Genomic DNA, 123,507 nt, shown 5'->3' with positions numbered 1-123,507 from the left:
TGCAACCATCAGTATAATTCAGTTTTAGAACACTTCCATCTCCCCATAAAGTTCCCTCATGCCTACGGTCACCCATGTCCTGTCGCCATCCCCAAGCACCATGCAACCTTTGATCTGCTTCTGTATCTGCTTCTGTATCTTGTATGAGTGAAGTCAAGTCACATGGGGTCTTTTGTGTTTGACTTTTTACTCAGCATACTGGTTTTGAGGTTCACCCATGTTAGAGCATGCATTATGTCACTTTCTTATTGCTGTGTTCTCTGGTATGGATATGTCACATTTTGTTTATGTCTTCATCACTGGGGTGTTTGCACTTCTGGGCTATTATGAATAGTGCTGCTGTGAATATTTGCATGCACGTCACGTGTGCACATTTTCATTGCTTTTGAGTAGATACAAGGGACTAGAATTGAGGAGCCATGTGGCTGCCATCTTTGATTCCTTAGGGGCAGAAACCTCACCTTGAAATTTTAGTATTGCCTTTGTGGTCTTTAAATTCAGTCATCTAGCATGCCCACCACATAGTGGGCCATGAAACTCATCAGGAGAGAATTACAGCACAGCCTCATCTTGTGTGAACCATTGTTTGATTTTTATGCACACTCTCCCCGTTTCTCTGTTTTGGAGAGTTTTATTCTCATCTCAGTTCCTTATAATTCTAGCCAACAATCCTAATAGTCTTCGATGGCCCTGATTCTTATTTCTGGCACAGCCGCATGTGTACTGAGACAGGACTTGAGACAGTGACACTTGAAGGATCCTAGAAAAGCTTACGGCTAATTTGCAGTGTGTATACATGATTCCTCTGTTGACCTGCATCAGTTTTCCTTTGTAAGCAACTTTGTTCTTCAGTGTGAATGTAGCCCATATGCCCCCACCCCATCCCTTGAAGAAATGTTGGTTGATTTTCCTGTGACTGTTGATGAGACAGGTTCCTTTTTGGATATTTGACAAAGTCAAGTATATTATCATCTCTGGGCAGTTACTGGTTTTGACCAGCAATATCCCCAGGGGCTAGGACACATGCGTTCAGGAGAAGGAAATATCATTGTTCAATGTCTGACTCAAAATTGACATGGTAGCAGAAAGGATTAGATTAAAACGAGATCATGTCACAAGGCCTGACACAGAATGCTCCGTATGGGTCCTTCTAATCTAGTTAGGAGATTCATATTAATAATTTCTCAGTAGTGCTTAAGAACATGAACTCTGGAGCCAGATGCCCAGTGTTTTTTGTTTTGTTTTGTGTTTTTTTAAAGGTTCTGTTTAACTGTTTCAAAGCTTTGTGACCCTAGGCAAGGAACTCAGTTCTGTAAGCCCCCATTTCCTTATATAAATGCAATGAAGGTAATCATGGTAATTGACAGCACTTGTGAGGAGAATTGCACATTGCTGATTTGTAGCTTTGCTAAGTTAAATGAGATAATGTATTGAAATATGATGCCCCGCACTTGGGTGAATGCTCAGTAAATGTAAAACATTAAGAACAGAAAAACAAAATCAGTTTCCTGGGAGGCCTGTGGCCAAGAGGCATGTTCTCAGACGTGGGATACATGGCTTCATTTTAGAGACTTTCCCTTCAAACCTCAATAAAATGGGTGTTAGTGGCTCTGAACCAGTTGTTTAAACTCTGAGCCCGTTTTCTTTTTTATAAATGGAGTTAGTATCTTCCTCCACATTTGTTCTCATTTCATGCGTGCTCTGGGTGAGGACTTGCTGGTGTGATGTGCGTGAGGATGTTCTTTAGCTCTGCTACTTGCCGGGGACACTGAGGCAGTGCCGTGTATGCACGCTGCTGCTGGGCGAGGGCCTCTGCAGCGCCAAGCGCTAGGATGGTTTGCTAGACACACTTTTCCAATCACGTGTTCTAACTGAGGGTAGAGATAGTATTTTACTCTATCTACTCTTTCTTCAGTATTTATTACCTAGTGAACCAGGTATGTAGCAAACGCTTGGTATACTGACGATGACTAAGGCAAATCTGGTTTTTAAATCACAATGCCTTTTTTCTTGGTAAAGGAAGTCAGTGGTGGAGAAAAGAGTATTCATAGGAAAGTTTGTCTGTGACATCATCCAGTCCATGGATCTAACCTGAACACAGAGGTACTTTGGGGAAATACTCAAGAGGTTGTGTAGAAGAGCTGGTTTACCACGTGAGCACCTTCTGTCTTTAGGGTTTATACTGTGCCTCTGTGCTGCTGCACGTACTAAGTATGTTCTTCTCTGGGAGAAAGAATTTAAGTTGAGGCAAGAATTTTGGCTAGATAACATCTGTTAACATAAAATGTCACTTTTCATGATAAAGACTGATGGAGTAGGAGGACCTCGGGAGTGGGTTCTTCCTTGCCTTCAAACCCTTTGCAGGAATTGGCACAGGACTATCTGAGGTGTGGACGGGATGGTCGGTGTCTCTGGAGGCAGGGTGAAGCTCACTTGGGATTTCTGCCCCTTTAGCCATTGACATGTCAGTGTCCATTTCAGTGTCTTAGAAGTTGCCTGAAGTGATAACTCTGCCTTCAGTAGAAGAAGGAGAAAAAAAGGTAGGAAAACTGGAACTGCATTGAGTTCCACAAAAGCATGTTGGAGTCACATAATGAAAAAGCAGATTTTTTTTATTATGATGTTTCTCCATATTTGGCATTGCTATAAATGGCTAACTAACATTTACTGCCAATTCAATACAAATGTGTGGTTTGGTATTACCAGAACAGCAAATTTAAATGAAAAATAAAAGTTAAACATTTCCACACAAGATTTTACAGTCTGACATTTCACTGTGTAGGTAAAAAGACATTTTTTTTAAACTACAGATTATTATTCAGCATGAATAAAAAACTACAACTTTTATTTTTAAACAGGAGTCACTGGTTTTAATTTTTACACATTTTTAAAATTACTGTGATAAAAAATAATGAAAAAGCTTCTTAATAATGCCATACACAGTATAATATAGATTTGTCCCCATTATATAGCATTTGTTTAATATACAAAATAGAATATTGACACACTTGAGTCTATATGTAGTTAAGCAAGTTATTTGAGGAGGGTATTTTCATACAGCCTTTCATCAGAAAATAAAATCCTTCTTTCAGGCGTTTTCTAGAGAGAAGCTAATCCTTTCCTGAAAACCTGGTCACTAATCCCTGGTGGACCAGGCTGACTGATCACAGTCTGGAAAATGATGCAACTTCCATTCAAAGTGGTTAAAGTGTCCTCCTTACACTCCTCTTCTCCCATCCAACTCTCAAACCAGGCACGTGAAAACACATTCATTTACAGCTACAGTCTTGAGGGTGACCGGCCAACACTGGAAATCTCACTGAGGGCTGCCGGGGTTTTTGAGTTTTGACAGACCACAGTCTAATCTTACTGTTCATTCCACAGTGATGTCGTTTATGGTATTAAACACAAAACTAAGCTAAGACTAATGGAGAAGAGATGGTTTAGGTGGGTAAAACTGCACATTCCCCCCCCAACCCCGGCTCCGGAGTTCTGAAGCAAGGTCGGCTTTCCTTTGCACGCACACCCAGAGCTCACCTGACACTTTCAAGCTCTTCACACATGAGTCATGTTAGCATTCCTTTTAGGGTGTTCTTTTTTACCCCCCTTCTCCAGAAGGTAGATGCCCTTTCAGGTTCCCCTGCCAGAGTTTTAGACGAGCACTTCTATGGTGTCCCCCAGCAAGGCCTAAAAACACTGAGAAGGACACATTTTTCCACCAGTAATTAAAAATGCTTTTCAGGATTTGCTGTAAGTCACCTTGGCATGTTGCCAAGTCTCCCTGAAGTTGCTACAAACTTAGTTTGGGATGGCAAGATACCACCTACATAGAAAATGAAGCTGCTTTCCAGTAGCACCAGATCTTTTCTCACTTAAATTCCACTCAAACATAGCTAAGATAACCTTCTTCTTTCCCACTTATTTCACAAGGGCACAACTTCTTTTCCATGTAGGATACAGCCTCCTAGTTTTACAAATGTCAGTTGATTTTCTTTTGACCAAGTACCCGTCTCTTTTTTTCACTGAGCTCTATTTTTTTGAGAACTGAAGGTGGGACTAAAATAAGAGTAACATGTGATATGCTTTCTGGTTTTAACCATTTACCATTCCATAAATGAAGAATAATTTACCTTCCAGAAACTCTTTTTGGAACTTAACACTGTCATTGATAATAATATTCAAGCGGTATTTCTTAGGCACCAAAAATTTCACATCCTTCTGGGTTACAAACCATCTTAAAATACTTTGAGATCAATTTAAACCATTACAAAAGGAACATTCCCTTTTAGAGAGCATTCAAAAAGCAAATGATTACATTTTTTATTAAATAATTTCTCCAAATACTGAAAAATAACAAATAACATTCAAAAAAGCATCCAAAGAAAACAAACATGTACTCATTTGTTTGGAAATCAACTCTAGTAGGATAGAAAGGAATTAGTGTATTATTTGGCAACCTATGGGATTTTGCACTATTTACAGACTGCTGGTACCTCTATGCGTCTTATTGCCAAAGTCCTGAAACCCCTGTGTTGACCTCACTGCTGGAGGGGCTCTGTGCTCTGCGGGAAAGTAGCCCTACTATCAGGGAGCTCTGGGAGGGGGCGGGCCAGCAGGCACCACCTCTCTGTTCCCCCCACCCCCAATTGCACACTTGAGCCAGGGGAGACTCCACCCACACATCTGGGTGGACAGACTGGACAGACTCACTGTGGGAATGAGGAGGGCAATCGCCCACCGTGGGAGGCAGAGGATGACTTGCTCTGTGATCTGAATGGGACGGAGCCTTGGCAGCCTTCGTGGCACACAGGGGCCGGTCTCCATGTCCCTCTTCCCCTAGAGCAAACCTGTGGCGTTTCTGAGACCACTGCTGCCTGTATGAATGCTTGCACGCACTATAAATCATATTGGTTATCCATCAACATTTCTTTGACCCCTACAAAAAATATATAACATGTCGTGATAAAACAATCTCATCTAAAAATCATTCTTATTTTACACTATACAAGCTATTTTACAATCATTTTAATAAATTGCATGTAAAGCTGCAGTAGCCCTTCCCTTCCCAGATTAGTGAATACCAATATGATATATATCTGAAACTATAACTAAATATAAAAATATATTAGAAGTTTCATATTTTAATATTAGATTTTCAGTTTTCTATTACACAAATTATTTGGCCACCTTGAATAGAAATCAGATTTCTTGTGGCTTAGTAAATATAAGTTTTGAGTTTACAGAAAGTTGGTAAGGTGCACACAGAAAGGGCTACTACAGCTTCTATTTTGTTTAAAATGATCATTCTCAACAGTGAGGAGGAGTTCACAAGACTTTTGTTAAACTCTATGGCACACGGAGGGGTAAGAGGCATGTGTAGTCATACAAACATGGAAGTCTGACAGTTCGAAATCACAAAAATCAGTAGCTGAGCTTTCCTGCACTGCCAGGAAAGAGAGACCAATTGGTGATGGATGGGAATGTGAAAATGGGTATCTGGCTATGCTTGCTAATTGGAGATTTATTTGAGGGGGGCCAAGTTGAGTGAGAGGAAATACCTGGTCTGATTAAAATCTCTCAGCTGTGTCTCAGCTGGTTATCTGGAATCCTGACTTTTTAAAGAACTTATACAAACTACAACAAAAGGTCCTGAACGATCGTTGGCTGACTTTCTTGCCATCTAGCCATAGCAGAGATAGGGCATTAAGTGCAAACAGGGCCTCTTGGTAGTTTTGTGTTTGGTTGGTTTTTTGTTTTTAAATTAGTCATTTGCAACCATCATTTTACCGAGCAGGTCACTGGACTAGGCGCTCTCCTCCAGTTAGGATGGTTAATTTGCACAACCTAGAGAATTCTCCACTGAAGCAGATATATACAAAATATGAGCTTTTTTGACAAGAATACTGGAGATATGAGTCAATTTTTGTGGTCTTCTGATAGCTAAGTGCCATCAGGTTAGAAGCACCAACCCATTTTCACACAGAAGATTAATGTTTAGAGTTTGTTTAGGAAAGCTATGAACTAGCTGCCCATCTTAAACAGCTGTACAATAACTTGAATACAAAAATTATGTAAGAAAAAATGAGCAAGCGTAGTTCACTGAATATAAAGGAAATTGTTAAAACCAGACAGTAATAGCTATAAAAGGCACAACTTCCCTTTTCTGATATACACTTGTAAACTTTTTTTCAGGTTTCCATGCATAAATCAAAAAATGCTATCCTAAATATACAGGGGAAAATACACCAACAAAAAGTCTAGAAAATTTTGTCCAGCCAACTGTGAAAAGTATGAGCAGAAAGTTTGTCACACAGACTCGGGCACTGGCGGTTTAGGTGCCATCCTTCCCTGACAGTGGAGATCACCCCCCATGACTGCAGCTAATTTCTGGGATCCACCAACTATCTATCACTCTCTACTCTTCCCACTACTTACAAGCGATGGCTCACCTGCTTCTGTTGCCAAGCCTTGGCCCTCTATAAACCACATGTAGTGCGTACTTAAAACAAACAAAAACAAAGACCAGACAAAAACAGAAAGGGAAAAAATGAAACAGCAAAACTGCTACAGGACAAATTGATAGTTTGTACAATAAAAGCTATAAATTCAACTTTCTTTAAGGCAACCTTTCTTGTTAAGGCAGTCACTTTTGATGAAATAGAAGTTTTTTGATATTTCCACTTGAATATTTTGGTATCTGATTGGTGATGATTTCAGCCAACATCTCTGGGAATTCAATACTCATGTTCTTATCCAAAAATGTTTGGAAGCAAAAGTTAAGAAGATTTTCAACTACCTGCAAGAGAAAAAAAAAATATACAAACGATTATTCTTAAAAACTTACTAGTAGAAACATCTTATGCTTTTTGGCTGCTAATTCAGAAAATACATTTGATCTAGAATATACCAATCTTTGCTGGAATCCACCAGATAAAAAAGTTTGGTTAAATAAAATGGACATTCAGGTACCAGGCACATTTTGGATTCTTTAGAATTGTATATAGAATTACACGGCCGTCAGTGCATCACGGTGAACTCTGGTACAACAATAAATGAAGGACATATGCTAATTTAATTGATTAGTCCTATAAAAGCAGGGAATTTGACATCGTTTTTTAGTTAAACAGTGCTATTAAATTCTGTATGGCATCATGATATTTTATGCACAAGACTAGATGAAATGATATTTCATAATTGCCCCTAGGAGAAACATGTGCCAAACTGAGGCTGACAAGGTGAACTCCAACCATCACCAAAATCTGCCAACAGGAAAAAAATCAAAACAAAACTGAAACTATTGATGTATCATTACATATAATCAATTAATCAGATTGTGTGTAATTATAATTAACCCAGCGTTCTAGACAATGTTCCGGACATTGGTATTTAGGTCTGACACTTACATCATGCATGGAGTCCAAGAGTTTTGTCAGTTGGTAAAAGCGCTGCCAGTTCTGGCTGGAGTTCCCTTCCCTCTTCACAATGGCTTTTCCTAGCTCTTTGATGTAGGTCATTCGAATTTCATCAAATAGCTCTTGGCTCTTCAGGCCTTCCTTAGGAACTAAAAGGTTAAGATGCTGTCAAGTATTTTCTCATGGTAACTCTGCCTATGTGCCCGTAGGGCATTTATTATAATACTACACTTTCTGATGTACATTGTATTTACACTCTGAATGCATTCCATGAAAATACAAGCATTTTACAAGATCAGGACAGTATAGGCAAGAGAGATTAGGGGATAATAGAAAACTGGAGGATTTTACCTGGAGTCATGCCTTGCCGGGGAGCATGATTCTGCCTTCCCTGATGTACTTAGAAAGTACCTTATGGATTCTAGATTGTAAATCTAGTATCAAGTCCGTTGTTTTACATTACTCTTCAAAAACTGGTACTAGTGAGAAGGACTATGAACAGAAGATTAATGATGTTGTCTGTGAATCCTGCAAAGACTGACTTTTGTACATGGCCAAATTTTTCAAAGTGTGCTCCTAGAACTCTGGTTCTGTGTTAATGGTTAAGGAAAAAAGGATTTGGTCAAAATGTAAGCAAAGCTAAAGGCTAATACAAAGTTAGGCAGATTACTGGTTTTCAGGATTTGTCAGAGCCCCAATCAGGTACTTTCTAGGGAGGGGAGCATGTTGTCTCCCAAACTTTACTTCCTTGTTGCTGACATCTTAGAAAATGCTGGAATTTAGGAAAAGCACTGGCTTTAGGAGCAAGAAGTTTTAATTTTTACTTCCCTGTGGATTTGAGTATAACCTGCCTGAGCTGTGTCTCCTACTCTTTCTCACTGAATTTTTTTTATATTTGTATATATTGCAAAATGGTCACAATACATCTATAGTTAACACCCATCACTCCATATTAAACATAATTTTTCTTGCAATGAAAATGTTTAAAATTCACTCTCAGCAACTTTCACACATATAATATATAGTACTAATAACTACAATCACCATGCTACATATGACATCCACACGACTTATTTATTTTACGCCTGGAAGTCTGCCCTTTTTAATCCCCTTTCTCCCACCTTCCAATCCACCCTCCCCTGGAGACCACCAGTCTGTTCTCTGTGCAAACAAGCCTGTTTGTTTTTAGAGTCCATGTGTAAGTGAGATTCTACACTTACTTGTACTTGTCTTCCTCTGAACGGCTTACTTCACTTAGCCTAATGCCCTCAAGGTCCATCCGTGTTGTCACGAGTAGCAAGATGGTACTCCTTTCAGTGGTGGAGTAATACTCAATTGACTACGTATAGACACCGTATATACCGTATATATACCATCTTTATCCATTCATCCACAGAGGGTCACTTTGGCTGTTTCCGTGTCTTGGTTATTGTAAACAGTTATGCCATGAATATGAGGCTACATATATTTTTTGAGTTAGTGTTTTTGTTTTCTGTGGGCAAATGCCCAGACATGGAATTATGGGGTCATGCAGTAGTCCTATTTTTAACTTCTTGAGGAACATCCACACTGTTTTCCACAGTGGCTGTACCAGTTTGCATTCCCACCAGGAGTGTGCAGAGTTCCGTCTTCTCCACACCCCTGTTAACCCTTATTTCTTGTCTTTTTGGTAACAGACATTCTAATAGATGGGAGATGAGATGTGGCTTTGATTTGCATTTCCCTGTTAATCACTATTAATGATGAGCACCTTTTCATGTGCCTGTTGACCAGTCAGGATTTGCAAGTATTTTCTCCCATATTGTAGGCTGCCTTTTCACTTTGCTGATCATTTTCTTTGCTATGAGGAAGCTTTATAGTTAGTTGTGGTACAAGGCTTTTTTTTCCCCCTTACTTTTCTGGCCTTTGCTTTTGGTGCTGGATTAAGAAAGTGATCGCCAAGACTGATGTTAGGGAGCTTACTGCCTCTGTTTTCTTCAAGGAGTTTTATAATTTCAGGTCTTACGTTCAAGTCTTTGATTCATTTGGGGTTAATTTTTGTGTATGGTGTAAGGTAATGGTCCACTTTCAGTCTTTTGCATATGGCTGTCCATTTTTCCCGGCACCATTTACTGAAGAGACTGTTCTTTCCCCGTTGTACACTCTTAGCTACTTTGTTGTAAATTAATTGACCATCTATGTCTGGGTTTTTGTCTGTGGTGTCTGATCTTTCCATTGAACTGTATGTGTGTTTTTATGCTGGCACTGTATTGTTTTTAGGACTCCAACTTTGTAATATAGTTTGAAGCCAGGACATGTGATGCCTCTAGCTTTGTTCTTCATTCTCTAGGTTTCTTTGGCTATTCTGGGTTTTATTTATATAGTTCCATACAGAATTTAGAGTTAGTCTTTGAAAAATGTCCTTGGAATATTAAGAGGGACTGCGGTTGAATTTGTAGATTGCTTTTGGAAATACGGACATTTTGACCATATTCTTCCAAGCCATGAATGTGGAATATCTTTCCATTTATTTCTGTCATGTTTAATTTCTCTCATCAGTGTCTTAGAGTTTTCAGTGTATAGGTGTTTCACCTCCTTGGATACAGTTTATTCCTAGATATTTTATCATTTTTGATGCAAATGTAAATGGAGTTATATTCTTAATTTCTCTTTCTGGTAGTTCATTATTAGTGTATAGAACTGCAATAGATTTTTGCACATGATTTTGTATCCTGCATCTTTACTAAATTTGTTTATTCCAATTTTCTTTTTGTGGAGTCTTTAAGAATCTGCTGAGACAGTTTCATTTAGTCCTTTTAGATTTGAATGCCTTGTATTTTTTGTGTAATTGCTCTGGCTAGAACCTTAATACTGTGTTGAATAAAAGTGATGACAGTAGATATCCTAGTCTTACTCCTGATCTTACAGGGAAAGCTTTCAGCTTTTCACCAGAGTATGATGTTAGCTATGGGTTGTCATATATGGCCTGTATTATGCTGAGGTAGGTTCCCTCTATACTCATTTTGTGGAAAGTTTTTATCATAAATAGATGTTGAATTTTATTAGATGCTTTTTCTGCATCTGTTGAGGTGATTATATGGTTTTTCTTTTCATTTTGTTAATGTGGTATATCACTCTCCCTGGATTTTGACTAGGGTTAGGCCAAGAAGCACATATGAAAACGTTCTGATTCTATGAAGCAATACTTGGCACTAGTGAAGATGTCAGTATTACTGTGAAAACAAAGGCTACTTAATCAAGAGTGGCCTACCAGGTTAAAAATGGGTTAATATATTACAGATAACCTAATTAAGTTTTAATATTTAAGACAGTAGCAATGATGTTTTCACTAATTATTTATCGATAATTTTTTTCCTGCTTGTTACCTGAATTTTAAAAATAGTGACAGGAAAAAAAATAAAATAAAAATAGTGACAGGAGAAGCCCTTTTCATTGCTAATGTGTAAAAGAATTTCATCTATCCCAAATTGCCCCTAATTATCCTTGTAGCTCCATGAATTTTTGCTTCATGTGGTTAAGCCATATACTTAGAATTGCTTTCCTGCTAAGTAGAATGCTTTATGTAAAGAGTATCTTTACATAAAGAGCTGGTTGTTTTTTTTCCAATTTAAAGTCTGTGCTGATAATAAATGTAGCTGCCACAGCTTTAAAACAGTGGTCGGCAAACCATGACCAGTGACCTAGTCTCACTAACAGCCTGTGTTTGTAAACTAAGTTCTGTTGGTACATAACTATGCCTATTCTTTTTGTGTTGTTGACAACTATGCTCATTCTGCAAGCAGCAGAGCTGAGCAGCTATGACAGAGTATATATAAAACTGAAAACATTTACCATCTGACACCCTATTGTGCAAGTCTGCCATCACTGGGTTACTGTATGGCCTTTTACTTCAGTCATTCAGTAGCTTCATTTAGATACTTTCATGTCAATAGCATAAAGTTGGGGTTTTTTTTGGAAATACAGTCTTGGATTTTTTTGTGGGTCTTTTTTACTTTGGGGCTTTTATCTCCTCTCTATTTAATGTAATTGCTGACAAATTTCTTTGTACACCATTTGTTACTTTCCTTGACTGTGTATTTGTTTATGTTCTTCCCCTTCATTTCATTTGTTTGGGTTGCTTTTCCTTACCCTGTTTGTCTCAGCTGCCACCCCCCAACTTGGTGGCTTGGTACTTTGTGTACTTTTCCTATCTTTAGCCATCATTAATGAAAATTTTTTAAAAAAAGATTTTATTAGAGAGTGCGTGAGCAGAAGCAGGGGGAGCTGCAGGTGGAAGGAGAAGCAGGCTTCCCGCTGAGCAGGGAGTCTGACGCTGGGCTCAATCCCATCATGACCTCAGTGAGCCCAAGGTAGACACTTAACCAGCTGAGCCACCTAGGTGCCCCAGAAATTTAAACATGCATTCTTATCAAACTACCCTTCTTATGTGTAGGTATTACATATTTCAGTTCTGTTTTGTAGATCCTCCAAGACACTACTTCTGTTGTTTTATACAATAAATATTAAACATATCTATGTATTTACTACACTCTGTTCTTTTTTCTTTCTCAGAGATGGGATTCCTTTCCCTTAGCCTATGCATACCCTTTAATCTTATTTTATTGAGGATCTGTGGTGGCAAACTTTCCTTTAAACTTCATTTAAAAAAAAAAAAAGATGACTGGTTCATTAGGACTAGTCACATGTCAGACTATTGATCTATTTGGGTTAAGAGCTAACCTTTTAAAACTGTTTTCTACTCATTGCACTGGTTCTTTCTTTTGTAATCCTTGCCTCTTTCTTACCTTCTCTGGTTTTTGCTGAGCATTTAGTATGATTCTAGATTCTCTCCTCTCAGTCTATCAATTATTACTTATTTTTAAATCTGTGTTCAGGGCTTGCCCTAGAGTTCCCCATATACAAAGACAACTGATCTACAGCTCCTTTAAATAAGACCGCTCTACCTGATCTGTACTGCAGGTACCTGCCAACAGTATGCACGGGTCCTCTCTCCTGTTGGACATTTCCTTCATCCACGTGTTATAATCGTCTTGTGCACTGTTGCTATAATTACTTCCACAGCTGAGCATCAGATCACGTAAGAAGAAAAATAAACCGTCATCGTTTCCTCCTCTCATGCTCTCCTTTCTGTAGATCCATGTTTCTGAACTGCATCATTTTCATTTCTTCTGAAGAAATTCCTTAAACATTTTTTGCAGGGCAGATCTTCTAGTGCCTAATTCTCTGTTTCTGAGACTCATTATTTCACTCTCACTTTTGAAGGATAATTTTACTGTATACATAATTATAGATTTTTTTTTAACACTAAATATTTCACTCTGCTCCTCTCCTGTGTGCATAGTTGCTGATGCGAATTCTAATGTCATTTTTATCCTCGTCCCACTATGGGTAAGCTGTTTTTTTCCCACTCTGGCTTTTTTCAAGATTTCTTCTTTGTCTTTGGTTTTCTGCAATTTGTACATTTCTTGGAGTTGTTAAAGCTTCCTGGGTCTATGTTTTGGCATCTGTTATTAATTTTGGAAAATTCTCAGCCATTATTCATGTATTTCTTCCATTCCTTTCTTTTACTTCTTACGTCCCCATTACTTGTATGTGACACGTTGTATAATGGCCCTCCCCCCCGCTCCAGCTCTTGAATTCTCCATTCCGTGTTGTTTTTACCCTTCTCTTTGCATTTGAGTTTGCAATTCTGCCACATCCGGTCTACTGATGAACATTCTTCATTTCCATTACAGTATTTCTAGTCTCTAGCATTTTCTTTTGTTTCCACCTCTCTGCTTACATTACCCATGTGTTCTTGCATGTTGTTCACTTTTTCCATTAGAGCCCTTAACATAGTAATCATGGATTTGTTAAACTCCCTATCTGATATTTACAACATCTGTGTCATAGCTGAGCTGGGTCTGATGCTTGTGCGTCTCTTCAGACTGTATTTTGTTGCCTTTTAGCTTGCATACCTTTTTTATTCCCCCCTCAAACCTGGATAGTGTTAGGTCAGAGTGGACATAACAACACTTTTAGTGTGAGCTTTTATGTTACTCTGGCTAGGAGCTGGGCTATATTTCATGTTAGTCATAGAGGTGTTTAACAGAAACTGAAACCTATTTTCCTGTTTTTATTGTTTTTCCCCTGTTGTTTTTGGGTTTCCCTGAGCACTCCTTCTCAAAGGGCTGTGCTCTGCAGCTGTAATCCAGTTACTATCCTGGTGCCCTACTGACAGTGTGGTTAGGTGTTGGGTATCCTATCCTTTCAGGATGACATCTGTGTTGGCATGACCTTCAGGAGAGTTTCTGAATCTCCTCTCCCACCTTATACTCCTGCTTCCCTTACAGGAGACAGGAAGGGAGAGGGGGCTGCATTGATCTTTCTGCCCTTTCCTTCAGATTAGATAAAGCTCTCTTATAGCAGTTTCCCTCGGAGGGCAAAAACAGGGGGCTCTTTCTCTGATCTTCATGGTGAGAACCTCATGTGCCTTCTGCAGGTAAACCCCAAGAAAGTGTGGGAAAACAATGCCCTTGTTTTTCTCAAGCTCGTCCTCCCTCTCCAGCAATTAATTCATCATAATAACCATGAGCGTCCCACCAGTTCCCAGCTCTAGATGCTTCAGTCCCCAATAAACTGATCATGGCTGTGTTTCTCCGTGTTTGCCTGATTCTCAAGATTTTGATGTGATCATTTGCCTGGTGACCTCAATTCTTGAACAGATCCAAGTTACTGATTTTCACTTCAGCTTCTTCTTGTTCAGGATGGGAATGGCTGTGTCCAGGCTGTTTACCTCTCAGGACTGAAGCTGGAAGTCCACCTTCATTTTCTAATATTTTTTCCTTAGGGTTATGAAAAAAAAATCATTCCATTTTCTTTGCTGCTATATGGTTATTAAATTGCTTTTCCTTTGAAGATCTTTTTTTTTTTTTCCAGTCAGTTGGATTTTACTTGTATATTATGTGAAATTCATTGAGCTGCCTGGACAGGGCAGGGGGTTGGTGTCTTTCAACAATTCTGGGAAGTTTTCAGTCGTTCTTTGTCCTCTGTCTTTAAACTTATGAAATATACCTTCCAAATACAGCTAATAACCTCCTGGGATTCTTGCCTGCTGTTAGTCTAGCATTTTTTAGTGGGAGGTTAGGATACCTATTCTAGTATTCTGTCAGACTAGAAGTCTGATTCTATCTTGTGGTATGTATTTTTGTATTTTATTCCTTGTCGATGCCATGCCTTTTTTTAAAGGAAGCAGTGATACATAATAGTTTGGTTTACTTTTTCCTATCCTCTGCAATGATAAAAGTACATATAGTTCTGTGAGTGTGGTATCTATAAAATATAAATCACCTTTTTTTCTTTAAACAAATAATCGTATTTGGCACTGATCTGTACTTGGAGATGATGTTCAGAATTTTAACTGTTTGACTCAAATAACGTCAAGCTCCCTTTAACCAGTGTGCTGCATTAGGTAACCTTAAAGTCTCTCTCTAGCAATGATCTTTCCCTTTAGGTTTTCTGAGAACAAAGGTACTATGAAAGCACTGGTGATGCATCTATCTTGGAAAAGCCGAAATAGATATCCATCCCTTCAAGTTATTTGGCAGCTTTGAAACCAGAGTTACTCATGGAAAGACTTTTTGAAACCTTGCAAATTTATTTGTACATAAAGGAGTATTCAGTCATCAAGTCTGTATATCATAAACACTAACCTGATACATTAAGTTTTATTGGAATAGCCTGTAAGTGTATAACATCAACTGTTCACACATTTTCTTTTACTGGTTGTTGAAAATTCCTTCGTTTTACTAACAAGAGACTTTGTATTTTTCAAAAGCTTTCTAGGTTTACTAAGTAATGCCTCTGCCAGCCACAACTAGCCTCACTCAAGTTTATATACCAGTCCCTTTATCTAAACTTTGAAGATTGTTCGATAAACGCTTGTTGCTGTTTTCTAGATGGAATGAATACCTCTGCCCCCAGTGCGGCAGCAATACTACATCAGCCAGTCCTGTAACAGTCGTTAAGTACACCTTCTGTACGCCCTGTTTTTCTCCCATTATTTCCTAGACTCAGTCCCATTCCTCCTGTAACTAATTTTCGACCTAGTGGTGTTACCGAATCACTCTGGATGAACAGTAGCTCTGGCGGAGCTGACATACCTTTCTGTTTCGCCGCGGCGCCTAGAGGTCTTACTAATCTTGGTATCACTGGCTGTGCCTTTAAAATTCGACATTAATGAAAACTCTGTTATCTGACTAGCAGGAAATAATGGTAGACTGGGTGTGATGTATACAAACACACCTTTGTGTCTACACGTTTCTATTTCATACTTTCAACATACTTAGAAGCAAAGAGGTGTTCTACCAACCTGAAGAGAGAAGCAGTAAGGTCTTCATACAGAGATACTCTTCGTAAGAGACCTGTAGCCTCTGTAACTCGGAGGAAACAAACAGCATGTGTTTACATTGTTCATACATGCAGGGGAGGCTCATTCTCTGCCTGTGAAAGAGAAACACCACCGTTCGAGTTAGTCACCCCTGAAAAGTACACTTGTTTGTTTTATTTTACACAACTATGAACTTCCAAAGGAAAATCTAACTTATGCTATTAATGCTACTTCCCTATAGGTGAGAACTAGAAAAGTAAACTTGTTCCTGGATCTACAGGACCTAAAGAGACTACTCCATAATCTAAGTTTATGATGGAGAAATTAGTTTTCCGTTGTACATGCCATACATCGTTTTACTTACTTAATTTCTGCAGGAATAAATTCTAAACATGTCTTACCAGTTGCTCATTTAAACCAAAGTTTGATGGCAGCATTTGAATCTGGTTGTTATCTGGTCCAGTGTAAGCTATAATGGCCCAGGAAGCTTGTCTGGCTCGATCCCTGCTACTCTGTACCAGGCTTACTAGGAATGTGAGGAGTACGTGCTGTTCCCTCTAATGCATTCTCCATCATGTTATCCTGTTTGAAATCCTCCACTGGCTGCTGCTTGCTCCTGGAACACAATCTCAATTCTGTTTCCTGGCCTACAAGCTTCTGCTTGATCCACTTCTCTCAGCTCGTACCTTTGCTCTGGTTTCTTCTGCCTGCAGGCTCCCACCTTCCCCACGGCTTGTTCTTCTGTACTGTTTGGTTCTCAGGTCCCTAGAGAGTTCTTCTGTGGTCCCCAAATCTAAATTAGCCTGCGCCCCATCCTCCCACACTCCCCCCAGTCACACTATTGTAATCATGGCTCTCCAAAATAATTTCGGTTATTTATTCCATTTCCCCTTTGGAATGTTAGCAGGGGCCTCATCTATTGTGCTCACCATTACAGCGCAAGCTCCTAAAATAGTGTCTGGCACTTGGTAAGGACTCATGTATCACCGAGAGAATACTGTGCTGGAAAAGAAGTATCACCAGCAGAGAAAGAACACCACCTTTAACTCAGGATTCGGTTCAGCCAGGGCAGCTAGCTTGCCTGACAGCAGAACGGTGAGATTTCTGCTGTAGGTAGTTTGTATTGATCCTGCCAGTTAAGTGGCCTTAGCCTGACCTAGTAGCAGTAAAAAGCTGTGTTCTGAATCTAGAATTACCCCAGTACTTGCAGCTTCTTTCACAATGCCTAAGAACGTCTGTAAAACTCTCTGGAGCTAGTATCATCCAATCTCTACTAAAACACCTAAAATAATGTGAGCTTGCCACAGGGTAAGGCAGACCCTTCCATTTAACACTGTTCCAACAGATGGCTTTTCTAGAACTTCTACCCATTGTTTTGGGGCCTAGCACACTCCAAAGAGTATCTCCGCAGGCTGTCCTCCTTGTTCCCAACTGTGCCTTACTCTTTCCTCCAAACATCCCCTGTTTGTTGACTGATATAAATTTCCATACTCTTTGCCATTCTGGACGTTATTAAGGTTGTCACTCCTAATTTTAATAGCGCATCCAGTTCTAAACACAGACTATTCAGAATGGATGGACTCAAATAGGGTGCAATGGGACTATTCTAATAACGGGATTTAAGGTTTCATTGATTCTTTGGACCTCTGGTCAAAAGCACCCTGGTGCTCACAATTAAATCTTCGTTTCTTACTCTGCTCTGACCATGGGTATGTGTGTGAGAGGGTGAGAACTCCTTGGTTTCATTCTCATAAAGGAGGTAAGTTGTAGGCACAGAAAATGATAAGACAGAAAAGTGGTAAGAGCTAGGTATATAAAGCAGAGAGGTCTTATAAGGTGCTGAGTTGAGAGGCTTGATGAACAGATCATCTGAGTGGGAATGCTGCATCCATGAAAGAGAACAGTGAGGGAGAAAAAGAGGCCAGGTTCTGGGAAGCCAGAAACCATGCTGAGTATGCACCCGGTGAGCAGGGTGGAGACAGCAAGGACATCTGTGTGTTGGGGAGGTATGTGATGGGATCAAACTGTATTTTTGGAAGAAAAAAATTGTCAGCATGATGGAGGACACATTGGAGGCAGAAAACTAGTCAGGAAACAACTGCAGTGAGGTCAGGGGAAGGGATGCCTCAAATACTTCACAGATGGAAGCAGAGGCTGAGCAGACACAAGAATAGCTCATTTATAAAACCTGAAAATTTGATTGGTTCTCTCCCAATTAAAAAAACTGTCCAAGTCATAAACACTGAGTAGGGCTTGCCATGCAATGAGGATCCTTTTGTCTCTGTGTCTGTCCCTCCTATCTTGTTAGCCAAGATATCCTCATCTGTAGTTGTTCCTATTCAAGGTGGTATCAACTGACCCCAGAGTTGACCCCAACTGTATTAAAAAGTACCCTCCAGGGGTAGCTGGTGGCTCAGTATGTTAAGCGTCTGACTCTTGATATTGGCTCAGGTCATTATCTCTCATGATCCCACGGTCCTTGGATGGAGTCCTGCGGTGGGCTCTGCGCTAGGCAGGGAGTCTGCTTGAGATGCTCTCTCCCCCTCTTCCTGACCCTCCCCTTGCTCACTAACCTCTAAAATGGGTAAATAAATCTTAAAAAAAAAAATACCCTTCAGTCTGTCCTGGGACAGTACATAATAATGCTTCATGTCCACCTGGCCTGCCATTAAACATTGATAAACGACTCTATTTCAAGCTTGCCCAGTTTCAAGAACCCTGATAGAACTGATTCAGTCCTGAATGATCACAAGAGCAATCCATTAGCTGGTTAAAAACACACAGAAAATGACAAATAACTTACTCATTAATAATCAGATCAGGAGCAAAACACAGCACGTTTCCACTTGATTGTCTATATGATCTCCAGCCAAGGGCAAATGCCATGAGGAACATCCATGAATATTGCAGTAGGGTCATTTGGTCATCCAGGTGTAAGTTCCTGAATCCTGAATTAAGAGAAGTAAAGGGATGAGGAAACACTCTAGTCTCCAAAGAGAATATCAGCTCTCTGGAAACTACCACAGACCAGATAGGGCTTTAGCCTTGTTTGGGGGGAACCCCTGACAGCAAGAGGAAGTGAAGCACCGAGGGGCCTAGGTCTCCTCTGTCATCTGATACGTTCAGATCAAAGCACCCACAAATACTTTTTAATAGCATCTAATGTAATAAAACTTACTGTCACTTTCCCCCTATTTAAGCAAATAGAGTCCTGACTTGGTACATTACTCAGTTAATGAATTCAAAAATGTCCCCTGAGAGTTACACCTCTTTCCCTCTTGACAGAGTAGGGATGATAGGAGGTCAGAGTACTTCATTCTTGCTCTGTCTCTTCTATCAAAGTGAACATAAGCTCGTCAAATCTTCTGCAGCCATCAAGTCTGGGCTGACGATGATGTGGACCTCTGCTGTTCCACACCGAGTTCCAACAGGGAACTTCAATTTCATATGATCTTAAAAATAAGATTAGTTCAGATTTATGTTCGACCTGTATCACTTTATCTAGTTACGAGGTTAGTACATCCTGACAGAGTGTCACCATACCTGATTTTTGCCAATTTTACCCCGAGTTTTAAAAGTGATACACTGAAGGAAAACAAATGGGAGTTCTGAGAAGTATCTACTTATGCTCCTGCCCTAGATTTGGGTATAAAAGGAATTCTTAAGTAAGTCCCGAGACTCTAGTTCTGACAGGACCTTGTCCAACCTCAAATCACTCCACTCTGAGCAACCATCTGAAAAGCAGGGAGCAATGTACACATTTTATTATAAACTCTCCACTCCCATGCTTTCTGGGCTCTGCCCCGGTCAGGCCCCAGAACTGAGGACGAAAAAACAGGGTAGGTCATGGGACTCGGAGGACAGAGCCAGAGTGCCTGGGCTGAGGACAAGACTCAGTTCTGTACCTTTGATGAGTACCCTTCCGCCTCTTACCTGGTATCGCCTTGGCCCATTTCACTGCTGCAATCACTTGCCGCCCACCTAACATGTTGAGTGTGGTCATGATCCGCCATGTCGTATCTGGGATAGAGCTGTCATATCCTGCATATAACACCTCAGGTTCAATGACCTCCAGCAGGGACACTAGGGTAGGGGTGAGCTGTGGTAATGTTGCAGGAACTATCGTTTTGTTAGCAGGATTTTCTGAAGTTTCTTGTGACGCTCCTGGAGTGGCCTGCTGAATTCCTTTTATCTTTTTCTTTGTTTTTCGAGCTGTGGGTGTTAAAATATATATATATACAGACACAGAAGTGAGTTCTAATCAGAAGGTCTGGGTGGCAGAGTTTCTTCAGGAAGCATTTTAATTTCTGAAACTATTTAGCAATTATAAAGTGACACAGAAGAAGAGAAGGCAAAGAGTCAAGAGAAGCCATGTGTATATAAATCCAGGTAATTCTTCATTGTTTATCCTTTATATAAAATTAAGTGTCTTCCAATATTATGTTAAAGCAATGTAAAATGCTAGAGATTCTTGCAAGAATTAATTTCTGTCTCACTTTCCCTCCAAAGTTGGGCTTTTCACTGGTTCAATAAGGCAGTACTTTCACTAGCATTTGAAAGAAAGAATCCAAGCTTGTAATAGCAGACTAGAAACTGGGGCTTAGGCTTAACCTAACCTAAGGTAATAAGGAAGAGAGCTGTACTACTGATAACCTCGCACAGAGTCCCCTTCTTCTCAAGGAAGTATTATAATGATACAGCAGATCCCATGCCCGAAGCAGCAACTTCAACAGCAGAAATGTCCAGTTTTTATGTTTACATGAGGGATATTACTTGGGTCTAGAAACATTTGGGGAGATAAAGAAAAAACTTTATATTCCTTCATAAATTATTAGTGGGAAATTTCTGTTTTCTAAGAGATTTATATTGATGATTCCATAAACCTAAAGCATCCTTTTTCATATTACGTACAAAGTAAAGCTATCTTCTAATATTACGTACAAAGTAAAGCTATCTTCTAACTCTTAGTATCCAGGCATAATCAAATTGCAATACAGATTCATACTCTTAAAGTTACAAATGAGAATGTTTCTTTTTAACTCCATATGATGCTGAAGGCAACAAAGAGAACTTTTAAATAAGCGCTCAGAGGTCCAAGGAAGGGCAATGAACAGAATTTATAGGAAAGAAGAAATGTATCCACGTCACTTATCAGGGATACAACCCATTTCGGTAGGACAAAAGCCAATACTCATCACTTTTAAAAATAATTTTTAGAGTCTTTGTCCTTAAAATGACAGAATGGTCCCATTATTTTGTACTATGTTGAATAGGATAGTGAGATAGTGAAGAATTCTCATGTAACATTTCAAAACACAAAAAAGGATCATGACAGAGCTATTTTTATTTTATCGTGCTCTACTGAAAACACAGTATGGTGTGGTAGTAATGAGCATAACTCTGAAGCCAACATGTCTGAATTTAAATCCTGGCTCTGTCCTGCAATTGGTGGGATCCCCTAGTTATTGCCTGGGCCTTACTTTCCCTCTTCTGTCCAGCAAAGGTAATACTGGTACTTCACTCAGAGGGTGGCTGAGAATTAAATCAACTAAAATATGTACAAGGCTTAGGACAGTTGGTGGCTCCCATTAAGTGCTACAGACCTATCATCACCTCCAGTGGTGGCAGAATATGGCTTTAGAGTATTCCAAAGGTAGATAGTACAGCGGGAGATAAGAGTGATCAACTTTAAAATAGGAGGTGCTGCTACACCTAACATCAGGCAGCATTTTGAACAATAAAGGTACATTTCAAAATCATGGCAAGTGTTTTGTTGAGAAGGTAAAAGAACAGGCATGTCCCAAATCAATGCCCTGAAATAGTACTATAAAGACCTCAGTTCACCGTAACTTAACATTTACATTCCACATGAGAACAGGGGAAAGGATAGTGACAGGCCAGTGGATTTTTAAAAATCTATATTTAGTATAGAATTAATTTCTTACACAATTTATCTTTATCCCTAAGTGAGAGAACTACTCCTGCTTTTGAATAAAGCTCGAAATTCTTACTAGAGCCAGAATGTGTACTAATACATTTTCATAGAACTTAAGAATTTGTTAACTGAATTAGTTGAGCAACCAGTTTTTTGTTTGTTTGTTTTGTTTTTAAGATTTTATTTATTTATTTGACAGAGAAAGTGAGAGAGCACAGCAGGGGGAGCAGTAGAGGGAGAGGGAGCCTGATGCGGGGCTTGATCCCAGGATCCTCATGACCTGAGCCGAAAGCAGATAATTAACCATCTGTGCCACTCAGAAGCCCCAGCAATCACTATTTTTAAGCACTTGACTTAAGATTTTTACTTGATATCAAGTTCCTGACTCCTTGGAGCGTAGAGATTGTCAGCATCTGATGTCTACAGAAGTGTTGAGTCTATGATAGTTCCCTTCCGTTCTTAATAAAAAGAAATATTATTTAGTTTAAAACTTAGCTTAAAAATATTAGGTATGTGGTGCCTGGGTGGCTCAGTCATTAGGCATCTGCCTTCAGCTCAGGTCATGATCCCAGGGTTCTGGGATCGAGCCCCGCATCGGGCTCCCTGCTCAGTGGGGAGTCTGCTTCTCCCTCTCCCACTGTCCCTGCTTTTAAAAAAATAAAATAAATAAATAAAAATCTTTAAAAAAATATTAGGTATGAAATCTGATCATGTCAAAAACCTCCCTACATTTAAGTTCCACGTGACTCTTTATAGCAAAAATAAAGCTGTAATTTGGAAAGATTACACCCTCAAATGAAGTAAAACATTGACGATTACTCTTAAAACATATCTGTACTTAGTTGCCAGGTATGTGAAACATTGAGAAAGGCCGCCTTAAAATAAATCTAGAGAATTACTTGGTATGGGAGCAACAGCATCAAAATATACCACTCCTGATACACAATGGAATACTATGCAGCCATCAAAAGACATGAAATCTTGCCATTTGCGACGACGTGGATGGAACTAGAGGGTATCATGCTTAGCGAAATAAGTCAATCGGAGAAAGACAACTATCATATGATCTCTTTGATATGAGGAAGTGGAGATGCAAGGCAGGGGGGGTTGGGGGGAGGTAGGAAAAGAAAAAATGAAAAGATGGGATTGGGAGGGAGACAAACCATAAAAGACTCAATCTCAAGAAACAGACTGAGGGTTGCGGTGGGGAGGGGGGACGGGAGAGGGTGGTGGGGAAATGGACATTGGGGAGGGTATGAGCTATGATGAGTGCTGTGAAATGTGTAAACCTGACGATTCACAGACCTGTACCCCTGGGGATAAAAATACATTATATGTTTATTAAAATAAAAAAAATTAAAAAAAAGTAAAAAAAAAAAAGTAAAAAAAAAAAATATATACCACTTCTGATACTAAGGTCTGGAGGACCTCTAGGGTTGTCCTGCCGGTCTCTCTAGGCAAGATGAGTCTTTCTAAAGTTTAAATCTGATGATGTCTCTGTCTTTACTTAGTTATTTTTACCTAACTTCTCCTCAGTTCTCTTAGATTTCAAACTCAATGTTGCTTCTGCCAAGGGAGCCTTCCCAGCTTTCCAGGACAGAACGAAGTGCCCCTCCTCGTGCTCCTGGGGCTCTGGCCCCTTCTGCAGTGTGCCATGCCTTTCGGGGACAGACTCTGCAACCTCCTTCCCTGCAGGCACTGTCAAATTCAGTGCCCATCCCTGGCCTGTGTCCTTGTGGATTCTGGAGAAGGAAAGTGCTACTACCCCAAGTACGAAGGCTGTGAGTCCCATCAGCACCACCGCTATCTTCCTGGACCTCGCATTCTCAACTACAGCAGAATTCCAAACTCCTTTCATAGCAATGTTAATTATACAACTTGTTATAGAGATAGGGATATGAAACTCAAGAGTTCTAACTACTTTCAGGCTTCTTCTCTACACGGAAAGCAAAACCAAACCTATCCCAGCACCTCCTTGAGGAGTTACTTCCCTGGGCAGATTTATCATCCATCTGCATCTCTCCAGCTGTAGAGCTGAGTAAAAGGTGAATGAGAGGAAAATGGACAGGTAAATACATCTGACAGAGAAACATTATCAACTCTAGGGAAGACTTTTGAGGCTGCAGAAAAGGAGGAGAAAAAGCCTGTTGTGAAATCATTGTTACCTAGTTGACTTTCTTAGTACACAATCTGCCTCTAATGAAGGCTGTGTGTGCCATAAGAAGTGGTGAAAAAACTTAAGCAGAATATGAAATATTCATTAAAAAAACTCCTAGTTTATAAAGCAGTCATATAAAGTTATGTTAGTCAAGCACATATATTATAATGACTAAATTACTACTTTTGCTTACTTCTACTTTAAAAAGGAAAATAATACATTTTTTATATGCATGCAGAGGCCATTCCTTTCGGGCATTTACGTTACCTTCCAAGTTCATCCCAGCTTGAAGACATTTTCGATAGCGGCATGCTGGACAGTTTTTTCTTCGAATCTTATCAATGATACAATCATTTCTTCCAGCACAAAGATAGTTGTGCTGTCCTAGAGGGAAAGCAAAGGTGCTGTCAAAATTTCCCAGGTTTTAAAAGGTATTTTTATGGAGGGACTTGCTGCATTTCCCTTTTAGGTGGAACACAGCCTAGGACCCAGGCAGTGATTAAGAAAAGTACAGTGTCCTCACTTACACAGACCTTACAGAGCTGTGAGTTCAGCTTAAAAAACGTCTCCTTCTTATTCTGTCCAACAAATAATTGTAGTTCATGAAAGACACTAAAGCATATATGTAGAGAAAAGGGCACCGATGCTCAGTGTAGCCTCTGATATATTTTCCCAAACCGAACACCTCCATGATGGAGAAGCAGAACACTTGGCCACCCACCGCCCTCTTGGCCCTTCCCAGGCACCGCCCTCCAAGGCCACCTTGTTCCACATACAAACGGAAACCTTCTCAAGTACAGTTTAACAGCCACGGAGGAGGTCTGTGAGCACTCCTTCATTATGACTTCTCGCTTAATGCTAAGGAGAGTTAAAGAGGAAACTGCTTTCCAAATACTCTGAGTCCCACATGGAAAATGACTCTCACGCAGCATTAGGCCACCATGTGCAAATCCAGTGTGCTCGCCCTTCAGCTCTGTGACTGGTGCCACACTCCTTCTTGAAGGGGAAGCTGCCAGCAACTAGTTAGGGAAATCTCACCGATGGTCAGCTAACTAGTACATGGATCTCATGGATACCTGTTCATTCGTTCACATGCTTTGTATAGTGTGAGAACGTTTGAATTGACCGCAGCCCCAAATATTTACAACTGTTGCTGTCTAAAATCTTCCAGCACCTAGAATTTAATAATGTGCTAAGAGGCAGAAGTGCAGTTTTCACCTGGCAAATAAATTGCCACGAAAAGACAAAGTCTCTGTACCCTTACCCACTACAAATGCACATTCTTATAGTTTTCTTTTAATCTGGTTATGGAATGTTGAAGGAAACTCTGAAGATCTTCCGGCCTGCCAGAAGCTCTGAAAGGAGCCTCCTGCACAAGACCCGTGCAGCTACATGAACCCCGGCCAACTGAGAGTCCGCGAACCTCACCCTAGAGGGGATGGGATTTACAGGACTACTGGACATTTCTCAAGAAGAAACCACCTTCAGAGAAAAGAGAAAAATTACCATTATCAACTCACTAGGGTGACTATACCTCATTTAGGTTTCTGGGTAAGGATCCTTCCTTCATAGGGCAGTCTAAGACTTGGATGGAAACATAGACTGTTCACGTCTTTAGAATAGGATAAATCACAGCGCTATTAAGCATGTGTTCTGGGGACACAGTTCCCACTTGTGTGAGGAGTAGGCCACCAAGGTGACCAGTGGCATACAGTTGAGCTTTGTTCCAGAGCTGCCTTCCAAGGCCAAATGTCTGTACTGGCTGTTTCCATTCCTTTCCACGTCATGTACATTACGTGGTTTCTCTGGGTGACACAAAATGGAAGCACTAATCCAGCAATTCTAACCTCTTTAAAGCAAAAGGAGGAACAACGGACGCATCCACAGTTGGGACAGTTAAAATATAAAGTTCCACCCCGTAAGCATCTCCCCTTATCACTGTCCTACAGAATCTGAGCTGTTCCATCACAGGGACCCTGTGCCTACAAAAGTTAAAATTAGTCCTTTCTGGTCATTAGTGTGAAGTAGGGACATATGTCTATGTTTTATCTATAAAAGGAGGAGTTTCACCTAGTGGGCATGATTTTATAAGACATGGGCACGCATCACTAATCGTCACTCCTGTTCAGTCCGTCTGATAAGACAGTGAGTCATCTTAGTTTGGAGTTCCTATGTCTTCTACCACTTTGTAAATTCCTCTTCTGCCTGATAGGAGATGTGAGGAGAAAAGAGTTCAAGACAGCTGGTTTTTTTTTTTTTTTTTTTTAACATTGTTTTGTTTGCACTGTATTTACTTTTATGGTTAATACTTAGTTTTGGCAAGTGATTCTGGTTTCTATTTATGGTTGGTGTGGTAGCCAGCCCTCAAGATGGCCCCCAACAGTCTCTGCCTCCTTGTATTCACACTCTTGTGTGACCAATAAAATATGGCCAAAGTCACAGGAAGTCACATCTGAGAACAAGTCCTAAGGGCATGATTGCCTCCATATTCTGCTCTCTCCTATGGATCGGTTGTTCTGGGGGAGGCCACCTGCTCTGCTGAGAGCAGCCCTAGCCAACTGCCACACACCAAGGACTGAAGCTCCCTGCCAAAAGCAGTGTTAACAGGCTTGGAAACGGGTCCTCGGGCTCCAGGCTGGATGACTGCACCCCCAGACTACAGTCTGAATATGACTTTATGAGGGGCCAGAACTGTCCTGCTACTCACCTCCTTCCAAATTTGTGGCTCAGAAACTGCAGGACATAGTCAGTGCCTGCTGTTTGAAGCCAGTACTTTTTGGCCTTGTTTGTTACACAGCCGTAGATCACTAACACAGTAAGGATAGTAAACTACTTGTTTTTCAGTTTAAAAAACAGTGGTCTGAGAAGAAGGGCATGTTCTAGGGGTGTCCGCACTTTTGAAACATCCAGGTCTTATGTTTGAAAGATCCTGTTTGAAACATCCAGGTCTTAAATGTGAACTCTGTAAGCATGAGTCTGTTTCTTTACCTGCTCTTAAAAACTGTGTGGTAGAATGTGCCCTCGAGAGGGCCGGGAAGCCCTTCATCTGAACTGCAGCTATGTTTCCCGGCTCTGTGATCTCTGTAAACTTTATTACATTTTCTGAGCCCCTATTTCCCTATCTGCAAAGCTATCTTGCTGGGCTTCTGCAATGATTGAAGGCAGTTGTGGAGAAGGCTCTTACCAACAGTACCTGCACCTTGTGAGCACTCAATCAATGCCAGCTGGGAAATCACTCCCTTGTGACTGCTTTCATCTCTGTATCTAACCTGATTATATAAACTCTCAGAGGGTCAGTGTAGCTCGGAGGGTATTGCGCTGGGATCCCAGTGCTGTCGCTTCCACTCTCAGCCTCAGTTTCCTGGACTGTCAAATAGGATCACTGAGGCCTCTAAGAGCTCACAGAGCCCTTAATTCAATGGTGTGACAAACAATAAAACAGTGCTGGGGTCATGGTACACTCAGGGTAGTGAATGCCTATTGCTATTATGACCCACTGACAAAGCTTACATGTACTTCTGTGCAAAGGGGACATAAGACAAACGGACTTGGTGGGGGGCGATAATCACTCAACTAGCACACATAGAAAGAAGGGAATCTACCCAGAGTTTTATTCTGTATGCACAAAAGCAACTCCTGGAATACTGGGTTAAAAACTTCAAAATAGCCATTCAATCTAGATTAAGGATTTAGATAAGTAAAAAGTAAGTTAAACGTAGATTTCTTAAAAACACTTGAATGTTTGGGTATTTACATTATGCCATTCTGAGGGCGGGGTAACTGCTATTTCCAGCAGGTGCGGAAAATGGAGTGCCAAGTATGTTGCAGATCTTACTTCATCTCTGTAATTCTCTAAGAAAGTGCTCCAAAATATGTATCTGGGCCTTAAAACATTTCTATCAATTCTATAAAGGAAAAGTAAAACTGCTAAGAGTTATCAAAAGATTACAGAATTTTAGAACTGGAAGGGACGTGCGGGAAAATGAAAATCCAAACAGGATTTACTTAACAGAGTCCACAGTTAAACCTTTGCCTACTGATTACGTAATCGAGCTGTCAGACTTAAGCACTACCTACACATTTTGAAATGGTACAGCTAATATTCTATGAAATTTGTACCTAAAAGCAAGTATAAGAATTTAATTTTAAAGCAGGGGTGAAGCCTAGAGGGCATATGGCCGGCAGTCATGTTTTACTGGGGAGGTATGTTTAGCGCTTTTTTGGTTTGTTTTTTTACACTTTTTAAAGGGCACTGGAAGCTTTTAGGTAACCTTGCCCTCTCTAACATCAATGCCTGCCTTCCTTGCCTGCCTTCTCTTTGCCAGAATGAGACATACTTGGTCCCTATAAGCAACGTATGTATAGCCCTGTTTTAAAGAATTTTTCATTCTCCTCCATTTTAACTAAAATATTTTTTGAAATACCCATTTTTTCTTCTTCTAAGGTTCCATAGTCTCATTCTGAATTTCACTTTCAGAAATCAACTAGTCAATACTACTGTAATATTATTACTGCTATCACTGCATGTACATCATGGAAATAACTCATAATTTAACGAAGTGCTGAAGTAGGTACAGTGACAGGAGTGCTGGGCGCTCCGTTTGACCATAGGACCAGGCAGCCCCTGACCTGGGCAAAGCCTGCATCCCTGTGCTCTGTGTGGGGTAACAGGAGTTATTTTATAGTTGGCTCATGTATTACAAACTAATCCAAACAAAAGAAAATGACTCATCTGACTCTTAAGGTTATGCAAACAGAACTCTAGGCAAATAATAATATCCTTTTTATATTGTGAGTGGATAGATAATTACACTTCTTTAACAATTAATATAATCAGAGCTTTAGGTAATGCATTCAGGCCACAACTACCTTCAACCCGCTTTACAAGTAACTAGAGTACATGATTTTTTCCCAAGACAACTCACTGGGAATGAATTTCTCTTTCTTGAAGGAGCTGATGTTATTGCCCTTGGCAGTAGGCTGAATCCGTAACAAGGATAAAGTTCATATTAATGTAATATTCATATAGTGAAACCAACTCTTCTGAAATACCTACTTTCTTGACCTCCTCAAGCAGTTTATCACTTGCTTCTCTGTATTTTAACCTCTGTACCTGGAAACTGTTAACTCATCCTTCACTTCAAGTAGACCATGACCACCCAGAGGACAGGGACCAGCTCTTATGCTGAGTAAGATTTGTGGCTCAATAGAAAAAAAAAAATCCCATCGAGAGACTTTCTACCTCATAGTTCTTACTGTCACTCATTTCTGTCATACTGGAATAGTTGGTGGTTTTAGAACCAACTACTTGCTGGGAGTTAAAGCCTATGATTCTCATACAACGAGCATGATGTTACTGCCGGAACCTAACAGCGCCATTTTACATGACAGCCCTTTCTTACATTTACCTTCTGTTCTCTGACCAAACTCCCGCCCCTGAATTTATACTGTTCTATTTTATTCTAGTTCTTCTTGTGTTGCTTTTTAAAATCTCTTTCCCGCTGGAAGACCTAAGAGCCACCCCCACCCCACCTGCCTTTCCTGACGTCCAGCCTGAATGGGGTTCACATATAACAGAAACTGCAAAATCCACCTTGAGAGACAAGAACCCAATAGAGGAAAAATAAAACTCTTCAAAACACACACTACCTTCCACTGCTCTTTTGAAGAATACTTTGCAGCTCCCGCAAGTCAAGACCCCGTAATGACACCCCGAGGCTTCGTCAGAGCACACAAGGCAGAGTTTGGGAGGTGGTCCCGTGGCCGCGGACGAGCTGGATGGAGGAGAGCTGACATCTGGTCTCATTCCAGGGCTAAAGAAGGAAGAAAGCAGGGTTATGATTTAACTGTCATGGCTGTTAAATTTCAAAATCCTCTTAACTCCTCACTCCTCACTCCCCAGTGAGCATATCCACACTGAACTCTGGTGTCATGGACTAGCAGGCATTATAATTGCCCACCTAAATATATTCAAACAATGCTGAATTCTTCTTTCAGACAAAATTAAGAGTGAGGTCATTTAAGTATTCCCTAAAAAAGAATGGTGACAACAAGCTTCACTTAGAAACTGTACTTGTTAGTCACTGAGGGCTTCTTGGTATTCATCATCCTCTTGAGGACGGTGTCCTGTGCGTACGGTGTCACTCTCTCTTTTCAAGCGTGCAGCTGATGAGTCTGGCTCCCTGGACCGCGTGCATCTATCACCGGGATCAAGACACAGGATGCATTGGTCCCTTCAGAAAGACGCTTCCTACCCCTTTAACTGCTTAGGACATCCATCTAATTTTTGATTTTTAAGATCTCGTACAGGCATCTTTCTAAATTCAGTCACGTCTCAGGACAACTCTACCCCTGTCCTCCATGAGCCACAGCTTTTTACATTTCCTGAGTCTGGGCTGCCATCTCATTCCTGGGTCATCTGGGCTGACTCTACAGCTTATGAGGATGCAGAAGTGTGACTCCAGCCTCGTGTCTGGCTCACGGTGAGAGCAGAAGGAACGGGGGGGGCTTTCACAGGGAGACCCTTGTTCTGCCCTCCCCCCCTTCACTGAAGGTGCAGCCTTGAGAAAAAGGAGAGGAGGAATCTGCTTCTCCCACCAGCTCTCTTTTTTCCTTTTGTAAACTTCTTACCACACTGAGTGCTGTTCTAGTATTTGAAGATCCTTTATTCCTCATTTGTTTTAGAGATTTTCTACAAGCCCAAAACTCCCCTTAATTCTCTCCACAAATGAAGCCCATGTGCCTGGCTGATCCTCTGTCTGTAGAAGAGGCTTCTGTGAAATGGACAGGGTTCCCACCACCCCGGTTTTGGGAATAGGCCTCGGGGTTCCATGATGTTCTCTGAACACTGTCAGGAACTTCTGGAGACTTCTCCATCACAGGGTACTGATTTCCCTGCTGGGTTTGGGAGAGTGCACAGAGCACATGCTGACGGCCTGCAGTGGGAGAGCATAACCTGAACTGACTCTGCTGTAGGTCCTGTGTGAGCCGCCCTGGATGAATGGAAACTTGGGACCAATGCAGAGTTGCTGCTCTGGGCCAGACTTCGACAGAGAGGTAGGAAGGTCTTAGAGTAAGTGAACGGAGCAATGTGTTAGGGAAGCAAAAACTTCCTTGGCTGAAGTCCTGAAGATGCTCCTATTCCTGCTCAGCCCATCTCTGTCATCTGACAGCTATTTTTAGGGACCAACCAGTTGTTTATGGAAAAGGAGTGTAATATTTAAAGATCTGAAAGGTTGTTTCTGTAATGTTTCCTCAACCAAGTATATGTATTTGTATACATTATACACAAACACATATGTATATGTATTTAAAAAAAATTTTTTTTTAAATAGTGCTTTGTAGTAAAGGCATAGCTCAGTGACGCTGCAGGCTCAGTTCCAGACCACAGACAGCAGTGAAGTGAGTATCGCAAGAAAGCAAGTCAAATGACTTTTCTGGTTTTCCAGTGCACACAGAAATTACATTTTTACTTTTCTGTAGTCTGTTAAGGTATGCAAGAGCTTTATGTCTACAAAAACAATGTATATACTTAATTTAAAAATACTTCATTGCTAAAAAAAAATGCTAACCATCATCTGAGTTTTCAGCAAGTCACCATCACAGATCACTGTAACAACTATGATAAAGAAAAATCTGAAAGAGAATTACCAAAATGTGATACACAAATAAATAATGAGCAAATGCTGTTGGGAAAATGGCACTGAAAGGCTTGCTTGACTTTGCATTTTTTACAAACTGAAGCTTCCGGCAAACCCTAAATGCAATAAGGCGGAGTGCCCTATGATGAGGCGTGCCTGTACTTTGTAAAACACTTCAGTAATACAACCTCATTGAGCCTCTCAGCAGCCCTGTGGAAGGATGGCGTCACCTCGAGATGAGGCCACGCAGGAGGAGGAGGGTGAGCAGGGGGCCTGTTTGCAGTCAAATCAACATGCTTCACATCCCTGCCCTCCCACTGGAAAGCCTGTGTGACCTTGGGCTGGTGGCTACTGCTCTGAGCCGGTTTCCGTGAGTGGACTGGGAAGGACATCACCTGTGCATGTGTATCTGTGAAAACAGGAGAATACACACAAAATCTAGCACACTGTCCCCGTGTCAAGCAAGTATTCCATAGATGGTCCTTCTTTGCTGTTTCAGAAAAACTGGAGATTTTATGAAAAAGCATTATGTAAGTATTATGTAAGCGGAAAGTAGTATGAAGCCTGAAACCCAGGACGGTGTTCCCTAATTCTAGCTTATAAATTAGAGCGTATGCAAAATGGGCTGTTGAGCCACGAATGACCGATGGCAACAGGGAAAGGGCAAAGGAAACGAGCAAGTGCACCAATGCACGTATAGCTAGCGATCTCTAAACCCAGGCAGCCTCCTGGCCTCCCATCAGTCCTTCCACGCTACCCCCCATAAGCAGAGGGACTGTGGAAAACTGCCAAGTGTACCACAGACATCAGGGGAAGAAGTCCGTTTTTGTCACACAGAGATGAAGATGAGGAAGGCCCATAACGAACACCACTGGGAAGCAAGGATAAGGACGACATGGTGTACAACTCTAAGTGTGACCCTATGACACCGCTGAAGGGCTCCAGGCCAACCGAAGGGCTAGCATGACAAGCAGACCACGCAGAAGCACCATCATTTAATAGGGGTACATGGCAAATGCATGACAGAAAGAAATCAAAAGCACGTAAGAACGCGTGTGTGTCTCATACCCCTTTGAATGGAAAAGCTAACATGCCCTGGGTCTTTGATCAGTGTGTGTCGATTTATACTATTTTGTAGTCTATTAAGGTATGCAAGAGCTTTAGGTCTACAAAAACAATGTATATACTTAATTTAAAAATACTTCATGGCTAAAAAATGCTAACCATCATCTGAGTTTTCAGCGAGTCATCATCACAGATCACCAGCTCTGCCAAATGTTCTGAAGACGCTAGGAGCTTCTCTTGTGGACTGACTCGATCCACAGTGCTTTCTTTTAAGTGAAAACTCCTAGGAACAAAATGCCTTGTTCTAGGTGGATACTCAAATGCTGTTGCCCATTTACAGTGGAGCGTGTGCTCAGCTTAGTTCTCAGGCCATGAGGTTTACATTAGAGTTGAGAGAGGAAGAAAAAACCACACACACAACACATGCAAAGCTGCGTTTTTCTCTTGAGTTCTCCTGCCAGAAAAACAAGTGATGAGAGGAGGCTCATGGATGGATTGTGAGAACTAATCACACCTTAAGGAGCATGTAAAATGTGTGGGTAAATCACATCCTTTCATCTAGCCCAGGGTCACGATCCCTGAATAGCAGGCACTGTGATAATACAAAGGCCCTATCACATATGTAAGTGGTACTGTGGGTGAAATGCATCACTGAAATAATGAACCCCGAAAACTTGGTGAATTTTTATCTGCCTCCTGTGACCTGGGACTGCCTGGAGGGCTTCAGGTAAAAAGCAGCACATCAACATCCTTCCTGTGTGCCAGGGGAGGGTTAATGGTCCTTCAGAAGCTTATGAAGTTCAGGTAGTTGTAGATACTCCTTGTGACTCTAGCCCCAAACACGACATTTTGGTTTTGGAAAGGTTAGTACTGCAGTGTGCACTGTGAAACCCTATCAGTGAACTTTGTGTGACGCTGTTACATTAACATCCAGTGGTCTGTCTTGCATGTTGAATGGATCTTTTACCCATGCATGATTTCGTACTGTCATGCATTAGTCAGTTGGAAAATATTGTTTCACCGAGTTAGGCAGATTTTCCAAATGTTGACACAGTTCATTAAACAATGTAAGAGTCACATCTGTCAAGCTCACAGTGGCAGATAGAAGTCTTAAAAAGTTCTAAATTCTGTTTGAAAGCTCAAATTTTTATAGACCGGCAACAAATACTGTCAGTTGTTTTCCATCAAGTGATAACCTCACTTCAATCATTTTTTGAGAATACCTCTGCCAAGCATCCAAGGCTAAACACCGTAGTTTATTCGTAGTATGTCATGAAAAAGGTGGCTGTTCACCGCACCACACAAATGATCTTATACCCACTCCTCTTTGACACAAGCCTAATGCCATGTGCAGCCTAAATGCGTAACACGCTTTACGCATCTTCCATTGTGTCACACAGATGGACAGTAAAAGGACATTGTCAAATGTGGAGATTTAAGAGAATCAGTAATATTTTGCTTCCTCCAGGATATTCTTAAACTGTGAGTGCATACAATGACTACTGTACCCTAGGATGCCAGCAGTGTTACTCATCATTACTTCTGTATGGCCAATGCAAATGTCAACACAGTGGAAAAGGCAAACAGACTGGGTATTATCTTGAATGTATTTCTGAAGAGACCTGGGGAATCCCAGGCGTCCATGGACTACACAGGGAGAACTGTTGTCACAGAGAATAATGAGGACTCTAAGTCAGGCAGGCTAGAATTCATAACCTAACTGCAATGTAGTATCTTGGTGGCCTTTTAATCTCTCTCCATCTCAACTGCCCTGTTTCTAAATGGGGACTATAATGTACCTGGCAGAATGATGCAGGCTTGCTTACTAAGTTAGAGGCTTTCTCTCCAAAGACAGAGGAACAGGGATGATAAACATTATAAACCCAAGTGGTGGTGTTGGTTTAGCCTTCAAGTTAAATGAATTAAATCAACATTTTTCATTTTGGGGGGAAAAAAGCAAAAACAGTATGATGTCAGAAAACCAGTGTTAATTACCATGGGGGAAAAAATCCTGAAAATAAAGCTACTACAACTGGATTAATTTTTACCTACTACACATGGAACAGGTGTCATGCTCTCATAGGCTTACTAGTTTTTGTCCAAGTACTATAAACCAGTGGTTCTCATTTGGGAGCAGTTTTGCTCCCCAAGGAAGGGGTGGGGGACGCCTGGCAATGGGTGGAGACATTTCTGATCCTCAGAACTGGGGAAATGCAACTGACATCTAGTGAGAAAAGATCAGAGTGCTGCTCAACAACCCACAGTGCACAGGGCAACCCTCCGCAACAAAGTATCACTCAGCTTCCAATGTCAGTAATGCTGAGGTTAAGAACCCTTTACCATAAAGCTTTCAGCAACACAGAGGGAAAAAAATTTCAGCAAGGACCAGAAACATATTTTAAAACCTCTTAACTATCGTTAAGTAGAGTGAGTGCCCTGCTGAGGCAGCCTTAAATATTCTGATTCAAGGTAAGTCCACAAAGAGATCGAAAACAGAGCTGACATCAGGGACTACACAGGTCTAGTGATAAGTTTATTTGTCTCTCTAGCGCTAGCCCTAAAAGGTGGTTTTTACACACCAAAGTTCCTTGCATTTTCCTTATCTTTTTTCATTAGGAAGACTGTAAATACTCTGCTGCACACACCAGGTGATTCCATTTTCTCACTGCCCATTCATCCCTGCATCAGCTAAGGGATTACTGGTCTGTTTGATAATAAGCTATGGACTAGTTTTCAAATCAAACAGAAAAACAGTCTGCTGGAAGGCTTTCATGGTATTTCTGTTAAACGGTTTTAGCCAGCACACATTTTGTTGTTTAGCGACAAGAAACACTGATGGTTCTCTTAGCTTTGCATTTACTGAGAGAGGGTCCTACTGGTTTTAAGTTCAGGTGTGTATTAAGACCGTTCCCCCAAACTGTGCATCATTTATGCACACTCATCTTGGGGAGAAGGTTAGAGCACCAAACACTATGTTGTAGTAAGCCAGGAGAGTTTTTGGTAAAGGATGCATGAAGAAGGTGATGTCTTTTTCACACCTTTGAGACACCAATGGTCTGTCACTTAACATCTCTGGGCTTAGTTGCTATCTGTAAAATGAACGTCTTCCAGCAGTAAACTCCAAGAGTTTGCCCATATTTCCCAAGGTGGGGGTGGGGGTATAGGTAGGGAAGAATACATTTGGGTCTGCAAAAGCATCTTTGGTCCTGTGGATTTATTTATATGAAGAGAGAATATGGTCACCTTATCTATGTTTCTTCTTTAAAGTATGATCTAACATGTTTCACAGAAGGAATGTATTTCTTTCTCTTTAGAAAGATCAGTTCTCAGTCTGGTCACTGTGTTAGGTAACTTGAAACCATAGGCTGCATGTTCTCGGCTCTGGTCCCTGCATCAGCAGACATGAATTTTAACCAGTAACAATGCTGTGGAGCGAGGATGTGTATTCCTCGCTTACGTGGGGATAATGATGGCCTGGTACATACGGAATGAGGAATGTGAGCTCTTCAAAGAATTCAAGAACAGGTGTGACACAATGGGATGCTGACTACTTTCTCCTAATGTCTGTATACTATGTATTGAAGGTTGAAACTGATGGCCGTGGAGCTGTGTTTCTGACCTCACATCTCTACACCTGTGGTGTTTTTCACCATCTCTGCATGATTTGGCAAACTACATGATACATAGTTTGACTGGATTTTATTTTTAGGGAGTCAGGTGCCAATCAAGTTGGTTAAGCTACATGCTATTCAGTAGGTATCTTCATTATCGGGTCCATAGCTGAAGGCCAATGGTGTTAAAATTATCTGCAATCAATTATAGCTTGAGTTTAGAATGGTCCCAGCACCTGGGGGAGTCATCTTGGGTTTTACTCATATATGTCCACTTTGCAAGATAAAGCAGACTTTATCAGCTGTGGTCTATTTCGGGTGTAGTTTAATTTAGAATTGTGTTAAAATGATGGTTTGTGTTTGGCTTCATTTTACATTAGTTTGAAGTGAACTATGTTTGAATTCTGGAATTTTGAACATTTATTATAGTTTTGTAATATAACTGCTGTGAGAAATCGGAGTGGGAGACGAACCATGGGAGACTGTGGACTCCGGGAAACAAAATAGAGGGTTTCAGAGGGAAGAGGGTGGGGGGAGGGGGATGGGTGAGCCTAGTGATGGGTATTCAAGAGGGCACGTATTACATGGAGCACTGGGTGTTATATGCAAACAATGAATCATGGAACACTACATCAAAAATGGTGTACTGATGTACTGTATGGTGGCTAACATAACACAATAAAAGTAACGAAAACAAAAGCCACCTAAATAAAAATGCTAAGAAAACCAAACACCACTCATCTCTACCCCAACTACAAAAGGAACTGATTTCTAAGTATCTTATTCCATACCTATAAGGACTTGAATTCGTTTCACTATGCTTAGTAACTCGGGCTTAAATGCAGAAATTTGGCCAATTTCAACCCCCTTTCCAGTCTTTTTTTATTACTCCCTGTGGCATGGTCATGTAGCTTTTCCTTCTTGTCCACTGGGACTGCAACCATGTGCATGCCTTCCCTCTATTGCTTTAACCACGATGATGGTTTATACCAAGAAGTCCTCCTGACTCTCACTGCTTCTCCTTCCATTCCTTCCTCGCATTGCTAAAACTGCATTTGTCCATGATGGGTCTTTTAATAAACTCTCCAGGACTCTTCCACTATATATAGTTCAAGCCCAAAAGGGTCCACATTCTGGCTCCTGTTTCTTTCTCCAACTAGAGGTCTTCCCACCTCTCTACACAAACCATTTGGTTTATCACTTAGGGATCCTGGATTCTGTTAAGTATTTATGAAGTGACTTCTATGTGCTACATGTTTCCTGGGAGTATTGTGCTAAGAACTGTAGCCCCAGCCTGGAGTGTCCACCATGGCTTTTCGGTTCCATGACAACCTCTAGACTCCCTTAAACACTGGCATGCAGCACTGTACCTAGCAGATCCTAGAATGCCTGCAGATGGAGATTTCTATCAGTAACTCCTCTTAGGTAAGGGCCATGGCTTTGGCCTGTTTATATTACCAGCATCTTGTACAGTATCCAGTAGATGTTACTGTATTTTGTTTTTTTTATACATCTTTATCTGTTCTGCAAAAGAATGAAGGCAGCTAACATGGTATATGTTTAAGATTATAGCCAGAATAATAGGTATCACTTCACTACTACTAGGAGCTCCCACGGAAGCTCTTTCTTAAGATACGTATCTCCTTTAATGTGTTCCACAAACATAGGAGGTGAATTCTGTTTTTGACATTTAGAGAAGGTGGATTGCCTAAGGTGATATAGTAACTAGCAAAGCCAGGATTTACACCCAGGTCTTTCTGCCAACACAAACAGTGTTCTTAACAGATACTCCACCTCTCTCACAAAGATAAAGTGGCAAAACTAAAAAGCTGAGGTAGAAGCAGGTCTTCAAATAGAGGTACAAAGGCCTTCTACTTTGTAGGCTGAGGTCTGACTTCTCAGTCATACACAATAAAAGGTAGCAAGTTCCTTTCGAACCAGGATCTGCAAATCAAGACTTTTGCCCAAGTAACGGTTGCCCCAAATAGTTCAAACAGATACAAACTATTGCCTTAAAACTGTCCAGTAGTCTGTACAATTGGACTAAATTTTCAAATGACTACACACTTAATGCTTCTCTCATTCTGCACAATTCCCAAATCTCTACAAAGACGTTTGTAAAATCAAATAAATTCAGAGCAGCTGTGTCCTTATTCATATTTATATTAGTATGAAGGAAGGAATGAAACTCTTAGAACCAACCCCAACTTGATCTATGGCCACATGCTTCCTCCCTTACTTCAGTCCAAAGGCAACGATTGATTCTACATTTCTCAGATTTTTATATTAGTGTGAAAATTTCTTGGTTTCTCTATCATGCCAGTCTACCAGATGAGAGGCTTTTTTTTTTTTTTTTTGGTTTTTGTTTTGTTGTATGGTGTTTTTGTTTTTGCTATATACATTTCCCTCAGGTTTTGGTGATGATGTTCTTACTTCACATCCTGGTTTCTAAATATCCACTGGAACAATTTAAAGGAAGAATTCTAAAGACTGAATAAACAGTGAAAAGAATCGGCAACTTGTCCCTTGAAGAGGACCAAAGAAAGAAGTAAGAAGTCTTTAAAACCACGTAAAAGTTACTGAAGTAGACATCTGCAATACAGGCCGGCAGATGAAGAATGTAAGACAAATGGTTTTTAGGGGGTGAAACAAAATACTCCCATCATAGTAATACTCATATTTTAAGCCAGATGACAGATATTTTAATTCTATATGCCAAGCTCCACAATGCTATGTACCTTAATAAGTATATTACCTCAAATAATCATTCCTACTAGTCCATTTTACTGATGACAATTAAGCCATTTGTTTGCCCAAGTCACATGAGCACAACCTGGATCTGAATTCAGCACTGCCTTATTCCAGAATCCTTCTTCCTTACCTTGGTAACCATGTTGCCTGGCAGGAACCTGCAGGGTAATATCCATTCAAGCTCAGCAGTTTTTTTTTTGTTGTTTGTCTGTTTCTGTTTCCGTTTTTTGACAGAGAGAGATCACAAGTAGGCAGAGAGGCAGGCAGGGGGTGGGGGAAGCAGGCTCCCCGCTGAGCAGAGAGCCCGATGCGGGGCTCAATCCCAGGACCCTGAGATCATGACCTGAGCCGAAGGCAGAGGCTTAACCCACTGAGCCACCCAGGCGCCCCCAAACTCAGCAGTTCTTAAACCTTGTGGGAAACACCAAGTAGATAGTCTTGAGGGAAAGCTAAACATTAAAAATAATGTTTTTTCTCTCTCATTAGTATCACAATAGAATAGAAACTGCCTATAATTAAGAGATTTGAGAGGTGGAGGAGGAGGGGGCTCCTGGGCTTACCTCCTCCCATGGACGCACAAATATCTGCAACTACAAATGGAACAACTCTCTCAGAAGGAACCAAAGATGAGCAGGAAAGATCATAAGCAATTAAGGTTGTTAGCCCAACTGAGATGTGCAGGAAGGGCAGAGACACAGTTTGGTCAGGTCCCACGTGCCCGCTGGGGAGGCCCACAAATGGGAGGGCTAGCACAATCACAGAGGCCCTCACTGAAGGAGGGGTCTGAGCCCCACATCAGGTTCCACTGCCCAGGTGAATGGCACCAATAATGAAAAGCTTTACAGAGCAACGGGGCTTATAGGCAGGAGAGCCAGAGGGCACCAGGAAATGGGGACCACACTCTTAAAAGGTGTGCACGCATTCGCACTTGTGTGGAGGCCCAGGGCACAGGCGGCAGTCTGAAAAACACCTGGCTTACACGTGAAGGAAGTACATTCACTGACGTCGGGGTGTGTGCCAGAGGGGCAGGGATCACTTGGAGCACTCCCCAGGGACAGTGGCCTCAGTGGGCATCATTTTGTATTCACTGCTTCTACCTAGCTGGACTAGCACCAATGGGCACCACTTCTAACACTTCTCTCTACTGTGCTAGCACCATACCCGGCTCCAGTGTTTCCCTGTGAACTCACCCCATCCAGCCCACCTGGAGCCCCTCCCAAGGGGCTTACCACCTGCTTCTCCTGCAGACATCACAGCCCCTGCCAAGTGCTCTACTGTGGGATGCCAGCCCAGCAAATGCAAACAACTGCAGCAGTTGCAGACGGCTATGCAGGAGGCCTGCCCTGCCCACCAGCTGGCCGCATTGTTGCAGTCCGGCATTGCAGCCAGCTCCTGCAGCCAGCTCCCACCGCCCCTCCACAGCAGTGAGTCCACATGAATCAGGACCCACTGCAACAGAGGGGTCATACACAGCCCACCCAGGTGTTACTCCTTGGGCACCTGGGTCAGGTGACCAGGGTATTTTAGGCTACTGGAACTCACAGGACACCTTCTGCATAAAGCCACTCCTTCAAGACTAATAGCTGTAACTGATCTACTACCACAGAGAAACAGGTAAAATGAGGAGACAGAAGGATGTTGCAAATGAAAGAACAAGGCAGAAACTCAGGGGAAAAAAAACCTAAATGAAACAGAGATAAGTAACCTACCAGATGAGGAATTCTAAGTAATGTTTATGAAAATGCTAACTGAACTCAGGAGATAAATGGATAAACATAGTGAGAATTCAACAAAGAGATAGAAAATATAAAAAAAGAACCAGAGCTGAAGAATACAGTAACTGAAGTGAAAAATATACTAGAAGGAATCAACAGCAGATGAGATGATGCATAAGAAGGGATCAGTGATCCTGGAAGAAAGGTTAGTGGAAATCACCCAATCGAAACAGCACAGAAAAAAACCTTACAAAACCTGAGCAAAGTTTAAGACCATCCTCTGGGACAACACCAAGCATACTAACATTTGCATTGTAGGGGGGTCTTAGAGAAGAAACCAAAAACCAATATGAGGAAATAATGGCTGAAAACTTCCTTAACCTGGTGAAAGAAACCTACAAGCCCAGGAAACAGAGAATCCCAAGTAAGGTGGCCCCAAAGAGAGCCCTACACATTTTCGAGGATTTTTTTTTTTTTTAAAGATTTTATTTATTTGTTTGACAGACAAAGATCACAAGCAGGCAGAGAGGCAGGCAGAGAGAGGAGGAAACAGGCTCCCTGCAGAGCAGAGAGCCCGATACGGGGCTCGATCCCAGGACCCTGCGATCCCAGGACCCTGGGATCATGACCTGAGCCGAAGGCAGCGGCTTTAACCCACTGAGCCACCCAGGCGCCCCTTTAGAGGATCTTTAAAGCAGCAAGAGAAAACTTGTTCCATAAAAAGGAACCTCTATAAGTCTATTAGCAGATTTTTCAGCAGCAACTTTACAGCCTGGAAGGGAGTGGTACTGAAAACACAACCAAGAGCACTCTTTTCTATTGGGCAAGATTATCATTCCAAATTGAAAGGGAAATGAGTTTCCCAGACAAAAACTAAAGACATTCATCAGCACCAAACTGGCCTTACAAAAAACGTTAAAGGGACTTTCTTAAATGAAAAAGAAAAAGCCGTAACTAGAAATTAGGAAATTATGGGGGGAAAAAGACCCCATCTCTGACTGGTAAAGGTAAACTTAGGGTAAAGGTGGTGGAACAGCCACCTACTTAGCTGGTATAAAGGTTAAAAGGCAAGAACAGTAAACTCATCTAGATCTATGGTACTTAGTCAAGGGATACACAAAATAGTAAGATCGAAATAGTTTGTCAGAAATGTAAAATGTAAAAGGGGAATAAAAAGGTAGTGCTTTTCGAGCACGCTTGAACTTAAATGACCATCAACCTAACCGAGAGTGCTTATACAGAGATGCACAACAAATAGAGGTGGGAAATCAGACATAACATGAAGTCATCAAATCACAAGGGAAAGAGCAAGAGAAGAAAGGCACAGAACTACCAAAACAACTAGAAACAATGAAAAAAGTGGCAATAAATTCAAATCTAGCAATAACTACCTTAAATGGACTAAATGCTTCAATCAGAAGACATACGGTAGCTGAATGGATTTTTAAGAAGATCCATCTATATGCTGCCTACAAGAGACTCACTTCAGATATGAAGACACATACAGACTGAAAGGGAAGGGATGGGAAAAAAAATTCCATGCAAACATTAAAAAAAGCCATGGAAGCAATTCTTTTATCAGACACAAAGAAAGGGTGTAACAAGAGACAGAGAAGGAGATCACATAATGATAAAGTGATCAGTCCAACAAGCAGAACACTTACAAGGATCTGTGCACCCAACAGAGGAGCACCTAAAGACTTTTAGAAAGCAATAACTAGGGGCGCCTGGCTGGCTCAGTAGGTTGGGGCCTCTGCCTTCGGCTCAGGTCATAATCTCAGGGTCCTGGGATCGAGCCCCGCATCAGGCTCTCTGCTCGCAGGAACCTGCTTACCCCTCTCTCCTTGCCTGCCTCTCTGCCCACTTCTGGTCTCTATCTGTCAAATAAATAAATAAAATCTTTAAAAAAAAAAAAAAAGAAAGCAATTACTAAAAGACATAAAGGGAGAAGCTGACAGTAAACCAGTAATAGTAAGGGAGTTTAACACCTCATTCACATCAATGAATAGGTTACCCAGACAGAAAATCAATAAGGAAACATTGGCCTTATTAAATGACACACAAGACCGAATGGATTTAATAGATATATACAGAATTTTATCCTAAGCCAGAAGAATACATATTATTTTCAATTTCACATGGACTATCCTCCAGGATAGATCATCTGTTAGGCTACAACACAAGTCTCAATAAATCTGAAAAGACTGAATCAAAACAAGGATCTTTTCATAGTGGTATGACAGTAGAAATCAATTATAAGATGAAAATCGGAAAAAAACCACAAACCTATGGAGGCTGAAAATATACTACTCAACAACCAATGGGTCAACAAAGAAATCCAAGAGGAAATAAAAAATAGCTTGAGACACATGACAATGGAAAAGAACAATCCAAAATCTATGGTCACAGGAAAAGCAGATCTAAAAAGTTTATAGCAAAGTAGGCCTACCTTAAGAAATAAGAAAAATCTCAAATGAACAATCTAACTTTACACACAAAAGAACTAAAAACAACAACAAAGCAAATGAGGTCCAATGTAAGTAAGAGGAAAAAATAATAATGATCAGAGTGGAAATAAATGAAATAGGGACAAAAAAGCAATAGAAAAGATCAGTGAGGGACACCTGGGTGGCTCAGTTGGTTAAGCATCTGCCTTTGGCTCAGGTCATGATCCCAGTGTCCTGGGATTGAGTTCCACATCGGGCTCCTTGCTTGGCAGAGAGCCTGCTTCTCCCTCTGCCTCTGCCTGCCACTCTGCCTGCCTGTGTTCTCTCTCTCCGACAAATAAATAAAATCTTAAAAAAAAATAAAAAAAGAAATGGGAAGTTTCTAGGAACATCTTCCAAGACTGAATGAAGAAGAACTAAAACACCTAAATGGACGAATTATTAGTAACCCAATTGTTGGGAGTTTTTTGATTACTGATTCCAATAAAAGTCTAGAGAAAGATGGCTACCCAAGTGAATTCTACCAAATATTTAAAGTAGAGTTAATACTTATTATTATAGTACTTATTCTCAAACTCATAGAGAAAACTGAAAAGAAGAAATGCTTCCAAACTCACTCTGAGGCCAGCATTATGCTGATACCAAAACCAGAGACCACAAAAAAAGAAAATTACAGACTAGTTTCCCAGGTGAACACTGATGCAAAAATCCCCAACAAAATATTAGCAAACCAAATTCAACAATACATTAAAAGGATCTTATATCATGACCACGTGGGATTTACTCCAGAAATGCAAAGATGGTTTCAGTATCTGTAAATCAATGTGATATACCACATTAACAATAACAAAAGGATAAATATCATTTGATTATCTCAATAGCTGCCAAAAAACCATTTGATAAAATTCAACCATTTATGATAAAAACTCTCAAAAAAGTGGGTAGAGAGAAAACATATCTCAACATAAAAGGCCATACATGACAAACCCATAGCTAACATCATACTCAATGGTGAAAAGCTGAAAGCTTCTCTTTTAAGATCTGAAACAAGACAAGGATGCCCATTGTCGCCACTTGTATTCAGTGTAGTATTGGATATCCTAGCAGCACAGGAATCAGATGTGAAAAAAGTAACTAAAAGGGATCCAAACTGGAAAAGGAGTGAAACTGTACAACTATCTGCAGACATGATACTATATATAGAAAATCCTAGAGGGTACACCAAAAAGCTAATTAGAACTTAAAATAACTGAATTCAGTAAAATTGCAGGATAGAGTTAATATATGTAAACCGGTTGCATTTCTATACACTTCTCTTAAGAAAACAATCCCATTGATAACTGCATCAAAATGAGTTAATTACCTAGGAATAAATTTAGCCAAGAAGGTAAAAGACCTGTATGTTAAAAACTGTACAATGTTGATGAAAGAAACTGAAAATGACACAAATAAATGGGAAGATATATCATGCTTATGGAATAAAAGAATGAGTATTGTTAAAATGTCCATCTTACATGAGGCAATCTACAGTAGTAGTGCAGTAGTGCAGTCCCTATCAAAATATCAACAGCATTTTTCATAGAACTAGAACCAAGTAATTATACACAAAAATAAACTTAAAATGATTAAAGACTTAACTATAGCACCAGAAACTACCAAATTCATAGAAGAAAACATAAGCAATAAGTTTTGGGCATCAGTCTGAGTAATATTTCTTTGGATTTGTCCCCCAAGGCATGTGGAGCCAAAGCAAATATAAACAAATGGGAATACATGAAGTTAAAAGGCTTTTGCACAGTGAAGGAAACAAAAAGATAAAACAAAACAAAAAGACAACCTACTGAATGAGAGATGGTATTTGTAAATGATACCCCTGATATGAGGCTAATATCCAAAATAGATAAGGAACTGACACGACTCAAAAACAAAACAAAACAAAACAAAACAAAACAACAAACCAAAAGCAAAATCCCACAAATGATCAAATTTAAAATGGATTCAGAGGATGTGAGTAGGCATTTTTCCAAAGAAGAAATCCAGAAGGCCAACAGACACATAAAAAGATGCTCACCACTCATCAACAGGCAAACATGTCAAAACCGCAATGAGATATTGCCTTACACCTGTCAGTCTTCAGTCCAATGTGAAAACTTAAAGGCTCATTAAATTTTTTACCGTCTTATTGAAAATATTTAAAATCTGTTTTTATAGTTTTTTAAAAAAATTTTTATTTATTCATTTGACAGAGAGAGATCACAAGTAGGCAGAGAGGCAGGCAGAGAGCGAGGGGGAAGCAGGCTCTCTGCTAGGCAGAGAGCCCAATGCGGGGCTCGATCCCAGGACCCTGAGATCATGACCTGAGCCGAAGGCAGAGGCTTAACCCACTGAGCCACCCAGGCACCCCTGTGTTTATAGTTTTATTGGTAATCTGTGCCATGAAATTTGAAGACCGCCAAAAATCAGGGGAAATTTTGTATTCAATTCCTTTTCTGGTGTAATGTTAAGTTGTATAGATCATTAATGCATGTCCACTGTATATAACCCTGGTTTTGTGATATAACTGCTTAGATTTTGTGCTATTAGATTAGTGGTTGCATAAAATAACTAAATTCCCATTGTGATTAAATAAATAAATAAATAAATAGACCAGAAATAAGAAGTGTTGGTGAGGATGTAGAGAAAACAGAACCATTATGCACTGTTGGCAGGAACGCAAACCGGTGTATCCACTGTGGAAAATAGTATGGAGGTTCCTCAAAACTTAAAAATAAAACTGCCACACATCAAGCCATTTCCCTTTTACTTATCTAGAAAAAAAATGAAAACACTAATTCAAAAAGATTTATAATACACCCCCATGTTCACTGCAGTATTATTCCCAATAGCCAAGATACGGGAGCAACCTAAGTATCCAGTGATAGATGAATGGAGAAAGAGGCTATGGTGTATGTACATATGATGGAATATTACTCAGCTGTAACAAAGAATGGAATCTTGCCCTTGGTGACAGCATGGATCAACCCAGAGGGTATTATCCTAAATGAAAAAAGAAAAGAAAGACAAATACTTATGATTTCACTTATATACGGAATCTAAAAACCAGAATGAACGAACAAAACAGAAACAGTCTCATATAAATGGAGAACAATCTGATGGTTGCCAGAGGGGAGGGAAATGGGTGGGTGGGCAAAATACAGGAAAGCAATTAGAAGACACAAAATTCAAGTTATAAATAAGATGTACATCATAGGCAATATACTTAATAATATTGTAACAACTCTGCGTGGTGACAGATGGTAGCTAGATTTATCATGGTGATCATTTCATAATGTATATAAACATTAAATCACTATGTTGTGTACCTAAAACTAATGTAATATTGTATTCTAACTATAATTCAATTTTTTAAAAAGGTATAAAAGTATCCACGTCACTTCTTTTTTTTTTTAGATTCTAGTTGTGTTGACTTAAATCTTAAATTCATATACTCACATTATAAATTATTAAGATGATGTCACAGTAGCCATTGAACACTAAATTACATGGCAACCATGCACCAAAAATAAAAACAAATAGCAGTGTTTTGTATATTTATAATACTATACAACTTTTCTTACCATAGAGGAGTTTTGAAGAAATTATGTTTAACTAACAGACCTTAGGCTTTTTTGAGATACTACTAATTTTACAGATGGAAGACATATCTATTGACTAGAAAAAATTATGGGCGTAAATTAACATGGCAACTGATGTCAAAAAGACTGATTAAGCAAAAAAAAAAAATTGTTGTTACTCAATTTAAGAGTGCTAAGGTACTGTAATTATATATTCAACTGGACTTCACTATCCTGTAAGATCTCACTAATCCCATTATACAGATGCAGAAATTAAGACTCAGAAATGTAGAGAACTAGTCCCAGGGTCCTATAAAATACTACTGAAAGGCAAAGTCTTTTAGGGTTGAATTCAAGATTCCAAGTCTACTACTTTAAAAATTTTTAGCAATACCAATAATAAACTTTTGGCTAACTATATGATAGATCAAGTTAGAATATGAAAATGTAAGAGCTCCTATTTCACAGAAAGGAAGGTCCAGTGAGGTCCAAAATAATAGTTATCCTAGATCTAGAACTAGTACTTTTCACCAACAGCCATTTATTATCTATTTATTTTGCTATTCTCCAGAAACAGATACAAAGGCTATAACCACATTTAAAAAAATAAATGTGAACTGTTTAAGTTCAGTACTTTCCTTACTTTGGGAGGATCCCTTGGGAAATTATACAATTAAATCAGTCAAAACACACTGGAAGAAAATAACGTACTGTGGTATTGTATATAATATATGTATACCGATTTAAATATTTAATATTAAAATATTTGTCTACGTACTGTCAAAAAATTTTATAAAATCAGTTATAAGCAACATAAGCTATCATGTAGTTCCACTTTTGCTAAACTTAGCAATAAAAAACAAGCTGAGCTTTGGTTTTTCATAGTCCATCTAAGTGTAGATAACTAGTTCATTCTAGAGTATTCATTAGGAAAGTAACTTCTGTTTTTTTTCTAAAATGCTATCGGCTAACATTTTAGAAACTGGGAATGGAGAAGAAACTGAAAGCAAGTGATGAGGTGATTTTTGTTTTAAAGTTTTGGGGATATTAGGAATGTAAAAATTTCAAGGGCATAAGCAGCACTTTTTCGAATAGGGATAAATGAGTAACTCTTGTTGCGGGTGGCAAATTTGCAAGCTGGAAGCTTTGAGATTGATAAGCATTTATGATCAAATAATACTAATTCAATTTATAAAATAATTTTCAGACTGAAAAATGAAACCAATATTGTATTCTCTCAAACCTGTCTTAAATGCTCTGTCAAAGTTTATTTTCACAGAAGTGTTAAAAAAATCCTTCTTCTAATTAAACCAAATCCCTAACTTAAAAGAATAAGAATGTGAATAGTCATCCATTAAGAAAACATTTTAAAATTGAATTCTTATGTAAGCAGTTGGTTGTGTATGCAGGAAACACGACCTGGTAAATACCAGATTTGACATTCCTGTCAAGGGATAGCTCCAAAGTAGAAGAGAAACGGAACTTCTGAAAACACAGTCCTCAATTTAAAATATCAAAGTAGTTTTCAGACTTGTTATTTTCAACAAAACCATCACTTCAGACATCTTCACAATTCAACACAGTTTAAAAAATAAAGCAACAAAGAAGTTTCAGGCTTTTGAGAATGACAGGGGAGGAGGAGAATTAATGCAACGATGACTTTGACAAAATTTTCATCCATCGTTTAAAACAAAACACAAAACATCAATCACAAAATGGATACTGTAAGGAGAGGTCATTAATTTTTAACATTAATATATGGCAACTCCAGACTAAGTGTTTCACTGGCAATAAATGATTCTCCCACGTTAATACTGAAAGGTGACAAGTACTTCAGAACAGTAAGCAGCACACTGTAATATGGACTGTTAACTGTTAGGGATAACCAGTGCATGAGCTGAGCTGTTCCAGGCTTGTTTTAAGACACTTTAGACATCCTGAGTGCTCATTTTGGTTTCTGTACTTTCTATAAGAACACAGGCTGAACCATGACACCCGAATGGTAAGAAATAAAAGTACTGAGAGCAAGATGTTAGAGCCACTCACTCAAAATTAAATGGAGGTGGCTGGCAAAAGTCTGCCTAATTAGGTGGAAGAAGAAATGTGCACCCTTCCCAAAAAGGGGGGACAAATGCACACTCACAAATACTATCTGAATACATCCCTGTTTGAAATTGTTTTAAGATTTCCTTATTAGAGAGAGAAGGAGAGAGAGAGAGAATCCTAACGCTGACTCCCCACTGAGCATAGGGCCCTAGGCGGGTCTGGCACCCAGGATCCCAAGATCAAGACCTGAGCTGAAGTCCAGAGTCAGCCACTTAACTGCCCGAGTCACCCTGGCGTCTCCCTGTTTAAAATTTTAGTTTTTCTCACAATGCTCCAAAAGAGCAAAATAAAATACGGTAAAACTTTTTGTGATTTCTAAAATGTGTTTTAAACCCTAAACCTCAAAAGAATGAGAAACAGTGACTAAGGGAAACTTATAAGACAGAGAACAAGGGCTCACACTCTGCTGCCACTGGAGTGGGGAGCTGATGCTCACGGGCTGTATTTGGGGTCCTGAGGCTCTCATTTGGGATAGGAAGCCGTGTGCTTCTCTCCCTGCTAGGATGCTCTAGGCTACGGCAGCTCTAGCTTTGGGCCTCCCCACTTTCCAGTTACGGGGAAAAGATACTTGAAGAAACTCAATATAACTGCTCAATAAAACTGCTCAATATAACTGCTTTTCACACTGAGGAAAGCTCATTACTGTGTCCATAAAACCCCACCCATTTTTGTCCTAGTTCACTTCTTTACTTTGAATCCATCATCAACTCCAAGATTACTGCTTTATAGTCATCTAGAAATACACCACTAGATATAATAATTTGGCAAATAAAACTGAATTACAAGGTATTTTTTTAAATTATAAAATAAATTAGAAAATTTAGAAAGCACCAGGAAGTTTAAATGAGAAAATAAAGGCATCATATGTTGGTTTTTTCTGACAAATGAACACTTATCTTTAAAAAAAAAAAAAAGTATGTATTTATATTGGGGATAGTATTATAGATGACTACTTGTATCCAGCTTTTTATATATGTGAGGCACTGTTCCTTCTTTGTTCATTCCTTAACAACATTTTGAGGAAATGTCAATAGGTTATCTCTTATCACATGACTCTTTTTGATGGTTGGAAAATACTCAGCAGTAACTGAACTACTCCCTCATTACTGGCCATTTTTTGTTTCTGTTTTTCTATAATAAATATCAATGCACAGACCTTTGCCAACATCTTTGACCTCATACTTAAGTTAAAATCTCACAAGGTCAAGGAAAGCCAATGGGCAACTTTACATACAGGCATTTTCATGTATGCTGTTAAACTGCTCCCCCCTCCCTGGTTTTAGGAAAGCAGACACATGCATTTCCCCACATTTACTCCTAAGAGAAAAACCTATCTGGTCAACTATCAATTGATGAACGCTGGCTATTTTCCTATTGGGGTGTTGGTCTTCTCTTGATTTAGAGGACTGCTTTGGACAGTAAGTATTCCAACATTTAGTCCACTGAGCTCATACCACCAAAGCCCTAATTTTTTTTTTAAGATTATTTATTTATTTATTTGACAGAGAGAGAGAGAGAGAGATCGAGATCACAAGTGGACAGAGAGGCAGGCAGAGAGAGCAGGCTTCCTGCTGAGCAGAGAGCCCGATGCGGGGCTCGATCCCAAGACCCTGAGATCATGACCTGAGCCAAAGGCAGAGGCTTAACCCATTGAGCCACCCAGGTGCCCCCAAAGCCCTTTAATAAAATTTTAAAATATTCAAATCAAAAACTAATGATGGTGTGGTGTAGTATGGTGACTAATGTAATAAAAAAATAAATATGGAGAAGTACAGCTTAAGGAAAAAAAAAGTTTTCAAAGTCTGACAGAAGAGCCCATTAGGAGTCCTTATTATTGCTCACATGATACTTCTTTTAGCCACGTTACCGCTTCAAGTGCTGTGTGAGCTTGAAAATGAAATGACCAGCTACATATAGTTCTGGTTAAAGATGTTATCTCTAAGATACGCTTTAATTTCAGCTTCCTCTGGGACTCAGTAAAATGAGAGTAATGGCATTTGTTTTGAACGGCATATACCTCTAAGAGTAAAGACAACAGAACTGATATTTTGTCAATTATATGGCAATAATGGGGGGAAAAAAGAGAGGATACCAGCAACATTTTACACCAGAATGGACATTCTGGGATCTGTTAAGTTACGGGGAGGGGGGTGTTAAGAAGCAAGCTTTATATGACAATTTTCAAAAAGGTCAGAAACTGGGGACAAAGGTAGGGGTCAGAATCAGGGAGACTTGCGGTGCCTGGGTGGCTCAGTTGGTTGAGTGCCTGCCTTCAGCTCGGGTCATGATCCTGGGATCGAGCCCTCTGTCGGGCTCCCTGCTCAGAGGAGAGCCTATTTCTCCCTTTCCCTCTGCCTGCTGCTCTGCCTACTTGTGCTCTCCGTCAAATAAATAAAATCTTAAAAAAAAAAAATCAAGTAGACTAGTTCGACGTTCGCTTAAGAACATATACAAGTTTCTTTTTATAGAAATGACAGGCCAGGTTACAGGGGCCAACATGACTGTCAAAATGAAAATGTTAGCTAAAAAATGGAATTGAAAAATTCCTAAAAGCACCAATGCACTGACAAAATAAGGATTTAGGCTAAAATCTAAGGGAAAGCACCCTTGCTACCTGTGCTCTGATGATATTTACACATTTAGACAAATGTAGGTTTTGTTTTTTTTTTAAGATTTTTATTTACTTATTTGACAGAGCTCACAAGTAGGCAGAGAGGCAGGCGGGTGGGGGGGGGGTTTGGAGGGGGAGAGCAGGCTCCCTGCTGAGCAGAGAGCCCGATGTAGGGCTCAAATCCCAGGATCCTGAGATCATGACCTGAGCAGAAGGCAGAGGTTTAACCCACTGAGCCACCCAGGTGCTCCTAAATTTAGGTTTCAAATAAAAAGGACAGAAAACCCACTAGCAAAATGGACAAAAAAATACACAGATACTTTACAAACTAGGAACTCCAAATGGCCAATACACATAGGAAAAGTTATCCAGCTTCATTAGTATTCAGGGACATGCACATTAAAAACACCATTACACATGCACCCACCAGACTGGCAAACATTAACCACGTGACACCACGAAGGGTCTGAGTTCAGAGAGCACATCACTTGGGAAGACAGTGTGGCATCGTGCGGTAAAAGGGGAGGCAGAAATATCCTTTTTTTTTTTTTTTTTAAGATTTTATTTATTTGACAGAGACATCGTGGGAGAGAGAACACAAGCAGAGGCAGTGGGAGAGGGAGAAGCAGGCTTCCCACTGAGCAGGGAGCCTGGCAGGCGGCTTGATCCCAGGACCCTGGGATCATGACCTGAGCTTGAAGGCAGATGCTTACCACTGAGCCACCCAGGCACCCCAGGGGTAGGAATATCCTGTGATCCAGCAACTCCGCCACTTGACATCTACTTCCAGAAATTTATACTCATGAAGAGATTCATCTGTGTACACAATGAAATGTGTAGGAATGATGACGGCGGTTTGTAGAATACCACAACCAGAAACGGGTCAAGTGCTCAAAAGAATGGGAAGGACACAGCCACAGGGGTACAGCTGTATACAGCAGGAACTGCAGTTACGTACCCTAACATGGACAAATTGTACCCTGCAGAGGGGAAGCAACGTGATGCAAAACCATACATACTGTGTAAGTTCAAAGCATGTGAACTAAACTATAGCGTGGAAGGATGTATATACACCCATGGTAAGAGAATCTGGAATATAATTATTCTACCGGTCAGGATAGTGGTCACTTCTGAGGAGGGGGAGTCCAGTGGAAGTGTGATCTTGGAAGGTCCCACTGGAGGCGCCCGAGGCGCAGGCCCTGGTCTGGTTACCTGAGTGCTCACTTTATAATTATTCATTAAAGTGTCTACGTGAATGCGTGTGTGTGTTTATTATGTGTGCTTTGTTTCATAGTAAAAAAAAAAAAACAACCCAACCCAAACCCCTCTTCATTCTAAAGAAACCAACAGGTAAAGGAGCAGATAATTTAATCCCTGTGTTACCTCCCCCACTCCAGTGACTGATGGTTTCTTGTCAGTATTTTTTTCTCAAACTCCTAGGCTGGTCCTCTTTCTTCCTTTGTCTCCTATTTTTCCAGCTCTTCGTCTTTCTGCTCTCATTTCTGGCTTATTTTCTTACTTTTACCTCCCAGCCCTTCTATTGAGCTTTTCATTCATGCTGAAACCTTTTTAAGTTTCATTTTATTTCCCTTTTTAAACATTTACTCTTATTTGATGAATGCAGTATTTTTTTTTTATCTTCAAGCATATAAACAGTAGGTTTTCAGGAAGTTCCTTTTCTCTGCATATTTTCTATTTCCTCTAAGGTGGATTCTTCTATTGTTTGTTTTGATCTGTTTTTGAAACTAGAAGCTGTCCTTCCTTTCAGCCTATCCATCCCCTTTAAGGCAGAAGACTGAAGACCTTTCCCTCTGAAGGCCAAAACAGAAGGGCTCTGGACAAGGATTCCAGACAGAGTTGAGGATCGAGAGGTCTTAAAACAACAACAACAACAACAACAACAACAACAACAACAAAACTCCAGGAAGATTAAGTCAGCTGTTACATATCCAGTATCAGTGGAATTCGTGCGGTCTGAAGAACAGAGAGAAGGAAAGACTGAAGGAACACTGAGAGTGCTTTACGCACCTACAAGTATCAAATGGCCTAACATACACATAAATCAAGTCCAAGAACAAGAAGACTGAGAAAGATCAGACAGATACTACAAAAAAACAAAAACCACCAACAACAAAAAATCTAAACAAGAGGACCGATTGATTTAGCATGGTCACAGGGCACAACAGTTAAAATCTCCCTTCTTTCTATATACTGCAACGAACAATTCAAAAATGAAATTAATGTCATTCGTCATAGCAGTAAATCACAAACACATTTACAAATAAAACAGAAATGGGGCTCCCGGGTGGCTCAATCAGTTCAACGTTGGCCTTCGGCTCAGGTCATGATCCTGGGGTCCTAGGATGGAGCCCCGGTGTCAGTCTCCCTGCTCAGCGTGGAGCCTGCTTCTTCCTCTGCCCCTCTCATGCTCTCTCTCAAAACAAAACAGGAATAAATGGTGCAGTGGAGTGGGGGTAAGGCATGCAAGAGCTCTAAGGGAAAACCAGACAACACTACTGAAACTAAGTAAAGAAGATCGAACTACATGAAGAGATGGACAGTGTTATCTGACAGATTGATCAGCAGATTCTACACATTATGAACCAAAATCCCACCAGGCTTTTTTCTGTGTACAGAAATTGACAAGCTGATTCTAAAAATTAACACGAAATTACAAAGACAGAGAAGATCCTAAACTTTGGCTCTGCCCTCTGAGGGAAGGCTACACATCTTGAAAGATGCTGTCACTCCTTTACCATATATATTTGAGTACCAGGCATTAAATACATATAATGAAGGCAACTCATCCATGAAAACTGGAACAATTCTTCAGTTTGTGAGCATACACAATCTCTCCGTTCAGATGTTTTTATAAGCTCTTGCAGTTTCAAAATAATAACCTGTATTACTTGGTTTAGTCAAAAGCCTGAAATATATACCCATGCATATATACAAACGCATGGATATATATATATATATATAATAGTTTATTTATTTGAGAGAGGGAATCTCCAGCAGACCCCACACAGAGCACAAAGCCGGATGTGGAGCTCAATCCCAGGGCCCGGAGATCATGACCAAAGCCAAAACCAAGAGCTGAATCTTAACCAGCTGAGCTACCCAGGTGTCCCAAAACCCTGAAATATATTAAACAAGTCACTGCTCCAAACAATCAGCAAATGAATAATGGAATGTTAAAGGAAAGCCTAACAACTTAAAGGATACTTCTTTTTGCCAAAGGCTTGGTTGGATACGCTAACTCAGAATTATAGGTATTCTTTGATTTATGAGGTTCTTATTTGGGTACTTTTAAAAATTAAAAGTAAATATCCTGATGGCTTATAGCAAAAGGAGATGCTTTACTTAAGCAAAGTCATTAGAACAACAGTGAGTCTGAGAAGAGGTGAACAGAGAATAAATCACTCAGCAATCAGAATGCCAGGGAAAAAAGACCAAAGCAGAAAGAACTGCATCTTTTTAGAGTCTTCTGTATACACTGCCCACGACTGCCCTAAGGATCATGCCTTCCCACTGTGAGAGGACAAGTCTTCTAATTGCCAAAACTCTTTTAAATGAACACAGGCATCATATCCCTTAGTTTCTGCCTGTAGTTATCTGGTTTTACCATCAGAATGTTCATAGTAAAAGGACATTAAATATTTACTATAAGCCTGTTCTTAAATATTCTGAGACAATTATTCTTCTTTCATTATTAAAGCAGAAAGAAAAGATCCATTTCAAGTACACTGAGATGAATACAGGATTATTCAGTGATACAACAGATAATATATGCAAATGCCCTCAATTTTTATTATGACCTGAACTGAAATGTTACTTCTGTGGGCTTGACGTGAATAGAGTTTGTGGCAAAGAAAATACAGAGCAGGAAGAGGGGAGAACCGAATGCCTTTCATTACACCGTGTCCTGGCTCACGCCCATCTGAGGCCTGTCCAGGATGACGCAATTGTTGAGTCAGACGCTGTTCCACTGACGCCGTGTTCAAAATGACAAACTGGTCTCTCAGGCCTTCGACAGGAATCCAGAACAGCCACAGTCAAAACAGTATGAATAACAAAAAGGTGCCATACAGGTGTTTCATGGGGGAAAAAAAGAAATTCTGAAACATACTACGTTTCAAAAGTAACAGAATTTCTTTCCTTTTCATTACCTCACTTAATCAGTTAATTAATGTACCTAATTTAATTTACTATTAATTGTTGCTGACTTTCACTTAATATGTGTCAGACACTGAACCAAAGGTGGTGTTGGAATTGTTTTGGTTATTTTCATCTTCGTGACATCTTTGAGATTGCGTTCTGTTATTTTCCCCACTTTAAGGACAAGCAAATAGGCTCAGAGGGCAGCTGTCCAAGGCCTCCAGAGTGGCAGCTCTGTGCGAATGACAGTCCAGATTCTCAGACCTCTTACTGCAGAGTTTCTTCACTGGATCCTATTGCTGCTCTTCACTTTGATGATATATGGGTAACATTTCCTATGGATACAACATTTGAAGAATCAACTTTTAGAAGCGGGAAAAGCCATCAAAAGGCCTCATGGCAGTAAGAGAAAGTGGTAGCAAAAACCTTGAGAAGGAGATGTTCCAAATGTTTGCAGATGGAATCTGAAAATCCTGAGCAAGGAAGGAAGATGGAGTTCTTAACCAGGACCTAAGTAAACACTGTGTGGTGTACTTAGGATTCTAATTATAAGACAGACACACATTATGTTTTCATAAGACTTCTACGGTCCATTGTAGGAGACATACAAGGAAATGGGTAATAATAATAAGAATACACTGTGATTCATGCTACCATGGGAGAATACTGAATGGAAGGGCCTAGAGAGAGGAATCAGGGAAGTCTACCTGGAGGAGATGGCATCAATGCTAAGAGCCGGAAAGGTAAGCATGGGAGGGGGGTTGAAAGAAACATGATAACATGTACAGAGGTCTCTTGGTACACAGAGTAAGCTCTTCTGGGAAACTCAAAGTAAAGCCAATACGTGACTAACAGAAATATTACAGAACATTAGAAAATTATATCCAACCAAAGTTCCAAAGTGACCTCTAAATCATACGTTAAATTTCATAAAGTACAGATACCATCTTCCCTTCCCTTGATGCTATCTCTTAAGATAGAGATTTTAATAACACAGTGGTCCTTGTGCTCTCCAGAGCAGCACAGCATTCTAGTGCCAAGCAGACCACCCCCTGGCCCCAACTAGAAATGGGCAACCAAGATTTCACATGTCCTACCGCCTACCACCAACTCACTGGGTAACTGACCATCAACAACCCATTTCGTGTCCCTGGACTTCAAACTCCCCCTTCTGTTATTCACAGATAAAGACACTTAAATTGCAGGGGGCAGGATGCTCGACTTGATAATTTCCTCAGGATTCTTTAAGTTCTAACATCCATGATTCTGTCAGATACATGATGGCAAATGACCAGGGAGGACAGCAACAACATGATCTTAAAGAGAACCAGTCCTAGTGGTGAATACACCACCATCAACAAGGGCTTGAACTGCCCAAGGCTATTTATATGCGAGTTTTTTTCAGTAAGTATGTGGAAAAGTTGTTGGAGATTTGGAACAATGTGTGAAGATACTTGGGAGATGAACTGCTTAACAAATATCAAAGCAGTTAAGAAAAATGCATGTTCTGAACGCATAAAATATATGTACATACTTGTCTATTTTATCGTTCACTACCAACAGATGCACACAAATTTTACAAAGTTCAAACTTACAAAACTTATGCACACATGGACTTACAGACCAAACATGGCACCATTAACAGTCTTTCCATGAGTTTGCATTCAATTAATTAATACTTTGGCTTTACATGTGTTCGTATTTCTAGCCAAGAGAAATGGGAACACATGTAAAAATACAGTATCAAAGCAGAACTGCACAAAATTAACTGTAGTCCACACTGTACTTCTGTAATAATTTCGCAGCCACCTCCTGTTGCTATTATCCGCCTACCACACCGTGTGACGCTCATCATCTCTGTGCAAATGGCCCATCTCTCCAGTACTCTGCGTATCACAGTACAAAGTGATGTCTTGTGGGTCTCACCTGTTTTTCACCGTGTTTTGTGCAATACTGTAAAGCTTGAATCACATCATGGAACCCCAACAAAGTACCCCTAGTGCTGCAGGAAGTGCTCCCAGGAAGCAGAGAGAAGTCATGACATTCTAAGAAAAAGCTGAACTGCTTGACAGGTACCGCTGCTGGAGGGCTGCAGCTGTGGGTCCCCGCCATTCCAGTATATAGGAGGAGTTCAGTGTAAGGACCGCAGCAAAAAAATAAATAATAAACAAATGCAAAAAAAAAAAAAAAAAGAAAAAAAGAAAAAAAAAGCAAAGTCCTGACGCTGTCGGTGCAGCTACTTCAGCAGGCTTCCTTGTACTTTCTGTGAAATACCTTTCCATTTCATGTCGAAATGCAGCTTTTATGTGGCTTCAGGATTGCTACAGGAAAGGCACACCTAGAGACCGTGATAGGGTTCCAAAAAAGCCACGTCATTATATGACAACTTAAAGCAAAAGGAAAGTGAAGGGTTTAAAACTAGAGAATTTAATGCCAGCAAAGGATGGTTTGATAATTTTAGAAAGAGGTTTGGCTTAAAAATGTCAAGAGAACGGAGAGGCAGCTTCTGCCGACCAACAGACTAGCAGACGCATTCCCAGATGCCATTAAGAAAATCAATGAGGAGAAAGGGTACTTGCCTGAATAGGTTTTTATTGCAGACAAAAGTATCCTATTCTGGAAAAAAATGTCAAAAAGGAAATTTATTAGTAAGGAAGAGAAGGGAGCACAGGATTTAAGGAAGGAAGGGCCAGGCCAGCTCTACTGTTTGGTACAAATGCAGTGGGGTTTATGATGAAAGCTGCAAAGCCCCAAGCCTTTGAAGAGAGAAGATAAACACCAGCCGCCAGACTTCTGGTTGTACAACAAGAAGGCCTGGACAAGAACCCTTTTCCTGGATTGGCTCCACTGATGCTTTGCCTGGTAGTCAGAAAGGACCTTGCTAATGAGGAACAGCCTTTGAGGACGACCCTGCTCACCCACAGCCCCAAAGAGGCACAAGTGCTGTACCCACCCCAACACAGTGGCTCTAGTGCAGCCTCCAGATCAGGGGGTCAGGAGGACCGCTGAGACTCATTACACAGGTGCTCTCTGCAAAGAACCGTCAGCACTAGGGAAGAGAACCCTGACAGCACCATACAGTTCTGGAAGCGCCCCCTGAAGACCACACCGGTTTACATGGAGAGCGGAAGAATAAATTCCTGCGGGAGCACACGGGGTCTGGACACTGTCGTGCAGGACTTCACAGCAGGACTTCACAGGGAGCCCATCGAGAACAAAGTCATGAGACACATGGTCGACAGGGAAAAGAGAGAGAAAAAAAAAGGAAGGGATGAAGGGTTTCACGGTATGGCTCCTGTACAAGTTCAAGAGCTCAGAGCCACCGCAGCAGAGGAACTAGCAGACGAAGACCTGCTGGAGACGAGTGCTTCCGCGTCAGTGCCAGACAGCGAGGGAGGAGACGCAGACGCACAGCGCCCGAGAACAACCGGCAGCAGCCAAGCTGGCAGAGCCTTCTGATTGCTGGAGACGGCTTCTGACCTCTTTTAGGACACGGACCTTTCTGTGTGATACATAAGCACGGAAACTAAAGCAAATGATGGGAGATGGATTGGTATTACAGAGTCACTTCTGGAAAAAGGAAAAAGCAAAAAGGCAGAAATTACGAGGTATTTCCATCAAGTTACGAGTGCCTCTCCTGCCTCCTTACCTCCGCCGCCCCGAGATGGCAAGACCCACCCGTCTTCTTTCTCCTCCTCCTTAACACAGTTAAGTTTTTGAGGCGTCAGAAGTTATCCATGGAGTTCTGACCGTGTGGGGAGTCGGCGCCCCTCACCCCATGTTGTTCAGGGCCAGCCCTATTGCGTATTCAGTGTGCTGCCACTTGACCTCCCTTACCTTACTCAATCTGCACCACAACCGTATGAGGTAGGAACTATTATTATTCTAAACAGGCAAGGAAAATGCAGACTCAGAGAAGTTACCCCTCTGAGGTCATACAACTAGCCATCGATGAAGCCGCATTTCTCTTCAAGGCGCTCCAAGCCCGTAACCGGCGGTGCGCGCTCTCCGCTACGTCTGTTTCGTGCACGGTTAGCAGCAAGAGCAGACCTGTTAGCCTGGGCACACGGAGAGTATCTAGATTTTTCAAAGTGTTTTCACAGTAGTAACTTACCTTCTTTTCATAATATTCTTGGAAGGCAGACTGAGTATTATCATCCCGACTTAGAAATGAAATAGCCAAAGTTCTCAAAGGTCCTGCAGAGATTCAGGAATGACGCTGCGACTAGAATCCAGGTTCTGCGACCTTGCTTTCTGTACTCTTTCAAATATAGCACTTTACACAGATTTAAAAATGCCAACATCGCAGACAGAGAAGTTGTAAATGTTTTCATTAACTTTGTATTTAATTAGCTTATAAAAGGATGACTAATAAAATATATTATTTGCCTATAATGCATCAGTAATTTTGGGTTAGCATTTTTTCTGCATTATAGTTTTATTAATTAAACTCTTAGAAGGTAAACACGGAGCAAACTTTGTATTACTTTACTTTAGTAATGATTATAATTACTAATATGTAATACTTAGCATTTAAATATATTTTGCTTCTTCTAGTTTGGGGAATCCAGGCTTTAAACGGAGTAAGATAAACTACCCATGAGAGTGAAAAACAGACTCCTGACACAGTCTTCTGTACATATACTTGTATACAAGTTTGCTTTTCTCTAATATGAAATCAGTTCTTAAACTTCATTTCAATACTTCCTGTTAGTGCACAGACAAACCAAACAAAAACCACATCAAAATACTAGCAATGACAACAATTAATACTAAGTACTTACTATGTGTTATACACTAAGTACTTTGTAAATATTAGCTCATTCTAATCCTTAAAAAAACAAAACAAAAACCTATTCGGGGCACCTGGGTGGCTCAGTGGGTTAAAGCCTCTGCCTTCAGCTCAGGTCATGATCCCAGGGTTGTGGGATCGAGCCCCATATCAGACTCTCTGCCCGGCAGGGAGCCTGCTTCTTCTCTCTCTGCCTGCCTCTCTGCCTACTTGTGATCTCTGTCAAATAAATAAATAAAATTAAAAAAAAAACAAACCCATCTTATTCAATCCTCACCACAACCATTTGAAGCAGATGTTATTATTATCCCCAAATAATCATGGAAACTACAGACTCAGAGAAATTATCTAACCAAGGTCAAATAACTAACAATTAGTAGAGTTAATATACTTTAAAAAGATTTTTTTATTTGCTTATTTGAGAGGGAGAGGAGAGGGGCAGAGAAAGAAGGAAAAGCAGACTCAGTCCAATGTGGGGCTTGATCTCAGGACCCTGGGATCATGACCAGAGCTGAAGACAGATGCTCAACCTATACTGAGCCAACCAGTTGCCCCTAGAGTTAGCATTCTTATTTCTTATGTATTAGCCCCATTTTATGGATGAAGATATTTAGGCTCAGAAAGGTCAGGTAATGTTGGAGAAGAAACGTCACACAAGTAGGAAACAGCTGTCTCTGGATCCCAGATTAGGTAGACCAGTCTGATGCAAAGCTTCTAACTGCTATGCTAAACATACAGGCTTAGGCCTTTAATAAAAGAGTGGATTATTAACATTATTAGGATGCACACACTAGGGGCACCTGGGTGACTCAGTGCGTTAAGCCTCTGTCTTCAGCTCAGGTCATGATTTCAGAGTCCTGGGATTGAGCCCCGCATTGGGCTCTCTGCTCTGTGGAGAGCCTGCTTTCTCCTCTCTCTCTCTGCCTGCCTCTCTGCCTACTTGTGATCTCTGTCTGTCAAATAAATAAAATCTTAAAAAAAAAAAAAAAAGATGCACGCACTATATAATGTCAGAGTCCCGAGTCTAGGTTATCACAGTAAGTCACTGCAAAGCTAGAGATAAATGGTAAGGGACAGAGCTTATCCATTTGGTTAAATAACCTACAGGCTGTGTTCAACCAAGGGGCTGGGTCAGGGTCACTTCTTTGTTGTCTCCTTTCCCCTCCCGCTTACAATAAGCCTACAGTTCCATGGCATCTGTGGCCCCTGCTCTTCTATCAATTATTTTTACAGGGTTATCACTTTGTTAAAGAATTAAAGGCTTCTTCCTCATTGTAAAGCTCATCTAAATCACATGATTTTTCTTGTATCTATTATAGACATGAGAAGGCACAGACACTGGCTTTTTGGGAAATCCATTTTACCATACACAGGGCTGGAAACTGCCAAGAGCTTTCTTACATACGAACTTTTCCTACCTAAGAATTTCGGCCTAAAAAGGCCACCTGTTCTTTCTAATCAAGAACGTGTAAGGGGTGCTTTGGTGGTGCAGTCAGTTGAGGGCCCGCTCTTGGTTTTGGCCCAGGTCGTGATTTTGGGGTCTTGGGATTGAGCCCTTTGTCAGGCTCTGGGCTCGGCAGGGAGTCTGCTTGAGATTCTCTCTCCCTCTACCCCTCTCACTTATGCTCTCCTCTAAAATAAATACATCTTTAAAAAAAAAAAAAAAAGAATGTGTAAAACATTCCCACTGTAGAGACTTGAGCCGAACTAGACAAGGAGGAGTACCATTTGGAACTAAAATATAGCTCTTTTTTTTTGCAACCCCTGAAAAATCAAGAACTTAATTTGTAGAGGATAAAGTCTGAATTTCTTCACTTAGCAAATACAGCTCCCCATGGTCTGTGCCCAGTCCACCTTTCCAGGTTGAGCGCTTTCTCCAGGGTCAGCTTTCCATCTCTGTCCTCCAACCAGGGTGTCTGAATTCCTGTGACAACAGGTCTTTTGGTCTGAGGCCTGAACCCTCAGAATATAGATATCTTGCTCATAGTTCTTTGGGGTTCATCTCTAATCTCAGGGCCTCTATGAAGGTTTAAAGTTTATTTGTAGCTCCAAAAGTAACACAGCACTTCCCTGGCCATTTGTGGGTAAGCACAGAGTGACAGAAACATTTGAGGCACCTGCTGCTCACGTTCTCAGCAGAGGTCGAGCAAAGTGACATTATGCCTCCTTGTTTCAGCTTTTATGCTGGAAACAGTTTCCTTGTGTGGTATATTTAGTGCCCTGTTATTTTGCATTTGTGTGCTTTTTGTTGGTGATTTCCCTATTTAAAGTGGCCCCCAAGCATAATGCTGAAGCCCTCAGTATTCGTAAGCACGAGGAGGCTGCTGTATACCTTACGGAGGGGAAGTGTATCAGACAAGGTTTGATCAGGCATGATTTACAGAGCCGTTGGCTGTATGTTCAATGTCAGTAAATCAAGGATATTCATTAAATAAGGTGTCATTAAACAGAAACACATAAAACAAGATTTTATAATGATGGGTTGGCAAAAATATTATGACCAGAGGCTCACAGGTACCTGACTTCCTATTTCCCCTATGAACAAAAGCTCAGTATTTACTAATTCAGCATTCACTGAGCCTATTTTACAACATAATCAGAGTTACTGTGAAAACTGACTGTCCTTATGATGAACAGTATACACTCATTAAAAAGGATATAGATCAGGAGTCAAATTTCTTCTGTAAAGGGCTAGGTAATATTTAAGGTCTTGCAGACTGTGTTACTTATATTTGTTTGTTTGTTTTTACCACCATTTAAAAGTGTAAAAGCCATTCTTAGCTCATGGCTTTTGAAGGGCTGGGTTTGGCTTGTAGGCTATCACTGGCCAACCCCTGATGTGTATCTAGATGCATTATCCATATCCATCCATTATCGATATCCATTATGTATATCAGTGCATCTATTCATAAATATTACATATAAATATTTCTTATCAGAATATTAATTGCTTTTTGTTTTAAAAAATCTAAGGGCTCAATTTAAAATTTTTATATAAATATAGAAAGACAATGTATTTTCCTATATTTGTAAATATTTTTACACATGCTCCTTGGCAAATATCCAAGTAATTACTTTTCTCTCCATATATGCCATCCTAGTGAAATTTCATACAAATTCTTAATGATTGCTGAGTAAGTGGGGGGTTGGTCGGGGAAGAAGGTTCCTACATAGGTTTTGCTCTTCCTAGCTCTCCAAGTCCTTGACAAAGGAGAGTCGAAGATGATCATGCTATCTTTTTGTGGTAGTGGCTCAAAAACGGTAGCACAGTTTTCTTCAGCTGCTTTACTTTACAAAAACCCGTTTCTCCACTGAAACCGTTTTCCTTGCAACCATGTCTGATGACGGCTGCTCTTCCTCTGTTTCTGTCTGAGACTCAAAGCCAAGAATAGGGATCAGGCATCTCCTCCCACTCGATACCACTGCTGTCACTCTCTTCCCGTGGCTCCGTCGCCCTGTAGGTGTGGGATCTGTGCAAGCAGTCGGCTCATCATCTTTCTATCCCCACGACCTTCCCGCTGCCATGCATCACTTCAAAGAACTCTGGAACCAGGCTGTCTCAAACTCTTTCCTGTCACCCATGACTATCCATTCTCTCATGACTCCACTCACACCCAGGCCTCCGTTTTTTGCTTCAGGTATCATGGTCTAAAAACACAGTTATTTCCTAAAACAGACTCAACTTCTCTTCTACCTCCTAACCTGTTCCTTTACTGCACAGTCCTGTTTCCTTGCCTCCAAATTTCATCGCTCACCATTCTTTTCCCTCCTACCTTTAACCAATATTTATGGAGTGCCTGACAAGTATGAGGTTCTGGGTTTCCCTCAGTGAGAAAGATAACCATGGTCCTCTACTCTCATAGAACTTTTAGACTAGCCTAGAACTTTCAGACTAGACTAGAGACAAGTAAACAGGGAGTTAGGATACAATGATATAAATGCTAGGATAGGGGAAGTGCCTGGTGCTGAGGAGGGGCCTCTCACACAAATGCAGTGGTGGTGGCGGCGGGGGGGGGGGTGTCCAAGGATGGGCTTGCATGGGGATATGATGTTTTGGCTGAGTTTGGGCTACCCAGGAAGAGGAGCTGGCTTTACTGGTGGACAGGACCTGGGGGTTAGAGGTGGGGTAAAATATAGGGAAAGCATCATGCAAAGGCACAGAGATAAGAAAGAGGGAAGGAAAAGCAGTTTGGAGAGGCAACACAATAAAAAACTTATCAAGTCCTCATATAAGACATAGTAAGCTGTGAGACTGTCCAGAGGCAGTGAGGACTCTGAGGTGTTAGGCCCAGGTGGCTGATCTGGTCATTACCTGTATGTCCGAAAGCTCTAGCTGCACGAGAGAGTATAGATGGAAGGTGACAACAAGACAGACATCAAGATGACATTGCACTTAGCCAACTCAAGGTTACCACAGCCCGAGCTACAGGTAAGAGAAGAGAAGGAAATAAGTAGATGGGTTTGTGAGGTATTGCTTAGTCAAGCCTATGAGGTTTGACAACTGAAATAAGGGGTTAGAAGAAAAAAGGGGTAAGTGAGGTTATGTCCAAGCTTCTACATTGGGAAATGGGACTGATGAGGTATGGTACTCAGGAAGCATGGCTCAGAATAAGCTGATGAATCATTTTGGACATGGAAGATTTTGGAAGATATTCAGTAGTTGGCTGGAACCAAGGGTCAGGAGGTCAAAATAATGTCTGACCTGAAGATACAGAAACTATGGGTGTCCACTGCATATGTAACTGTAACAGAAGCATCAGAAGAGGACAGTATTACTCAGGGAAAGGGAGAAAGTGAGAAGAGGGTTCTATCCTCAGACAGAGCTCTGAGAAACTATAAAAGGAAGAGGAACTTGCAAAGAAGAGGCCAGAGAGCTTGTTGGAAGAAATCTCAAGAGTACTATGTTACAGGACAGTTGGTTAAGCTTCTGACTCTCGGTTTTGGCTCATGTCATGATCTTGGGGTCCTGGGATCGAGCCCTCTCAGGCTCCAACTCAGCGCAAGTCTGCTTAAGACTCTCTCCCTCTGCCCCTCCCCACTTATCCCCTTGCCACAGGCTCGCGCTCTCTTCAATAAACAAATAAATCTTAAAAAAAAAAAAAAAGTACTAAGTCACAAAAACCATTGTTAGAAGCCATTACAAACAGGATCTTGGTGTCTAGCACAAAGCTGCCATGCAGGTCACTGGAAGTGTCCACTGAATTTAACAAGAAGGTAATTTGTCACCTTGGAAAGATGTCAGTGGAATGTAGACAGAAGCTAGTGATTCTGCAAGGTAAAATAGCTGCCTCATCGTATCTTCCAATGGCTCTCACATCTGTCCCTGCCTCATCGTATCTTCCAATGGCTCTCACATCTGTCCCTGTTCTTCCTTCCCCACTGCCACCATTCTAGTTCATGCTTTTACTACTACTTGCCTTCACCTTTGTTAGCGGTTCATATAACCACCTTTCTATGTAGTCTTTTTCTGCAACTCCCCCTTCCTTAAATAAAACAAAGCAATATTTGACATGTTCTACACATGACTGCCAGAGTAATTTTTCCAAGATACAGCTTAAAGCAAAGCAATCCTGGCTCAAAAACATAATGGTTCTCCACTGTCTTTAGGATAAAATCTGACTTCTTAGCATGACGAAACTTCTGTTATTCTGTCCCAATCTGTATGTCCAGCCATTTTGCCCACTCTCCAAACAGCCCATACTCCATACAAATGACTTTATAAAAAATGCTAAGATTAAAAAAAAAAAAAGTTTTAACATTTAAAAAGACAACATTTTAATTATGGGCATGCAGGTGGAAGTAATTTCTTTAATTAAAAAAAATAAAGGAAAGGTCCAGGACTCTAATTTATTTATTCTATCATAATGAACTAAAAATATCTGCCCAAGAGTTGTCATATAACACAGAAACTCCCTGTAGTGTTATGGCATGGAACAGGTGGCTCCATGAGGGCAAAATGGAGTTTTAACATTCAATAATGCATTTTATAAATACTAATCGGTTATAGAAAACATATCCACCCTATTAGCTTACCAGCTCACTCCTTCAACCAGATTCTCAGCTAACTAAAATGATAAGAAAAAGAACAGAAGAAATAATGGCCTTTTTTTTTTTTTTTTTTTAAAGGATTCCCCTTACCAACCTTGCAGAAGCTGTCTAGTGATTTCTAACTGGAAAGGGCATTTTGTACATACAGTCCCCCTGCCTTATCCACTGTTTCAGTCACCTGTGGTCAACCTCAGTCCATAAGCAGATGACCTGCCTTCTGATGTGTCATCCGAAGGTCAAGAGAGGCCTAATGCTACATCATGTCATCATGACATGTCATCACCTCACTTCATCTCCTCACACAGGCATTTTATCATCTCACATGATCACAAGGAGGGTGTATACAGTACAGTAAGATATTTGGGGACAGAGAGAGACCACATACATATGACTTTTACTACAATTTAGTGTCATAATTGTTCTATCTTATTATTAGTTGTGTTGTTCATTTCTTACTGTGCCTAATTTACAAATTAGACTTTATCATAGGTATGTATCTTAGAGAAAAAAGTTTATTTAGGGTTGGGCACTATCCACAGTTTCAGGCGTTCACTGGGAGTCTGAGAATGTATACACTTGGGAGAAGGGGGGCCTACTGGGCTGCACTAAACCAGCAGGTGGCACAGCTTTCCAGTCATACACATGTTTATTAGAAATAATTATATGGGTCAAAAGCCATTTAAGACTTTCAGGTCAATTTTAATCCACACAGATCAGAAAGAACTGAGACACATCTCAACGGTGTATGGAGCATGACCTAACACATCGAGCAGGTTTTGTCATCTCTCACAACATTCCCATTCCTTTAACGTTTTTGGTACCATCCGAAGATTTTGCACACACATGTGGACAAACACCCAAACACTTAAGGCAGGGCAGTGATGATAAAATATGCTTACCAAAGATGTTGTCCTTTTATAATTTACTATGCTTGCCTTGGGACTCCATTTTAATACATGGTGAATGAAAGAAATATATAAAACATGTATGTTTATTACATAAGGATATATAAATGATATACAAATAATCATTTAATATCATATAAATGCAATGATCCTAAGATCAATCATCAAAAGACTACTGTATACTTTATAAACCCTACACCTCAAAAGAATATTTATGAAGAATCTTACTGAGATTGATAAAGAAAAGTTTACCATTGTCAATCTAAAATTTCAATTATAGTTAATCCTTGTATAACTTCTGACTCCCTCAAAACTAATGGCCTACTGTTGACCAGAAGCGTTACTGAGAACAAAGTCAATTAATACATATTCTGTATGTTATACAGAACACAAAGCCCCATAACATTTGGCTTTGAAAACCAGTGGGACGGGACTTCAGGAACTTTTAAAATCATTAGGACTTAACTCTGGGTACTTTAAAAATCAGGGGCTCAATGGAACAGAATAAAGAGCCCAGAAATAAACCCATGCTTACATGGTTAATCTATGACAAGGGACACAAGAATGTACAATGGGGAAAAAACAGTCTCAACAATAAATGGTGCTGGGAAAACTGCACAGCTACATGCAAAAGAGTGAAGCTGGACCACTTTCTCACGCCATAGACAAAAATAAACTCAAAATGGATTAAAGACCTAAATGTAAGACCTGAAACCATAAGATTCCCAGAAGAAAACACAGGCAACAGTCTCTTTGACATAAGCCTTAGCAAGATTTTTCTACATGTACCTCCACAGGCAAGGGGAATAAAAGCAAAAACAAACTATTAGGACTACGCCAAAATAAAATGATTTTGCACAGTGAAGGAAACCATCAACAAAAGGAAAAGGCAACCTATTGAATGGGAGAACATATTTGCAAATGATATAGCTCATAGGGGTTTATAGTCAAAGTATATAAATAACTCATGCAACCTAACATACACATATGCACACAAACCAAAACCAAACAGTTGGCTCAGTCGGCAGAGTATGTTAACTCTTGATCTCAGGATCATGAGTTCAAGACGAACACTGGGTGTGGAGCCTACTTAAAAAAAATTAAAATTAATTTTCAATTTATTAAAATTAAATGGGCAGAGGCCCCAAATAGACATTCTTCCAAAGAAGATGTACAGATTGTCAAAGGAAACATGAAAAGTGTTCAACATCACTAATCATCAGGGAAATACATATCCAAATCACAATGAGGCGGTAGCTTACACCAGTGAGAATGGCTAGTATCAAAAAGAAAAGAAACAAGTATTGGTGATGATGTAAAGAAAGGAGACGCTTTTGCACTGTTGGTGGAAATGTATACTGGTGCAACCACTTTCCTCAAAAAATTAAAAATAGAATTACCATATGGCCCAGTAATTCTACTAGGGGATATTTACCCAAAGAAAATAAACACACTAATTTGATAACATATATGCATCTCTATGTTTACTACAGCATTATTTACAATAGCCAAATATGGAAGCAAACCATGTGCCCATCGATAGATGACTAAAGATGTGAATACACATGCAAGTACACACACACACGAACACACACACACGCCCCCTGCAATATTACTCAGCCATGGAAAAGAATGAGGTCTTGCCATCTGCAACAACATGGAAGGAGCTAGAGAATATTATGCTAAGTGAACTAACATCAGAGGACAAATATCATGATTTCTCTTATGCGTGGCATCTAAAAAACAACAGCAGTAAACAAAAAACAGAAATAGACCCCTAAATACAGAGAAGAAACAGATGAAGAATGGGTGGGGGGTGGGCACAATGGGTGAAAGGGAGCAGGAGGTAGAGGTTTCCAATTATGGAATGAACGGACCACGGGGATGAAAGGTATAGCACAAGGAATGTAGTCGATGGTACTGTACTAGCATTATGTGGTGACAGCTGATAGCTACACTTGGGGTGAGCATAGTCTAACTGTGTTGTATATCTGAAATTAATGTAACACCGTATCAACCATACTTAAATTACCAAAAAATACCCCACATTTTCTCAATTAGAATAAAACCATTTTCATTCGTATTGCTGAAGTCTCAACATCTTCTATAATATGTATTTTTTAAGGATTTATTTATTCATTTTTGGACAGAGAGCGCACACATGTGCAAGTGCACAAGCTGGGGGAGGGGTAAAGGGAGAGGGAGAAGCAGACTCTGTGCAGGCTTCCCACTGAGTGCAGACTAATATGGGGCTTGATCTCACAATGCCCGAGGATCATGACCCAACTGAAACCAAGAGTCGGATGCCAAACCAAATGAGCCACCCAGGTGCCCCTATAATATGTACTTAATCTTTTTTATGTGCTATGTCTATTTTTCAGCCACAAAACATTATTAATATCTAAATATGACACAGTACTCCTGTAATGTCCCCAGCTAGAATGTTACCAGTGGTTCTCAGAAGACATGGAAGTATTTGGAGGTCTTTATCAAAACACAGATAACCAATTCCAAGCCTCCCAATTCTGATTTAGTAAGTCTGGGAGAAGGCTGAGAATTTCTGAGATGATTCCGATTTGTTAATTAGCTTACAGGATCCATTTTCTGCTCATCATAGTCTTTATAGCAATCCAAGTGGACAGAACATGTAATTTATAGGTTACATACTTGGGGTATTTCCATTTGGAACTTTTGTCATTTCTAATTGTTTAGTTTAATTCAAAGATGAATGTGTTGGCTTAAATTTTTTTGGTAAACTGCCATGGATCCTTTTTAGAGATAAAAGCCAATTTCTTAGTATTGTTTACATCATCATCTGTCCTCATTTTTAGCCCGTTGCTATAATTTAAATTAAGTGAAGCATCATTGTCTGACATGGCAAATGCTAATCCCAGCTTTGACTTGTTTTTCTAGTTTTCAAAAAAAAAGGAGTTTCACATTATTTGAGTTCCTTAAGCACTGGTAAAAATGGAGATGTTAAAACCTAAACTTCCTAGGTTTTATTCTGCTGCAATGTAGACAGAACCATTGGATGTATTAACTTGAACTAGATCCAAGGAGTTCCTCAATTATAACATTAAAATACTGCAAGTATGTGTGTTTCGCAAATTTTTTGGTGGGGCGTAGAATTCAACTACTTTCATGGCTTAACAACACTGATTCAGGGACCAACACTTAAAGGGCCACTAAAATATACTGTACACTCAAAAAATTATTTTCATGTTGTAACAACGAAAGAAGCATGGGCTATCGAAAATCAAACATCCTGGTTTTGGCTTGCTATTAGTTTTGAATTCACTGAAAGGACAGACAGGGATTTAAGTGATCTTATAAAGGGAAACATAAGTCAACTCAATAAATGTCTTTTTCACCTAAAGGACACTTACCACTTTGTCTTAATAAAAATCAGATTTTACATCATGTAGGTAAACCCTGCCCTGAAAGACTTTCAGATATGGAAAAGCATTTTAACGGTCAAATATACAAACTACTATATTACTGTATTCTAAAGTGACAGTTTACAAAGTTTAATTGTTAAGAAACAAAAATATTTTCTGACCTTTTAGTGTTTTGTTTTTCTAGAGAGAGAACGTGCACAAGCATGTACGTGCATGGCAGGGAGGAACAGAAGGAAAGGGGGGGGGGGTAGGTTGGAGAATCTGAAGCAGGATCCATGCCCAGTGCAGCATGGAGCCCAAGTGGGCTAAACCTCACGACCCTGAGGTCATGACCTGAGCTAAAATCAAGATTGGGATGCTCACTGACTGAGCCACCAAGGCACCCCTAGGGTTTCAATTTCTAAAGTGAATTTTAATTTGGGCAAATTTCCTTCTTCATACAATCTTACAAGTAAATAAAAATCTTTTAGAAACCTTCTAATGAGTAATCAGATCCCCCATAACTGCTCTAATCTTAATAAAAAACTAAGCACAGGCATTTGAGTTGTGAATAAACTAGGATACTCAAGAAGACCATTAGATCTTGGCCAGTTTTTCAATAAAAAATTGTACAGAATTCAGCAGCCTCTACTTTTCAGGCAGGGATGACACTCAGCTGGCTTGGGTGGTTCAGTGATTCACTAGCTCCAAACAAATGCTTCAGGCATAAGACACTTTTAGAGACAAGATATTTTCTAAGATTTTTTTTTCATTTATCCTATGTAAATGGAAAAACAAAAATCAAAATAATTCAGTTTTTATATCACATACCATTTTCCCCCCAAATATTGTTGGATGGTAAATACTTTGAAAGCACTTCAGAGGAACTCCCAAATATAATCCCAAACAAATCAGACAAGGTGAGGGCAAGCCAGTTTGCAAAATTCCTTTTAATATTAAAACTGTCTTTTAAAAACTGTCATTATTACAGGAAAGGGATAGCAGAGCCAATGAAACAGTAACTTTTGGGGATTGCTAAAAGATTTTGTAAGCCCTAAAACATCTTGTGCAGGACTTAATAAATGAGTACAGTTGTGCCTTTTTGCCATGTTTAAAAGAAATGGAAATGAACAAGTTAAAAGGCATTTTCCTAACCGTGACTGCGAATCACAAGCCTGATGTCACTGGACGCCAGCTAGCACTGTGCCCATTTACAGTAAGTTGTTTACTCCCTGTCCACCAATCACACCACAGAGAAAAAGTGCCTCCAGCCATAGTCAGGGTGTCTTTTCAAGATAGAGCAACAGAGACAGAGAAGTTTAGAAGCTTTATTAAATTCTTAGAGGTATTATTTTTCACACTGCTCCCAAATATTCCAATCCAGTTTCCACAACCTCAGCATTTTCAGCTCACACAATTGTCTCTCAGCAGCCAATCTGAAAACTCACAGTTCAACAGTGGAATGGGTAGTGTCTTCTGCTCATTTTAAGTGCCTTCTTAATGTAACTTTAAAAGGCCACCATGTCTACCTTAAAATGGATTTTAACTTAATTAGACAAACCTTTAAATGAGCAATATTCAGCATAAAAACTGAGACCAGTAAAAGAAATAGGATGTCCAGAGAAATAGAAAACAGAAAAAGTGATCATGAGAGAAATAGGTTAAGAGAAACACAATGATTCAAGTAAGTGATTCCTAGACTGCCCCGAGAATTCATGTTTGCTGCTTTGCCCTCGGAGAGTCTCTTCCCACCCACACTTGGCAGCTCAGGGAAAATAAGGTAAGAAAACTTTTTCTTGTGGACCAAACTTGCCTTCGTATAGCTGTTCCCTCCATGACTTTCTAAGTGACATGCCGTCACTGGTATTAGTTGTTTTGGAAAGCTCAGAACCTATCTCCCACTCACTGTGCTCAAGGGCTGTCCGAGTGAGTAAAAGACATAAAAAGGGAGTATCTCAGGCTTTCTCATCAACATCAACTTGATCCTAGAATCAAGTCAAGAAGCACTTTTTTTTAAACCGATTTTATTGGATGTTGAAATGTAAACAGATGTTTTCAAGCAAATAATCTAACCTTCTAAAAATGTACAGCATTACAAAAGAGTTAAGAAAGAAATCCTCAAGTATGATGTGGGCAGACACCTCGAGCCCTAGCCTAGCTCTGCACAGTACCCACCGGTGTGGCATGGCTCTGCAGCTGAGGGAGGGGGACTGCTTGCAAACCACCTGGTAACAAGTCCCCAAAATGAAATCAGCCCTATTTTTTACTTTTTAAAATGAATCTAGCTTCCTTTGCTAACATGAATTTTTAACATATCTCAGCTCAAAGGGCTCTAAGGAACAGTAACTACTGTTTAAGACACGTATCTGGGTTGTTCCCTATCACTCCTCTGTTTTAAGTTATGTCCAGTAATTTTGGATTTTTAGTTGCTGCAATGTATGGTTCTATAACACTATTTCTTCTGTTATGTCTTCTACTTTTGTGTATTTCTCATAATTCCTATTTCTTCAAAAAAGGTCATGTGCAAATTCTATCAAATAAAATAATAAATTATCATACATTGCATTCTAAGTTTTTTGGGGGGGCATATAAGTTCAGTGTTAGTGATCATCATACTAGGTTTAATTTTCTTTTCTTTTTTAGATTTTATTTATCTGTTTGTCAGAAAGAGAGAGAGTGAGCGTAAGCACGAGCAGGGGTAGGGGCAGAGGGAGAAGCAGGCTCTCCGCTGAGCAGGGAGCCCCATGCAGGGCTCGATCCCAGGACCCTAGGATCATGACCTTAGCTGAAGGCAGACACTCAACCGACTGAGCCACCCAGGCGTCCCTACTCAGTTTAATTTTCTTTTTCAGGAGCTCAAACAAAAAAGAATATACATAGAAAGTGCTGGTACTTTCTATGTATAGAAACCTGGTAGTTACAGGTAAAAGGGCATGTTATTTCTAAGGTCTTACTAGGGTGTGAGGCTTAAATTAGACTTTACCAGTAAGTAAATAACAAAAACAAAATTCTATCTTTGATAGAATAGTTAATAGCTGGAGAGGGGCCACACTTGTGGCCTTGGAAATTACAGAGTTTGTAAACAGGATTTCCAAATAATGCTGAAGCAGTAGTACTTCCTCACTTCCTCAGACACTCTGAATCCAAAGGGAAAAAATAATCAACTATTCACTAAATAAGTTGAAAGTTTTGTTTGATATGTGTCATGTATTCTGAGAGCATTTGCTATGGGAAAGCAGGATGATTTGTCAACACAATGACAAATAGCTTGAGAGTAAGATTATGCACAGTACTGACAAAGGATTCAAATTTAATAGGGTGATAGTAATTGCCATAAATTATAATAACTGTTACTCTTTAATAATTATTGTAGGAATAGTTCCATTTCTCAAATTCCTAACATCCACTTTTCCTTTTGATTTTAACCAATGAAAAATACAAAATAAAAAAACCACCATTTTTTCAGTTTAACAAAACTCTTCTATGCAAAACTGAGTGTCAAAGCCTAAGGAATGTAAACCTGAAGAAAATCAAAAGATGCTCACTCTTCTTATTAAATGAAAATTCTTCCAAGTACTTAAATGGTCAATATAATATTACAAACCAAATACAACAATAAAGTAAAAGGCTCATACAACATAATGCATTGCGATTTACTTGAGGGATACACATTCAACACGTGCACATCGCTCAGTGTGCTCCACCACATTGAGATGACTATAGATAAACATATGATCACCTCAATAGATGGACAAGATGCATTTGGCAAAATTCAACATCCATTTATGATAAAAACAAAAAACTGGGTATAGAAGGAACATACCTCAATGTCATAAAGGTCATATTTGACAATCAGCTAACATCTTACTCAACAGCTGAAAAGCTGAAAGTTTTCCCTCTAAGAACAGGAGTAAGACAAGGATGCCCACCCTCCCCCTACTTTTATTCAGTATACTAATGGATGTCCTAGTTAAAGCACTTAGGCAAGAAAAAGAAAAGGCATCCAAATTGGAAAGGAAGTAAAACAGTCAGCATTTGCAGATGACATGATATTGTATCTAGACAACTCTAAAGACTCCATGAAAGAACCATCGGAACTAATAAATGAATTCAATAAAGTCTCAGGATACAAAATTAAACAGAAACTCGTTGTGTTTCTAAACACTAATGAGAAGCTTTCACAAAAAGAGATTAAGAAAACACTATTTATAACTACATTAAAAGAATAAAATGCCTAGGAATAAATTTAACCAAGAAGGTGAAAGATCGGTACACTGAAAACTCTGAGAGGGTGATAAAAAAAGATGACACAAATAAATAAAACAATATACTGCACTCATGGACTGGAAGAATTAATATTGTTAAAATGTCGCTGCTACCCAAAGCAATCTACAGATTCAATGTAATCACCATCAAAACACCAATGGCATTTTTCACGTAACTCCAACAAAGAATCATAATAGTGTAAGCAATTTTAAGAACAAGGTGGAAGGGTGCCTGGGTAGCTCAGTCAGTTATGTGTCCGACTCTTGATTTTGGCTCAGGTCAAGATCTCAGGGTCATGAGATCAAGCCCTGGATCAGGCTCTGCACTCATTAAGAGTCTGCTTGACATTCTCTCTGTCCCTCTGCCTCTGCCCCTCCTACCTCCACCCACTCTATCGTGAAAATAAATAAATAAATGTTTAAAAAAAAACAAAAAAAAAGAACAATGTGCTGGTATAATGCTCCTGATTTCAAACTATACTACAAAGCTATAGTAATCAAAATAGTATGGTACTGGTACAAAAACAGACACATAAATTTATAAAACAGAATAGAGAGCCCAGAAACACATTCACACAAATACAGTCAATTAATTTATGACAAAGGAAGCAAGAATATACAGTGAAGAAAAGACAGTTTTGTCAATAAATGGTACTGGGAAAACTAGACAGGTACATGAAAAAAATGAAGAAGCTGAAACCATAAAAACCCTAGAAGAAAACATTGGCAGTAAGCTCTCTGACACTGGTCGTGGCAGTATTTTGGGGGCCAGTCTCTTCAGATAAGAACCACAAACGGTATTACATCAGACTCAAAAGCTTTTGCACAGTGAAGGAAACTATTAACAAAACAAAGAGGCAACCTACTGAATAGGAGAATTTGCAAATCATACACCTAACAAGAGGTTAATATCTAAACTATATAAAGAATATACACACTTAATATAAAAAGACCTGACTTAAAAATGGGCAGAAGAGTTGAAAAGACATTTTTGTAAAGAAGATCTATAGATGGCCAACAGGCAGATGAAAAGATGTGCAACATCATTAATCAGCAGGGAAATTCAAATCAAAGCATAGTGAAACATCACCTCACACCCATTAGATTGGCTGTCATCAAAACCATCAAAAATAATAAGGATATATAGAAAATGGAACCATAGCACACTGGTGTCGGGAATGTAAATTGATGGAGCCACTATGGAAAGCAGTATAAAGATTCCTCAAAAAATTGAACACAGGGGCACTTGGGTGGCTCAGTCAGTCAAGTGACTGACTCTTGGTTTTGGCCCAGTTCATGATCTCATGGGCTGTGAGATGGAGCCCTGCACTAGGCACTGTGCTCAGTGGGGAGTCCGCCTATAGACTGTCTTGCTCTGCCCCTCCCCACACTTATGTGAGTATGCACTCTCTCTCGCTCTCTCTAAAATAAATAAATCTTAAAAAAGAAATGAACACAGAACTATATGATCTGTGTATATGTATATGATCTAGTAACTTCACCTCAGGTATTTATCTGAAGGGAGTAAAAACACCAGTTCAAGGAGATATATTCACCCTTATTTCAGTGCAACATTATTTTTTTTTAAAAGATTTTATTTATTTATTTGACAGAGAGAGAGATCACGAGTAGGCAGAGAGGCTGGCAGATAGAGAGGGGGAAGCTGACTCCTCGCTGAGCAGAGAGCCTGATGTGGGGCTCAATCCCAGGACCCTGGAATCATGACCTGAGCTGAAGGCACAGGCTTAACCCACTGAGCCACCCAGATGCAACATTATTTACAATAGTTAAGAAATGGAAACAAATTGTCCAATGACAGATGAATGGATTAAGACAACGTGGTGTGTGTGTGTGTGTGTGTGTGTATGTGTGTGTTCACACACAATTATTCAACCATAGAATATTATTCAACCATAAAAACAAATGAAATCTTGCCATTCGTGACAACGGTGATGGACCCAGTGGCTATTATGCTAAGTGACATAAGTCAGACAGAGAAAGACAATACTATATGATTTCACTTATATGGAGAATCTAAAAAACAAAACAAAAAGCAGGAAAAGATGCTTAAATATTGAAAACTGATGGCTGCCAAAAGGGATGGGACAGGGGATGGGCAAAATGCATGAAGGTAGTGGAAAATACAGGTTTGCAGTTATGGAATGAATAAATCACAGGGATGAAAGATACAGCAAAGGGAATATAGTCAATAATATAATTTTATGTGGTGACAGACAGTAACTAGACTTATTATATGGATCATTTTATAATGCCTAAAAATACTGAGTCAGTATGATATACGCCTAAAACTAACAGGATATTCTTTGTCAACTATACCTCCAAGAAGAGGAGGGAGAGGAAGAGGAGGGAGAGGAGGAGGAAAAAGAGGAGGATGAGGAGGTGGAAGAGGAGAGGAAGAGGAGGAGGAAGAGGAAGAAGAACAAGAAGGAGAAGAAGAAGAAGAAGAAGAAAGAAAAAAAAATTTTAAGCAATCTGTAATCCTCAGCTTGTAGCTGAACTGAGGAAGGGCAATGTAGGCAGATACCATAAACTACATACAGGGGAATGCCAGGCTCTCTTTCCCCCATTTTTTCCACTTCCCCCGGTTTTTTTTTTTTAAGTTTTCAAGAGTAATAACTTCAAAATGGCATTTTTAACACTCAATAAAAAAGAAAATGCTATGGTAATACATGAGTTGCCCTCACTGAAAAATACACATCATTATAATTTCACTGTTTTATTTTATTTTGGTACTTATTATTCTTAAAGAATCCGTTCATCTTTCTCCCATTCCTGACCATCCCTTACATAGTTGTTAGATTTCTAGAACTAAAACTAGCTCTGAAATTCTGGTTAATAGTTAACTAAAAAACCTGAGATAAACAAGAAAAAAAACTTAAGCAGATATTTTCTTTCTTTCTTTTTTTAAAGAGAGAGAGAGAGCAGGAGAGCATGCAAGCAAGTGGGGAAGAGACAGAGGGAGAAGGTGAGTCTTAAGCAGACTCCATGCCCAGCATGGAGCCCAATACTGGGCTTGTGAGACCATGACCTGAGCTGAAATCAAGAGTGGGATGCTTAACCTACAGAGCCACCCACGTGCCCAGAGCAGATACTTTCTTGACTAAGTATATATTCAAGCCAAATGAACAGTTCTTTCATTGGAAAATATCCCGGTTAAAAGATGTCTTGATCTTTTGGTTACTGCATGCTAACGAAGAACATTTATTTTCAGTAAAGTATGTTGGGATTTGGCTACATGGGGCTACAAGGAAACAAAGGTAGGCGTCTCTCCTCTTCACATTCTCTTTTACCATCAGCTCTTTCCACTCCCCACCCCAATAAACAAAACATGTACATAACTGTTGTTTTTTTCTTTTTACATCCTCTCAAAACTTTCGCAGCCATTTTCCAAACCCATCATTATTTAACATTGACTATATAGAGAACTGCCCACAAAGATGTTTTTCTTAATCATATTCAGCGAGACCCAGGTTAGCTCAGCAGTGAAAAGGGCCCAAGAGGGTACAAGAAAGAAACAAAGGTTTGGGGACATCAACATTAACAGCAAGTATTCCACAGAAGTAAATATTTTAATTCTGAAGAGGAAAAGCCTTAATGTCTTCTTGATCATGAGTCATGAATATGATACAATCCTTTGAACACTTCAGCCATTACAACCATCCAATATCTGATACCATTAAATATTTATGGAAGGAATTCTATTGTTAAATGTTGGCAAAGAGTTCTGAACACAAGAGTCCCTGAACAGTTCTCTTTGCCTCAAGTTTTAGTCTGCTCTAATGCATTCCTTCTAGGTGTTTTCAAGCCCTTAGCAGCAAAATCCTTTCTTTTAAAGGACTGAAGCTTATGCAGAAGCCCCCCCATACATAAAATAGGTAAAAGTGATATTGTACTGAGAAAACATGTCTTATAAATTCATATTTACAATATTAATCCTTATAGGAAACAATCAGTGAGATTAGTAAAGTTTTGATGAAACCAGTAAAACTTAAATCGGAAATGTCAGGCTTAACACCAAACTTTATATTTTAAACAGAGTTTGGAAACCATTGCTCTAAAACCTCACCTTATCCCCGTTATCAGCCCCAAGCCTCATTTCCAAATGTCTGTCAAATCTCACAAAAATAAAGCCCAAACTTTAAAAAGGCCCAGCTAAGTCTGGACTATACCATTAGCTCTCACCAATTTCTTGCAGGAATTGTTTTCCTGTTAGTCTGTTTTCTCAGTGTCCCTCAATATGCCAAGTTCATCCACCCATTAACAAGTATGTTCTGTGTACCTATAATGGGCCTCTAGATTTTTATTTTGCCCACTACTGCCTTAGAATTTTCTTCAACCATCCTCAACAAAAGCTTTCACCTCTTAATTTCCCAAAGTTCTCAATAACTCCTGCCACACAGAAATCCTAAAGTGATTGCCTTTAATGAGGAATGGGCCACACGGTATATAGTCAAGACTGCTAAAGGGGAAATGCATTAAATACACAATTGTTTTCCTCCGTTTGGACTTTTAAAAATTCAAACTTTTATTTCTTTTGAAGAAAACAAACCCATTTCTGACTTTCAAAACTGAAGATCTGAGTCCTGTGGATTTTATAGGAAAAGCATAAATGAACACATACAGTTTAACTTATATTACCCTGTTTAATAATTAAAAATTTAAAAGTCACAGTTTGGCACACAGAAAAGCTCCTACGTTGCGGGGGCGGGGGAGAAAGGCATATTTTTCATACACATGATTAAAGAATATTCATCTAAATTGTTTTTCACAGCACAGTATTTTATCAGTTTTAAGAAATACTAAATGCATGAGTTCTAATCACCACCACTATCTATAAACTTAGTAAAACTGCTTCTAATATCTTGTATATGATTCAGTTTTGAGAGATGTTTAAGTTCTTTCTTTGCAACTTTATGTACTACCAAGCTTTTTTTAAAAAAAAAAAAAAGAAAGAAAGAAAGAAAAGAAAGTAAGTTCATGGGGTGCCTAGATGACTCAGTGATTTAAGCTTCAGACTCTCGGTTTTGGCTCAGGTCGGTATCTCAGGGTCCTGAGATCGAGTCCCTCCTCAGGCTCAGAGCTCAGTGCAGAATCAGCTTGGGTTTCTCTCTCCTTCTGCCTCCCCCCCTCCCCACCACAGGGACGCAAGCCTGAGCTTTCTCTCTTTCTCAAATAAATAAATAAATCTTTAAAAAAATTCATAAATGATGCCTGTAATGTTTCAGAAAGGACTTGAGTCAGCTTTAAAAGATGTATAAAAATCATGATGGTAATTTAAAAGAAATTTTCAAGCTTATCAACTACATTACTATAGGAACACATTACTAGACAACTGTTAAATTATTTAGAAACACAAAATATTTGGGATATCCTCAGACTTTTATCTTTCTTTACTGATTAACTTAAGCCTACTGCCACATACAAGGAACAACATCAAAATAAGAAAAAAGAATATGGATGTTTCATCACACAGATGCCAATATTGGTATGAAGCTTTGTCTTACCTATAACATTTAATGAAACATTAATGACACTGCTCCACCTACTGACGTTTCTATGGTTTCTGTTATCTCATTAAGGGACTCCTGTAAAGCAACTGATAAACAGTAAGCAGCCGAGTTAGCGACACGCAGGGAAGGCCTAGCTCTGTTCTAAGGTCCTAGCTCTGTTCTAAGTTGCCTCCACTATGAACTCATAGCTACTGTTGTAAGGAACCCTTAAAAGTTTTGTCTTGAGTCTATCCATTGGGGGGGAAAAAAAGTAAACAGAGCACACAAAAGTTACAACATACTGAACACAACTTAAACTGAATACAAATATTCCACAGAAAGAGAGATGAGGAAAAAATCCTCATGTTGCACAACGCTTCTGCACCAAGCAGAATCACAGCCACGGGAGCACCTACTGGATATTAGTCTGAAAATAATTCAAGGTTGTTTTTCTGAACTTAGGCAATTTCCTTTTTGATCATTAGTTTAAGCTAGTTTTAATTAATATAAGTAGGAAGCACGGCTGAATGACTGAAGACCAAAGATGGAGTAGCAATCCAGGAATTAACTTGACTGGATTAAAGCCTTGCTCTGGATTACAGCATAACTAGAAAGTGCTAAATTTTAATAGCATTATGAAAGGAAAGGAAATGCAAGATAGGTTAATTAGCAGAACTTTTTTTTAATAAATTATCTCCTAGATAATGGAGAGTCTGGATTCAGCGATAAATACAGGCATTCTCTCCTGCTATAGGGGACACATTCTTAAAATAATTTGTGGTAAGTGAGAAGACGTACATTTTACAAGGGGAGTAATGGAATGTTCTATTCCAGGAGAGTTAAGATGTATTACGGAATCCCTATTTGTATTTCATTCTAAAGACTCAATATTTAGTGATGTATTTCTGTATTTCACAGGTGTTCTATGACTTTTTTTCCCCCTTTTATTACTGAACAAACACTCCACCTGACTAAGTGTATGGGAGCATATAGATGAAGCCAAAGACTGATTGATTGGCGCATACTCACAGTTTCTATTGATATCCTAATTTTACTAAATATAGAAAACCAAGATTGTTATCCCCAGATCAGTACCATAATTTTCCCATTTTCAATTAATTTTTCAACCCCCCCCTTAAAAAGGGAATACCATATAAGAAGTGGCATATGAAGTACTTCTTTAAACCCTAGAGCTCTTTCTTCATATAAAAGCATTGCTGGAAATACGGTAGGTACCAAGACCCGGGTAGATTTCTCTGTGCTTGACTCCACCTCCCCTGGTTACCACAGAAGTTCCTGATGGCTCTTCACAGTCATGTGAAATACACTATAATAAAATTATCAGTTGCTCAAGGATCCATCCACACAAGGATGAACAACCACAGCAACTGTTGGCTGGCAGCTAAGGACTGCCATACAGTGACCTGAAATGGCTGTCTGCTCCTTTAAGAAACTTCTGGATTTTCTACAAAAAGCACTTTTGTACATAGGGCATCAATATATACTTTTCAAACAAGCACAACTTCTCTACAAAAAAACCTCATTTGTTCCAAAGTTGAACATATGACAGTTCAAGACCACCTGTAATTAGACAATATGTAAGATTCAATGGATTCTGAAGTTAAGACAAACAGTAAAACAGTGTGCCCCAGAGCTCTAGTGCTGGGTTTTGGCCAATATGAATTCATTTTCCAAACCAAAGGGCCATAATGGTATTTTTCATTATTCAGAATTGGAGAGACTAAAAAGAAGACATTTGGGTTTCACAAAAAGTGCTTTTAATATAAGACAGTAGAGTCAGCAAAAATGGTGGAGTAAGGAACTCCAGATTCCATCACTCCATAAGAGCAAAGAAAAAGGCAAAAACTGTCAGAATCAACTTTTTCTGAACTCTGAAAATTAACCCAATTCTGGGTTGCTTGCAGCAACCCAGAGAGTGTGTATTCATCCCCCACCCCCACCCGCCCCGCACACATACATTGATTCTCAGTAAGAATAGTGAACTTTGTAGTGTTTTAACTTTCCCAGTGCCAACCCCTGCTCCCCAGGCTCAGCAGTGGCTATGAAAATAAAAGCCCACATTCTTGGTATCAGAGCCAGCAGAATGAAACTCACTTGCAAACAATTGTAATTAACTATGTGTCCCTGGAAGAGCACCTCAGAAAGACTGCCTTTATTTTGCCTAACTCAGAACTGGCCTAGTGCTAAAAATGTTATACTTTTGGGTTGGGGGTGGGGGCAAGTAATTTGTTGAAAACCTTCATGAAAATGTCTTCGGTGCAGCCTGAGGTGATGGGTAACAGTACAGTTGGGGTCCAACAACAGACTAATCAAAACAGCAGGAGGTTTGAAAAAGTCTCACACATTCCTGGGAATCTAGAAGGCATCAGTAGGGGTGTGCATATGCTCTGGAAAGATCTAAGAAGGCACCACTAGGTTTTTACCTCCTGTTGACACTGAAGTTCTGATTGAAGTTGAAAGTAAAGGCTTAGGCAGAGCTGCCAAATACCAGGATGAGAACTAAAGACCTGCTCTAATGTACACAGAGCCCCTGAGCAAAGACTGGATGATTTTTTGGCTTCCAGCTATTTAGTAAAATCTCTGTGTAATTATAAGCTTACCACTAAGCCAATGGAATAGAGCCTTCAGGGTCCACATGGACAAAGAATACAAACTACAGAATTAGATCAGGAAAGTCACAAAACAAACAACACACAACAAACACTGCAAGGAGGAGAAAAAATCTATTTCCAGAATTGCCGTATTTTAATATTCCAAATGTCCAGTTTGCAACAAAGAACATAAAATACATGCAAAAAATAAAAAATTATGGCATATGCACAGGAAAAAAGAACAGAAGCTCCTGGGGGAAGTCCAGATGTTGGACTTCGAATCAGGTAGTTTAAATGTGTTCAGTGACATAAAGTAAACTATGCCTAAAGAATTAAAGCAGAGTTAAAAAATACAGTCTCGTTAAGTTGAGATTAATAGAGATATTCTAAAACTGAACCACAAAGATGGAGAAGTACAATAAATGAAATGAAAAATTTCAGTTGAGAGGTTCAACATGAGAGGTAAGCAAAAGAATCAGCAAACTTGAAGACAGGTCAACTGAGATATGGACCAATATGTACATAATGGTAGTCACAGAAGGAGGAGAGGAGAGAAGTAAAAATATGTCAACAAATAGTGGTCAAGAATTTAATAAAAAACATCCAAGAAACCCAACAAACCCCAATGAGAGAGATTCAGAAAATTCCAAGCATAGATATATCACAATCCAACTACTGAAAGATGAAGAGAGGGAATCTTGAAAGCAGCAAGAGAGAAGCAACACCTTATGCAGAGATGATTCTTAATAAGATGAAGGGACTCCTCATCTGAAACTACACAGGGGCAGGCCAGAACACAGTAGAATGACACATTCAGAGTGCCTAAAGAATTAAATGTCAACTAAGACCTCTTTATCTGACAACACAATCCTTTAAAGATGAAGGAAAAATTAATGCATTGTCAGATAACAAAAACTCAAGTAGGAGGTGCCTGGGTGACTCACTTGGTTGACTCTCCAACTCTCGGTTTCAGCTCAGATTATCATCTAGGGTCCTGGGATTGAGCCTTGTGTCAGGCTCTGTGCTCAGCGAGGAGTCTGCTTGACATACTCCCTCTCCGTCTCCTTCTGTTCCTCTCCCCATTCACACACGTGCACTCTTTCTCTCAAATAAATAAATCTTAAAAAAAAAAAAAAGGCAGAGATTGGCAGAATAAAGAAAACATGATCCAAATGCATGCTATCTACAGAGATTTACCCTTGGTTGAGACACATAGACTGAGAGTAAAATGATGGAAACAGATATTCCATGCAAACAGTATACAAAAGAGAGTTAGAGAGGCTATACTAATAACAGATAAAACAGACAACACAAAAATTGCTCCCAGAGACAAAAAAGGACACCATGTAATGATAAACATGTGAATAACAGATATAAACATATATGCACTTAACAATATAACCCCAAAATATATAAAGCAAAAACTAAGAGAATTAAAGAGAGAGATAAATAACCCAGTAATATTAGTTTGAGACTTTAATACTCCATTTTCAATAATAGAACTAGATAGAAAATCAGCAAGGAAACAGAAAACTTGACCACCACCATGTATTAACTGGATCTAAGACATATCTGTCAAACACTCTGCCTAAGAAAATAAGAATACTTGTTCTTCTCAAGTGCACATGGCACGTTCTCTAGGACAGACAACATGTTAGGCCACAAAACAAATAAAAAAAATTTGTAAAAGCTAAAATCATACAAAGTACGTCCTCTGACACAATGAAATGAAGTTAGAAATAACAGAAGAAAACTTGGAAAATTTACAAAGACGTTGAAACTAACACTCCTAATTAACCAATGGATTAAAGGGAAAAAATCACAAGTAAATTAGCAAATGCCATAAGACAAATGAAAACAAAATTACCATATACCAAAAGTTATGGGATGCAGTAAAAGCAGGGCTAAGAGGGAAATTTATAGCAGTAGATGTCAACTTTCTAAGGAGAAAAAGAACTCAAATCAGTAACTTTATCTTCCACCTTAAAAAACCAGAAGAAGAGCAAGAAAAATCCAAAACAAGAATAAGGAAGGAAATAAAAAAGACTAGAGTGGAAATAAATGAAATAGATAATAGAAAAACAAAAGAGAAGATCAAGAAAATCCAAAGTTGCTTCATCAGATATCAACACAACTTTAGTTAGAGAAACCAAAACCAGAAAGGGGACTTTAATTACCAGAATCAGAAATGAAAGAGTGAACATTACTACTGACCCTGTAGGAATAAAAAGGATTACAAAGAAAAACAATCAACAAATATGTACCAACCAATTAGATAACACTGATGAAATGGACACATTTCTAGAAAACACATGAACTACCAAAATGGTCTCAAAACAGTAAAAAATTTAAGAGATCTATAAAAAGGAAAGACATTAATTTAATAATCAAAAACATTCCAACAAAGCCCAGATGTCTTAGTTGGTGAATTCTACCAAATATTTAAGAAGAATTAACAATAATCCTTTACTAATTCTTCCAAAAAGTAGGAGAGGAGGAAACACTTTTAACACTTTCTAAGTCAGTCTGAGGCCAGTTTTATTCTGACATCAAAGCCAGACAGAGGTATAACAATAAAACTACTGAGGAAGATAAATGCAAAAATCTTCAACAAAATACTGGGAAACTGAATCTCAGAAGCATACACAAATGATTATAAACCATGAGCAAGAGAGACTAATCCCAGGAATATAAGGTTTGTTCAAGATAGGAAAATAAATTACTGTAATAAACTGCATCAACAGACTAAAAGACAAAAATGACATGATCGTGTCAATAGATGGAGAAAAAGCACTTGACAAAATCCAACATCCTTTCATGATAAAAGCACTAACAAGGAAAAGGGAACTTTTTCAATCTCAGAAAGGACATCTATGAAAACCCTATAGCTAACAACATTTTTGAACTGAAAGTTTTCCCCCTCAGAACAGGACCAATACAAGTATGCTCATGCTCATCACTGTTATTCAGCCTTACACTGGAAGTTCTAGCCAGGGCAATTAGACAGGAAACAAACAAACAAACAAAAAATCCAGAGTGAAAAGAAAAAAAGCAAAATTCTCTATTTGCAGATAAGAAGATCTTATAAATGGAAAATCCTAAGGCATCTACTAAAAAAACCCTATCCAGGCTAATAAATGAGTTCAGCAGTTGAAGGATAGAAAAGAAACACAAAAATCAGTTGAAAAGAAAAAAATATCAGTTGTATTACTGTGCAGTAGCAGTGAACAAACTGAAAATGAAATTAAGAAAAATTCTTAATAGCTTCAAAAATAACAAAATAAAATTTCTTGAAATAAAATAAATTTAACTGAAGAAGTATAAAACTTGCATACTGAAAACTACATAACAATGATGAATGAAACTAAAAGTGTACACAAATGGAAAGAAATCCTGTCTTCGTAGACTGGAAGACTTAACGTTGTTAAGACTGCAATACTCCCCAAATGATCTAACGACTCAATCCAATCCCTATCAAAACTGCAACTACCATTTTCCAGAAACAGATGAGCGGACCCCAGCATTCATATGGATTTGCAAGAAATACAGAATAGCCGAAATAATTCTGAAAAAAGAACAAAGTTGGGGGACTAACATTTCCCAATTTCAAAATACAGTACAAATATAAAGTAATCAAAACAGTGTGGTACTGGCCTAAGATTAGATGTATATACCAAAGAAACTGAAATGGGAGTCCAGAAACAAATTCATTTCAATTAAGGTAATGGAATCATTTAATGGAGACAGAATAGTCTTTTGAACAAATGGGGCTGAGACAATGAGCTATACATAAGCAAAAGAATAAAGTTTGACCCTTGCCTCTCACTACATACAAAAATTAACTCAAAATGCATCAAAAACTTAAATTTAAGAACTAAAAGCTAAAAATTCATCAATGCATGGGGCACCTCAGTGATTAGCTGGTTAAAGAGTCTGACTCTTGGTTTCGGCTCAGATCATGATCTCAGGGTCCTGGAATGGAGCCCTGTGTCAGGCTCTACACTCAGTGCAGAGTCTGCTTGTCTCTCTCTTCAATCTCCCTGCCCCTCTTCCCACCTGCATACACACACCTTCTCTCTCTCTAAAATAAATAGATCTTTTAAAAAAAATTATTAGATGGAAAAATAGGTGAAAATCAGTGACAATGGATTAGGCAGCTTTTTTTCTTTTTTAAAGCTATGACACCAAAACCATAAGCAATCAAAGAAGAAAAAGATAAATTGGACTTCGTTAAAATTAAAAACCTTTGTGAGTCAAATGACACTATCAAGAAAGTGAGAAGACAACAGAATGGGACAAAGCATCTACAAATCTTACCTAGCAAGGGTCTAGTATCCAGAATTAAAAAAAAACAAAAACAAAAACAAAAAAACTCCAAACCTCTTACAAACAATAATGGAAAAAAAAAAGTCCCATATAAAAATGAGCAAAGGATTTGAAAAGACATTTCCCCAAACATATATCAATGGCCAAGAAGACAAAGAAAAGATTCTCAATATTATTAGTCATTTGGGAAATGCAAATCAAAACCACAAGATACCTACACTCACTTAATGGCTATTATAAAAAAGACAGACAACAGCAAGTATTGGCAAGGACATGGAGAAACTGAAATTCTCACACATTGCTGATGGGACTGAGAAATGGTACAACCACTACCTAATACAGTTTGGCAGTTTCCTAAAGGGTTAAATGTAGGGTTTACCATATGACCCAGTAGTTTCCCTCTGAGGTATATCCGCATAAACAAAGGTACACGAATGTCGTAACAGCATTATTCGTAATAGCCAGGAAGTGGAAACAATCTAAACATCCATCGGCTGGTGAGTGGATTAAAAAATGTGGTATATTCATATAATGGACTATCAGTGAGTCATAAAAAGGAATGAGGTTCTGTTAAATGCAACAACACAGACGAACCCTGAAAACATGTTAACTGAAAGAAGTGAGACACAAAGGCCACAAATTGTATACCGCTTATATGAAATGTCCAGAATAAACAAATCCATAGAGACAGAAAGATTAATGATTGCCAAGGATGTTGCTAAATATCCCACAATGAACAGAACATCCCAGAATTACTCAGTTCAGAATGTCAATAGTGCTGAGGTTGAAAAACTCTGTTCTAAGGTGAAGTTTATCCATTAAATGGGGGAAAAAAATCATGTAAAATCATAAGTACTCATTTTGACAACAGGATATAGGATGTTGAAGGAGTATTTAAGAATCAGTCTCAAGTTTAGAGTATACCTTAAATCTTGCCAATTTTAAGACATCTTTAAGATCCTGCAATTCAAATTAAATTTTTCTGAAAAGATTTCAACTATGTTGGATATGAGGATTTCGGGAAATCCAAATGTCATCACAATGTGTTTTAGAACATGTTTTAAGGATATTTCTTCTGTAGATAACTCCTTCCAGTCGTACATTTACATCTAGTCACTGGAGAATCTGAGATTATAGCTTTTGAGAGTGGGATCCAGGACTTCAAAAAGTGGCTTGGAAACATAAGGCCAGGTGTGCTGCTTGCTCATCTTTTCCCTGGAACCGGAACCTGACCAATCACTAGTTCTTTTATTCTTCCTTGAAAGAGGAGATAAAAGGTTTTCACAAAAAGCTTTCAAAGGGAGCTCCTCACCAATGAAGGTGTTTGGAAACCATGAACATGGGCAGAAACGTGTTAATTCACAAAACAGATGTACTTCTGCAAAGCAGAAGTAAACGTTCCTGTGTATAATTCTGTAAAGCAGAAAGCACCTAAGTTTAGTGAGGAAAAGGCACAGACTCAGAAGTCATGACCTAGTTTCGAATCCTGTCTCTGCTGAATTAACATCCAAGTCACTGAATCTCTCTGGACTTGTTCCCTCGTTCCAAAATATAGGAATAATTTTATATTTGCTCTAAGTATTTCACCAGATTAGAGGATCAGACAATAATTTGAAATAGGACTTGTATTTACCTAATAAAGAATGCATTTCAATGTAGAATTTTTTTTTAAAATGAACAAAATTAAAAATTCATGGAAGAGAACACAGAGATGGAACCCAGCTCTTTAGTGGATTATGACACTAAAGTGGCTCAATGGATCTTCCTATCAGTAGTCCCTTGAATCCTCTTCCAACCCTGAAAAAGATGGTTTCTGTTATCTCTTAAAAAATAAGATTCCCAAATAGCTCTCTCACACACGTTGAGAATGCTGTCAACTTACTAAGCTTCCTCTTTTTAGCTGACCTGATGTCATCCTGGGCTGGCAGGCAGCTGGGTGCCAAAGAGAAGATGGTACCCCCCTTGTACAGCCACCAGGCAGAGGGAGCCGACTGAATTTTTGTTTTTTAAAGACCTGAAAATCTTAACTCTGAGGGAAAATGTGCATTATCATCTTCTCAAAATCCATTAATTATAAATATGCCATTATCACTTAGCCAACTTTACTTAAAATGAGGAGATAAATCACTTTTGAGAATCCCTCTTTTTGGGACAGAGTAGTAACATGAATTTCTCTGGCTGTATATTTACGGAAGGGAGTCTTGAGACATGAAGCCAATATATTAAGAGCACTGGCTACAGATCTGTGTATTACAACACACTAGTCGTCCCAGGCTTTAGCAATGACTGGCATTTCGCTGAGGTGGTACTGATCCGGCTTCAGGCTATTACTGGGCCCACCCCTACTCAAACACCTGATTCTCTCAACAGTTCCATGACAGATGCAGATGCTCCAAAATTCCCACCAGGAAGTTCTTACTGAGTCTCAAGAATTCAATAAGAGAGTAATTAAAGAAAAGAAAACCTGAAGTTTAAGGAAGGTGAAATTAGGTCTATACAAAAGCAAATCATCAGGAACCTAGAAATGCTGGGAAACTTAGTATCTGATAGTGAAGGCGTTGTGATGCTAGAGGAGTAACAATTCAGAAAAAGGCTACTAAAGTTCGTCTGCAGATTCTTTAGACCACAGCCAAGTGAAAAGTCTAGTTCAAGGCATGGAAGGCTATTAACAAAAAAAGAGAAATAGAAGGTACTAAATTTTTCTACGAATTCTACTCTGATAACCAAAGGAGTCTCTAATTGACCAAAGGCCAAAAAAAGAGGAAAACTTGAGATTTTGTAGTCTTCTTTAAAAATAAAATGTTTGGGTTTTTTGTTCATTACGTGGACACCCACCATTACACGAGGTGGCTACCTCAAGTGACCAGACAAGTTACTTTCAATACCACAATGAAAAGGTAAGTTTTTTTTTTTTTTAAAGAAAACTCAATTAGAATTTTAAAAATTACTTGTGTAACTTCAATCCTAGTCTTTTTATTCCATTATTAGAAGTGCCCTTGCTTTTGACAGACAATGAAAGCAGATTTTTATGACATTGGTCTAGCATTCCACCAGAAACCATTTTGATCTTGTCTTACTGCATATCAGTCTTTTTCGTTGTCCCCTAAGACTGTAAGCTCCCAGGCCAAAATCTTGCTTTCTCTTTTAGTCCTCAGAGAGACCTGCGAGTGCTCCATAGGCCAAGATCTGTGCTTGTTGACGGACATTAATCACGGCAGACACTGCAGCTGCGGTGCTGAGGAGGCAGAAAGGTATGAAGCAACAGAGCTGTGGGCTCAGCAACAGCAGCCCCGAGGACACACTCCATCTGTGTCACTTACCAAATGGGTGTCTTTGGTCCACCTGTTTCACCTCTTTTACCTTTTGTCTCTTTGCCAATAACGCAGTGGTAAATGATACTCTTCTTTTAGCGTTATCATTAAATGAGATCACAAATGGAAATGTTCTGTAAATGTTAAGAGTTCTAGGTGACTGTAACTCTCTATTACCTCTGCCACTGTTCCTAAGGTGAAATACCAACCCCACTTTTTGTCCTTTCCCAAATAATTGTTTCCCTACCCCTCAAGTGGTGAACTGATCATCTCCAACACTTCTCTCACCTCTCTTCCTCAGCCTTCACTTAGCACTTAGCAGTAAATCTCAACATTTCTCACACAAATTCCTTATGTCCTATCACAGCTGGTCAGCATTGCGTCCCTCTAACACGACGAGTCTTTAAACTTTGGCACCACTATTGGCATACTAAAGTTGGGGAGACTGAAACTGACCCCAAAGCATCCATGGTACAATCGTTCAGAAGCCACTTCCTGCCATTCTGTTCAACAAGCAAGCATGATCACTGGGCTGGCTTTGAAACCACACATGCATAATTTAACATACTAGTTTTATTTGATGAGGCAGAGTAGCTCCAGAAAGTTTTTTCTTTCAGGCACTTTTGTAACCAATGTGTATTCCAAGTCCTAATCTCAAATTCTGCATTAAAATAAAACAACAACAACAACAAAAACCCTGCTTTGATTTTTAAGTATTTTTTTAAAAATCTACTTAGATGTTACTATGAAAAAACAAAATGTAAATACTTCACAACCACCACACTGGCACGAAAGTAAGAGTAGCATTACCACGTGTTGGTGAGGTTAAGGGGGGAAAAGGACACTCAGAACATTGCTTGGAAACAATTTCACATTATCTAGCAATTGTAGATGCATATACCTTATGACCTAGTTATTCCACTTCTGGATATAATTCCCTAGAACACTCTCACAGTATGTACCGAGAGACGTTTTCAGAGCAACACTGTTCAAAATAGCCAAAAAACCTGGAAACAACCCAAATGTCCCCTTGCAGAAGAAATAAATGTGTGTACCTCTATATTCATTCAGAGGCATAACATGTATCTGCATTAATAACTTCAGCTTCCACGGATGAATCTTACAAGGTTGAGGCAAAAAAAAAAAAAAGGTTGTAAAAGACTACATTCAACATGAACCATTACATGAAGTTACAAAACATCTAAAACTAAGTGATGCATTATTTAGGGATATATAAGTAGGTGGTAAAGTCATAAAACAAAACAAAGTAAAGATAAACACAAAATTTATTAGAGTTCCCACAGGTGGGCAGGAAGGAGATGGGGCAGTGAGCTAACGTGATGCTAACCATCTCTCCATTACATGGGGCGGTGAGCACAAAAAACTACTTGCTCTGTTATTCTGTAAATCATACATGTACATTATAGATATTTTCTATAGGTATGAAATAGTTCACAAAGACATACAGTGCCTGTAATAGAACAAGAAAACATGTTTTCAAGAGAGTCCATAAATTTAGTTTCTCTGTCCTTTCAGCTCCCTCAACGCTCTTATTCTGTCCCTCTATTAACATACCAGACATGCTACTGCCTTTGGAGGATGTTCCCTATTTGGTATTTACATTTAACCTCCCATATTCTAAATGGTTAATAATGGGCCTGAGCCTCACACCAGCTTGGGGACTCTTTTGCAAAGCAGTAAATGAAACCAAAAGATGAAACCCGTAGGGGGAATCACAAAGAACGAGAAGAAGGGAGCTGAACTTAGGGCCTGAGACTTGAATTCTCAAGTCCCAAGCCCCTTGGGCCTTCATATTCTACCCATTTTCCGAAGTGCCGCCTTATAACTTGCACTGGTTAGCAGGAACTGAGGAAAACCACAAATCTCAGCTACGGGGAGGCTGGCATGCCCACGGTCGCCAGATTCAACACACCGACCTGCCAGGCTGCAGGCCGGCATCAGCACGTCAGCAGCTGTATTTGCACCCCTCCCAAATCCTTCCCAGGCCCTCAGTCTTTGAGGTAAGAAAGCCCAGTCATCCCACTTACGCTTACATCAAAGACTTCAGGAACTGTATGCAAAACAAACTAGTGAAAGCCAGTCATATGGATGACATGTTATTTTAAAAGAAAAACATAAGAAAGCTATTTAACACTTCTGATGGTACTTAAGGCAAATTCAAACTTGACCTTTTTAAGACTTCAACCTAAAGAAATACCTCAAAGAAGGGGCAAAATACACACATACACTACAACACTGTAATAGCAAAAAAAAAAAAAAAAAAAAAAAAGTTATTCTAAATTCCCTTCAATGGAGATCTAGTTAAACATATAACAGCATATCCACCTAGGTATTAAAAGAAGTGGCTTTGACAGGGAAACAGGATACAGATTTAGCTTATATACAAACACACAAACATACACATATTTTGTAAATGGCTTTACTCAAAATTTTTAAACATTTTAAAGAATTAAAAATTGGGCACTTTTATTTCCAAGTAGATTGCCAACTTCGGGAGACTATAAAAAAATATCAAAGGTAATGAAAAGATTAGCACCCATCCTAAAAACATACTCCACTTGACAATTTCTGACAGGAATCTATGTCTCTGAGAACTGACTACCATATCAGTTGGCACTATGTACTGAGTTGATTAATGAAAGAGGCAAGTGTAAAAGTGCTTTAAAAAACTAAGAAAAAAGTCCTTATTTCAAAATAATCCTGTTAATTTCTCAATAGCGTCTGGATGAGTATTTGGGAGAATGTGAAACACAGGGCACAGTTTGGTATTTTGCAACTTTTTGCTATTCCTTCCTTCTTAAAGTAGGCACAGTGCTCTACTCTATTTCATAAACCCTCACTGTTACTTGGCTTTCATGGGAGGCTCCCTGAAATGAGGTCTGTGCCAATTAGAAGTTTTCTAAGGCAAAACAGGAAAAATCATTACCCATTTGAAAGGTGTGGGGAAAAAACAAAGCCAGAGTAAATGCAGATAATGACAGGAAGCTGAAAAGGTTCTCGTATTTGACACACAAGGGCCATGGGAGAAAATAAAGTGAAATGTTAACGAACAGAGGAGGGGTAGAGCACCGCCCAGCTCCCGTCTGGCACACGCGGGTGACAACGGACTGTGGGAGCGTGGCCAGGAACCTCAGGCAAGTCCTCACACACGGACATGGACGTCCTCTCAGAGCCAGGACCCGGGGGAGCCTCCTTCCTCCTGGCACAGGATTCTCTCCATCGCACCTCGTCCATGGACAGCTGCCTCCGTAGCTGTGCCCGTGTTCCCCCACAGGCTGTGACATCTTGGCAGAAATGTCGGGCTGGACATGGTGGGCGCGAGCGGCCAGAGCCCACAGGCCCCGCTGCTTCTGGCTTTACTCTTATGTAACTGGGGATGCGGATGCTCGGGCTGTGGTGGGTTTCCCCTCATGTCAGCGGAGGCCCAAGGCCCATGAGCACCTCTGTGCCAGGAGTTTACTGGCATCTTTGGTGTCCTTAGATCAGTGGCTCCAATCTCCCCAGTTCTGCAGAATATATGAAAACGTTCAGATTCCTGGGCTCTACCTGAGAGGCACGCTACAGAAATCAGTTGTTTTCTTCCAGTATCCCAGCAAGAGCTTGGTATTACTTGTTCTTAACACCAGTCTTGATGGATTCACACTCTCGGACTTGAGGACACCAGGGTTTAGAGTGGTGCAGTGGGAGACTGGAGATGAAGAACGACCAGGGGACAAAGATGAGCAACAACAAGGCACAGCCTGCTCCAGGCAAAGGGGCGGGGGGGGCGGGGGAGCTTCACGTACAGGGACTCAGGCACGCGGGGAAGGCTCTTTTGCCTCAAATTATCTCACCGGTTTTTCACTAAAAAAAGGAAAATGTCTGAAATTCTACCGTTATGACTTCACTCCTTCCCTAAAGTTGTGTCATATGTTAAAAAAAAAAACAGCCTTCAGTATTAAACTGTTCCTTCTCACCGATGCAGCAAAAGTTCATTTGCTTCTTTTTTTTAAGAAGCCACTAAAACAAAGCATATTTGTAGCAGGGGCGGGAGGGGGTGGCTGTATCCCTTGTCCTGGAGGGGAAAGATGGGGTGCCTCCCCCAAAGGCCGGGACTCAGGAGGGTGGATTTTGTCACTTGCCTCAGGCCGGCTTTAGGGCCGTATCTAGGGAGCAGCTGCGCGCCAGGGGCAAGCCTCGACCCACAGGAAATGTGAATCTGCATGAGGAAGAACCACCTGAGGATGTGTTATGCGCTGTCCCTTCTCCCACACTTGCTTGACCCTTCTCTGACCTCAACACGCTCCAGCACCTGTTACAGCTAATTGTCTAATTACTGCACATATCTGGCACCATGTCTCCCCAGCCAGATGCAAGCTCCTCTGAGATCAGGAAGAATTTAGGAGTTGCAGAGTGTCACACTGAGCAGTGGGAGGTCCCCAGCACCGAACCAGCGGGTGACACTGGGGAGAAGCACTCTTCTCCTGCCGTCTCTTTACGACCCCCACCTCTGAGCGCTGAGCTTCACTTGCCAGTCAATTTCTCCTTCTTTCCAATTAACTATCCTTCTCAACTAAAGTTCCTTCCTCAGCATAGTCCATTTCTGTTGGTTCTGGCAAACATGTACGAACATGAAATCAGCACTGAACATTTTGGGAAAATATCCCTGCATCTCAAATATGTTTGGAGAAGACGAGGTTCACCTCCATTTATGGTTCAAAGTGGTCTTTGTAAGGAAAGAAATAGGGAAATGTTGATCAAAAGGAAAAGTAAAGACTGAAATCCATACAGTCCAATGGTTTAGTCTTAAAAACAAACAAATGAACAAAAAACTAAGGGCTTCTAAACCAAGGACTTTTACTGTCCACACTGAAGTATTTTCCCTATCATGAATCAAAAAAGTTGACCCAACCGTTCTTACAGTAAAGCATGATCAGAAACCTGAAAGGTAGCTACGGTGCAAATAGCAGCTGACTGCTTACGTTCACACGACTAGCTAATGCCAGAGGTAGTACAGTCCATTTTCAGTTCTGGGACCTCTGCTGAGAAACGCAACAAAAACCCCAGCTAACATTTCTGATTATCTGGATTCTGAAATATCTGGCTCTTTGCGTGAGTTGTGTGTGACCTTTTCCATTTCCTATTGGTAGGATGGAGAAAATGAAGTCATTTCTAGGTGTGACAAATCCCCAATCCAGTGTTAAGGCACCTGGTATGTCTAAGAGGGACCAGAATTCTTAAAAAATAAAATCTAGATTTGAATTGTATCTTATCTTACAACTCTCATCCCATGAACCACAATGACTCCTACCCAAGGACACCTAGGGCTTTTCATCTTAATTATGGGCCTCAGCCATTCTTTTCTTTTCTTTTCTTTTTTTTTTTTAAGATTTTATTTATTTGACAGAGAGAGAGATCACAAATAGGCAGAGAGAGAGAGGAAGGGAAGCCCGCTCCTCACCGAGCAGAGAGCCCAACGTGGGGCTCCATCCCAGGACCCTGGGATCACGACCTGAGCTGAAGGCAGAGGCTTAACCGACTGAGCCACCCAGGCGCCCCTCAGCCATTCTTTTCTTATAGGAAAATACGCCAGTGAGTAGTCGCTTCATTTTAAGGACACAAGTAGTCAATTACTCCTCTTTTCTTACATACCTTCCCTTTCTTTTTATTCCAAGGAAGTGACTAAGACTTGCACCCTGACTGAAGTGTGGGAAATACAATAAAAGCAATTTAATTTTGCATGAATAAAGCAATTATTTAAGTACTTAGTAGATACCTAGCCCTTTCTTTTAAACAGATTACACATGAAGAATCTGAAGTGAATTCAGGGGCATCAACCACTACTAAGTGCCTAACAGAGAGGTTAGGTGGCTTATGCAGGGTTTCAGAAGGAAGTGCTTCTGGAATTTGAACCCCAGTTAGTCTCTAAATCCCACACTTTTATCCTTTTGGTCACAATGACTGCTTTTCCACCCTGGGCAAGTTTCATAAGCAATTCAGAGTATCACCATCTGAAACATCAGAAATACCAAATGCACTCAATTCCTCTAACTACTGTGACAGATGGCCAGAAAACCTGACTCCCCCCACACCTCCCAAAAGTCAAGCCTGTGCACTCTAACTTGGCAGCTCCTCCATCTCCTGAATTCAGACTGGTCTTGCGACTTGGTTTGACCAATTGCAACGTGGTGGAAGTCAGAGTTCTTTCTAAGCCTGGGTCTTAAGAAGCGTGGCATGCTTCTCTGCTGGTTCTTCTGGATCCCTGCTGCTATGCCGTGGGCAGGCTCTGGTGAGCCTGCTGGATAAGGACATGTGGCCGTCAGCCTTCACCGCCACGGTCACCCAGCCAGCGGCCACAGACGCACTGAGCCTCGCTGACATCAGTTGAGCCTGGCCAGTTCAGAACTGCCCGGCTGACCGGTCGACTCACGAGGAATAAATAAATGGTTCTTATTTAAAGCTCCTGAATTTCGGGGTGGTTTGTTACAGACCAAATCCCACCTGATATAATTCTCAAACAAATCTTTTCTGAAGAGAGAAAATTAAACAAAAAATTGTTACTAAAAGATGTGCTCAACATGGAAACTGTTGTTGATATAAAAATATGAGATGTTCAATGAGTCCTTCATTACATGACTTAAATTTGCAAAGTAAGGATGAAACATGTGACTCGATCAATTCAAGAACTTGCACGGTGCTTCAGTAGAGGTAAGAACTGGAGATACGGACACGAACAAGTGTGTGTGTGAAAATCGACACCCAGAAAGTGAAGTCCTTTTCACTGTGGGATTTAATTCATACTCAATCATAAAAAACTAATTTTTAAGTCCTCTTTTGAAGAGGAAGAACCTTGGCATTGTATTAGGATTCTGAGAGAGTTAATATTCTCTTTAAGAAAGAAGCAAAGGTACATAAAGAGATCAAATAAGCAATAACTTATTTATAATACCCCAAGAATTTGTCAAGAAATGAGAAGATTGCTCTTCCTCAGACAGTGATTCTACTTTACCTTAATCAAGTTCCTAAGAGGTTCAAGTAGTAGAAGAGTGACTCCAGAGAACACTGTGGGGGGGGGGGGGTGCGGGCAGGAGTGGGAGAAAGCAAGACAGGAAGCACTCAGCACTCATTTTAACAAAACATCACACATGCATTTTTCAGTTCCTCTTCTAACTTATGGTCAAAAAAAAAATCTGATAAAGGTCCCAGAGGTTCAAGTCTCTAAGACATAACTATAATTACTTAGTCTCAAAGGTAAGATCATAATGAAGCTAGTTTACAAACTACCAATTTATGGAAGAAAAAAAAAAAAAGCTTAAGAATAGGGTGGTATGGCATGAGGGACAGGGTCGTCAAGCATGAACCTTTGGCATTAAGGAGCGGTCTCATCGCAGCCACCCCACCCAAAGTAATGGTGACATTTTGTGAGCACTGGTGAAGATCAGACACTGTGCCGGGCAGTTTGCATGCATTACCTCACTGTGCTTGTCTTAAAGGTGAGGGAAAGGAGGGTTCACAGGGCTATGAACTTGCTCGAGGTCACAGAATTCTTATGAAGACTCATACCCAGAGAGTGTGACTGCAGTCCTAATTCTGACCCACAATACTGTCCTAATTGTACTAGGCTTTGGTTTCCTAGGTGAAAAATAAGGACTGGATATCAAGACTGGCTCCCGTTGGAATTTTAGGATTCTGTGACAGCAAGAGGCGCACCTCCTTGCGGAATGTGTTTTGGATAGGGACGGGGATTGGCACCTTCTGCTTGTGGTATATGCTAATGTTGGCCACTCTATCTACTCCTTTGCTTCTACACTCAGATACAGAAATGGTGAAGCTGGTTTGGGAAACAAGTCTACTGCCCACGAGCTGTTCACCCCGGTCCGCTAGCCACCTCTCTGCAAAGGTCTGGCTGCCCCTGGGCTTTCCGTGAAGTGCCTGGCAGGGCAGGCATTAAATGAATGGATTAAAAACTCCACAGCCTCAGCTGGAAAGAGCCTGAAATTGGCTACCACGGTTTTAATGCTTCCTACAAATCTTCTAAATGTACATCCAAAGACCCTAAGCTCCACAAGGACAAGAGACTACAGGCCTCACTTCCTGCCCATCCTTTGTACTTTGAATTGTGCCTCACATATTCTAACAACTTAACTCAAGAGCTGTTTGTCACTGGATTGTTGTCACTGGCTTCCTACAGTTCCAAAGTGCCCGAAAATGGGTAAAACATATGCTTAAAGGCCAGGCCGCAGTATTTGCTTCCTCTTCTGTATGATTCTTTGTTCAAACAGCCAGCCACGAAATACATAGAGAAACCAGTATTAATTCAACAACTGTTTATTGGGTACCTACTATGTGCTAATCACCGAGTGGGCAGCTGCCACAGGATACAGGGGGGATACAAAAAGTGAGGGGGCATGCGCAGGGCTATATAAAGGAAAGTGTAGAAAGTAAGTGGGCAATGAAGTGGTCTAGAAGACTCCATAAGGTTAAAAGCCGAGAGAAGGAGCTTGAATTGCGGACCACCACAATCCTCAGTTCCAGCATATGGCACCCTGATACGCTGTCATCAATTCTAGGATTTGTGGCAAAAATGTCAGTAGTAATCAGTTTTGTATTTTCTTTGTAAAGAAAAAAAGCAAACACTGCCTGATTAGACTGTGGTTTCCTGTAATCCCTGTGAAAAGTAATTTGGAAGTATGCATTAAAGATGTAAATACACATACCACTGACTCAGCAACCCGACTTTGGGAGGAATCTATCCTTGGAAACCAAGTTGCTGCATGTTAAGTATTCATAGAAAAGGATTTTTACTGGAGCCTTGTCTGTAGTGGCAAAACTCTTTCAACAACTGGAATGGAATACTCTACAACTGTTAAAAAGAATGGGATCCACAGGTGTTGATCTGGAAGGATGTTCAGGATGTACTGCTGGGTGAGAAAAGCAAGTTGCAGAGCAGTTCTGTTTTTATTTACAAGCAAACCACCCAGAAGGCCTTACATATGTGTGTTTATGCTGATATGGTGATACAGACAGGTGCAGGATAAGGGGGGAGACAGGCAGGAATGGGAGGAAGAAAGAGGGAAAGAGAGGCGATGTGAATAAATTTAGTGATTAATGTTTTCTTGGTATAATTTTACTGAAGAGAATTCTGCCAGTTTTTTGCCAACTTTGAAAAGGCAATTGGAGAAACAATAATAAATAAAAATAATTTAAAAAGAACTAGTTCACAGACTATCCCTATAAATTCACTTACACACAGAGCTTCTTTCCTGGACAAGACAGAAGAGCACGGAGTTGTACGAAACTGTGCAAAAACCAAACCCTCCAAGGGTTCTGAGTATTCATAGGGCTCCCTGCCATGTGCCACAGTTGTCATATGGGTCACAGTGGAAAGAACATGAAGAACCATTGGCCCATAAGCAACAGAACCACAGTCATTTTTTGATGAGGTAAATAATAGTGAAAGCGGTATCACAGGAAGATTAATTTGGCAATACAGTGCAGAATGGATGGAGAAAGGAGAGGTGGAAACTAAGAAAACAAGAGACTACTGAAGTGCCAAGAATTCTAACTAAGGGATGGCCAGAGTTTTTCCTGGTGTGCTGACTTCTTAGGGAAAAGAAACTTAATTTCTTCCTGGTTTCCAGCCTTTGTCTCGTACTCCAAGCCCAACCTCAGGGTCCCAGAGGTCTTAGGGGTGGGTTTATTATTCACTTCAATATTTTAATCTAAATTTCAGAGACTGACTATGCTCTTAAATTTAGGGTTTCTTCTTTTAAAAAAATTATAAATAAATCACTAGTTTTGTTGTTTTACTCAGGGGTTCACTGATTTCTCTTGACTTTGACTTCTGACAATGTTTACATACTCGAAGGACCGGCTTCAACGATGATTTCTTCTTTTTAGGATACTCTGTTCTGTCTCTTCCACCCCAGCTGACTGGACAGCATGAACTACTCTGTCTCCGCCCGGTTTAAACCTGCTGCCTCCTAATTCTCCGGCTATTCATTCAGTATCTTTTGTGGCTGCTCTCTTTGGATGCTTTCCAGAGCCCTGTCCTTGGTCCTCCCCTCTTTTTCCTAAACACTAAAGCAGTTCATTCTTAAATGACCTCATCTGATTTTCTGGCTTTAGCTAATACCTACTTACCTTGCATTTTCTTTTTTTCTATGACTGTCTTGACCAAATTAGGCTTAACTCTCCTACAACTCTTAGTAGAAGAGACAGCTTATCTTACTAATCTTTTGAGTTGCTGCTATATACCATAGGCGCAGTAAGTCAGAACTACACGTAGAAGAAGGCAAATCTTAAAATGTAAGTAAGTTAGAGAAAGGTAATTTAGAATTCAGGCAAAAATAAGCTACCTCTTGGAATATTCAGTAATTACATACACACTTACATGAAAAATGGGCACACTGAATTCTTGCCTGACTTTCTAAGTCAACACAAATGCATATATTAGATACCTGCTAGCATCATCCCAAATCTTAAACAGTGGAAAAACACAAAGATGACAACTTCTATTATGAAAGGTTACTATCTTGAACAAGATAAATAAAAGAAGGCTAAACCTCAAACTTCATTTACAAGCTTTGGTTACCCCAATTTGTTCAATGGTAAATGTACCAGAGTTGTTCTAAGTCAGAAACTATGAAAAGTGGTCCATTTCAAAGTCATAAAGCAAATTTCAAGAATGACAACAATTAAAAACACATTTGCTTTATGTCTTCTATGTATACAGAAGCACTCATGTATCTTGAAGCCAAAAATCTGGAGAAGAAAACCTGTGCTCTAATTCCTCCTAGTGAGGCTCACGGTCTGCCGACATTTCTACTTCTCTGCAAAGACATAAGTGTGATCCATGCCTACACATCTTCTTGGTCTATATGTCAATTTTGTTTACTGGTATCCTCACCATGGATTTGCAGAGATCTTACTATGTGCTAGACAGGCACTCTTCTACTTGCTGGGGTACAGAAGTACAGGACACTGGCAGACAGCATCCCTGCCCCCATGGAGCTTGAGGTCTAGCAGGTGAACAGGTAAGACACATACACAATCAGCCTAAGATTGAAGGCAAGGGAACAGTGTGTGAAACGCACCGCTTCACATAGAGCAGTCTGAGAAGGTCTTTCTTATGGAGTTGACATTTAAGTGGAGACCTACATAAAGTGAGAGAATTAATGCGATAAATGAGAGAATGAATGTGGGTATCTGGGGAAAGAAGATTCCAGGCAAAAATCCCTCAAGTTTGGGCTCAAGCATGGGAGACGCAGAAAGAGGACTATGCTTCTAGAGCATAAGGAGCTATTAGGAGTAACTAGAAAGAAGGTGTCTAAGGTGTGTAACCTTAGGCTATGCATTAAGGGTGAAAATCATGTTTTCTCCCTGTCTTATATCACATAATGTATACAATGAGAGTGTATACACAGCAATTTCCTTCCTAAGTGATTGAAAGCTCCTGCTGGCTCATTCCTAACCACACAGTCCTCATCTGATGAGCTCATCCGTTCCATCTTTTCCTTCCTCTGTCTCAGATTCCTCGTTAGCACCCCTGCGCGCCCCCCACCCCCACGCTTTTTTCCCCCCCCAAATAGCAGACTCAACTTCTGTTTCCCATTCATCCACACACTTTCCTCTTTGAAGTCTCAGTCATGCCTTCCTGGGGAAGAGTTTAACCTCCTTCTGGTGCACATTTCGAAAAGCCAATTACACAGGGGGAGGGGGAGGGAGAGTGGAAGAGATACAGAGATCTGGTGATAGAACATCACCAGACTGCAGCGTGAGGTTAGGGATTTTCATCTTCTTCATCAACATCTGCGGCTGCTAGTGCAGTTGGGAGAAACTTCGATCTAGACTGTGTAAGCTAACTTCCCACTCCACCTGTCTCAAGAATTCCTTTCCCAGAACATGCCTTTGTAGTTCTTCCTCCTATTAACACAGTGTAGCTAGGCTGCTTATGTATTTCCCAGTGCTCATACAGAAAAAATTGGGCACAGAAATACCAAATTTAACCGGATGCTGGAATTGGAATTTAGAACTTTCATTTTCCTTTTCCATGGACTTCCGGGTTCTAGCTTACCCCTCCGGCTCCGTTTACTGTTTTCTCTTTCAAATATGTCTGTGGTAGTTGCAAAGCACTGTGCAACTCTGATAAATGACATTATGAATTAATGTCTAAAATACATTGATATAGAGATTGTTTCACCTATTTTTCTTACTTTCCCCTTATTTTTTTTTCTTATATTTAAAATCTAGAACCCGTATAGATTGCACCAACACCAGACCATTGCAAGTGCTTAGCGATGAGAAACATTTTCTACTTAATAGGAAAACAGAATGTAAAAGAATGGTTACAAAAGGTATATCCCATTAAGCATGCCAATGCATATATCTTTATGAATTCCAAGGTTGGAATCTTAGCATTTTGTAAATAATAAACCTGACTAAATTTAGAAAATGGTGACAACTAAAATTCTCTTAATTTTTTTAAAGTACTTTCACTATAAGCAGGTCATTTCTATTCAGGTTATAAGGAATAAAGGAAAATGTGTGAATTAACATGTGAACTTTATATTGTAGCGTTAACTCTCTATTTAACTACTTTATGGGTGTAAGTAATTTGAGTGTACTTTGAGTTCTTGCTACATTGATTGTCAGGTAGTTAATTCCTTGATACACTGAGGATTGAAATAGGAAATAGGAAATTAAGAGGAAATGAGGAATTACATGTAGGAACTTACTTTTTATTACCTATTGTCATATTTCCTTTAAGTCCAAGGGAAAGATAGGCAACTTATTTGAATATAAACATGAAAAAAAAACAGGCTTGGGGTGAATACTATCTATTTTTTCTATAATATGGTAAGAAAAGAGAACACATAAGCTATTAACATTAAGCTCCTGGATAGCTTAAAGAAAACAAATCAAACCTTAACCACCGAGCACCATCCATTTCAAAATGGTCACCTGGGAAGCTAGGCATTTATTCCAGGGAAATTTAACACAATTTTAAACATCTATAGAAATACCTACATACGTTCTTTTAATAACCTCAACGAAAACAAATGTTATAATGTGTGAAAGGATTAAATTTCTAAGTTTCTGGAAATACTGAAATCACTTGGAATCAGATAAAAAAGGTAAAAGGTAAACCATGAAGCTAAGGACATTTCCTGATGAAGCAAGAACATTCAAGTGTTACTACAGTGCAATGAGTCCAGTTTCTTTTATGGCTTACAAAGTAGATCTGAAGGCAATTTTAAGAGGGATAATATGTAAACCCGTCCAAGGTGGAGGCTTAGAAATATAACATTCACTTTGGGTTCCTGTTTAAGATTTTACTTACGTATTTGACAGAGAGAGAGATCACAAGTAGGCAGAGAGACAGGCAGAGAGAGGGGGAAGCGGGTTCCCTGCTGAGCAGAGAGCCCAATGTGGGGCTTAATCCCCGGACCCTGAAATCATGACCTGAGCTGAAGGCAGAGGCTTAACCCACTGAGCCACCCAGGCCCCCCTGGGTTTGTTTAAAAACAACAAACAACAAAACAACAACAACAAAAACCCACAAAAAAAATGTATTTTATAGTCACACTTTGTCCTTAATAAACTCAGCTGAATTCCAGATGACAAATTTCACATAAAGTTCTAATTAAATTTTTTAATATTTCCTTTTTAAAAAGCTGCCTATGAACTTAAGTTATATTTTACATGGGCAAGTTCACCATTTTATTTTATTTATTTATTATTTATTTATTTATTTGACAGACAGAGATCCCAAGTAGGCAGAGAGGCTGGCAGAGAGAGAGGAGGAAACAGGATGTTTGCCCCTGTTTACCATTTTAAATTGCCACTTAACTGTTTTCTGCACTTGATTCTTTGTGATATAAAAAAAGATTTATAACTTTGGTTTCATCCATCAAATTTGTTTTTTGTTGTTGTTTTATCACTTGATCAATAAAGAAAAAGTTACTAAATGTTGTCAAGTAAGTTACCTAATCCTCCCCAATGTATGCACTTAGGACAAATTTTGGTATTCAATATAGTCAGAAACTCCTCTCACACAGCTTTGCTAAATATAATAAACATGAAAAAAATTTGAAGCTATTAGCTGCATTCTAATTTTCAGACAAATTCAAATTTCTTCGTGAAACTTAATGAATCTCTGCATTAATCATTTTGCAAGAATACCAGACAATAAAACATCAAGGGAACCTTCTAGCATTTATTAATAAAAACCTAACAATGTAGCCGCTGTTATCAATATGCTATTAAATTTAGATGCCATACCTAATGAACAACAGAATGCACTGAAAAGCTAACAAAAAACCAAAACTGAAAAAAATTAATGTAAATACAATTACCTTGATGCTTGAAAGCTTTAAATATAGTCCTTATGGAACTGGAATCCATCAGCCTTCAAGGATCGCATATAGTAGACCCCGGAAAAATCTTAGTGACTGAGGAACAGGATATGCCTGACACAGGCACAGATGTCCTCACGTACTTAGCCAACGAGGGTCATGCTGGTTTGAGCTCAGGAGACTTGGCAGAGCTTTAAAAATTCCACCTTGAATTTTTATAGTGCTTTTTAATTTTCAAAGTAAACATCCATGCACAAATTCTGTCAAGCAAAAATGCTGGGCACTCTGTATCTTACAGAAGCTGAAACTGTCACAGAAAACTTTAAGTGACTATACAAACATACACGGGGCAGCAGAGGGTTCATTCTGCTTCTCCTATATATATTGTTTAAAGATTCACTGATGACAAATAAAAACTTGTAAAGACCCATGGGAAATTTCTAAGACAGTGTTAAATATTCCCCTTCAGATCAGGATTAAGTTTTTCTGACTATTCTTTTCTCTTGAAATGTTTCGCTTTCCCACTTGTAAAATTAGTAACAGCTGTCTTCTGTACCGCATAGATAATGACAGAATCAATAACCTGATGCAGAAACTACAATTACAAACCCTCACTGGCTGCAAAGAAGTTTAAATGAGAGGAATGCATACAAAGAAAGCACTTAGCATGGGGCTGCCACTTAACACACACTCAACATTAATGGGGGAGAAAATGGTTAAAAAAACAAAACAAAACAAATATATCTATATGCGTATCTCTCTCTCTCTCTCTATATATATATATCTATATATAGGAAAGGATATAGATACTGTACATTTTAAAAATCCAAACTAGTTGATTTCATAGCAACTTGTATAGAACACCTGGTAATCTGTATTATTTTTCAACTCTCTAGAACTAGATACCAGATGTTAAGAGAAGCCTGCTGGGGAAGTTTAGACAACAGAGAATGAGGATAATCCAACTAAGCAACACCACAAACTAATTCTGCAATGTTTCTTTAGACATTTTCTATGAGTCTCATTTCCTCATCTGGAAAAATGAGAGTGTGGGAGCAGATGAGCTCTCAAGAGCCTTTAGGCTCTAATCTGAAATCATTGTACCCAGCACATAAAACAAGCTCAGAGAACCAGACGGCCCCACCTCTCCAGCTCTACCAACAAGTGTTTACCTATCATATTCTATGTACCACCAATTACACTAATTTTTACAAAAATACCAAATCCCTCTTTGACTTTTGTCTTGTACTTGATAATGAATAAAAAAAGTCAAAATAACCAACCTAAGCGTGCCATTCCCTACCCCACTGCCTCCTTCACTAGTGATAGATTAAAGAGGATTATAGATTTTTAGGAAAAGAGACACACACATGTGTTAAGAAAATAATTCATCTATAATTATCAAGAAAGTACTTTGACTCCACAGTATCTAATCACTCGAGGTCAAAGACTGGCTCTGCTTAGCCTTAGAACTTAAGTCGTCTAATTTTAAGTCTAGTTCTTTCTTATTTAACTAAATCAAATTGGAAGGAATTTGAAGGTTTTGTTTTTGTTGTTTTTTTTTTTTATAAAGTTTAGTGATGGGGAACCTGGGTGTCTCAGTGGGTTAAAGCCTCTGCTTTCGGCTCGGGTCATGATCCCAGGGTGCGGGGATCGAGTCCCACATCGGGCTCTCTGCTCAGCGGGGAGCCTGCTTCCTCCTCTCTCTCTCTCTGCCTGCCTCTGTCTACTTGTGATCTCTGTCTGTCAAATAAATAAATAAAATCAATTAAAAAAAAATAAAGTTTAGTGATGGTGATAATTAAATTGGTAGCATATATAGAATCCATCATTAAATTAGAATAATTATATTTTAAAATGTAAGAATTTACAATAGATTGAGATTATATCCTTAAAAAAGTAACATAATTATTATTTAAATCTTAAAATTAAAGAAGCTTTTATCTTTTATATCCTTTATAACTACAAAGCAAAACATTAAAACAACAATAACAAAGTCTGTCCATAACAAACTGGTAGAGCTTTAATGTTTGACATGTGATGATCATAAGGTCACAAGTCACTGCACTGCCCCAACAGCATGAAATAATAAATCAGGAATGGAATTGGATGTCATTTCAAAACAGCTTTAAAAAATTGGCTATCAAACACACTTTCATAATAGCCACTGTTAAATTAAATATTAAGGATAATTATGAAAACTAGACGAAAGACTCTTTTTTTTATTATAAAAAGGAGTAAAAGTTAACATTTATTGCAGCCCACTATGTGTCATTCAGCATATTCAAGTGGAACGCTCAAAATATTAGTTACAAAAATAAAAATTCATGTAAGACCGTGTGCTAAACATCTGCAACTAATCCTATCATTAAACCTTTCTCTACACACACACACACACACACACACACACACACACATATATGTATGTATTTTAGTGCCTTATAGAATGAATTTAAAAAATTCTAAAATAGGAGGTACTTTCACTAAATTTATTGATTAGATACTATCTTACGTATCTTGATACTGGCTCAAACATGTTTTAAAGCACTCAAAATTAATATTTGAATGACTCTGAATAAGTATGCTTAAGCATACAGCTCTACCAAGATAACGGATTAATATTTAAATTGGCCCAGAAATAAAATTAGGGGATCACAGATCACACACTCCCACTCAGAATAATTGGCATGAAGGACTAGATTGCAATACAAATAGTTATAATGACTGTACTGCAATACAATAGTTGTAAAGAACCCCCTGATTTATTCTATCTACCTACCACTGAATAAAAATTTAATTACCTCAATATTCCAGCAGAAAAATACACAGCCTCTGGAAATATGTTACTAAAGAAAATGGCTGCCTTCTACAGTTACATGACAGTGTACGGGGAAGTGGAACAGTAAATACAAAGTGGTTCTATCAACGTAAGATCATGACTATTTCAACTTCATTGCAGTAACTAGACTTTCATTGATTAAAGAGCAGATAAAGTAAAAAGGGACAAATATGAACTTGATCTTAGCTGGAATTATGTAAAAAGAATTAAAACATCCATTGCATACTTGTTTTGGTAAAGAAGCACAGCAAAAGACAACGGCTTAACCCTACACACAGTTAGGGCTATACTGTCACCGAGGAGCTTGAGGTTTCCACCTCAAATGGAAGCAGCTCAATTGTAATTCTGGTTAGTGCACAACCTCATACCATAAACACACCCCCACGTTTCTCTTTAGTCCTCTGAATTTCTTGACAGTTGATCCAGACTGCTGGTTTTCGGAAGCGTTCTTGGGTATTTCTAACCCTAACTATTTCACACTTCTAGTGCTCCTCCCTCTCCCACTGCTTTGCCTCCAAAACCCCTTAATTCACAAACTCCCTGGGAAATCTTGCATTTAAGGGACACATGCGATGGCAGTAAAATAAAGACGACAGCCTGTCAAAATTAGGTCTTTGGAGGCTGAAATCACTACCTACAACTAACTTTGAACTACTATAAAATTGTTTATTTTCTAAAATATATACTTTAATGAACAAAATGAAGGAAAAAGTCTCCGTTAACAGTCACATTCTAATCCAGTTCGGCATAGAAATGATCAATTCAAAGGGAAAAGAATACTCAATGGATTTTTTCCTTTAAATGGAAATTCTCAATAGGAATATTCTTATTTACTTGAAAAATACAAAACATAAGCAGAATAAACCAGAAGAAAATGAGAGCAGTTGGCTCTCTGAAACTACAGAAATAAGAGCATGGGCTTTAAAACCCTTCTGAAGGGTCAATAATCAGGAATTGATTTTTTCTTTTTCAGCTATAGCTTAATTCAACAATAATATTTCTTGAAAACTCTTGTGCAACACAATTCACTAACATGTATTCTGCCTGACTCAGAAACATGGAAGCAGGTGCCTGTTAATATGGCAAATACCTGTAAATACTACCATATACAATTACCAGAATGCCTATTTAATCTGCTCACATAAGTGACAGTACATAAAAAGAACTCACTGCTAATTAAAACTAGGTGTCATCTTTTTAAGTAAGAAAAAATATGTTTTAAGAACTATGCCCCAGACTTTCTTAAACCAAATACAAATTAAGATTTCCTAACAACTAGGCTATTTCAATCACCTGCAGGCCAGAGTGGATTTAGAATTATATAACCACCAATTAATACAGATGCTCTTTCACATTAGGTACTCATACTAAAATAAACCCTTTTGATCCAATCTCTCCTTCACTAAAATCTCTAAAGGCCCCTACAGTGATCTCCACCCACATATGAATTTCGTTATTAATACAATTTGCACTTAACCTACATTTATGCAAGGTATGTTACAGAGTAAGTCTTTCACAAAATTTATACATTCCATGATATATTTGAAATGGTCCAACTAAAGTATCTGTAACACCAAGAGACAAAACCCTAACAGCATCACAGTACACATTATGTATTGTATCAATTATACCAATATAATGACCCAAGAAACATTTTAAGAAGTAATTTCAATAAAATATGACCACACGCCAATTATTTCTACATCCCAGTCGTTCCACACTAAATTGACACACCTGAATACACACAGTATTTTTTTTTTTACGAAAACAGCACAAGTGTTAAAAATGAAAAAGATACTCATCATAAAGCTAAAAGTAAGTATGTAAAGTAACCTAAAGCAAATCTCCTTTAACATGAAAGCCAAAAAAGACAATGAAACACTCACTGCCAGAAGCTTTGGAAGGGGAGGAAAAATAAAAGGTAGGAAGTTAATCCACTATCCTTTAAAAAGGGGGATAATCACAGCCAAAACAAAGTCTCTTCCTTATGCCTCCTTTTGGAGAAAACATTTAGCACAGCATTAATAGGAAAAAAAAAGGGGGGGGGGACAGAATTTACTTCACTCATCCTGTGTCTGTACAGGTCTTCAATTTCATTACGTTAATAAAATTGGACACGGATGCAATTAATACTGACAGAGGTTTAAAATCTACATAAATGTTCAGAGCTTTATAAATCAAAGCCCTCTGCTCTTCCTAGGACCGAGTTTACAAATTCATCTTGCACCATTCCTTCTCTTCAACAATCTTACCCTTCAGAAGATGGTCAACCTTTTAACACTCAAGTTTCAACACAATCCAAATAAAAGCTCTAATTCTACCTAAAACCACTTACTCCTCTGCCTCCCTTTAGCAACTTCACCATTAATGCTTCAGTGCAAAAATGTGTTTTCACGGAGGTTGTAGGTTTATGCTAAATTTGTTGAATTTTAGTATTTAAAAATCATATTCAGTTAGTAGGGCTAGTTTATTTTACTTTAAGAATGTATGTGAATATCCCTATGCTTTTTCCTGTTTTCGTATCAATGAACTTAATCCTTACAAAGAAAATATCTGACTATACCCGACCATGACAGTCACAATTTTACAAATAAATGTGAACTGGATACTAACGTACCTTGACAAATCCATAGGGGTTGCTTTCCCTGGCAAAACAGAGTGTAAAATGTTTTGGTTTTTTAGCGTTTTGAGAAGAAGCAATTTTAGGTGACAGCTTAAAAAGTCAAATTACAATTTATTTTTAATTAAACAAGGAACGCAAGTGAAGTTATTAGTGGCACAGAGTATTCTCAAGTCAGAAAGTCAGTATTCACTATGTGTTGAAGTCTGAACATGTTGATCACTTGGGTCACTGCTCATAGCTATTGTCTGGGGAGAACCACGGAACATATAGAGAAGAGAAAGCAACCAATTTTAGTTATATCAGGGCCCTTGTGTGGAAACAATAGACTGATTCAATGATGGTTAGAAAAGAAACATTGTTTCAATTTACTTGGAAGCAGCTTTGTTCTGGGTAATCACAGTTCCCCATGTTAAGTTAATGCCATAAGGTATGAAATTTTCAAACATTAGCACGTTATCCTGTATAAGATATTACACCTTTTCATTGGCACACAAACTACTGGTTATAATTAAAATCACACATCGGCATTAAATTAATCATTTCACTGGACATTAAATAATCTCTGAAGAGCCACATCATCACTGCTTTGCCTATCACCATAAGGTTGTTATAAGGCTCAAATTAAAAGTGAAGACACTTTATATGCAATAAATTCCTATGAAAGGCATTGAGGTTATCTTTAATGATTTAAGGGTATCTATGTTCATCTAAGACTTATGCCCCAGATCCCAGATTTTACAAGGCTTAATCAAAGTTCACCATGAATGAAAAATGGTTAAGTCTTGTTCTACGCCTTTTTTCTTTTTCTACAGTAAGAAAAATGAAAACAGTACTATGGTGATTATTAGAACAAAATGCATTAATAATCCCCAGAGAGTTTCCTAGAATGTATTATGTTTCTTTGAATAATTACATGTTTTATAAATTAGTGTAATAGTTTCCTACAGATAGCTCAGTCCAATCAACTGCACTTACTCTTCAGGACAAGCACACTGAATCATTAATTCCACTGCCAAAATTTTGGGATTGAAAATTTAAAACCCAGCATGTCTTTTAACATTTAAACACTACAGGGTAAGAAACACCTCAAATCTCCTTACTGAAAACATTTTAAGTCTTCCATTCAGAATGACAACAATGAAAAGTTGAAGTAGTGTTCTAAATAAAAGATTATTATTATTTAAATAGATTACTAGATAGTTTACATGAAGACACATAAGAACCAAGGTCTTTTCTTTTGATAAGAAATGAGCCTTTTAAAGGAATAGAACATAGCTTAAACTTAAGTCTGAATGTTTTCTCCACAGGAAAACCTTCCTCCTTAAAGAGGATAGAAAAGAGACACATCAGTGTTAGGATCTATCTTTAAAAGAAAAAGTATCTTAAAAGGAGTCTTAAATAAAATCTTCACTGACTAATTATTAGGAAAAATGAATACCACTAACATTAAACAAACAAACAAACAAACCCCACCCCACTGAAAGGCTCACGTAAATCACTGTGTACTACTAAGCCTTTTCAAAACAAACAAACAAAAAAAACAAAAAAAGCCCCAAAACAACAACAACAAAACACCCACAACAACTGATTAAGCAATCTTGTGTCTCTGCAATCACGTTTTTTTTGTATTTCCTTCACATCACCGAAAATGTGATACAAAACCCAGTATTTATCTGACTTGGGGACAGGGGTAGAAGGTAGAAAACTTAACCTCTATCAACAGATACACCTAAATTTAGCATCTTTTCCTGGTAATTCCATTTTAACAGACCGTTTTCAGATCAAATGGAAATGTCAGTATACTTATAAACGACTGAGAAAAAAGAAGAGAAATCAAATGACAGTTGAGAATCAAAACTTCACAATGTTGGCCACCACGAATCGATTTGAGAACTTGTAGGAACTTTTCAAAGTTAGATTTTGTTTTGCACCATGTTGCCACCAATTCCTTTCTTAACAAGACTGAAGAGCAGACACAACCATGTACTTTAGGTTGGAAACCAAGCGGGCAAGTCCCATGTCTAAGGCTATGGTCAGGTCCTCTGCTCACTGCATTCCTTTAGCAATCTCAAAACTCAAAGTCTGCCACAGATGGTTCAGTGTGAAGAAAAGGCTCATTGTAACATTGTCCATTTTTAACCCTTTGACCTCCTCAAGCTAACATCTCACAAGTGTACGAATACAGCACACACTTTCGCTTCTATTAAGTATGAACGGTACTTTTCACTTTAACGTAAAAGCGTATTTTGAAAACACAGTAATGGACACACACAATTAATTATGAGATATGAAACTCCCTTGAATTTATATAATTTTTACTCAAAATACCTGTTAATGGGCAACATTATTTTGAATTTTTAAATAAAATGTGCAACTACAGGCCAATAGGATACTGAATGCCATTCTTTCAGAGAAAACTTGAAATGCTTATGTACGGATAAATCACTTCGGCTATCTTTCAACCATGCCTACTTTTCAAAGGACTTAGTAAACTTAGTAACACGAAAAAAGCACATACAAATCACTGAATATTTAAGTCTATCAAGCCATTTCATATCCATTCTTAAGAAATAGAAAATCATTCTTCTTACCTTGAATAGCCATTAGAAAAAACTGATCGACCCGGGAAGTTCAAAGTCCCCAAGGAAGCCAAGTTGTCATCTCCAGATCCTTGGCACCTATTCCAATTTTCTGAACCAACAGGAATTGGTGGAATGACATTAAAAATAGGCTTCTGATCCTGTTGTTGAGAAACGGATGCTGTATTCATGTCATAGTGGTACATCTGTCCCCCAGAGGTACTCACACCATGAACAGAAATGGCAGACATTTTATTACCAATTATATTTGCCCCAGAAAAGCTTCCCTGACAGTAAACTGGGCCCAGTTTCTCCTGCTTAATTACCCCAGGGGTGCAGAGTTCAATGAAATCTTCTTTTTCTGTTTTCACTTGGGGCAGTGGCACACTGTTGGGGCTTGATAAGATCAGTTCTCCATTATCCTTAATTTTAGGTTTAGTGTCCGGTAAAACAAGAGGCTTACAGTCCTCATTCGAGTTTCCTTCCAAAAGGAATGGATCATCCTCTCCTGCCAAAGGAGAAAGCAAACAGTTTTCATCTATCAAGAGATCTGATTTCCAAGGGCTCTCACTTGCCTCTTTCTCTGGGGACCCAGAAGAGAACTCCAAATCCTGGAGTTTTTTCCTCCAAACGTCAAAGGTGCTTTGGTCTGTGGTACACAACTTCACATTGCCCCCATTGGAGCCAGTCTGGCCTTTCAAATTTTGCTGTTCTGAAGACACATCAGAGAGAGTTTTTGAAAACTCCCTCTCCATGGGGGCAGCAAAAACAGCAGCGGACGCTGAGCTCTTGGGGTTCTCTGGAACACTGGTGGACCTGTTGAGGTTTGCGATACTTTCTTCCAGAAGCCGAAAGTCTGTTTCCCCAGAGGAAAGGCTGATTTGGCCCTGCTGTGGGAATCCCAGGTCATTTCCCATCACTTTTGTTTCTGTCTCTCCCATATACAATCCCATTGAAAGTGAAACTGCCTTGGACAGATCTGGCTGCTGAGCATTGCTTCCTGGGCCTTTTGGAAAATCAACCAAAAGTCTTTGCTGCTTGGAGTCTGACTGAGAAGCAGCAGCCAGTGAGGGTGAAGATGCAGACACCTTCAAAGTAGCTCCTCCCCTTAGGGTTTTATAGAAGTCCATCACATTTCCCCTTTCCCGACCAAGAACACTGCTAGAGATTTCTTCTTTACTGGGAGGACTTAGTGATTCCTTGGAGTCCATCAGAGATTATCATCAGCTACCAGGTTGGGGGAGGGGTGCGGGGAGAAAAGGAAAAAGAAGGGGAAAAATATAAGCTATAAAGTCACATTACCTCAGTGATCTGATTAGTAAGAGCCTGTTAAATGAACCTTTTAGTTAACTCTGAATCTAATTCCTTGTTATCGGAAAAGTAGTTTCTCTCTTCCAGAATAAAAAAACTCGTGTCCCCTGCTCCCATTCAGTGTGCCACTTTTAAAAGAACAATGCAGTTCAATTGCACAGCTGAGGGCAAAATTGTATCAAACTAAGCTTGGCTATTCATCTTGCCACTCACAGAACTGTAACTTTGTTAATCACAGACATTATAATTCATTACATCTGATTATTCTAAAGGTTCAAATTGATCTCAAAGTATTTCATTTAAAAAGAGCATGATCATTAAAATTCCTACTTCCCTTCAATCAGTCAAGGTTGTTTGCTTTTCTGAGAACCCATACACATAAAATCTGATAAATACTATGATAGAATTTGCTCTCAAACTGCTCACAAACTGCCCTCCTACCTGCTAGTCACACAACCAAACCTTTGGTACAATCTATTGGTAAACCATGCACATTTTACTTGAAAAATAAGTAATGATGATTTTCCAATAAACTGAGAAAGACTTATTTTTAACCCCCCGTTTCTTACTCAACGTGTCAGTTTCAAAGTGCTTGCCTTCAAATTTTGGACATAGCAAATGAAATACGTTGTATATAGGCCAACTAAAATTTGGATTTTAACAAGTAGAATGTGCAGTAGCTTCTCACTACAATTTCAGCTTATTTAAATACAACAAATACAGTTCTCTCGAACCTTACAACATAGTAAGACCTAAATGAAGCTACATTTTTAAAAATCGCTTAAGACCCTCAGTATGAGATACTATTATACCTTTAAATTAAGACTTTTTCTTTTCCAAATAACGAGGTACTAGAAACAGGAAAACCCCACACTGTAAAATCAAGTTCATATACACCCAGGTAAAAGAACAGCCAATAAAAATGCTCAGAATAATTTTCTCTGTATTGTAAACCTTCACCAATCCCCACTCGGAGGCTGTTCTTGAGAGTATTAGGTTGGTAGTATACGGTTTATAATCAGGATGCTCTAAGAGGTAAGAGAAAGCTTTGATAAACACATTTGGGACATCATAGTCAAGCCCTATCCAATGAAAGGAAACTTCTGCGCACGAAGACCTTCTGAGGCATAAACTTCACTGGCCCTCACGGAACGTGGAGTGAGATTAAGGAAGAGAGGAGCCTGACGACCTGCTTCTACACACTTGAGGGTAAACTGCTCATCTCCCCGCCGCTCCGCCGTATTTATCTGATAACGATTTCTACACACAAGGTATCAAATGGAGTCTAATGAATTTCCAAGCCGCTTTGACAGCTGCCCTCAAACTCGAAACCAAAACAGTATTTCATAAAACAAAACGATCCCTCCAACGACTTTAGCCCCCAGTTTAAATTTGCAAATAACTGTCACATTAATGGGCATTAATGAACCCTGCCAAGGGGTCTTAAGCGGTATTACAAGGCGGCAGTTACCCAGCTTGCGGCCCCAAACGTCAAACTAGCGCCGGACAAAAAACGCACCACAGAACTATTCTGGCGAGGGAAGGTCTTTTTCTACAAGGGGCCACTCAGGAGCTTCAGGCGCGCAACGATGCCAAGCGCTGATGAACAAACCCTCTCCCCGGGGAGAAAAAAGTGCAAGGGTAAAAAGAGAAATGTGTCCAGACCTGTTGAGTTCTTTCTTCGACACGCCCACTTCTACCAGATAACGCCAGCCCTGGCCGAAGTCTCTAAGTTGCAGGCTGTCAGCCCCTGCATGTGTACACTCACTCACTCTCACACAACACACACGCGCGCGCGCGCGCGCGCGCACACACACACACACACACACACACACACACTCCCTGCGCGCCTGCCAGAAAGGAGACGCGCTGGAACCTCGACAGAAACGCTGATCGCGCTTGGGAGCACTAGGGTGGAGTGGAAATATTCGGCCCAGTAGAATTCAAACGCGGCTCGGCGTTCACCATAAAACGGGTGTTTGGGCGGCCTCCCGGGAGGGCACAGAACAGGGTATTCGGGGGGGTGCTGCAGAAGCCCGAATTCCGCGCCAGGGAACCAGAGGACGGAAAGCCGGAGCAGCTCAAAGAGCCTCCACTCGCAGAGAGCTCAGGTTCCTCCCCCTCAGCCCGACCCGGGGACGGCCGCCGAGGGAGAGGAAGAAGCCTGCGCTGTCACCCGCGCGCTGCCCTTTCGTCACTATCACCCGGGCCCCACCAGCCCCCACCCCCATTCCCGGAGGCTAATAAAAGTTTGCAGTCTCCCCGGGCGGCCCCGCGTCCCCCACCCGCACCTCGGGAGAGCGAGCGCCCGCGCGGGCCCCGGCCCCCGGCCCTCCCCACCTCTTACCTCTGGCAGGGGCGCCGATCACCCGCCACCGTCCGCAGCTCCCACCGCAGCCGAGATAAACAACTTAACGTGTGAAAACAGGAGGAGCAGAAGGGAGAGATTTTTTTTTTTCTAAAAAAAGGAAGTAAACAGCCGCCCCCTTCGCCATGGGGGTGGGGAGGGGAGAGCCCCTATTTAAGAAAGTCTCCCATTCCCCGGCTGACAAGCCAGCCCTCCCGCTCCGCGCAGATCCCCGCGAGCCCGGGCTCTGAGGCGCGCGTCCTCCGTCCCGGCGCCCAGCCGCTTCGGCCGCTCCGGGTGCGGCGTCTCCTTCCACCCACTAGAATCCGTCCCCGACGGGCGGGCGGTGACTCGGGCTCCAGTCACAGACTCGAGCTCGCAAAATGGAGGAGGAGGAGGAAGAGGAGGAGGAGGAGGGGAGGGAGCGCGGACACGCGAAAGGGCCGCCCGACCGCGCCAAGCGAGCGGGACCGATGGGGAGGGGGGGCGGGCGGAGGCGGCGCCACGGCGCGCACACACTCGCACACACACGCGCTCCCACTCCACCCCCGGCCGCTCCCCGCCCGAGGGGCCGCGCGGCGGCGGGGAACGGTGCAACCTGTTGGCGACGCTCGGCAACTGCAGGGGCGGCCGCAGCCCCCGCCCCCACGCCCTCCGTGGGGGCCCCGCCACCCTGGTCCCGACGGCGCCTGCACGCCCCCGGCCCCCGGCATGGCCCGGGAAGTGGCGGCCGGCCGCCGCCCCCCGAGCGCGCGGGACTTACAGCCCCCCCCCCCCCGCAAGGAGAGGCGGCGGCAGTTGGGGGCCGACCTGGTCTCTCTAGGGCGGGCTTGGGAGCGAAGCCGAGTTTCTCTAGTTTGTCTTCTTGCTGCCTCCTTCCCGCCCCCGCCCAGCTCCGCGACTCCCGACCCACTCTGGAGCTGGCTCGGTCCCTCGGCGGCAACCGCCGTCAGCGCCCCTGCGGGTGACAGCGGGCTGTCCGGCGGGTGAAGGGGGCGAGGCGCGGCTCGCAGCAGCGCCGCGGGGGTGGTCCGTGTCGCCGCCCGGGAGCCGAGTTGCACGAAGTGTGTCACTTAGCGCGGGGCTACTAGGGTTGCACGGAAACGGTGCCGCAGCGTGTCCGCCGCTCTCGGGGCCGGACAGCCAGACACGCCCTCTGGGGAGGCTTATGGAGGGGAGGGCAGAAGAGGGGGTCGACGCATACGTACTCTTGGACCTGGGGGAGTCCCTTGCCTGCAGGTCTCCCACCGCCGCATCGTCAGGGCGGCCGCGTCCGCAGCCGCTGCCGCGCTCTCCCACCCGGAGAGAAGTTGCAAAGCAAACCCACCCTCCCCCGCGCTCCGACCGTCCCCCACCCTTCTCCCCGAGTCTGCGAGGCGGCGGCGGCGGCGGCAGAAGGAGGCGCCGCCTGCCAAGTTCAACCCCCACCCTCCCTCCCTGCTAGCGCGCTCACACTTGAAGGAAGTTGCATGCCAAATGCAAAACCTCCGGCGAGCTGAATTTCTGTGCACTTTTTTATTATTATTTTTAAGGAAAGCAGGGGGTGGCAGGCCTGAAATCAAGTTGCAGGCGAAACAGTAAGTTGCTTGCAAAGTACGCCCTCCTTCCCCCGCAAACTCCTGACCTCTCCTTCCACCCCCTCCAGGGCCCTCGTCCAAGTTTCCCGTGGAGGCCCCTCACCGAATCTTGACATTTGCTGCACTGCACTCAATGGGCCGCCCACCCTTTCGTGTATGCGGGACCCTTGTCCCTCCAAACGAAACAAAACACACGCAGCTTTAAAATGTCAGCCTTTAACTCTCTCCAGCTGTTCCCGTTACGCGCCTCCCCCTCAGTCCGAGGGAAACACGTGGCCTGTCCCCAAGGAGAGGGGCGTGGGGCCCGGGGAGTCCGCGCGGGAGACGCCCGCCGCAGCCCCCTAAACCCCGCTTGCCGCGTCCAGAGGGCTTGGGCTTTGCCGGGACCGAGCCTCCTACCTTGTGCGACACTTAGTATGATTTTTGTGACTCGGGGAAAGGTTGTGCTGTGTTGCTTTAGGGTTTGGGGAGGTAACTTTTGCGCCCCCACAGGTGACAGCGCTTGCCAGCTCAAGACGGGGGCGGAGGCTGCCGCAGCTCCACCTAGTCCCGGCCGGGGCGCTCAGCGGCAGCCACTCACTCCTCAAGCAGCGCTCAGACGCTAGCAGCGGCCGCCTCTGCTCTGACATCTTGAAGAGGATTGGGGAAGCGCATCCCGGAAGCCACCTGCCGCCATGTTGGTAAAGGAGCGTGACGCCAGCCGAGTCTCGCGTCCACCATCTTGCTAAAGGTTCTCCATCATATGGGGAGCCGAAGTAGCCCTTCCTCGATTCGGAAGGGTGGACGCTGCTCCCCTGTGCTGTCTGATGTGAAAGGAGAGAACTAAGCATTTTAGTTACCCACATGTTGGGAGGCGATCCGCTCAGGCCGCCTCCATACGATTCTAGGGCCGCCATCTTGGCAAAGGAAGAGCTGCTCTCCGCCTTCTAAAAGGGAACCAAAAGCTTTGCCAAGTAGACTCCTCAGTGCATAGATTTTTTATGAAGGGCGCTGAGCAACCCAATTGTTAACGCAACCTGTTTCTGGATCCAGAAGAGATGGTTCCCCTTTTCTTTTCCCTTGGCGCTAGTCAACTATAGGGAGACTCTTGCCGTAGGTGCTCATAGCAGACACCGACAGTTTACTTCAAAGAGCACCATTTTGCCTGCTAGACATATTTTCCACCTTAGAAGCCTCACTTACTAAAATAAGATATCTTGCGTGTATTGCGTCCGCAAACCACCAATAGTTTCATGGGGGAAAAAGAAGACCCAAACCTAATATAGTATGTCTGTTTCAGAAGTGTATGAAATAAGTCATGCCAATATGATTATCCTTCTATGTCTGCTTAAAAGTAATACTAGAAATTATTATATGTATGAATACCCTATAAAAATGTAATTTGTATATGTTTGTATGTTTGTATAATTTGTATGTAAAGGGACAGTAACAGTTGTCTAATATAGTGCTTCTCCCCATACCATAGACCTATTTCATAATTGAACCTCTGCTGTAAGAAAAGAATCCACGTCATCCCTTACCTTTAAATTTAGCTTGCATATTCCGTTTTTAAATAATACCTGGTTTTACAAGAGTTCCCCATTAACTTTATTGACACTCATTTTGTCGGCAAGTCCAGCAGATCTTCTTGAAATGGAAAAAGACTCACCTTGTTTTCAATTAATTGCGATTGAAAACACTTTCATTGGGCAGAAGGCTGTTATTTTCAGTGGTTTACATCTCTTAATTTTTTAATTTGATAGAAAAAACCTCATTCTTTAGTCTGTCACATTCATCTGAAAGCACACATAGACAGAGATTAATCCAGTGTCTATTTTTCAGAATTAGAATTGTTAGGCTTTATGGCCAACATTTATTGACCATTCTGTTAGTCTCTTTTATCATTTCCATTGAAATAATCCAAGCCTCACTGCCAGATTATTCCTCCAAAACATTAATTAAAATATGTTGTACTCCTGTTCAAGTATCTACAATAATTCCCTTCCATTGTAGAGAGATCCCAGCTTCCATTCTGTTAAGACCATCATCTTTCACCTGCTCATGTCTTGAAGGCAAAGCCTTTTAGCTGATGGAATTGGACTAGTATTTAATTAAACTAAAAAGTCAGTTAAAAGGAAGGAATTATTATTTTTTAAAAATCACACTTGGAAATGTGAAGTTTTAAACCTAAAACTGAACAATGTATGTCCTACTTCTTTGGTGAAAGCTTTTGTGAGCCCACTGACTAGAGCTCATGTCTTCATTTGTGTACTAACTATCTTATTACATCACAGCAGTTAAGAGCAAGACTGACTGGCTGACCTCCACCACTCTGAAGACTATAACCTTGGGTAACCTAATTCTTTGCCCTAGTTTCCATCATCTGTAAGATGGGGATGATAATAGTGTTAACCCAAGTTACTAGAAAGATCAAGTAAGTTCCATATATGTTAAGTGCTTAGATTAATTCCCGGGACATATTAAGTGTTTAATTACCAGCATCAATTATTATTAATATATGTAGTATTACTATTTCCCATTTTTTAATTGGAACAAAAAATTAAAAATACTTACAAATATAAATGAGTGTCAGTTTCCGAATTTGTATGATTTATACCTCCTGACCTCGCCCCAATCTGTTAAAATTGTCTTGCATCTACCTAATTTGTCAGTGATTGTTTGTATGGTATCTTTCCATTTAGATTTTATAGAACAACTATTACTTTTAAAATCCTATTTCATCATTTAATTATTTAAGTTAAATAATTAGAATAACAAACACAAATGGAATAAACATGTTTTGTGGGGGAGAAAAACCTAAGGGACTGTGAGTAAACCTGTAGTTTAAAGGGTGGGAACAGAAATGTGTGGAGTACAAGAATTAATCTTGGCTCCGGTGTTCAGTATTCCCTAAGCATCAATCAGTTATGTTTTCCAGGGAGGATGGAGAACTTGAATTAGTTGAGATAAATGAATTGAGTAGTATCATTTAAGAAGAGTCCATCCTGCTGAAAAAAGGGCAGAGCATATACAACATCCATTCCCACCTCTACCTTTGTTTATCATATATATTTCCTTGTACATAAGGATATCTCTTTGTGACTTAGTTTCCTACAGCCCATAATCCTTTGTCATGGCTCTATTTTCCATGGCTCACTCCTACCTCCAACACACACAGTTTAAATCTGTGATAGCAAATGTAAATTGGAATCAAATAAATACCTACCACATTTTTACATATTAATAATTTTTAATATGATGGTTCATTGCATATGCTAATTTTATATTAAGCCAATCCAAACAGTTTACATAGAATGTCAGAACTTACTTAAAAAGATTATTTCTGCAGCTATCATAGCTATTAGATGACTCTTTACAATAATAACTGGACCTTGGGAAACAGTACTATTCTTGTTTAACTTTGTAAGGTAAGAGGTTCAAGAGAACCCAGCTAAGCTTTAAATGTCCCACCTCTTTCTGCTTCGGTATTTGCATTTTATACCAGACATGCCTGTTAAATAAACAATTCACACTTAGTACAGCAAGTTCTTAATCATAATGAATTCCACTTTGGTACCTCTCTTTGTAATTGGAATTAACATTTCCACATGAACTGGGAAATGCTAAATTGTTACCAGCATCCCTGGTGTTTTGCTGCTTCTCATAATGCTTTCAATGATTTCATCATATGCCACCTAAAATATCACAATTTGTGCTCATAGGCATGAAATGCTCTATGGGTGTCCTGTTAAATCTATATTCTTTATGCTGGCAGAACTTGGTTTAAGCAGTACCCAACTCAAGGATACAGTAAATATGAGCAAATAAATGAGGGAGATGTTGAAATAAGCCAAGAACCTCATGTTTTTAGAGTTTGGAGACATTAGAGCAAGTACACTGAATAATTGTAACAAATATTATGTACTTTGTTTTGCATTTGTGGCATTTGTGGCTGGCCATTATGTCATTAGCTTTCTTCCTCTTCTGATTTAATCTCCTTTTTCTTTCCCTTGTTCTTTTGGTAGAGATTGTTTCAATCTGCTCCATTTCTAGGTGGAATCCATCAGCAAATTTTTGAAAACATACATTTCCATTTTGGTGCTTACACCTTATTTATTTATTAGGTCACACTGGGTTGTATTTTGTTTCTAAGGTAAGTCAGAAATAGTGGGGTTTAAAAAAATCAAACATCCTTGATATAAGGATCCCTTCACAAGATATAAATTTACTTGATATCAGACTCTGGAGTGTTATAAAGGACATTTGTTACATTTTTTTAAAAATGTGATTTCAGTATTGGTTAAATTTTCTCTAGCCTCCTGTTTACTTTTCAGTATAAGCCCTAGTTTTGAAATCCTTTTGTGCCGCTTAACTGAATGAGCTGGGGCCCGTCATTTACTCCTTCATAGCTTGTTTTCTCTGTCTGTAAAGGAAGAATCATGATATCTATCCCACCTATCATCTCACAGGAAGTCTGTAAGGCTCAAATGGGATGATGCATGCCAAAGAAGTTAAGAAAACAGGGAGGACTCATAGAATTTTTGCATCATCAGTTCACAGCAACAGAAGTGATTACTAATTTTATTGAAAATTGTTATGATCTCTCTTTGCCCATTCCCTGGATAATCTGTGCAATGAGCAGCTTTAAAGTTTAAGTAAAGGAGTGACAACTCAGTAGACAGTTGGAGCCAGCTGTATCCGTTTGCCAGAGATGACTGGTAAATTTTCAGGAATTTTGTTCTTCACTTGTTAATCACAGCCAATACTAAAAACTAAACTATTTACAGACTTCCAATTAAATAAAACATTCTAAAAACAAAGGTAATAATTGCTCAAAAGTCACTTCATAATTATTTTGCTACATTTTATTAGTATCTAGGAAAAGTTATCTCCATCCGTTCTTTATAATACATGTACTATATAGCGATATGATACAGTCTATCTCTTCCAACTCTGCATTCAGAAATGTTATTTTGGTAGTTTGAAATCAACTGGTGGAGTATATACAGAAATTGGAAAACAAATCAGAGCTTGATTTATTTTGTTGATTGTCTAAACTTAAGAAAATGATAGAAGAAATTTTAGTAACAAAGGTTAAATATAAAGCTGTGTTAATTTATGAATAATGCAAAAATTCGAGGAAATATTTTTCTCTTTG

General features: G+C 39.9%; 1 protein-coding gene across 4 annotated transcripts; it reads right to left on the bottom strand.

The window, feature by feature from the left end:
* Positions 1-2,594: 2,594 nt before the first annotated feature.
* NR3C1 (nuclear receptor subfamily 3 group C member 1) lies at positions 2,595-117,722 on the bottom strand. 4 transcript variants are annotated; one of them, XM_080803680.1, is made up of 10 exons: positions 116,794-117,331; positions 113,462-114,362; positions 113,148-113,296; positions 29,523-29,686; positions 24,141-24,257; positions 19,714-19,992; positions 18,584-18,728; positions 15,763-15,893; positions 7,404-7,561; positions 2,595-6,796 (listed from the first exon to the last, which is right to left on the bottom strand). In XM_080803680.1, the coding sequence occupies exons 2-10, from the start codon at positions 114,344-114,346 to the stop codon at positions 6,644-6,646; spliced, it is 2,181 nt and encodes a 726-aa protein (XP_080659806.1). In that variant the 5' UTR covers positions 114,347-114,362; positions 116,794-117,331; the 3' UTR covers positions 2,595-6,643. The 4 variants fall into 4 exon arrangements, 3 of the variants coding, with proteins under 3 accessions (XP_080659806.1, XP_080659805.1, XP_080659804.1); XM_080803679.1 differs by lacking the exon at positions 116,794-117,331 and adding an exon at positions 117,604-117,722 and having other exon boundaries at positions 113,148-114,362; XM_080803678.1 differs by having other exon boundaries at positions 113,148-114,362.
* Positions 117,723-123,507: the final 5,785 nt, after the last annotated feature.

The sequence above is a fragment of the Martes martes genome, assembly GCF_963455335.1.
Source record: "Martes martes genome assembly, chromosome: 5".
In the NCBI taxonomy this organism is placed as follows: Eukaryota; Metazoa; Chordata; class Mammalia; order Carnivora; family Mustelidae; genus Martes; species Martes martes.
The sequence above is the reverse complement of the archived record's forward strand: the minus strand, read 5'-3'. Positions and strand labels throughout refer to the sequence as shown.

Excerpts from the sequence above, each read along its gene's own strand:
- NR3C1 (XM_080803679.1), bottom strand. The coding sequence starts at position 114,346 with ATGGACTCCAAGGAATCACTAAGTCCTCCCAGTAAAGAAGAAATCTCT. Across the intron at positions 19,993-24,140 it reads AGCTGGGATGAACTTGGAAG|CTCGAAAAACAAAGAAAAAG; the intron begins GTAACGTAAATG and ends TAACACCCACAG. Across the intron at positions 18,729-19,713 it reads ATGGGCCAAGGCGATACCAG|GATTCAGGAACTTACACCTG; the intron begins GTAAGAGGCGGA and ends CTCTTAATTCAG.